The following is a 101,752-nucleotide window of genomic DNA, read 5'->3' on the forward strand; positions in this document are numbered from 1 at the left end:
AATTGAAGCTGTTTGCTGACTTGTATTGCCATTCCATCCTGTTATGAATATATTCCCATGTACAGCAAGCATTCGGTAAATGTATGTTGAATGACTGGGTTGAAGGTGGAGGCTTCTAGGCCTGGTCAGAGATCGATGCTCCTTAGCCAAAGTGGTTAGAGCTTTTCAGCCTCTTCTGCTTCCCCATCGCTCCCGCTGTAGGCCTTCCCCACTCTTGGGTGCCTGATTTGGATCAGACTCAGGCCTACGTAGAGCAGAGCAGGTAGGTCCCTACATCCTTATGTAGGAGAAGGTTAGGTGGGCAGGGCTCCTGGAAGATGGCCCTGTGCCCAGGCACTAATCCTGTTATCTGCCTGCTGTACCTCGGAGGGTTCCCTTTACAGCTGCAGATGAGTAATTGGGAGCTGGTCACCAGGCCTGCTGGGTTCCCACAGCTGTTCTCAGGCCAGTGAGTCCTGTGATAATGTGGGAGCACAAGTCATCAAATTGCCTTGAAGAGGTAGGAAGGAGAGAGTTAAGTGAAGGAGCCTGCCTTCCTGTGGGCTCTGCATTGGTATTCTGGGACTGTCCCCATCTTTACTGCAGACAACACACAGGAGCATGGAGAGGTTCCAAACTTGTCCACGGTCCTATGGAACTTAAGTGGAAGATCTAGGACTTAAACACAGGTTATGTCTGACCTCCAGACTCATGCTTTTCCGGTGCCCTCTGTTCTGGGTCTTGTTGCCCTGGTATCAAGCAATCTTAGAACAAAGTCCTGGATTCTTATCACCTCTAAACTCTGTAGCAAAGGGTATAGTTGTCACTCTGTCAACCTAATCAAGCAAGTAGCTTTTTCAATAAATAAATGTTAAAACCAACTAACCCAGCTGCTTTTTTTTGCAGAAATTGATAAGCTGGTCCTAAAATTCATGTGGAAATGCAAGAGACCCAGAATAGCCAAACAATTTTAAAAAGAACAAAATACAATTCCTGATTTCAAGACTTGCTACAAAGCTACATTAATCCAAATAATGTGGTAGTGGCCTAAGAATAGGTGGTTGGATCAATGGAACAGAGTTGAGAGTCCAGACATAAACCTGTGTGTCTACGGTTAATTGATTTTTGACAGTGGCACCAAGACCATCCAGTGGGGAAAGAACAGTCTTCAACAAATGGTTCTGTGACAATTGAATATCCCATACAAAATAATTTGGACTTCACCTCATACCATGTACAGAAATCAACTCTAAATGGATCAAAGACCTAAATGTAAGAGCTAAAACTACAAAACCAACTGAGACTGCATGGGGACAGAAAAATTGGAATGGTAAAAACATAAGTAGTAGCATTAGACATGCTGAAATCATAACGTTAGAACAGAAGGACTTGAGAGGCAGATTGTGGAGCAGAAAGAAGGGACAGGAAGACTAGGCAGCAATAAAAGGTCATGCATGTGGGGCCAGTGGGCATGAAAACATCTGAGGAAGGTGACCAGGTCATTGCCCAGAGCACCTAGGTGGACAGTGAAGCAGTGTGCACATTGGCACGTGGTCACTGGACTAATAAACTGCCAGTCATATTTTCTTTAGGATGTGAAGGATGTGGAAGCCTGTTATAATCCCCTCTTCACAGCATAAATTTAGTTCATAGTTTTGTGAGTCCAGTTACATCCTCTTCTGTTTCAGATGCAGAGTTCTTTTGAGTATTAGCACACCATCCCGACTTCTGTTTATCATGGGCTTGTGTTGTACCAGTGTATCCAGTAGATGGCACTGGAGTTCTTAGGTATCAAATCCACGATCTAAAACGGTGCTGTCCGACGGAAACGTGAAAGTAAGCCATGAGTGTCATTTTCAATTTTCTAGGAACCTGGTTTAAAAGTGAAATTACCTTTATATTCTATTTAACCCAGTATATCTAACATATCATTGCAACATGTCAGCAATACACAGAAATTATTAATGGGTCTTTAACATTTCTTCATATTCTAAGTCTTCAAAAACCACTTACATAGCGTATCTCAATAGGATGCTAACTTTTTATCAGGAATACTTGATCTGTGTAGAAATTTCATAAAATACACAGTTGAAAAAGTAAATTCATATCCAAGTTATTCCAGACATACTTAAACATATTTAAAAGTTTTCTGAGAACTAAATTTAAATGAAAATAAAACTTAATCATACCAACTGTTTCAGATGCTCAAAGGCACGTGCCTCTGGTGCCACTGTCCTGGACAGTGTCACCCTGAGGGGCCTGTTTTTACCTGCTTTAAGGTCTGACTCTGCATAACCCAGTAGTCACTAAAGGACTGACAAGTACATTTCTTCCGTTTAGCAAACACTAAACGTTCAAAGCATTCTGTTTAACTTGGGAGCAGGTAGTAGCAAAACATGACCACACCTTACTTGTGCCTTTGTAGTGCTAAGCAAAATGCTTTAAATCAGAAATTGCTTTGAATTATTTGCTTTCGTTGTAATCTCTCCTCCAGGCCTTTGCGTGTTTTGATACAGTTCGCTTGAATTTGCTCAATAAATCATTTTGTTAGCTGCACAATTCCCAAAGGAGAACATTCAAATTCATGTACAATGAGATTCCTTCTATGTTTAGCTGCACGTTTGCCAAAGACTTGTGGGGTTATCTATCCCCTCTGAAAGCCCATGGGTAGCCTGTGGGATGGTTTTCAGCTAACCTTGTTGTGACAGTGGTTAGCTGTCACAGTAAGGTGAGGCAGTGGAATTTAGAATTTGGTGGAGGGGGCGGGTACTGGTCTTTACAGTTAACATAAAGTGGCCACACCATATGTGTGTCGTCTCCTTTAAGCCAGTAAATTGAGCTAAGTTGGCTGTATGCCAAGCAGTTTATGTAAAAAACTACATAGCTAAGGTGAGTGATAATAATTGAAAATAATTTTTTGACCTCCTGAAAATGGTGAGAGAAGATGAAACTCTCCTGGTCATCTCACCCTCGCCTGCTAGCTGGCTGGGTGAGGCGTTTTCCTTTGATGAGCTGCGGGCATCTACCTTATGCGTGTGTGTTGGGCACGAGGGGCTGAGGAGGATGTGATTGGCGTAGGTCATTGTCTGGGAAAACTGGAAAATCCAGATGTGTGAGTGAAATGTTTTAGCGAAAACCTGGCCTAGTACTGATGTTGTTGCAGGGCTGCTTTAGAAATGCCGGGCTGCATTTCTGTATTTATGCATAGTAAATGTGTATTTGTCCAGTGCAAAAAGTGTCAGAAGCATTACTATTTTTCCACCCTTAATTTAAGCTGCTGCTTTCTCGACTACGTTTCTAAGTGCTGTGTTCTCAATAACTCTGGAAGCTCTGTGTTGGGTGGCAGGGTCGCCTGGCTCTAAGCATTTTCCCAGCAGTGTGCTGTTTCTGTTGGGCCATTCAGTAATTAAGCTTCCCTGAGCTTGAACACAGGGTGTCCACTTCCCCTCACCCCATCCCACCCTTTCCACACACAGTCATGGATGATTGGGGTTGTTTTTGAAAACAAGAAAATGTAAGAATAGGCCCTCCTCCCAGCCCTGGTTTCCCAGGTCACAAGTGCGTCCAAGAACTGTGCTGCCGTCTTTGCTGGGACTCATGTTTTATTGTTTTCCCAAAGATAGTCATCTTTACTTTAAAAAGAAAAGGCTTTATATTTCTTCTCCAATTTATGATCTGCACAGGTTTTCACGGAACATGTAATCAATGTGTACATACCATTTGGTTCTTTTTTTTCTTTTAACATTTCTAAAACTGGGCTTCCCAGTTATTTTTAATTGCTGCCTGTTTGTCAAATGAATATACATATTCTTAAATATTTCCTCCCTGCAGTTGGCTCCCTGCAGTGTGTCACCGTTAGGAATGAAGTAGCTATAAGCATTATTTAGTTTGGCTTAACAAACATCGATCTTTATATGAGTACCTTCCCCACCCCACCCCTTTTGAAACCATCCTTAGGGTGTCACTTTCGTAAGAGATCACTGTGTCAATGTGACAGCTGATGTTATGTTTTTTTATGGGTTTTATCAGGAGATCTATCTCAGTAAGGGCCTTTTGGTAGGTGGTTTTCAAGTGACGGTTTACACTCCAAGATGGTCATGTGAGGTTTCAGTGTCACCACCAAACCCTAGCATCACATGAAGTTAAGCTCCGTCATATGTGTACCGGCCCTGACTCTGCTTACCCTAAGATCCACTCTCTAGCTGAGCGCCCCCCCATCCTTTTCTTCTGCTAAGAGGACTCAGGCATCCACCCAGGACGTTGTTTTATATACAGAGGACAGCATTTATTAGTTTTCCTAGCCTCATCTCCATTTCTTTCATGGATCAAGTGAGGACTGCTCAGACCTGTGGTCTAAAGCCACACTTGCTTACAAATTGCAGTCACACACTGATGTCTGGACTCACTGCCCTTATCAAAAGCATTTCTGATGAAAACCAGAAAGAGCCAGAAACTAGAGTTAATAGCTAAGAAGGCCGGGACCAGGTAACCTGAAGACGCTTGGTTTCATCTTGTGCTTATGTGTACGGTGTATACTGTTGCTCCAAACTGTGTTCCTGGGCCAGTGCCAGTGGAGGGAAGGAAGTCTGGCCTCACTGCTTTTAGATCTACACCCGAATTTCTCCCTTGCCTGCCTTCTCGTTAGGTGCCTTTGGATTTCCTGAACCCATTCAGACCTTTTCTTCCACTTTTCCTCCCTATTTTGCTCTCACCCCAGTACTTACCTCTGGCAGTTTGCTATGTCAGTGCCTGCTGAGCACCTGGGAGGCACACCTGGGACGGGAAATCCCGTTTGACGGAAGGTGGAAACACTAGTGCTGCGGGTGCAGCTCACCTCCTTTCCTTACCCCTAGCGGCAGCCGCGCATCTCACATCCCTTCCCAGCATACTTCCCCCACGCTGCTGGGAGGAGCGGCCTACAATACAGATGCCTCCTTTGCTTGCCATCTTCCAGAGTCTCCCTTCACCCACAAGATCAAGCCCAGGCTCAAGCTCCTCTCACCTGGCCCTGCCCCCCGCCCCACACTGACCTCTAGCAGCATCTAGTCCCTTGTCATTCCTGAAGCATGTTGGGCTGTTTGGAGCCTCCAGCCTGAACAAGAGCCGTCCCCATCGCCCACAATGCACTCTGTCCGTGTGGGCCAATCAGCTTCAAGATACATCTCTATAGTGCAGCCTTCATTTCCCCATTTCAAATAATGACCTTTTCCATTTAACATTACTGAGCACGCAGCCCTGTGCCAGACATGGGCCAACCCACACATCACCTTGAGAATCCTCACAGTCCTGCGAGGTGGGGACTAGTATTCAAGTGTAGCCATTGTGAACTTTACACAAAGCAAGTGCTAGAACACATGTTCGCAGGACTCGAGAGCCTACACTTTTGGCTTCCCAGTGACATTCCTTCTCTAGGTTTCCATACTGACTTGCAGAGAGCATTCCCAGTTGCTGTAGCCATCTGTGTGTGCACCTTCTCTCAACTGTGAGCACCCTGAGGGCACAGCCCGGCGTTCCTCATCTCCGCCTGGGCAGCTAAGTCAGTGAATGAAGAAGGCACCAGGCCCACAGTCATCTCTCCTGTCCTTTATAAATTCCTTAGACTATTTTTTCATTTCTTTGTGGAAATTGATTCTTTTTTTTTTTGGAGACAGAGTCTCACTTTGTCGCCCTTGGTAGAGTGCCATGGCGTCATAGCTCACAGCAACCTCTAGCTCTTGGGCTTAGGCAATTCTCTTGCCTCAGTCTCCCAGGTAGCTGGGACTACAGGTGCCTACCACAATGCCCCGCTATTGTTTTTTGCAGTTTGGCTGGGGCCGGGTTCAAACCTGCCACCCTTGGTATATGGGGCTGGCATCCTACCCACTGAGCCGTAATTGATTCTTGAAACTTGGTTTATGGTCATCTAGTTGAGTCCCCTTAGGCTATCCGGCTGACTTCAATGCCACAGCTATTTTTCAGTTTCTGACCTATGGCCAGCATAGGACTCAGTATTATAGAGATCACACGTAGAAAAGGAGAGAGAAGCCTGCCCTCCATGTGCAGAGATGAGACCACCTGGGATACCGCCACCCATTAAAGACAGCACACTTTAATATTTGTCTGGAATATCTAATTATACAAAAAAATGCCAAGCTTTGAGAGACATACAAGGCCCTTCCTGATCTAATTCTAGGCCACTCTTCCTGCTTTATCTGCTGCTCTCCTTGTAGGCCTCCTGGACCACAACCATTCTCAGGTGTTTGTAGTTGTCTGAACCCGTCAGGCCTTAAGTGTCTCTGTTCCTTTCTATGTGCTGTTCCTTTTGCCTAGAATGCCTTTCTCCTTCCTATCTGCCTGGAAATTTCTCACCTATCTTTTAGGACATCCTCCAGTGCTGCTTCCTTCAGACTTTTCTCCTTGGGTGTCCATGGCCTTTGTACATTTTCTGTAGTGATGCCCTCATCATGTAAGTCTGTTCTGCCTGTTAAATGATGCACTACTTGGCCAGGCTTATGTCTCAGGGATGGAAAAATGAATTACAAAATAAAAATTGGATAAACGGAAAGGAGGGAGTGATGATCTAACGTGGCTGGTTGTCAGTCAGGAATCACCTGAGATGTGAATAAAGTGGCTTAGAGATGTTAGAGGTTCGTTTTCTCACGTGAAAGAGTTTGGAGGTAGGTGTGAGGTGCTATGATACCATCAAGAGCTCTGCTTGGCCACCTTTAATGCATGGCTTCCTTCCTCCAGGCAACCTCATGGCTCAAAGGGGCTGCTGGGGCTGCTGGAGCTGCAGCCGTGTTGTCCGTTCCAGGCAAGCAGGATGAGAGATCACCTTTATAAAGAAAGATCTCTCAGGGTCCTCTACCCAACAAACAGCTTCCATCTTCATCTCATGGGCCAGAGCGCAGTCACATGGTCACTTCTAGCTGAGTTTTTTGTTTGTTTGTTTTATAGGGAGTCTTACTCAATCATCTGGTCTAGAGTATAATGACATCATCATAACTCACTGCAACCTCCAGCTCCAGGGCTCAAGCCATCCTTCTGCCATGGCCTCCGGAGTAGCTGGAGCTATGGGCACGCACAAGTATGCTCGGTTAATTTCTCTCTCTCTCTCTCTCTTTTTGTGTGTGTGTGTGGAGATGGGATCTTGCTCAGGCTGTTGTCAAACTCCTGGCCTCAGCTTCTCAGAGTGGTAGGATTACAGGCGCGAGCCATTGCACCTGGCCCCTAGCTGAGTTTTGAAGAGATATAAATAGTGATAATCAACATGTTGTCTTTGCATTTAATGAAAATTATTTCTTTTACATGTCATGAAAAAAGAAAAAAATGGCATTGCTTTTAAAAACATCTTTTAGATCTGAATAGAATTTTCTTCAGAGTGTATAAAATGGCCACAAGCCCTTGAAAAGATCCTTAACATCATCAGTCAGCAGGGAAATGCAAATCAAAACAAGACATTAATCACTTCACACCTACTAGGATGGCACTGGAATCGAAGAAAGGAAATAAGTGTGACAAGGACGTGGAGAAATTGGAAGGCTCACAACATTGCTGGTAGGGCTGTAAAATGGTGCAGTTGTTTGGAAAACAGTCTGGCAATTCCTCCGAAAGTGAAACATTGAGTTACCGTATGACCCTGCAATTCCACCCCGAGAGAAGGAAAATGTATGTCCATACAAGAAGTTGCATATGGATATTTGTAACAGCACTATACATAAAAGACAAAAAACGGAAGCAACTGAAATGTCCAACTAATGAGTGGATCAAAAGTTGTGGCATACTCTTATAATAGGATGTTATTCTTCCATAAAAAGTAATACTGACACATGCTATAATACAGATGAATCTAGGCCAAGTGAAAAAGCCAATCACTAAAGACCTCATATTGTGTGATTTCATTTACAAGAAATGACTAGTCCAGGCAATTTATAGAGACAGGGACTTCACTAATGGTTACTGGGAGTAAGGGAAATGGGGGGTGACTACTAGTGGCGTTTTTGTAGGGTAATTAAAATGTTCTAAAATTAGATACTGATGTTGGCTGCAGGACTGTGAATATACTAAAATCCACTGTACATGTTAAAAGGGGTAAATTGTATGTATGTGAATCGTGTCTCGATAAAGTTATTTTACAAATCAGCTTTGGCTGTTTGTAAGACATACCTTCAAAATTAAACTCAAAAGAAAGGAACTGGTGGGAGTACAGGGAAGTTTCCCAAACTAGTTAACATTTCAAGAATTGTAATAGTTGTCATGTTCTCTTCATTTGAGCCCTGACTTTTAAAAAAATCTGCCCTGCACAGTCAGGGTCAGATCCCTCTGGCTGCTTGCCCAGATGATGGAGATTCTGAGTGGTTTCTTTGTTCTATGGACTTATCATTTCAAAAATGAATCTATTTTTCCCAGTCTGCAAAGCTGAGGAATGGAGATGCCGGGGGGTCAAGGAATAGATGTAGGAAGTCACTTTATCTGCAAACCAGCAGGAGGTTAGAAGGATTTTCTCTATGAGACTCTTGTTCCTTGGAGATTTTGTTACTCGATAGATGGGCAGAGACAGTTCAAAGGCCATGGATAAGCAGTGTGGTGTTTGAAAAGGGCTCTGTGCCAGGAGTCTAAAGATGGATGACTCCCAACGGATCTCTGATTCCTCATCAGCAAAACAGGAACAATAATAGCTTTCTCACTACTGGGTGAGCCCACAATCTCTTGACCATGAACCTGCCCTGTATACACTGAAGGTGTGCACCCAGGCTGTCCTGGAACGGCACCCTTGGAGTGGCTCAGAGGATGAGGTTTGAAAAGTGGGAGTGGTTGTCAGGACAGAAGGTGGAGGAAGAGACTGTTACAGCTCCAGTAACTGCCAAGTGTGATCAGCAGGCTGAGGCCAGCAGCCCTTTCTCTGCCCTGACGGCAGCATTCCTGGCAAGTGTGCTGGTGGGGGCTGCTGAAGTTAGACGACAGAGGCAATTTCCTGTTGGACATGCTGGTGAAGACCAGCAAAGGAGGGGATACCCCCTGCTCTAAGCTCCCCTTGGACCGACCCTTCCTACGTGCTCTGGAGTTTTTCACACAGGCTCATATTCTCACAATGTGCCTCAGGTTAAAAGAATTAAATTATCATCACTTTTGTGCAGTATAAGATCAAGGAGTGTTTCACATTTTTATAACTCTATTTTAGATTGATATATTCATAAAGTGTATTCATGTTGATCAGACAAATGAAACTTCTAGATCTGGTTCCAAAACCTTAGAAGTATATTTGCAGACTTTTCTAAGCCATTTATGTGCTAATTAAATTGTCCTTTATGCCCCCTCTCTTCAACCAGCAGTCTATTTTTGTTATAAGTTAAGAATAAAACACAACTTAGAAATATGTCAGGATAAAAATCACCATAGTATTAAAGTGGGAAAATTTTTATGGCAGTCCATGGATTTTATTGTGATATGTCTTATAGTCAAGGGCATCTCATATTCATTTACTCTTTCTTGTAAGTGTATCTTTCAATCAATGATGTCTTGGATTTGATGGTGAATTAGATCAGGGATTGAGCTAAGAAAATGCATGCTTCTTATTCTTCCCTGTCTGTACTTGGATGTACAGGTCGGATGATTCCCCGCCCTTCCTAGCATGGCGACCAGGAGCTTCCACGTCACCTGTCTCCAGAGAGAGTCAATGAACATCTTTTTGTTCTTGCAGATTTTCATCGATAGACCACAAGTGGATCTTCCTGCCTTGGATTTCTAACCACCGAAGGCACAGTGGGACCTTTCTCCTTCCTCAGCCCTTCATTCCTCCAGCCCCCTGGGGACCCACCTTTGGTACCAGTTGTGCAACTGTCCTGGAAGCTCTTCTGGAACCATATTCATCACCAGGCTCTTCCCAAAGTGACTCACTAACATCAGTCTATCTCATGGTGCCTCTGGGATAATAGGAGATGGGGAGGATCCCTTTGGTATGCTATAAGGAAAGTGACCAGTTATTCCCTGATAGGAACTACCAGCTCAATGACCTGTAATGGCCATTTCAGCACTCCCATTCCTTCTATCTACACAGCTTCACTATAGGTAAGAACTTGTGCTCTCAGTTACCTTTCAGGTTGCTCTGACTCTTTCCAGCTGAAGGTCCCTCTCCTCCGAAATGGACAGTATCACCTAGCAGCAGGCATGCTCAAATAATATGAGTTTCCTCAAGAGTAACCAAGAATTATACCTACAATATACAGCCACAGCCCCCAAGCTGCTGGCCAGCATTTCCAAACTCCTCATAATCTGTCGGAACGCGGGCATTTCTATACCAAAGGGTATCAGAAACATCTTTGAATTCACCTGGGAGGAGCTCATCACTGATCCTGCAGTGCCTACCCCATCTGACATTGTGGGCCTGGAGGTCAGCTTTGGATCCCCCCCTGTGGTGCTTGTGGAACCATCCCCCATGCAGGTCCAAATGCAGAAGAAGCCACTACCAGCACTGCCACTGCCAACACTGTCCTCAGGGGCAGCCAAGTACCCCACCCTCTCTCCCACCCACGCCCATCAGGTGCCCACTGGCCAGGAAACTCTGCATAAATTTCAGCGACAGTCCATCCACCTGCTGACAGAGCTCCTCAGCCTGAAGATGAAGGCCATGGTGGAATCTGTATCTGGTAAGACTGGCTCACCAGATTCTCCTCGGCCCAGATGCTTATGTGTGTGCTCACGATGGCCCCATAGACAGGACGGGGAATAAGATGTGCTGGAAATAGGTGGCATCCATGGGTCTGCTGTAGGAATTTAGTTCCCTCTACCACTCCCAGAATTGTCTTCTCACTCCTCTCTGTTCTCCCATTTTCCCTCCCATTGACCCCGCTTTGCAGAGTCCAGGTTGGAAGGTTAGCAGTGAGAACAGTATACAAGGTCAGAGGTAGCGAAGGGGTGGAGTTTTGAGGAATGATGCAGAGGAGGAGAGAGACTGCACTAAGGATGGAGTTACATGTGGAATTCGCAGATTGGGAGGGTCAGTTGGGAAGTAGCCAGAGCCTGGTAGAGTCAGAACCAGAGCAAGTTATAAGAATCAGGGTCCTCCAAGGTGAGGGTGTCATCCCAGGATCAAGGCTGGGACATAAAGAAGCATCAGTAACCAAGCCTTCTCAATTCTGCATTATTTCTGATACCAACAGCCTTGATACTCAGTCCTGTGAGTAGGAAGAGAGACAAATAAAAAGGGCAGCAAGCAAAGTGTCACCTGAAGGGTCTTGAGAGTATGAGACTCCTTGATTAGGAGCCCCCCTCATGCTTACAGTCCCCTTATTTCCTGGCCATTTGCAGAAGTCCTTTTCTGGAAGTATTCTACCCAGGCCAGGAGGAAAATGTGCTGTTTTCAATCATTGCTTTAGCAGGTGCCAACCCCCTGGACATCACCAGGCGCTTTGTGGAGGCCAGCCAGCTCCTCCACGTCAATGCCAAGGAGATGGCCTTCGACTGCCTGATTGGCACAGTTGGGAGAGGTGGCTACAGTGCTGGACAGATAGGGAAAGGTGGGTACCCGAGCTTCAGCCCTTAGGTGAAAAGTGCAAATGATACCAACAGTAATGCAATGGAAAGGGAAAACTCCTAACTTGAAAATTTGACATTTCCACCAGTTGAAAATGTGAAGCAACAGGGATTCTCAAATGCTGTGGGTGAGTGGATGAGTTGTGTCAGCATTTTGTTGGTATCTGCCAGTGGGGGGAAAGTCCACATCTTAAAACCCAGCAACTCCTCTCATAGGCCAATCCCTAGAGCTGTGCTTTGCAAACTATCCGTGGTGAAAGACCCATTCTTAAAATTTCCATTCTGTTGTGGACCACTCTGTCAATTTGCTGCAACAGACTCTTAATGCTCATCTTCAATTTTTCTGCTCACCTGGTCATGGCCCGTATGAGTGGCCACCTGGTCATGGCCAGTGGTCATGGCCAGTCCATAGGCCACACTTAAGAGTCTCACAACCCAAGAGACTCTCCCCTATGTGTGCAAGATGTCACACAAGAATGTTCATTGCAGAACTCTTCAAAATGGCAAAAAGTTGGAAACAATCTAAATGTTTATCAATAGAAGAAAAATATATAAATTATGGTCCATTTAGACAGTAGCACCTAATGAGTAAGTGAAAATGAAGCACAAATCATACATTCCCATAGAGTGAAATCTCCAAAAACAGTGTTAAGGGGGAAAAAAGGGAAAAGCTATGGAAGGATACATTTGGTATGACAGTATTGTTAAAAGTTTAAAAGCATGTGGGGTGGCGCCTGTGGCTCAAAGGGATAGGGCACTGGTCCCATATGCTGGAGGTGGTGGGTTCAAACCCAACTCTGGCCAAAAACGAAAAAAAAAAAAAAAAAAGGTTTAAAAGCATGCAAAGTAATTATATTTTGTTTATAGGTCCATTACACAAAGTGCAAGTATAAAATCATGAAGGGGAACATTCGAGAAAGTGATCTCTGGGGAGGAAGAGGGAACAGGATCTGGGACTCAGGATCTGCAGTCATATCTGTCATGTTTTATTCTTTTCATATAGTTTGTGTGTGTTGAGAACACTTAAGATCTATTCTCCTAGCGAATTTTAAGCATACAATATAGTTATATTAACTGTAGTCACCATGCTGTACATTAGATCCCCAGAATGTATGCCCCTAAAAGCGTGTCCATTTTGAACAACATCTCCCCATCACACCCTGTCCCCCAGTGCCTGGCGTCCACTACTCACTCTCTGCTTCTGTGAGTTTGACATTTTAGATTCCACACATAAGTAAGATGGTGCAATATTTTGCCTTTCTGTGCCTGGATTATTTCACTCAGCATGATGTCATGTATACTCACCCATTGTTGTAAAGGGGAAATTTTCCTTTATTAAGGTTGAATGATATTCCATTGTACATATATACCACATTGTTTGACCCATTCATCTATTGATGGACACCCAGGTTGTTTCCACAGCTTGGCTATTGTGAATATTACTGCAGTAAACAGGGGAGTGCAGGTATCTCTTTGAGATAGTAGTTTTATTTCTCATATATAAAGATGTTAAGTGTGTGTGTATATGTATACATATATCCCAGAAGCAGGATTGCTGAATTATATCATAGTAATATTTTTAATTTTTTGAGGACCTTCCACAGTGTTTTCCTTCATGGCTGTACTAATGTACATTCCCACCAACAGTATACAAAGCTTCCCTTTTCTCCACACCCTCACCAACACTTGCTATCTTTATCTTTTGTTTTTCCATAATAGCTGTTCTAACAGGTCTGAGGTAGTATCTTATTGTGGTTTTGATTTGCATTTTTTGATGGTTGGTGATGTTGAGAATTTTCTTATCACCTGTTGGCCGTTTGTGTGCCTTCTTTTTAGAAATGTCTATTCAGACCCTTACTTCATTTTTAAATATTTTTTATTAAATCATAAACACATAGACATACATAAATGCATTTATGGGGTACAATGTGCTGAACACTTACATCACACTGGTTAATACATACCTCATCTCGTTTACTTAATTATTGTGTTAAGACATTTATACTCTGTACTTAATAGATCCAACATGTACCCTTGCATTATGTGCTGTAGGTGTGATCCCACCATTCACCCTTCCTCGATCTGACCTCCCCTCTTCCCTCCAAACACCCCTCTTTCCTCCTTTATCCTGGGCCATAGTTGTGATCTATTCTTCATATGAAAGTGTGAGTGATTATAAATTGGTTTCATAATAGTACTGGGTACATTGGATATTTTTTCTTCCATTCTTGAGATACTTTACTAAGTAGGATATGTTCCAGCTCTATCCATGTAAATGTAAAGGAGGTAAAGTCTCCACCTTTTTAAGGCTGCATAATATTCCATGGTGTACATATGCTACAAGTTATTAATCCATTCATGGGTCACTGGGCACTTGGGCTTCTTCCATGACTTAGCTATAATGGATTGAGCTGCAATGAACAATCTAGTGCAAATATCTTTGTTATAAAGTGATTTTTAGTCTTTTGGATATACACCTAGTAGAGGAATTGCAGGATCAAACAACAGATCTACTTTTAGATCCCTGAGTGTTCTCCATACTTCTTTCCAAAAGGGACTTATTAGCTTGCACTCCCACCAGCAGTGCATAAGTGTTCCCTTTTCTCCACATCCATGCCAACATCTATAGTTTTGGGATTTTGTTATATGAGCCACTCTTACTGGAGTTAGATGATATCTCAAAGTGGTTTTGATTTGCATTTCTCTGATGATTCAAGATGATGAGCATTTTTTTCATGTGTCTGTAGGCCATGCCCCTATCTTTTTCACAGAAGCTTCTGTTCAAGTCCCTTGCCCACAATGAAATGGGATTACTTTTTTTATTATTATTAATAAATTTGAGTTTTCTGTGGATTCTGGTTATCAAACCTTTGTCAAAAGCATAACCTGCAAATATCCTCTCCCATTCTGAGGGCTGTCTGCTTGTTTTTCTTTCTGTGTTCTTGGCTGTGCAGAAGCTTTTTAGTTGATCAGATCCCAGTAGTGTATTTTTGGTGTTGCTTCAATTACCCGGGGGAGTCCTCCTCATAAAGTATTCTCCCAGGCCAATTTCTTTAAGTGTTTCTCCTGCACTCTCTCAAAGAATCTTTATAGTTTCTTTTTTTAAAACGTTTTTTTTTTTTTTTTTTTTTTTTTTTTAATTTGGCCAGGGCTGGGTTTGAACCCACCACCTCCGGCATATGGGACCGGCGCCCTACCCGCTGAGCCACAGGCACCACCCAGAATCTTTATAGTTTCGTGTCTTAAGTTTAAATCTTTTATCCAGTGAGAGTCAATTTTTGTTAATGGTGAAAGGTGTGGGTCCAGTTTCAGTCTTCTATGAGTCACCAGCCAATTCTCCCAGCACCATTTGTTAAATAGGGAATCTTTCCCCCAATTTATATTTTTGATGGGCTTATCAAAGATTAAATAGTGATAAGTATCTGTGCTCATCTCTTGGTTCTCTATTCTGTTCCCTACATATACTTCTCTATTTTTGTGCCAGTACCATGCTGTTTTGATCGCTATAGATTTATAGTATAGTTTGAAGTCTGGTAGCATGATTCCTCCTGATTTGTTTTTATTTCTGAGTAATGTCTTGGCTATTCAAGGTTTTTTCTGGTTCCATATAAAACGAAGTACTATTTTTTCCAGACCTTTAAAGTATGATGGTGGTACTTTGATAGAGATTGCATTAAATTTGTAAATTGCTTTGGGTAATACGGACATTTTAACAATGTTGATTCTTCCCATCCATGAGCATGGTATGTTTTTTCATTTGTTAACATCTACAGCTATTTCTTTTCTCAGAGTTTCATAATTCTCTTTATAGAGATCTTTCACATCCTTTGTTAGGTAAATTCCCAAATATTTCATCTTCTTTGGCACAACTGTAAAGGGAATTGAGTCCTTGACTGTTTTTTCAGCTTGACTATTATTGGTATATATAAAAGCTACTGATTTGTGAGTATTGATTTTGTATCCTGAGACTCTACTGTATTCCTTGATCACTTCTAAGAGTTTTGTAGTTGAGTCTCTGGGGTTTTCCAGGTATAAAATCATATCATCTGCAAAGAGTGAAAGTTTGATCTCCTCTAACCCTATTTGTATACCCTTGATCACCTTCTCTTGCCTGATTGTGATGGCTAAGACTTCCATTACAATGTTAAAAAGCAGTGGAGACAATGGGCAACCTTGCCTAGTTCCTGAACTGAGTGGAAATGTTTTCAATTTTACTCTATTCAATATGATATTGGCTGTGCGTTTGCTGTAGATGACCTCTATCAGTTTAAGAAAAGTCCCCTCTATACCTATTTTCTTAAGTGTTCTGAACATGAAAGGATTCTGGATATAGTCAAAAGCTTTTTCTGCATCTATTGAGAGAATCATATATATGGTCTTTGTTTTTTAGTTTGTTTATGTGATGTATTAGTTTTACTTATATTGAACCAACCTTGAGACCCTGGGATAAAACCCACTTGGTCATGGTGTATAATTTGTTTGATATGATGCTGGACTATGTTTGCTAGGATCTTATTGAATACTTTTTCATCTATGTTCATTAAAGATGCTGGTCTATAATTTTCTTTTTTTTTTTTTTTGTTGAATCTTTTCCTGGTTTGGGGATCAGTGTGATATTTGCTTCATAGAATGTGTTGGGAAGTATTCCTTCTTTTTCAATGTTTTGGAAAAGGTTAAGTAATATAGGTACTAGTTCCTCTCTCAAAGTTTGGTAGAATTCTGATGTGAAGCCATCTGGTCCTGAACTCTTCTTTTCTGGGAGATTTTATATAGTTGATTCTATTTCAGTACTTGATATAGGTCTGTTCAGCATTTCCAATTCTTTCTGATTAAGTCTAAGAAGTTGATGTGCTTCTAAGTATTGGTCAATTTGTTTCAGATTTTCATATTTCTGAGAATAAAGTTTATTGTAGTATTCCTTAAGGATTCTTTGAATTTCTGAGGTGTCTGTTGTTATTTTTGTCATTTCTGATTGATGATATTAGGGACTTTAATTTTCTGTTTTTGGTTAGGTTGGCCAAAGATTTATTAATTTTGTTGAATTTTTCAAAAAAACAACTTTTTGATTCAGTGCTCTTTTGAATAATTCTTTTGTTTTTGATTTCATTTAATTCTGCTCTAATTTTAGTTATTTCTTTTCTTCTGCTGGGTTTGGGGTTGGAATGTTCTTCCTTTTCCAGTTTTTAAGATGTCGCATTAAGTTATTGACTTCCTCTCTTTCCATTCTCTTGAGGAAGGCTTGCAATGCTATAAATTTCCCTCTGAGGACTGCCTTTGCAGTATCCCACAGGTTCTGATAATTTGTTATTGTTTTGTTCCAAAAATTTGGCAATTTTCTTCTTAATCTCATCTATGACCCAACTATCTTTCAGTATAAGGTTATTTAGTTTTCATGTCTTTGTATGAGTATGCGGCTACCTGTTATTGGTGAGTTCAACTTTTATTGCATGATGATCCGAGAAAATACAAGGAATAATTTATATCTTTTTAAATTTGCTGAGGTTAGACTTGTGACCTAAGATGTGATCAATTTTGGAGGATGTTCCACGGGCTAATGAGAAGAATGTGTATTCAGTTTTGCTAGGATGAAATGGTCTGTAGATGTCTCTTAAATCCAATTGCTGAATGGTTAAGTTTAAGTCTAAAATTTCTTTGCTTAGTTTCTTATTAGAGGATCTATCCAACACTGCCAAAGGGGTGTTAAAATCTCCAACTATTAAGGTGCTGGAGGAAATCAAGTTGCTCATGTCTCTTAGAGTCTCTCTTATAAATTGAGGCGCATTCTGGTTGGGTGCATAAATGTTAATAATTGAAATCTCATCATGTTGAGTTTTACCCTTAACAAATATAAAGTGACCATCCTTATCTTTCCTTACTTTTGTTTGTTTAAAGCCTTTTGTATCTGCAAATAAAATTGCAACATCTGCTTTTTTCTGGTTTCTGTTTGCCTGAATTATAGATGGCCCTCCCTTCATCCTGAGTCTATATTTATCTTTTAAGGTAAGATGAGATTCTTGTATGCAGCAGATATCTGGCCTGAGTTTTTGTATCCATTCAGCCAACCTGTGCCTCTTTAGAGGACAATTTAAGCCATTCAGATTAATTAAGAGTATTGATAAGCCTGGTAGCATTTTGGATATCAAGTTTTTTGAAAGCCCAATGGACATTTTTAATCCTTTCGCCACTGTGGAAGTTGAAATTTGATCAAAAGTTTCTGAGTGAGTTTACTTTGCTGGTAGAGCATTGTGCTGGTCATTGTGGAGGATAGGTCTGAGAATATCCAGAAGAGCTGGTTTAGTTATGGCAAATTTCTTCAACATGTGAATGTCATTAAAGTATTTAATTTCTCAATCATAAATGAAACTTTGTTTAGCTGGATACAGGATCCTGGGTTGAAAGTTATTTTGTTTTAGGAGATTAAAGGTCGATGACCATCCTCTTCTAGTTTGAAAAGTTTCAGCAGAGAGATCTGCAGTCATTCTAATATTCTTCCCCTTGTAGGTTATGGTTTTTTTATGTCTGGCTGCTTGCAGAATTTTCTCCTTCATATTAACTTTGGCAAAATTAATTGTAATGTGTCTGGGAGATGCTTTATTTGGATTGAGCTGTGTTCGGGTTCTGAAACTGTGTGAATTTCAGAATCTCTTGTTATGTTTGGGAAGTTCTCCTCGATTATTTTTTGGAATAGAGCATCTGGGCCTTTTGAAGCAACCTCATCGCCTTCAGGAATTCCTATAAGGCAAATATTAGTTTTTTTGTAATTATCCCACAGCTCTCTGAGAGAATGATTTGTTTTTGCTCTCCACTTCTCTTCCTCTTTGAGTGTTTGAGAGCATTCAGAAGCTTTGTCTTCAATGTCAGAGATCCTTTCTTCTGCCTGCTCCATTCTGTTACTGAGGGATTCTACTGTATTTCTCGGATGTTTGAGGGCTACAAGTTTTTGCCTCAATGTGTCAAAACCTTTGGTGATTTTGTCTTTGAATTCATTGAATTCTTGAGATAATTTTTGACTTGCTCCTTGAATTTCTAATTCCAACTTTACTCCATTCTGTTAGTCTTATTTGCAATCCAAATTCTGAATTCGATTTCTGACATCTCAGCCATTTGTTTATGAATGAGATCTTCTATTGTGTCTCCTCCTTCCTTAGGAGAGTTGATCTACTCTGATTATTCATGTTGCAGAGTTTTTTTTGCTCTTTCTGCCCCATTATTATTTTTCACCATTGGCTAGAGAAGCTAGTAAGGTGAAATTGAATTGAGGGCTCCTGAAGTTGTAGTTAACCAGCCCTTTACCAAAGAACTGGGACTGGTGATCGCGGCTTTTCCCCTAGAGCTTTACAAAGGTCCCATTCAGTACTACAGCCTAAAACTCTGAGGACCTGCTTGGTGTGGTGGGGCTGGATGGCTCTAACCTGTATTCAGCTAGTCTCTGTCCAATCCTAGTGAGTCAGTGCCTTTGGGCTGAAATCTCAGCTATGGAGATATACAAGCAAATAAGACACCCCGGCACCCAACAGGCAACAACTGGAAGAGGAGAATCCCACACTCCCACAACAACACAACCAAGGTACAACCTTGGTGGGTCCCCGGGTGATCAGCCCAGGTCAAGAGTTCCAAACCAATTGTCCCAGTTGACACAAACACCAATCAGGTGGGAGAGTTCAAAAGGTCTTCAGCATCTAGGCAGCGGGGGTCTACTGGCAGCTCAAGTGTAGCTTACTCTGGTGTTCTGTGGAATCAGAAAGGCCCACCCAGCAGAACAGTCCAGGGGAGCTGGTGCCTCCTTCCCCACCCTACACCTCCGTCACACCCAGACACTGGTAGCCCCAGAAGGCTGTGGCCCAGTTCCATCCAGTGAGCAAATGCACCAGGGATTTGGGCCTCCCAGAGTCAGAGGGAAGTCCTGGCCTCATCGGCCAATTGACCACACTCTGCCACCAGCTGGCTGAGGGAGTTTAAGTCTGATTACCTCGGGTGCTCAGTGGAAACTGGGGAGTGTTCCACCTGAGCTCATTTGAAACCGGAGGTTAACAAAGCAGCACATGTTTTTCACCCTCAGAGACCATGCCTCTGCCCCAGCAGCTCTGGTCCTCTGGTATCCCTGCAATACGAGATCTAGCTCCCTCTGGAAGCTAGAACTGGGGAGGTGTCTCTCTGAAATTTGACCCCAGCTGGATTGCTCTACTAATGCTGCGCTAGGTGTGAGGTATCTCCACTTGGGTTCCCATGCCTCAGCGGTTCCCGAGCCTCCACCCATCAGATGGAGACCCAAGTCACCACCTTCTGCTGAGTTGCTCTTTCTCAGAGCCAAGCCAGACCCCTTCCCCTTTGTGCCTTTCTGCACTGTTACAAGATTCACAATTACTGTGTAACTGTGCTACCTCAGACCATGCAATGCCCCGTCTTAACAAAGAACCTTGAACATTCTAATCAGTGCAAGGGTTGGGCTTCTAGACCACCAGGCCAGGGGGAAGTGTGGCCTGTGAGTTCAAAGTGGCAGGGAAAATACTTGAGCAACCTTCATGCCAGGCAAGAGAATGCCCAAGCTCACAGCAGGGACTCTCTGGAGAAGGAGTCCCAGCTTCCAGCAACTTGCTCCCATGGGGTAAGAGAAGAGGACCTCAGTTCACTGCTCACTAGTAGAAATCTCACAGCAAGCAAGCAACTCTTTGGGGGAGGGGACGGACATGCGTCCTCTTTGGGGTGGGTTCTGTACCTGAAGTTTGTTTCCTTGGGGTTGCAGCAGAGAAGATGTACAATTATCAATCTCTTCTCTCAGCTCAGCTCTCACCCTTCAGCTTTATTGGGTTCTTTCTGGCCATTATCTCTCCCTCTGGATGGGAGCTTCTGTGAAAGCTGGCTTCAGTGGACTATCACTCCCGTTTGCTCTTGTTGAATGTAAAAACTGGCATTGGGGAAACTAGCAACCCGAGGTTTTAGCAGAACACAAAGCACATTGAAACAAAATGAACAAACAAACAAAAATAATCAGACACACAAACAAACAAACAAAATTCAAATAGCCTGATGTAAGCACTCTCAGCAACCATAAGAGGAAAGGGAGGGCTCAGCACCCATAGCCCAGCGGCCAGGGCACTGGCCACGCACACCAGAGCTGGTGGGCTCCAAACTGGCCCAGGGCCCACCAAACAACAATGACAACCACAACTAAAAAATAGTTAGGTGCTTTGCGAGCCCCTGCAGCCCAAGCCACCTGGGAGGTTGAGGCAAGAGAACTGCTCAACCCAAGAGAGTTAGAGGTTGCCGTGAGCTGTGACACCACAGCACTCCACCGAGGGTGATGCAGCGAGACTCTGTCAAAAGAAAAAAAGGAAGGAAAGCAGAGAAAAAATAATCCCATCTGCCATCATGCTCCACCCCTTACCTCATTTTTAAATCAAGTTGTTTTTGTTTGTTTTGCTTTGTAGAGTTGATAGCTTAAGATTGATAGATATATGAGCGTTCACTTTGAATGCCTTAATGTACTTGATAGTAGGAGGTTTTATAGGAAAGCATGAAAAATTTACATCTCCTAGCCATTGACCCTCATCTATAAAATCAGTCCCCTTCTAGCCTTTCTCTTGTCTACTGAGTCAGTGTTTTTTTCAAGCTCCCTTGAAGGTCAGATGTTAAACATCTGACAATAATATATGTATACAGCAAATAAATTGCATAGTAAAATTGCAGATCTGGGGAAAAATGAAGTCAATGAAAGTGGTGCTGGAGAGCTGCTGGATTCCCACCGGAAACCCCTGATGCATGTGTGGTGGAGCAGCACTGGGTAACTGCTGAAGAAGGGATGGTGGTTCCGTGGAGAAAGGGTGTTTGGGGTACCAAAGAGTTGGAAATAAAAAGTAGTGAAGCCCTTAAATAGTTTTACAAAAGGCAAACATGGAGGGACTCATGTTTCATTGCCATTGTACGGTCACTCCTTTAGGAAAAACGAAAATCACACTGGTTTATAACAAAGTTGTTTTTATTTCTTCTTTAAGAATTAGGATGTATTTACAATATCAACTAATTTTTGTTAAGTATAAGATAAAAGATGGCTATTTGATAAATTTTGGTTCTTTTTCTTTTTTCTTTTCTTTTTTTTTTTTTTTGTAGAGACAGAGTCTCACTTTATGGCCCTCGGTAGAGTGCCATGGCATCACACAGCTCACAGCAACCTCCAACTCCTGGGCTTAAGTGAGTCTCCTGCCTCAGCCTCCCAAGCAGCTGGGACCACAGGTGCCCGCCACAACGCCCAGCCATTTCTTGGTTGCAGTTCAGCCGGGGCCGGGCTTGAACCCGCCACCCTCGGTATATGGGGCCGGCGCCCTACCAACTGAGCCACAGGCTCCGCCCTTTGGTTCTTTTTCTAAGATAAAGTTCCTAAAACATTTCCTCCCCACTGTTTACCATGAAATGGAGGTCTCTGATTTCAGGGAATTTATTCTGTGCCCAGTATACACAGGATCTGCCAGACTCCGTTAGCACACATCCTCTGATTATGCCATAATGATTTTGGCAAGTGGCAATCAACACACACACAGAGTCCTGCACCTTGTGTTCTGTTTCTAGATCAGCCTTGTTTGGGTGCATATGTGCCTACTAGTATGTTGGATGAGTAGGAGAGTCAGACAGTCAGGAGACGTCAAGATAGTTGTAGCCCTTACAGGGATGTCCAACCTTTTTCTGTCCTGTCAGATATTGGAAAAATGGAGTTGTCTTGGGCCACACATTAAATACACAAACACTGACAAAGCAGTCCATGGGTACTTTTCCTCACCACAAATAAGCTACAAATATCTTCCTGAAATCAGCATACAGGCCTTCAGGCTGTAGGTTGGATACCCTTGGTTAGAGTGTTTAAACATTCTTTCCAAATGACCAGCTTTTGCTTCCAGCATCCCTTGTAGTCGTGATTCATTTAGTGAAGGAGGATGAGAAGAGAGTTAAGCTTAACTCCGGAGAGTCTTGGGGGTGATTTCTGTGTCCTGCTGGGTCAGCGGAGTGTTGACAGGGCCTCCTCTCCATCACACTCCCTAGGAAATCTCTCTTTTTGGCACTTTTGGTGCAATCATTCCTATCTTTAAACAAGCCTAGAATTTGAAAATAAAAACCTAAATAGCAAAATGGAAATGAAGAAGTGATCCTTTCTTTGGGAAAAACATTCATTCATCCTAGAAGAACTTTAACTAGATAACTCTCCTGGGATGTTAAAAAGAAGAATCAAACAGTGATGATTTTTTGTTTGTTTGTTTGTTTTTTGTTGTTGTTTTTTTTTTTTTTTTTTTGAGATAGGGTCTCACTCTATCGCCCAGGCTGAGGTGCAGTGGAATCATCATAGCTCACTGCAACCTCCAACTCCTGGGCTCAAGTGATCCTTCTGCCTCAGCCTCTGGCTGTGATGATTTATTTTGCATGAATTGGGTTTTTCTGGACCAGCTACTTATGTGAGGTAGACCAAAATTGTAACTGGTTCTCGCATATCCTTTTCTCAAAGCTGCGACCATAATAGACCCTTTGCAAAGACAGTCTTTTCTCCTGTCCTGATACCTAGCCTGGCTTGTCACTGAAGAGAACTAGACTTCTCCTTTATTTTTAGTTTATATTATTAAGTAGAACATGCAAACAAAAAAAAAGAAAGAAAGAAAGAAAGAAAACAATCTCGCCCTCTTCACGTCAGAGCCATTTTTCACTTTCGTAGTTTCCTTCGTGGTTCTCCTTCTAATGCATGTGCACATATTTTTACAGTGTTGCAGTTTTCCTCTTCCTCATTTTCTTTTACTTAACAGACTACAAATATTTTTCATACAGCTATATACTCAGAATAATTGCCATTTCGAGTAGGGGTAGACTCCTTGTTCATGTTCCATTTTGACCTAAATGCTTTAAGGTTTTTGATTACTAGTATAATGTGCATTGTAATATGCAACTTTGTGCATGTCAATTCTTATTTCTGTTGTATTTATTATTCAGAATAATTCTCTGGGAGAAGAATTACTGGGGCAGAGGTCTCAATGTTTGTGGAGCTCTTTTTGTTAAGTGATACTTTCTGCTTGGTTTTTTTCTGCCCCCTCAGCAGGGTTGAGGGGTTTATTCCATCTTCACCAGCACTTCCTTATTCTTTCTATTTCTACTAAGTTAGAAGGCGTTGAAAGTTGTTCTAATTTCAACTGTTGGATCACTAGCAAAGATCATTGCTTTTATGTTTTAAAATCCAGTGTTTATCTTCTTTATCTACTTACAAGGTCAGGTTTGCCATTTTCTTTCTGAATTCGAATGGGCTGTCATGAATGAATTTAACATTTCCTAACAACAATTTTATGCCTAACCAGTGAAAATGCCTAACCTCACTTGGGGGAAGAATAAGCAGATGATTTGGTGAGGTCTATGTAAGAATGAGCAAGATTTTTCCATCAGCAATGCAGGTGCTAAATTTGAATTCTTAAGCAGTCAGATATCAAACGATTCTGTGCAAGATGGAGTGATTCTGTGAGAGACGGGTATGTTGTTGAAGAAGCATCTGATTTCCATGGTGTGGACAAGGGAGAGAGATCTCTTCTTTCCTTTCTTGCTGGCCCCAGGTTCAGCCTCTGCGAGTGCGGCATTTATCTCCACATGGGCCCTAGAGCACTGTCACCTCTTGAGCCTGCTTGCTGCTCCTGCTCTGGTGCCCTCTTGAGAGATTTGGGGACCAAAGAGAGAGGCACTGCAGAGAACGTTATTCCTTAATTACTGTGAGCACCGGAAAGTCTCTTCCTTCCAGCGTTTGGTCATTTTGTTATAGCAGGGCACTTTAGAGTATCTGTCTCACCGTAGTGCTAGAACAAGAAGTCTATATTACACTTTGGTTTAAAGAAGAGAAAAAGAAAATGAAAAAACTGAAAGAAGAATCCCTCTCTCTTCCACCCCAGAGCCCTCCTTGAACATCTCTGCCATGGGAGTGAACTCACCTTATCAGCTGATCTACCAGGCTTCTACAGCCTGTCTGAGCTTTTCCCTCTCAACTGGAAGGGAACCCAGGAAGAAAGCAGGTAAAAATAGTTCCCAGCAAGACCTCCTGACCTATCATTGGTGGTGGTGGTGGTGGAGGAGGTGGTGGTGGGAGCAGCATGGTATTGGGACAGATGATTTCCTTCTATCCTGTGTGGATTGGTGAGATGGTTTGAGCTGGTTTTCTGATTGGAATGATGTACCGCTGCCCTGGCTGGAGACCCAGTAGCTGGTGACACAGGTTCTCTCAGGTGGAAGTTGCCACAGCCTCGCCCAGTCACTCCACAGTAGTCTCACAGTCTCATCGTCTGAATGTGTAGGTTCCCTCCACTCCTGGCCATGTGGCCTCCCTCACCTGGGACACCATCTCCCCCAACAGTCTCCACCCTCCACAGTCTCCCATAATCACCTTCTCTGCTCAGAGACAACTTGGAGCTGGAGCTGCAGACAGACCCACGCTTTCGGCCATGACCGCAGGATGGGTGGACGGGCTAGGGAGATGAGGATTGTATCCCTAGAGGAGCAGGAGGAAGGCAGAGGGAAGGGGGAGCTCTCAGACTGGCCAGTTGATTTCCCCAGATGCTGGAGCTAAGGTTAGAAGGCAGAGAAGCTTGGGTTTCATCTCTGTCCCCCACCCTGGTTGGCCGTGCGATCTGCCTTCTTCAGGCCTCGCCTTCTTAGTGGAAAAAGGGGATGGTCACTGTGGCCATCAGAAGTGTTCCCAGACCTTTATTGTTATCACTGTTATTCTTCTGTTCCCTCATTCACCCACTCAAGCTGATCCTATATTCTTTCAGTTAGTGAACACATGTTTACTGACTGCTGACTGTCAGTCACTGTATCAAATGCTGGGGACAGAGACACAGCCTCCAGATGCAGAAAATGCTTCCTTCAAGGAGCTGACATCCTTAGCCTTGGGCCTGGAGTGGCTTCAACTGCCCGCCTCCTCCCCTGACTCCTTCACCGCTGCGGACGTGCCTTCTCTGGCTGTGGTGTGATGACAGCAGCAATGTTTCCAGCACGCCTCTTCACGTGCTCCTGGCTTTGTCCCAGGCCCTCTGAGCAAGTCTTAAGTCTACACCGTCCTCAAAACATCTGGGCATTCCATGACTTTTTCTCCCTAATGAACTCCAGGGTGATTTCATAAGCAAGGTCGTTCCAAAGCAAAATTAAACTGTATCCTAGGTATGCATGCTTAGGAAAAAACACAGCATAGGGCTGTGCATAGGGTTCAGTACCACCCATGCATTCAGACATCTATTCGGGTCGTAGACTATCTCCCCGAGGATGTGTCTGTTGGTCTCCCTGCTATAGCCTGTGTTTCCTTCTGCCGACCCCCCAAGACGAGATTTTTCATGATGGCTTTCATGTTGTCTCACTCACAGTAGGATGCATGTTTAGAGATGCTGCATTTATTATAGGTTCTTCATATTGGTGAGGAATTAGCCGCACACGTGCCTGCTAGCCTGGGGCTTAACCTTGCCTGCTAGATTGTGGGTAAAGCAATGACAGGTCCCAGCGTGCCCGAGAATGTCTCAGTTATGTTTATTGTCCTGGTATCACTAGGGACGATACCCACTTTCACCCTAACCGGTTTCTCAGCTTGAACGGCATGCTACACTGTGTAGCCATTCTTGTTTGAAGTGGTTTTGAGTTTGGAGGCCTCTCCACGTGCTGATCAGCTCGCCAGCTGGCAGTTCTGGAGCCGGGCAGACTCGGAACAGTTGGCTCCAGGAGTTGGGCCTGCTCCAAGTGGGACAGCAGCTATTTCTGGGCGAGAACTGAGAGAAGTCTTGTCATAGCAGTTCCTAGTCAGCACATGAGGCTGTCACCCTCAAGGAGCCAAAGGCAGCGTGGGGCAGCCCAGACGTGGGTGTCCAAGCCCGCAGATGTTCTAGGTGGGCCTCCATCTCTGGTCCCTGGCGGCAAGCGGAGTATGGAAAGGGTGTAGGAGCTGCTCAGATGGCAAATACCAGCGATGGTAACTAAGTGTCCGCCAGAAACGCCCAGACTTGGCCAGCAGTGAAGAAGGCTCCTTTGTGAGGAGCCCCTCGCCCAGAGCCAGGTTGCATCCTCGAGTCCAAAGTGGAGTTGAGCCTGTATATAACAAGGCCCCTGCTGTGTGGGAGGCAGAGGCTTGGTGCACACAAGACCTGGCACAAGTGACCAAGTAGATGCCTCTAGAACCTCAGCTGGGGAGGATCACCTCTGTAACTCCACATTACCACATCCTCAAACCACCTGACACTTGCCATGGAGGGGACCCATGAAAGCAAATACCACAGGATGACACCATGACACTCTACCCAGGGTGAAAGAATGATACTCTGTTTCAAAAAAAGGCCCACTTCAGCATGAAGGGCAGTCAGCCTCAACAGTGCTCTCCCCGCCTAGAAGCCAGGAGACGGGGCCAGTCTCATCATTTTGCACATGTTGGTCCCTGACATGCATTTATTGGTTGACTTGCAGGGTTATGTCTCTGTTTGATAAGTGACCAGCCACTGATTCTTGGCCCCAGGGAGCATCAATGATCCCTTCGGTTATTCTGACACTTAGGGGTGGCTGCTCTCATGCTCCTCCCAACCCCCTCACCCTAGGTGAATGTGATGTCTACAGAAACCCCCACCTAACCTCTTGGCCTCCAACTACAGGCAAATCAAAATTCGCAGATGATGCCAGCACACCACCCACCGTGCGAGGAGCAGGGGCCTCTGTGGACAGCACTGAACTCAGCGACCCCTGCCCCGAGGCCCGGGAGAAGCTGCAGGAGTTGTGTCGCCACATGTGAGCACCTCTGTGGTTGGGGCAGGCGGCCGGTGTCTCAGAAAGCCTGGCCCTGGCTGGGAGCTCCTGTGTGTGTGTGTAAGGGGACAGTCCTGGAAATGTGTGAGCTATGATGGGGAACATTGGCTACCCCATCCTCTCAAGACAGCCACTGTTGTGGGGCTGCTCACATGCATACACACAGACATCCCCACATCTCCGGACCTTCCTCATTCACCAGCCTCCTTACAACAGGTAAGGAATTGACTGAGTTCACGCAGCACTGTTGGTCTGACCCACCCCCCACACTCCCTGTGGGAGATCCTCTCCGCCTCCGCAACACCTCACTTATGGCACTCCCTTGGCACGGCTCCTTATAGTTCACTGCCTTTGGACCCTGAGTGTTTATTTTCTTAATGTAATTTGTCAAATATTCTTCTACAAACAGACAAAAACCTCCCAAAATGATAAAAAAAATCAATATGGGTGATTAGTAGCATTTATGATTCTGTGGGTCCATTCACAAGGCCTAGCAAGTTATTCACCACATGTCTGAGGGCCCAAATCATGGGCCATAAAGGTATAAACACCCATATGTCTGCTGGGGCTTGCTGGCCAGCTACCCAGTTTGCCACCTCACTGTGACATTCTGGAAGGAAGCTCTTTTCTCCTGTAGCCTCAGGACTGGAGTAGGCAAAGTCTCCAGCTCCTCCACCCCTCCAGTCCCACTCCATAGGTCCTTAACCCATACATGATGGTTTTTCCTAAAAATACTACTTTTAAAAAAAATTTTTTTTCAGATTAATATGAGGGTACAGATGATTAGGTTGCATTGTTTGAGTTTGTTAAGTAAAGTGCAAGTTGTAGTTGTGCCCCTCGCTCAGGAGATGTGCCGGGTATCCTTAGGTAAGAGCCTTATTGTGCCTGTTAGGTGAGAGCCCACCAATTCCTTCCCACCTCCCCTCTCCACCGTCCTCCCCACTTGAGTTTAATTGTGTTTTTCTTTTGTGTGGGCATGTCAAAAATATAACTTTCAAGGAGACTCTTGGTGAGTGAGAGCCGAGTGGGTAGATGATATATTGGTCTCCTTCCCTGCAGAGAAGTTGAAAGAGCCTCAGAGAAATGGAAGAATATCTCTTGCCCCATCATCTTACGCAACTACAAGGCAAAGATACCCTCTCATCTGATGTTGGCCAACAAAGGCGACTCTCATGCAACAGGAGCTCAGGCTTCCATCTCCACCCCTCACCAGTCTTCCACCCAGCATTTGCACTCCAACCGGCAATCTCAAGAGTGGAAGATGTCCAGGAAGACCTTCAAGTTGCACTACACCTTCTATGATGGCTCCTCCTTTGTTTAGTATCCTTTTGTTTGGTGCCATCTTTTCTCCCCAGCTTCTCAGCCCCAGGGAGGTCCAGGGCTTGAAACAAGCTAAGTATTTACTTGGCATTTTAGTTGCTCAAGAAATCTGGTGATGGGTCCTCCAGGGTAGTAAGAGTTTGTCAGGTTGGACTCAGGAGGGTAAGTTTCAAGCTTCAAGTTCAGGTCAATTCAGATCAACACTGGCTACCTGTGAGAAGCTTGTCAATCCAGGCTGGGAATGTAGACATAGTCGCTGCCTTCGAGAACCTCCCAGGTGAGAAGAGGTAAAAGGTATAGAACAATTCATCTCTAATGGAGAAGAGGGGCCCTAAACACTTGGGGATATTCTTCCTTCTGTCCCTGACCCAGCAGTTAAGCCTGAGGTCTTTCCATACTTCACCCATTCACATCCTCAGAGTCTAGGCTGTCACACCTCCAGTGCTCCATCCCCTGTGCCTCGGTTGCACTGCTGAGGTCTGCTTCAGTTGCTCTGCTGTGTTCATAAGATGAGGGGTGATGGGTCCCAACCTTAGTGTTTGGGAGCAGCAGAAGAGGACACATTTTCTCTTTGAGAATATGATGAAAGCTATAGATCCTTTTCCCAGAAATACACACTTAATGTAAACACATCTACGTAAGGTATTACCTACTCATATGATTGCAGGGCATTTACAGACTCTGAAGCCTGTCTGTGACAGCTCTAGATTTAGGGGAAAAGACAAACCTCTTTGAAGAGTGAACCCGGAGAGTTGCACACGCCTTAGAGAAAATTGAGTCAGATTGCTTTCCTCATCCACAGAGGTGCATGGAGTATCTCCTGTATGCAATGGATTAATAGAATGAAATGAATGGGCCGTTCATACCTTAGAGGGGGCAACTTTGGTTTGATCGCTTTCTTATAAAAGGAGGGCAAGGAGTTTGCATTTGGGTGGTGAAGGTAAAAGAGAGGGCTTTCTTTTGGAGAACATCTGGGTGGGAAGTCACCTTGGACCCTGCATTCCTTTCAGGGATCCTACTGCCCACCTCCTGTCATGCTCTAGAGCGGGACCAGACCCCAGCTGCCCAATCATTTGGAAGCTAGGACTTTGAGGCCAGTGGGGGGAAAGCACTTATTCCAGGATATACAGCTTGAGTAATACAAAATGTCAAGGATGGAAGACACAAAATCATTCATTCTTGACCCTTCATTGTATAAATGGGGAAACAAACACAAAAGGGTGGTGTGACCTAGTCAATGTCAGAAGGCATTTGTGGTCATGCTAAAGCTGGGTTCCAGGACTCCTTGCCTCAATTTAAGGTCCTCTCCTAGCCACCATTTTTGTGCCTTTTAAGGATTGTTTCCTCCACCAGAGTGCAGGGTAGGGGACAATGGAAGGGACCTCATCTTAATAACAAATCTGGGCACTCAGGATCCCCTCCTTTGAAGGAGAGAATGGGTATCTGAGCTGTCTCAACTACTTCCTTAAAGGCCAAGCTGCCTAGCTAGGCTTGCCCAACCACAGCCCCCTCGCTTCTTTGGCCTCCTCCTGACTCAGCCGGGAATTCAGAATTTAAGCACCCTGTCAAAGAAGTCTTATTGTTTCTTGAACTGTAAATGAATCCATTCATCACGCTGTGCTCAGCCCTGCTTCTAGTGTGTCCTCCGATATTGAACACAGCAAATTCCTTCGAGAGCAGCTATTGGCCGCTATGGGTTGTCCCCTGCCCGCCTTTCCAACTCTTCACTGCATTTAATGGGATTATCTCCCTGAGCTCCTCATGAAGCTGTATCTATGAATTAGGTTTCTATCGGGGGACCAGATGTGGGGTGGGCTAGTGTTTGATAAGGACACAGCACCACGGCCTGCTGGATTCATTGTTCTCTCACCTGTCCCAGAATTCTGAGGTCCCCTTGAGTGGGACCACCCCAGACCTTTGGCCTATTGCTACTGGTACACTTGACTCCTACCCCAACAAGGGTCACATCCGGGCAATTAACACATTTTCCACTGGCACGTCACAAGAGACTAGGGCTCTAGGCTCAGTTCTTGGTGACCCTGCTCAAGTCACTTGATCTCTGTGCCTCACTTCCCTTGGTGATAAGATGAAGAAGTTAGACCCAGTGATCTTAAAGGAGACATTCTGTGTTATTGTGTTCCATTGGCCAAAACACACACACAGCTGTTTAGCTTCTCCTGAGTACAGAAAATGTTGGGAAAACACTTCCTTTACCTCATGTTTCCACAGACTACTAGGCTCAGCAGTTGATTCTGTTTTCATAGAGATTGCTGGTCAAAGATCTCAAGTAAAAATGATATGCCTGCTCTTGGTTATATCAAAAAGTTCTAAGCCATCATGGTTTGTACTTGTCAGCTTCAGACCCTAGAACCATCTCAGTATTTCATTCATTCATTCATTCCAGTAGGTATGAGTGGCATTTTACTATAGTTTTGACTTCTATTTATCTAATGACAATGATATGGAGTATCTTTTCATATGCTTTTTTGGCGTATCTTCTTTAGAAAAATGTGTATTTAAGTTCTTTGTTCATGTTTTGATTGAGTTGTCTTTTTTCAATGAGTTGTAAGAGTTCTTTATATACTGTGGATACTAAACCCCATCAGATATATGATTTGCAAATATTTTTTCCCATATTGTAAGATGTATTATCACCTTTTTGACAGCATCCATTGATGCACAAAAGTTTTTAATTTTGTTCAAGTCCAGTTTTTTCCATGTTTTCTTTTGTTGCTTAAGCTTTGGGTTTCACGTCTAAGAAACAATTCCAGACCCAGGGTTATCAAGATTTACTCCTATGTTTTCTTCTAAAAGTTTTTATAGTCATAGCTCTTACAAATAGGTCTTTGATTCACTCTGATTTAATTTTTGTATGTGGTGTGAGATAAGGGTCCAGTTTCATTCTTTTGCATGTGGATGTCCCAGCACCATTTTTTTTTTTTATCGTTGCACTTTGGCTGGGGTTGGCTGAACCCTACCACTCTCAGTATATGGGGCCAGCACCCTACTCACTGAGCCACAGGCATCACCCTCCAGCACCATTTTTGAAGAGACTATTCTTTCCTCCATTGAATGCTCTCGGCACCCTTCTTAAAAAACCAATTGACTATAGATATATGGATTTATTTTTAGACTCTCAATTCTAATCTAAAAATGTATAGACATATAGATCAAATGCCTATAGACTATTGTACTTGTGCGAATACTGTACTGTTTTGAATATAGTAGTTTTACAGTAAGATATTTTTTCAATTTCAGAATATTATGGGGGTACAACTGTTGGTTACATGAGTTGTTTTTGTACAGATTAGTTCAAAGTTATGACTGTGTCCATCACTTGGATAGTGTGCATTGTACCATTAGGTGTGAATTTACTCCTTCCCTCTTGCCCCTTCCCACCTGCTTACTGTTTGTTGAGTTTTACTACCAAATGCACACAGGGGTGTTGTTCACTTAGTTCCAATTTAATGTGGCACTATACATCCTGATAACCAAAATGTATAAAGAACTCAAGCAAATCAGCAAGAAAAAAAATCAAACAACCTCATTAAAAAATGAGCAAAAGATGTGAACAGAAGCTTTTCAAAAGCAGACTAATAGCCAATAAATCTATGAAAAAATGCTCAAAGTCTCTAATCATCAGGGAAAAGCAAATCACAACCACAGTGAGGTATCACCCAACTCCAGTGGGAATGGCTTTTATCAAATTGCAGTAAATTTTTGAATTCAGGAAATATGAGTCTGCCCACTCTGTTCTTTTTTTTTCCTCAATAGCATTTTGGTTACTTGGGGTCCCTTAGAATTTCACATAAATTTTAGGGTTAGATTTTCCATTTCTAAAAAAAGGCCAAGGGAATTTCGATAGAGATCGCATTGACTCTCACCTTGGGAGTACTGCCATCAACAACATCAAGTCTTCCATGGACACTAGCAACGATCTGAAGTGCTGTATGAACAACAACAAAAAAGCAATGATGAAAAAGAAATGATGCCATTTACAACAGCATTTAAAAAGATTAAAACACTTAGGAATAAAGGACCAAGGAGTTATAAGACTTGTACACTGAAAACTACAAAATATTACTGAATTAAATTCAAGAAGACCTAAGTAAATGGAAAGACATCTCATATTAAAGAGGGACAACTGACTTTTGTGTGTTGATCTTGTATCTAACTTTGCTGAATTCATTTGTTAGCTATAGGGTTTTTTTTGTGTGTGGATTCTTTGTTTTCTATATGTGAGACCGTGTCATCTGCAAACAGATAATTTCACTTTTTTCCTTTCCAATTGTGAGCCTTTTTATTTTTCTTTTTGTTGCCTAATTACTGCGGCCGGAACTTCTAGTACAATGTTGAATAGAAGTGGTAAAATCAGGCCGCCTTGTCTTGTTCTTAATCTTGAAGGCAAAAATTTTCAGTCTTTCATGATTGGTTTTCCTGTTAGTGCTCAGCTTTTTCACACATGGTTTTTACTATGTTGAGGGAATTCCCTTTCATTCTGAGTTCAATGAATATTTTTATCATGAAAGGGTGTTGGATTTTGTCAAATGTTTTTTCTTCGTTAATGAAGATGATTATGGTTTTTGTTTTTTCCTTCCTGCTTTTTTCTGCTTTCCATTTGCCTGGAGTATAGATGACCATCTCTTCACCTTGAGTCTATGTTTGTCTTTTAATGTAAGATGCAATTCTTGTATGCAGCAGATATCTGGCTTGAGTTTTTGTATCCAGTCAGCCAACCTGTGCCTCTTTAGAGGACAATTTAAACCATTCACATTAATTGAGAATATTGATAAGCCTTTCAAGAGTCTGGTGGACATTTTTAATCCTTTTGCAACTGTGGAAGTTGGAATTTGATCAAAATTTTCTGGGTGGGTTTACTTCTGTGGTGAAGGATTATGCTGGTCTTTATGGAGGATAGGTCTGAGAATATCCTGGAGAGCTTGTTTAGTTATGGCAAATTGCTTCAACATGTGAATGTCATTGAAGTATTTAATTTCTCTGTCATAAATGAAACTCAGTTTAGCTGGGTTGAAAGTTAATTTTTTTTAGGAGATTAAAAGTCGATGACCATCCTCTTTTAGCTTGAAAGGTTTCAGCAGAGAGATCTGCAGTTATTCTAATATTCTTGCCCTTGTAAGTGATGGTTTTCTTTCGTCTGGCTGCTTTCAGAATTTTCTCCTTCCTATTAACTTTAGTGAAATTGATTATGATGTGTCTGAGAGATGTCTTATTTGGGTTGAGTCATGCTGGAGTTCTGAAACTGCTATTTGAATTTCAGAATCTCTTGGCATGTCTGGAAAGTTCTCCTTCATAATCTCATGGAGAAGAGACTCTGTGCCTTGTGAAGCTACTTTGTCGCTTTTGGGGATCCCTATAAGACGAATATTAGTTTTCTTTTAATTATCCCAGAGCTCTCTGAGAGAGTGATCTGTTTTTGCCCTCCATTTCTCTTCCTCTTTGAGAGTTTGGGAGCATTTGAAAGCTTTGTCTTCAATGTCAGAAATCCTTTCTTCTGCTTGCTCCATTCTGTTACTGAGGGATTCTACTGTGTTTCTCAGATCTTTGAGGGCTGCAAATTCTTGTCTCAATGTGTCAAAATCTTTGGTCATTTGGTCTTTGAATTCGTTGAATTCTTGAGATATCTTTTGGGTTACTGCTTGGAATTCTAATTCGATCTTATTTGCTATCCAGATTGTGAATTCGATTTCTGACATCTCAGCTATTTGTTTGTGCATGGGATCTTGTGCTGTGTCTTCCCCATTGATCCTTGGGGGAGTTGATCTACTCTGATTATTCATATTGCCAGAGTTTTTCTGTTGGTTTTGCCTCATGATTGTTTTTCATCATTGCCTCTGGCCGTCCTCAGAGCTGGGGAGGTGTCTGTCCAAGATTAGACCCCAGCGGGATCACTCTTTTGTTGCTGGATCTTTGTAGGGAGTGACCCTGTGTAGTTCCTCTGGGGCTGCCCCAGCCGGGGAGTTCTGGTTGTGGAAGCAGCTCCGGAGTGTGACACACCTGGATCCAGCAACAGGGCGGAAAGTGGTGCGCATGTTTCTGGGAGTGCCTGGTGCCTAGTGACTTTGGCACAGAGAGCCCAAGGCTCCAGCCATTTCTGGCCAGGAGAAGGACTCTGCGCAAAGGCAGGGAGGGCTCCAGAGGGCACGCAGCTACCAGAGTCCCTGGCCAGACGAGTGAGCTGATGTGGAGGCAGGGAGGGTACAGGAGGGAGGAGGCAGTGTTGCACGGCTCCCGCAGTTCCTGGTTAGGGCATGCGGAGGCCCGGTGGGCCCGGATCGCGGGTCGTGGGTGGGGGGTCACAGTGCAGCTCTTATGGAGGTCCGGGCGGCGCCAAGCCCAGGAGTTTGAGGTTGCTATGAGCTGTGATGCCACGGCACTCTACCCAGAGCAACAGCCCAAGGCTCCAGTGTGCCAAAACTGGTCTCACTCTGCCCCTGAGGGTTAAGGCTGTAAGGCAGCTCAGTCTCAACCTTTAGTCTGCTCAGTCAATAGGTTACTAGCTCCCACACGATCCTTTCTCTGCAACCCTGAGGGCAGAGCTTGCCAGGGCAGTTCTCTCACAATGGCTCCCTGCGGCCCACAGCCGAACACTATTAGCTCTGTCCGGCTCAGCGGCTCAGTCTCGGGCCCTAGACAATGCCCAAAGTTCTCCACACTCCTGCTCAAGCTCTCCCCAAGGCAGTTCAACTGAGTGCCAAGTCCAAAAACACGGAAACAGTTCACAGGTAAGGCCTTTCTGGTTTGCAGTCTCACTGTTGTTTGTACTTATGGCTGCCGGTGGGATTAGGTTGATCAAACACATGCAACCACTTGCTAGTTTTCCACTGTTTTTGTCCTCCTCTTGGGGTCCACAAGTCCCTTCCTGACTCCCTGTATCCTCAAAGTGATGATTATAGGCAGATCCCACCAGCCAGAGATGCCTGGAGTCTTATCTCCCTAGACTCACTGTGCTCAGTTGTAGGGAAGCTGTTACTCAGCCGCCATCTTGCTCCACCCTCCATTACCTCGTTGAATCACCTGTATCAGGTATTTTTAAATGGCTTGGAAATACTCTAATTACATTTAAATTAAAAGTTTTTTAAATTTTTTGGGCGGCGCCTGTGGCTCAGTGAGTAGGGCGCCGGCCCCATATGCCAAGGGTGGCAGGTTCAAACCCAGCCCCGGCCAAACTGCAACCAAAAAATAGCCGGGCGTTGTGGCAGGCGCCTATAGTCCCAGCTGCTCGGGAGGCTGAGGCAAGAGAATCGCGTAAGCCCAAGAGTTAGAGGTTGCTGTGAGCCGTGTAACGCCACGGCACTCTACCAAGGGTGGTACAGAGACTCTGTCTCTACAAAAAAAAAAAAAAAAAGTTTTTTAAATTTTTTTATAAATATAAACATGAGTAGACACTACACTTGTTTAAAAAAATGATTGGGAGTGGGGAACTTTTGATAGACTTGGAATATGCTAAGAAGTTCGTTTTTAATATTGTGACAGAAAACATTTGTTCTGTATTATATTTGGTACTTTTGTAGTTGAAAACTTTTTAAAATTAGCATGTTATTGTTGAGATTTGAAGTTCAAGTGCACCTATAGTTTAAATGGCAGGAATCTTGTTTTACATTTGTATTAAGGATGAATTTATTAAAATAAGTTATTTAGCAAAAAAAAATGTCTGGTTGTATTCACCAGGGAAGCTGTCTGGTTTTGGCTTTTGTTTGTTGGGGTTGTTGGGGTGTGGTTTTTTGTTTGTTTGTAATTTTTGGCCGGGGCTGGGTTTGAACATGCCACCTCTGGCATATGGGGCCAGGGCCTTACTCCTTTGAGCCACAGGCACTGCCCTGTTGGGGTATTTTTTACTAATGATTTAATCTTGTTACTTACTCTGGATTATTCAGATTTTCTGTTATTGTTTTGTTTGTTTTTTTTTTTTTCAGTCACTTTTGGTAGTTTGTGTGTTTCTAGGAGTTTTTCCTTTTCATCTAGGTCCGTGGTTCTCAACCTTCCTAATCGCCGTGTTGTTACAAATGGAACAAAGGGGTCATGACCCACAGGTTGAGAACCGCTGATCTAGGTTATCTGACTTTTCGGTATGCAATTGTTCCTATTATTCTCTTAAAGTATTTTTTATTTCTGTGAAGTTAATAGTACTGTCACACTTTCAATTCTGACTTTAGGAATTTGATTCTTTTATTGATCTTACTGAAGAACCACTTTCGATTTTCTTGGGTCTACAGTACATTTCGTTTTTCTCCATTCTGATCTTCATTCTTTTCTCCCTTCTGTTGCTAGCCTTGCTTTAGTTTGTTCTTCTTTTTCTAGTTTGTTAAGGTAGAAATATAGGTATTGATTTGAGATCCTTCTTCTCTGTTATAGCTATAAATTTCTCTCTGAGTGCTACTTTCATTTTCTTCCTTAAGTTTTGATATCTTGTGTTTTTGTTTTCATTCATCTCAAAATATTTTATTATTTCCCTTGTGATTTCTTCTTGATCCACTGATTGTTTAAGAATGTGTTGTTTAATTTCCATGTATTTGTGAATTTTTCAAATTTTCTTCTTTTAGTGATCTCTAGGTTCATCACTGTGATCAAAGAAAATACTTTCTGTGGTGCAGTATTTCAAAATTTATTGAGACTTCATTTGTGGCCTAGCACATTGTCTGTATTGGAGACTGATCCATTGCTGTCATTAGGTGGAATGTTCTTTATATTCCTGTTCTACTTGATTTATAGAGCTGGTCAAGTCCTCTATTTCCTTATTGACCTTCTGTCTAATTGTTCTATTCTTTATTCAAAGTGAGGTAGTGAAGTCTCCAACTATTGTAGAACTATTTCTTCCTTTAATTCTGTCAATTTTGCTTTCTATATGTCAGGGCTCTCTTATTAGTTGTGTGTATATGTCTATAATTGTTATATATTTTCTCAATTTGTAATTTCCTTCTTTGTCACTTGTAAAAATGTTTAACTTAATAATCAATTTTGTGTGCTATTAGAATACCCAGCCACCCCTGTTAGGGTTTGGTTACTGTTTGTATAGATTATCCTTTCCACCACTACACCATCAACCAAGTTGTGTTGCTGGATTGAAAGTGAGTCTCTAATACACAGCATAGAGTTGAGTCATTGGCCCCTACAAATTGCATGTTGACATTTGATCCCTAGTGTTGAATGTGGGCCTAGTGGGGAGGTGTTTGGTTCATGAAGGCGGATCTCTTAGGAATGGTTTGGTGACCTCACCATGATAATGAGTGTGTTCTTGCTTTATTAGTTAACAGGAGAGCTGGTTGTTTAATGGCTAGCATCACCTCCCACCTCTTGCTCCTGCTCTCACCATGTGATATGCCTGCTCTCTTTTTGCCTTCTGTCCTGACTGGAAGCTCCCTGAAGCCCTCACCAGAAGCAGATGTTCACACAATGCTTCTGGGACAGCCTATAGAACTGTGGTCTGAATAACACTTTTTTTCTTTAAGAATTACTCAGCCTTAGGTATTTCCTTGATAGCAGCACAAAATGGACTAATACAATCGTATTTTGGTTTTTTAAAACTCATTCTGCCAGTCTCCGCCCTTTGGTTACAGAGTTTAATCCATTTATGTTGAAGGTAATTGCTGACATGAAAGAGTGTAATTCTGCCATTTTACTATTTGTTTTCTACATGTCTTATCATTTTTCTTAATTCCTCTGTTACTGCCTCCTTTTGTGTCTGATTTTTCTATAGCATGTCATTTTGACTTAATCCTCATTTCCTTTTCTCCATATTTGATTTTCTTAGTGATTGCCTTGGTACACTAAGGCAATAGGGTTGAATAGTGTCTCCCCAAAATTCATGTCCACCTGGAACCTCAGAAGGTTGCCATTTTGGAAGCAAGGTCCTCGTAGATGTAATTCTTAAGATGTAGTCATGTTGTTAGTGTTAGAGTGGGCCCTGACATAATGAATGGTATCCTTATAAGAAGAGAAAGCAAACACATACACAGAGGGAATAAGGCCATATGATGACTGAGGCAGAGATTGGAATGATGCCTCTATAGGTCAAAAGATGCCAAAAATTCCTAGCAACCACCAGAAACTGTAAGGGCAAAGAAAGATTCATCTGTAGAGCCTCCAGGGTCATGGCCTTGCCAATACCTTTATTTTGGACTTTTACCCTCCAGAACCATGAGATTATAAACTTCTATTGCTTTTTGCCACCCAGTTTCTGCAGTTTCTGATACTTTGTTATCATAACCCTAGGAAACTAATATACCTGGGTATTAGTTGACAAACTATTTTGAATTAATAACTTAGCCTTAACAGTAGACAGAACTCTGTTTCTATATAGCTCTATCCCTTGACGTTGTTGTTGTTGTTTTTATTATTATTTTGCAGTTTTTAGCCAGGGCTGGGTTTGAACCTGCCATCTCTGGCATATGGAGCCGGCGCCCTACTCCTTTGAGCCACAGGCACTGCCCCAACTATGTTATTATTAAAAATTAGATTTTATATATACGAAGTCTGACTATTGAGTTCAATAACTCATCCCAGAAAAAGTGCTATATACCTCATTGCTGACTATCACTATGGTCATCTTTAAAGTACTTCCTTTGGGAAGCTACGTACTGATGCTAGAGCCTAGCTGTCCACCCTTCAAGGCAATTTTGAAACTCTTTTTCTGGTGGCCATCAGAGCTATTGTTGTATGATGTCCTGAATGTCATCAAAATGTCTTTCAATATTTCCTTTATCTTCAGGGAAAGAAAAAGTCGTTGGGAGTCAGGTGCGTAGGGAGGGTGTTCCAATACCATTATTTATTTATGTGCTAAAAACTCCCTCACAGACAGTGCTGTGTGAGCTGGTGTACTGTTCTGGTGCAGTGCAAGAGCCGCCCGTGAGTTGTTGGCAAAAAGTTCAGGTCATTTTCATCTATCTTTTTCATTCAGCCTTTGCAGCATTTCCAAATAGTGAATTTGGTTAACTATCCATTTGGTACAAATTCACAATGAACAATCCCTCTGATATGTAGTATCAAAAAAATGTTAGCAGCATTGTCGTGACTCTTGATTTGGACTGACAGAGATGTTTTGGTGGAGAAGAATTAGCTAATTTCCATTGTGTACCTTAACACCTTGATTCAGGGTCATATTGATAGACCCAAGTTTCATTGACAGTGATAACGTGACCCAAAACATCATCTTGCCTCCCCAAAACTTCAACTCTCCTTTTTGCTTTTGTTCATTGGTGAGCTCCTTTGGGACTATTTTTGCACACACCTTTCTCTTGAACTCCTGGCCTCAAGCAATCCTCTCATCTCAGCCTTCCAAAGTGCCAGGATTACAAGTGTGAGCCAGCACACCCGGCCTGCACATGCCTTTCTCATACCAAGATTTTTAGTTAAGATTGTCCTGTTTGGGGCAGCGCCTGTGGCTCAAGGAGTAGGGTGCAGGTCCCATATGCCAGAGGTGGCGGGTTCAAACCTAGCCCTGGCCAAAAAAAAAAAAAAAAAGATTGTCCTGTTTGTTTATTAATATTTACTCAGTCTGCTATGTTTCTCACAGCTGATGATTCTGATGCACAATTCAATGAATTTTTGCAATGTTTTCATCATTTCTGCTCATTACTTGGGCTCCCTGACTTCTCTTCAGTGACACTGGCCCTCCACTCAGAAAAAAATGTTTACTCCATGTGAACACTGCCCTTTTCTTCATGGCATTATCTCCACCAACCTGGACTAACATATCTCTGATTTCACTTCCACTCTTGCCAAGTTTAACAAGAAATTTAATGCTTGCTTCTTGCTCTCATTCAAGCTCTGACATTCTCTTGATGGCACACAAAACACACAGTAATTATAATGAGCATCATTCAGCAAGACACCACCACACATTGACACAAACACAGCTGTGAAACACTGATATGCCAAGGTTATAAAAGCTTACTGAGCTGTTTGTACAGTGCTGCCAATGTGTTATGTGTCCATTAACAGATTTGCAACCAAACCCTAACAGGGGTGGCTGGGTATTTCTTTCAAATCATATAGAAAAAAGAAAAACATACTGAAAATATGCTAATATTGGATTTTTTTCCCTTTTATATTCTTTTTTTTTTAAAATGAATTTATTGTTGGGAATTCGTTGAGGGTACAAGAAACCAGGTTACACTGATTGCATTTGTTAGGTAAAGTCCCTCTTACAAGTGTATCTTGCCCCCAAAAGGTGTGGCCCACACCAAGACCCCACCCCTCGCTCCTTTCCTCTCTCTGCTCTCCCCTTCCCCCACCCCTACCATGTCATTAATTGTCATTAATTGTCCTCATATCAAAATTGAGTACATAGGATTCATGCTTCTCCATTCTTGTGAGATGCTTTACTAAAAATAATGTCTTCCACTTCCATCCAGGTTAATACAAAGGATGTAAAGTCTCCATTTTTTTTAATGGCTGAATAGTATTCCATGGTATACATATACCACAGCTTGGTTTTTTTTTTTTTTTTTTTTTTTTTTTTGTGGTTTTTGGCCGGGGCTGGGTTTGAACCCGCCACCTCCGGCATATGGGACCGGCGCCCTACTCCTTGAGCCACAGGCGCCGCCCATACCACAGCTTGTTAATCCATTCCTGGGTTGGTGGGCATTTAGGCTGTTTCCACATTTTCGCGATTATAAATTGAGCTGCAATAAACAGTTTAGTGTAAGTGTCCTTATAATAAAAGGATTTTTTTCCATCTGGCTAATGGGATTGCAGGATCAAATGGGAGGTCTAGCTTCAGTTCTTTCAGGTTTCTCCATACTTCCTTCTAAAAAGGTTGTACTAGTTTGCAGTCCCACCAACAGTGTAAAAGTGTGCCCTTCTCTCCACGTCCACGCCAGCATCTGCAGTTTTGAGATTTTGCAATGTGGGCCATTCTCACTGGGGTTAGATGTTCTCTCAGGGTGGTTTTGATTTGCATTTCTCTAATATTTAGGGATGATGAGCATTTTTTCATATGTTTGTTAGCCATTCAGCCGTCTTCGTCAGGGAAGGTTCTATTCATGTCTCTTGCCCATTGATACATGGGATTGTTGGCTTTTTTCATGTGGATTAATTTGAGTTCTCTAGAGATCCTAGTTATCAAGTTTTTGTCTGATTCAAAATATGCAAATATCCTTTCCCATTGTGTAGGTTGTCTATTTGCTTTGGTTGTTGTCTTCTTAGCTGTACAGATGCTTTTCAGTTTAATGAAGTCCCATTTGTTTATTTTTGTTGTTGCAGTTGCCATGGCAGTCTTCTTTGTGAAGTCTTTCCCCAAGGTAATATCTTCCAGTGTTTTTCCTATGCTTTCTTTGAGGATTTTTATTGTTTCATGCCTTAAATTTAAGTCCTTTAGCCATCTTGAATCAACTTTTGCGAGTGGAGAAAGGTGTGGGTCCAGTTTCAGTCTTTTACATGTGGATATCCAGTTCTCCCAACACCATTTATTGAATAGGGAGTCTTTCCCCCAAGCTATGTTCTTGTTTGGTTTATCGAAGATTAGGTAGTTGTAAAATGTTAGTTTCATTTCCTGGTTTTTTATTCAATTCCAAATGTCTATCTCTCTATTTTTGTGTCAGTACCATGCTGTCTTGACCACTATGGCTTTGTAGTACACCCTAAAATCTGGTATGGTGATGCCCCCAGTTTTGTTTTTATTGCTAAGAACTGCCTCAGCTATACAGGTTTTTTTTCTGGTTCCATACAAAACGCAAAATAATTTTTTCCTAATCTTGAAAGTACAATGTTGGTATTTTAATAGGGATGGCATTGAATAGGTAGATTGCTTTGGGAAGTATAGACATTTTAACAATGTTGATTCTTCCCAGCCATGAGCACAGTATGTTCTTCCATTTGTTAAAGGCGTCTGCTATTTCCTTTCTGAAGATTTCATAATTTTCTTTTCTTTTTTTTTTTTTAATTTTTTTTATTGTTGCAGTTTGGCCAGGGTTGGGTTTGAACTCACCACCCTCAGTATATGGGACCAGCACCCCACTCACTGAGCCACATGCACTACCCTCATAATTCTCTTTATAGAGGTCCTTCACCTCCTTTGTTAGGTATATTCCTAGGTATTTTATTTTCTTTGAAGCTATGGTTGTGTCATATGGTTGCAAAGGTAGTTGTGTCCTTAATTAGCCTCTCATCTTGACTGTTACTGGCGTATACAAAGGCTACTGACTTGTGGACATTGATTTTATGTCTTGAGACATTACTGTATTTTTTGATGAATTCCAGGTGTCTTGTGGTTGAGTCTTTGTTTTTCTCTAAGTGTGAGATCATATCGTCAGCAAAGAGGGAGAGTTTGACCTCCTCTGCTCCCATTTGGATGCCCTTTATTTCCTTGTCTTGCCTAATTGTATTGGCTAGAACTTCCAGCACTATGTTGAATAGTAATGGTGACAGAGGACAACCTTGTCTGGTTCCAGTTCTAAGAGGAAAAGCTTTCAGTTTTACTCCATTCAGTAAAATATTAGCTGTGGATTTGTCATAGATAGCTTCAATCAGTTTCAGTTTCATGTATGCCTATACTCTTCAGTGTTCTAATTAGAAAAGGATGATGGATTTTATTGAATGCTTTTTCTGCATCTATTGAGAGGATCATATGGTCTTTGTTTTTGCTTCTGTTAAAACAGTGGATAATGTTTATGGACTTGTGTATGTTAAACCAGTCTTGCATCCCTGGGATGAAACCTACTTGATCGTGATGTATGACTTTTTTGATGATAAGCTATAATCTATTGGCTAGGATTTTGTTGAGAATGTTTTCATCCATATTCATTAGTGAAATTGGCCTGAAATTCTCCTTTTTAGTTGGGTATTTTCCTGGTTTTGGTATCAGGGTGATGTTTTCTTTTTAGACATTTTGGGGAAGATTCCTTCCTCCTCAATTTTTTGGAATAATTTCTGCAGTATGGGAATAAGCTCTTCTTGAAAGTTTGATAGAATTCTGGTGTGAAGCCATCCAGACCAAGGACATTTTTTTGTTGGAAGATTTTTTTATTGTTTCTTTAATCTCAGTGCTTGAAATTGGTCTGTTCAGGAGCTCTATTTCTTCCTGACTAAGTCTAGGGAGAGGGTGTGATTCCAAATATTGACCCATTTCCTTCATAGTGTCAAATTTCTGGGCATAGAGTTTCTGGTAGTATTCAGAGATGATCTCTTGTATCTCTGTGGCATCAGTTGTTATTTCCCCTTTATCATTTCTGATTGAGGTTACTAGAGATTTTTCTTTTCTATTTCTAGTTAGTCTGGCCAAAGGTGTATCTGTTTTATTTATTTTTTCAAGAAAACAACTCCTTATTTCATTAATTTTCTGAATGATTCTTTTGTTTTCAATTTCATTGATCTCTGATTTAATTTTGGATATTTCTTTCCTTCTACTGGGTTTAGGCTTAGATTGTTCTTCTTTTTCCAATTCCATAAGACGGCTTGTGAGTTTGTTGATGTGCTCTCTTTCTGTTTTTCAAATGTAGGAATCTAAAGTGATAAATTTTCCTCTCAAAACTGCTTTTGCAGTATCCCACAGGTTTTGGTAGCTTGTGTCTTCACTGTTATTATGCTCAAGGAAGTTAATGATTTCCTGTTTTATTTCTTCCTGCACCCAACTGTCACTCAGCATAAGGTTGTTTAATTTCCATGCCTTTGTATGGGTTGAACACTTTTGTTGGAGTTGAGTTCCACCTTTAGTGCCTTGTGGTCTGAGAAGATACAAGGTATAATTTCTATTCTTTTCATTCTATTGAGGTTTATTTTATGTCCTAGGATATGATCAATTTTGGAGAATGTTCCATGGGGCAATGAGAAGAATGTATATTCTTTATCTTTGGGATGGAGTGTTCTATATGCGTCTATCAAGCACAGTTGTTCTGGGGTCTCATTTAAGTCCCTTATATCTTTGTTTAATTTCTGTTTAGAGGATTTGTCCAGCTCTGTAAGAGGAGTATTAAAGTCCCCTGTTATTATGGTATTATAGGATATAATGTTGCTCAGACTGAGTAAGGTCTGTTTCAAGAATCTGTAAGCATTTAAATTGGGTGCATAAATATTTAGAATTTAAACATCTTCTTGTTGTATTTTTCCCTTGACCAATATAAAGTGATCATCTTTGTCTTTTTTGACTTTAGTTGCTTAAATCCACATGTATCTGAAAATAAGATTGCAACTCCTCTTTTCTTCTGAATTCCATTTGCCAAAAAATTTGTCTTCCAACCCTTAACTCTGAGTTTTCATTTGTCTTTTGAGGCTTGTGTTTCCTGCAGACAGCAAATGGATGGCTTGTGTTTTTTAATTCAGTCAGCCAATCTATGCCTCTTCACTGGGGAATTCAAACCATTAACATTTATTGAGATAATTGACAAGTGTGGTAGTATTCTATCCATCTTATTTTGTGAGAGTCCATTGCTTAGTTTTATCTTTTGTATCATTGTGGAAGTTAGGTTCTGTCCTTTAATTTCTGAGTTACTACTTTGCTGCTGATCCATTGTGATGGTCAGTGTGTAGAACAGGTTGAAGTATTTCCTGTAGAGCTGGTCTTGTTGTGGTGAATTTTCTCAATGTTTGTATATCAGTAAATTATTTGATTTATCTGTCAATTTTTTTTTTTAAGAGACAGAATCTCACTTTGTCACCCTCAGCATGGTGTCACAGCTCATAGCAACCTCCAGCTCTTGCTTCAGCCTCCCAAATAGCTGGGACTATAGGTGCCCACAACAATGCCTGGCTATTTTTTGTTGCAGTTTGGACGGGGCCAGGTTTGAACCAGCCACCCTCAGTATATGGGGCCATCGCCCTACTCACTGAGCCACAAATGCTACCCAATTTATCTGTCAATGTTAAAGCTTAGCTTAGCAGGATATAGAATTCTGGCCTGGAAATTGTTCTGTTTAAGTAGATTAAAGGTAGATTACCATTGTCTTCTTGCTTGAAAGTTTCATTAGAGAAGTCTGCAGTCACCCTGATGGACTTTCCCCTGTTGGTCAAGTGGCACTTACTCCTGGAAGCTTGAAGAATCTTTTCTTTTGTCTTGACTTTGGACAGGTTCATCACAATGTGTCTTGGAGAAGCTCTGTTAGATTTGAGGTGACCTGGGATCCAATATCCCTCTGAAAAGAGTGTGTCAGAATCTTTGGTGATATTTGGGAAATTTTCATTTATAATATTCTGTAGTATGAATAATAAAAATTTCATTTATGAATATTCTCATTCCCCTGGGTCATTCTTCTTCCCCTTCTGGGATACCTATAACTCCACATGTTTGAATGCTTCATAAAGTCCCTTCATAACTGAAACCAGACCCACATCTTTCACCATTAACTAAGATAGACTCTCACTGGATTAAAAATTTAAACTTAAGATATGAAACTATAAAAATACTAGAAGAGAATGCAGGGAAAACTCTTGAAGAAATCGGTCTGGGAGAGTATTTTATGAGGAGGACCCCCCCCCCCCCGGGCAATTGAAGCAGCTTCAAAAATACACTATTGGGACCTGATCAAACTAAAAAGCTTCTGCATAGCCAAGAATATAGTCAGTAAAACAAGCAGACAGCCCTCAGAATGGGACAAGATATTTGCAGGTTATGTCTCCAACAAAGGTTTAATAACCAGAATTCACAGAGAACTCAAATGTATAACCAAGAAAAGAACAAGTGATCCCATCGCAGGCTGGGCAAGGGACTTGAAGAGAAACTTCTCTGAAGAAGACAGGCACACGGCCTACAGACATATGAAAAAATGCTCATCATCTTTAATCATCAGAGAAATGCAAATCAAAACTACTTTGCAATATCATCTAACTCCAGTAAGATTAGCCCATATCACAAAATCCCAAGACCAGAGATGTTGGGGTGGATGTGGAGAAAAGGGAAAACTTCTACACTTCTGGTAGGAATGCAAAGTAATACATTCCTTTTGGAAAGATGTTTGGAGAACACTTAGAGATCTAAAAATAGATCTGCCATTCAATCCTATAGTTTCTCTACAAGGTATATACCCAGAAGACCAAAAATCACATTATAACAAAGATATTTATACCAGAATGTTTATTGCAGCCCAATTCATAATTGCTAAGTCATGGAAAAAGCCCAAGTGCCCATCGATCCACAAATGGATTAATAAATTGTGGTATGTGTACATCATGGAATATTATGTAGCCTTAAAGAAATATGGAGACTTTAATCACTTCTCGGCCTTTTGGCTAAGATCAAGTGTAGAAATATGGAGACTTTACCTCTTTCATGTTTACATGGATGGAGCTGGAACATATTCTTCTTAGTAAAGTATCTCAAGAATGGAAGAAAAATTATCCAATGTACTAGTATCCAATGTATTAGTTTCATAGCCCTACTATAAAAAGCTTTCATATGAAAGCTATAACCCAGTTATAACCTAAGAATATGGGAAAGGGGGGGGGAAGGGCTGAGGGAGAGTGATTGGTGGGATTATACCTGCAGTGCATCTTACAAGGGTACATGTGAAACTTACTAAATGTAGAATATAAATGTCTTAACACAATAACTAAGAAAATGCCAGGAAGGCTATGTTAACCAGTGTGATGAAAATATGTCAAATGGTCTATAAAACCAGTGTATGGTGCCCATGATTGCATTAATGTACACAGCTATGATTTTATAATAAAAATAAAAATAATAAAGTCCCTTTATAATTCTGTCAGTGAACATTCTGCTTTTTCTCTCTCCTTTTCTGCCTCTTTAACTATATGAGTTATCTCAAGAGCTTTCCTCTACCTCTGAGATTCTTTCTTTCTTCTGCATGGTCTAATCTGTTGTTGATATTTTCTATTGCATCTTTAAGTTCCCTAATTGACTGCTTCAGTTCCTTCAGCTCTGCTATATCCTTTCTATATTCTTCATATCGTTCATCTCTTATTTGATTCTGTTTTTGGATTTCCTTTTGGTTATTTTCCACTTTATCAGCAGTTTCCATCATTGTTTCTATCCTTTCTTTCATTGTTTTCATTTTCTGTATTCTAATCCCCTTTCTGTCATTTCTAACATTTCTTTATAGGTGGAATCCTCTGCAGTAGCTACCTCATGGTTCCGTAGGGGGGTTGTTCTGAACTGGTTTTTCATGTTGCCAGGATTTTTCTGCTGATTCTTCCTCATGAGTGATTTCTTTTATCTGTTTCCTTGCCTTAATTTTCCTTTTGCTTCCTCTTGCTCTTTAAGTTACCATGAGTCTGGACTAGGGTTTCGATGAGTCCTTTTGGTACAGGACCAGAAGGATGAGCAGATTGAAGAGCAAGAAGGGAAAAGAGAAAGAAAAAAAAAGAAAGAAAGAAAGAAAGGAAAGGAAAGGAAAAAGAAAAAGAAAAAGGAGAGGGGGTGAGTAAAAGGGAATATTGAAAAAAAGAAGAGAGGCACAGAAAGAGGGAGACAGGAGCAATATAGGTGTACCGTAGGGTACTTTGACCCAACCTTAAAAACCCCCAAACCTCTGGGGGTGCCGGTTGGGTTGTTCCCTTGAGGTCAGCAGCTCTTTGCTAGCCTGTTCAAACACAGTACACCACCTCCACCAAGTAGAGAGGAAAGACAAAAATGCTAGCAGACAAAACAAGCAAACAGAAAACTTTAAAGGATAAAATTGGGGGGGAACCAAATAATAGGGGTAGAAACACTAGCAAAAATGAAATTCTAATTGTTAAAGAAGGCAACAATGGAAAATTATATTTAAACTATAAAAATGTAAAAAGAAAAGAAAAATCTATAGGGAAAATGTTGACTTTTTTTAAAAAGCAGTATATATATCTTGCTGAATATTGTCTGGGCAACAGGTGATCTTCTGGGGTATGAGATATTATTCACAATGCTGATATGACTGTACAAGATGGAGACTGGAGGCTTCTGCTGATTTCTCAAACCCAGCAGAGTGGAAACCCTAAATCTCTCCTCAGCTTGCTTAAAAGACACTTTAAACTGCTAACCTCGGCTAAGCAGAAGCTTTCCCAGGAAAGCACTTGTCTCTGGGATCACTCCTGAAGTGGCTATTCACTTACCCAGTGTGCCAAAACCTGTCTCACTCTATGCCCCTGAGGCCCAAGGCTGTAAGGCATCTCAGTCCCTGCCTTTAGGCTGCTCAATCACTAGCTTACTCGCTCCCGCCCAATCCTTGCTCTGTGCGGCCCACAGCTCAACACTATTAGCTCCGTCTGCCTCAGCAGCTCAGTCTGGGGCTCTAGACAACACTTAAAGTCCTCGAGACTCTCGCCCAAGTTCCCCCAAGGTAGTTCAACTGAGTGCCAAGTCCAAAAAAAAAAGAAAAAAAAACAGCTCACAGGAAGGTCTTTCCAGTTTGCAATCTCACTGTTGCTATACTTACAGCTGCCGGCAGGATTAGACGGAACGAACACAGGTAACCACTTGACAGTTCTCCACTGCTTTTGTCCTCCTCATGGGGTCCAGAAGTCTCTTGCTGATTCCCTGTGTCCCCAAAGGGATGTTTCTGGGCAGATCCCACCAGCCAGTGATGCCTGGAGTCTTCTCTTCCCAGTCTCACCGTGCAGAAAGCTTCTGCTTAGCCAAGGTTAGCAGTTTTCTAATTTAAGATTACCATGAGGCTTGCAAAAAATATCTTATAACCAATTACTTTAAACTGATAACAATTTAACTCCATGAAGAGAAAGGTAAAAATAAAATAAAATAAAACTTAACCTCTACACTTTAATTCCATCCCCCCTGCTTTTTGATGTTTTATTGTCCATTTATAAATCTTTTATATTTTCTATATCTTAAAAAGTTGTTATATTTATTTTTGGCATATTTGTCTGTTAGCCTTTTTACTCAACATATAACTACTCACTGTAATTACAGTGAATGATAAGAGTGTTCTGGATTTGTGTACTTTCTGTTACCAGTGAGATTTATATCTTCAGATTATTTCTTATTATTCATTAACATCCTTTTCTTTCAGATAGAAGAACTCCCTTTAGCATTTCTTACAGGACAGGCCTGGTGTGTTGATGAAATTCCTCAGCTTTTGTTTGTCTGGGAAAGTCTTTATTTCTCCTTCACATTTGAAGGACATTTTTGCAGGATATAATATCCTAGGATTAAAAGGGTTTTTGGTTTTGTTTTGTTTTGTTTTTTTTCTCTTAGCACTTAGAATATGCCATGCCACTTTCTCCTGGCCTATAAAGTTCTACTGAGAAGTGTGCTGGCAGATGTATTGGAGATTTTTTATGTTATTTGTTTCTTTTCTTTTGCCACAATGCAAGACTGTCTTTCCTACCTTCTTTTTTTGCTGTTTGCCTTGACCTTTCCTTGTCTTTATCCATGACGTTTGGGAGTTTGATTATTAAATGCCTTAAGGTAGTCTTATTTGAGTGATAAGACTTACAATATTCTTGTAGCTAAATATTTATGTCTTTCTCTAAGTTTGGAAAATTCTCTCTTATTATTTCTTTGAATAAATTTTCTACCACATTCTTTTCCCCTACTTCCTCTTTAAGTCCAATAACTCTTATATTTGTCCTTTTGAGGCTATTTTTGCAATCTTATAGGCATGATTCATTCTTTTCTATTTTTTCTTCCTCCTCTTCCTTTTCATACACAAGCCCACTAATTCTTCTGTTTGATCAGTTCTGCTGTTGAGAGACTCTGATGTGTTTCTCAGTTAATTGAATTTTTAAGTTCTGAAATTTCTGCTGGATTTTGTTTAATTCATTCAATGTCTTTATTAAATTTCTCTGATAGGATCCTGAATTCCTACTGTGTGTTGTCTTGAAGTTCACAGAGCTTCCTCAAAACAGCTATTTTGAATTCTTTGTCTGAGAGGTCGTATATCTCCATCTCTCTGGGATTGATCACTTGTGACTTATTTAGTTTGTTTGGTGAGGTTATGTTTTCCTATGATGTTCTTGATGCTTATGGATTTTTGTTTGTGTCCAGGCATTGAAGAGATAGGTATTTATTCTAATCATTGTGGTTTAGGCTTATTTGGACCCATCCTTCTTGAAAGGCTTTCCAGGTATCCAAATTCAAATGAATTCCCTTATTTTTTGCTTATCTGGGAACGTCTTAATCACTCCTTCATTTTCAAAAGATAATTTTGCCTGATGTAGATGTGGTGATCTAAGTCATTGGTCACTGCCATGTCAGCACTAGGGGTGCCCTAAGCCAGTAACTCTGTAACTCTTGAAAATTCCAAGTGGTACTACCTGGGAGGTTTTAGTAAGATATGGGAGAATTTCCTGGATTACTGGGCAAAGTCTCTCATTCACTTCTCTTTTCCCCAAAGAGATGAAGTCTCACTTTCCATGCTGGGCTGCCTGGAGTTGGGGAAGCAGTAATGCAAGTACTCCCATGGCTACCAAAGCTGGAAATGCCCTAGGTCACACCTACAGCCAGCACAGTCTCACCCAAGGCCTGTGGTGACTATTGCCTGGCTACTGCTGATGTTTATTCTAAGGCCCAGGGCTCTTTATCCAGTGGGTGGTGAATCCTGCCAGGACTGAGTCCTTCAGGAAAGTGGATTTTCTTCTGGTCCAGCATAGGTCTAGAATTCAAATTTGAGAAGTTTTTATCCATTATTTCTTCAAATATTTTCTCCCTTTTCTTTTTCCTCTCCTTTTGTGATTCCCGTTATACATATATTGGGATATTTGATGGTCCCGGAAACCTATTCCTTTTTCTTTATTTTTTTTTTCTATTTTACAGATTAAATAATTTTAATTCCTCTATCTTTTTTTTAATATTTTATTTTTTGTATTAAATCTAACTGTATACATTGATATGATCATGGGGCATCATACACTCGCTTCATAGACCATTTGACACATTTTCATCACAATGGTTAACATAGCCTTCCTGGCATTATCTCAGTTACTGTGCCAAAACATTTACATTCTACATTTACCAAGTTTCGCAAATACCCCTGAAATTCCTCTATCTTTAAGTATACTGATTGATTCTTCTACTGCTCTAATCTGCTGATGAACCTGTCCAGTAATTTTCATTTTAGTTATTGTACTATTTAGCTCCAGAACTTCCATTAGGTTACTTTTCATAGTGTCTATTCATTAATTTCTTTGTTTAGCTAGTGGGCAAGGTTTAGGAGGGCAGATCCCAGCAATACCCACTGCAATTGGTCTCTTTGAGTACAACTGAAATTTGTACCTACCAACACTACATCCCCCTACGTCAGAAATAAGGCTTCTTGAGGCCTATTTACCAGGAAATGGACAAGGAGACATTGCCTGCCCTCCTAGATTGATTAGAAGTGGAGGCAGCCTGACAGCATTAGGAAATACTGCTGACTTCAGATATGAAATCCTGTCTCTGCCTCTTCCTTATGATGTGGCATGAGGCAGATCACTTTGGATTCCTCATCTATAAAGTGACAGACACATTCTCATTTACTTAGGACTTTCTCCATGTCCCAGACCCAGCAAAAACCTACTCATCTGTGGGATAGAGATAATACTACCTACCTCCATATGGTTGTAAGGAAAAGACAATACAGGAAAGCACCCAGGGCTGGGCTGGGTTCTGTAATCATTTAATTAATTGTTACTTATGCAAAATGCAGGGAAGGTCTTTGAAGATGGGTAATGATGCACCAAATAACCCTTTAACATGTAGACTTGCTTCCATGGGGCACCCAAGAACAGAACTTGGAGAGTATTCTGTTCTACTTGACCATATTTGCCAGCTATCCCTCTGGAAACATTGCTATGTGTCAGATCCCCACTTGTTGCAGAGGGAGAACCATCACCTGCCTCTTTAGTGATACACCTGCTGTCTCCTTCCTGGCCCTGTTCAATGCTGACGGCCAAGGCTGTGTTCACTACAACCTAAAGACCCGGTAAGTGGGTTGGGGAACTCTAGTCTTAGGGAAGTATCTCTCAGGATGATGGTGGAGATTAAGGTGGTGATTTGGAGTTCCTGGTCAAAGTGAGAGCCAGGTAGCACTGGAGGGCTAGTAAGGCAGGGAGTCAGGGCCAAAGCAGTGCCTACAGGTATATAGAGACTTTGAGGGTTGGTCCTTACTTGTCAGATCCATGTCACAGCCAATGAGAGAGGAATTCCCAAGTCTTACTCCACTTTGTACCCCAGAGAACTAAGTTCTTGATTACTTATTAGATTCATGGAAAATTCTTTATGGGGGAAAGTATTTTATACCAAGAGTGGGTCAAAGAGAGGCACGAATACCACTTGTGTGGGGTCTCTTAAGAGAAGCACATATTCTTGCCAGCCCAAAGTTGATTTTATCTGGCTTTTCCTAAGGAACTGTTCTTGGAAAGAATATTCGAGTTCCTATTTTGATGCCTGTTATCTTATATGCTCATGTTCCTAGGTAGTAGAGCACAAATCCCATTTCTTCCCCAATAGGGTTTAGCTTGAGTCTCCATCATCTCCCTCAGACTGGCCCTTCCCTGTAGACTCCTCTAGAGGCATCAGCAGGTGTTAAGGGGCCTCAGACCATACCAGATAGGGAAAGTGAGGTTGCCTGTAGAACTCCACCCTTCCTCCTGCCTATGGTCTGTAGTGGTAATGGCTCCCTTCAGGGGCCTGGCAGTAGCTACTCACTTCTGTGTCTCTCCTAGCTGCCCATATGTCTTGGTCTTGGATGAGGAAGGCGGAACCACCAATGACCAAAAGGGCTACGTAGTTCACAAGTGGAACTGGACTTCCAAGACAGAGACTTTGCTCTCCCTGGAATATAAGGTAGGGCAGCACAGGTGGCCTGGCAGTGAGCATGCCTGCCACAGGGAGAGACTTGGCAGCCTTCCATGAGCTGCACAGCATTAAGAGCCAAGAAGCTACCTATAAGACAGGAGCCCTGCCATCAAGGAGCTTAAAGTCTCATTCAGAGGCTCTCACTTTGGTGGGTGGTAGTCCAGGGTTAGCCTATAGCAAATATTGGCTGCTATATTGACTCTTCTTGGCAATATCCTTCCTATTTAATTTTTATTATTAATATTATATTTCTATTATTAAAACTGTCTTAATTTTATGAAGTAACAGTTATAGTCATTGATAGCTTTATTTTTAATGTCTATATGAACCTACCAATAATAAAAGCTAGCAATTCTACATTGCTCTTCCTAGTCTTTCGTTTTTTATAACTTTACTATCTATAAAATTAAACAATCTGAAAGTCAACAGTGACTGATAGACACAAATGCTTTTTTCATTCACTTGGCTGTTCAGATAGTCATCAAAGATTTATTAGACAATAATACTTAGTGAATTTAATTTATTAATAAAGCAATGAAGTATGCTTGTCACTTTATCTAGGCCAGAGTTTCTGATTGCTGGCACTACTGACATTTGGGTATGGAAATTTCTCATATAAATGTGCATCGTAAATTATAGCAGCATCTCATTAGATGCAAAATTGCCCCCAGTTGAGAATCAGTGATCAGGGGTTAGAAGGATAAAAAAACTCCTCGAGAAACTCAAAAGTCTAAGAGAATAATATCAACACAGGATAGACAAGGATGAGACCTGTGAAAGAGGGGCAGGCTCACGGGGTTGAAAGTCAGAGAAATATCACAGAATGTAGAATTCACCCAAGCTGGCCTAAGATTAAGAGCCTCAAGGCGAGGGTTGTGGGCAGAAGCATCCCTTCAGCGTGTGATAGGGCTCAAGCACCCTACCCTTGGCCTCCTGCCTCTTACCCTCTCAGTTCATCCTCTGTCTTGGCCACTGGACTCTCCTCCTTATGTATACCCTGATTCCTTTAGATGACATCTCTGCTCAGAAATATTCAATCCCTTGAACATCTCCCCTTTCCCCTTGGCCTGAAACATTCCCCTTCTCTTTCTGCCTGTCCAAATGCCCTTCAAAGTCCTGCCCAGATTTCCCTCTTTCTTGGCGTCCCAGCCCATATCCATTTCTCTCTTCTCGCAGTTTAGATTAGTCATTTGGTAATTAGTCATGTAATGAAGAGGTTCTCAGCTCTGGCTGCTTATCAGAATAACCTCTAGGACATTTAAAAAATAGAGACCCTAGAGACAGCCCCAGAAAGAGCCTCATTCAGTTGATCTGATGAGAGTTTTGGATTTCTGTAGTTTTTACAAGTATTTCTGAAGTTTGACCAGGCCTCCAAGCCTGAAATTCCTAACCTGAGGGTATATCGTGGTGTTTTCTTAATGTTTAGTTTTGCATAGTTGTTTGAAAAGTTTATGATCTGCTTGGTGCTTTGGCTTACACCTGTAATCCTAGCACTCTGGGAGACAGAGGTGGGAGGATTGCTTGAGCTCAGGAGTTCAAGACCAGCCTGAGCAAGAACACAACCCTGTCTCTACTAAAAATAGAAAAATTATGTGGGTGTTATGGTGGACACCAGTAGTCCCAGCTACTTGGGAGGCTAAAGCAGGAAGATCACTTGAGCCCAGTAGTTTGAGGTTGCTATGAGCTAGGCTGATGCCACAGTACTCTAGCCTATGTAACAGAGTGACACTTTGTCTAAAAAAAAAGGAAAGTTTATAATCTAAGAATATTGCAGATCATTTGAAACCTGGCATCATAAGTTATGTGTTAGTATGGCCAAGTAGACATAGACAGAACTAGGCTGAGAATCTGAGGAGCCAAGTGCTAGTACCAGCTTTGCCATATTCTGGCTGTGCAGCTTAATGGAAACCAATCGGCTTCCCTGAGTCTTGGTTGTCACCAGGCCTGCCCTCCTGCCTTATACTATTTCTCTGAGAACTAGATAAAAAAAAAAAAAACAAGCATTTTGGCAATGTGTTTTAGTTCATCGTTAGATTCCCAAGAGCTGCACACAGAAATGCACAGCAGAGGTCTGGAAAAGAACGTGCCCCTGAGTTGCAACAAAGGAGTGATGGCGAATCATTTTGCACTTGGATTTCCATGGCATAAATGGAGGAGGAAGGAAGAGCATTCTGGGTAGAGGGAGAAGCATCTGTAAAGATTGGAAATGGGCTAAGTGTGGAATCTTTGAAAGGTCACAAGTATTATACTTCTTGTGAAAATAGGTAGGGCAAGAGGTTTATAGGATGCAGAGTGGGGTAAGAGGCACTGGACGTCAGGCTGAGGAGTTTGCAGGTCATCTTGGAGGCTGCAGAAGCCAGTTTGTTTGTACCCAGATACTCACTCTTTCCAATGTTCTTCATTCTGCCATGAAAGTCCACGCTTCCCTCTGCTATTATTTCTCTTTGTCCTGAAGAACTTCCTTTGACATTCTTGAAGTACATATTCTCTGGTTTCTTTCATGTGAAAAATCTCTTTATTAAAGGAAACTTTTTTCGTGGATATAAATTCTAGGCTGTTTATTTTTCTTTTGGCATTTTAAAGATGTTGTTCCACTGTGCCTGTCCTTCATAGTTTATGATGAGACATCTGTAGTTATTCAAATTACTGTTCATTTTCCCTAGCTGCTTGGGAGATTTTCTCTTTTCTTTTTTTTTTTTTTTTTTTTACTATTTAATCATAGCTGTGTACATTAATGCGATCATGGGGCACCATACACTGGTTTTATAGACCGTTTGACACATTTTTATCATACTGGTTAACATAGCTTTTCTGGCATTTTCTTAGTTATTGTGTTAAGACATTTACATTCTACATTTACTAAGTTTCACATGTACCCTTGTAAGATGCACCGCAGGTGTAATCCCACCAATCACCCTCCCTTCACCCACCTCTCCCCTCCCTCTCTCCCTTCCCCCTATTCTTAGGTTGTAACTGGGTTATAGCTTTCATGTGAAAGCCATAAATTAGTTTCGTAGTAGGGCTGAGTGCATTGGATACTTTTTCTTCCATTCTTGAGATTCTAAGGAGAATATGTTCCAGCTCCATCCATGTAAACATGAAAGAGGTAAAGTCTCCATCTTTCTTTAAGGCTGCATAATTTTTCTCTTTTCTTTGGTTTTCTAAGTCTGACTCTGATGTGTTGCGGTGTGATTGTCTTTGTATTTTGGGGGGGGACTGAAATTTTTGAATTCATAAATTCATTTGAATTTGTTTCATCAAATTTGGGGCATCTTCTAAATCTTCTTTGGAAGGAATTCCAATATTTCTCTCCTTTTATTCTGAGACTTCAGTTTTATGTACTTTAGACCTTTTTCTATTGTCCCAAAGGTTCCTGGAGCTCTGTTATGTTGTTATTGTTCAAGGTTTTTTTCTTTACTTTTCAGATTTGGGTAATTTCTCCTGATCTGTCTCTAAGTTCACTGGCTCTATTTTGTCATGTCTATTCCACTATTATGCTACTTTTGTAAAATTTTTAAATTTCAGATATTGCATATTGTCAGTTCTATAATTTCTATTTAGTTATTTATATTTTCTATTTCTCTACCATTTTATAATTCATTCCAAGTATATTCTCCTTTACTCCATCAAGTATAAAGTAGCTGCTTTAAAGTCCCTGTTTGAAAATTTTAGCCATCTGGATTATATCAGACAGAGCTGGCCTCCATTGAAGGCCTCCATATGAAGCTGTGTACATATGAAGGCCTCCATAAGAAGCTCCATAAAGAGCTGGTTCTTCATTATGTTGAGTAATTTTGGATTGTAGCCTGACATCATGAATGTTATGTTGTTGAATCTCTGAGTTCTGATGTATTTTCTGAAGGGTGTTGATAGTCTTGTTTTAACAAGAAATGAACTAGGCTGGATTCAAACTACAAATTTTGCTTTACCTGCAGTGGGCAGCTACTCAAATGCAGTATTTCTGTTCAACTGTAAGCTGTCTTGAGTCTTCTCCACTCATACATAGTTGAGGGATCACGCAGAGATGGGGACAGTCTATACACAGAATTCAGGGCTCTCTTTCCCTGGCTCTGTCCATTCTGACATTCTCTCCACACTTTCCTGATCCTGAGACTGCCTTCAGGTTATAGCTATTAAAGAAAAACTGATCCCATGGTGGTCCTTTTTTTTTAAGTTTTTTGAGTCTTCTCCAAAATCTTCCTGCTTTTGTTCACTCTTCATAGCTTTTGGGTAATTGTTTTTGTATTTTTTTTCAAGTTTACATTTATCTGTGGAAAGGTCAGCCTGTTAGGAGCTGATTCAGCTATGCTGGAAGTAATACCAGCTGGTTAATTTTTGAGCTGAGGGCTGGAATGCTGGGTTCAGCTTTTGTATGGAAGGTTGGCTAGAGAGGAAAAGACCATGGACAGCCCAGGGGAGGGACCAGTTGGGAGTTACTAGCCAGATCCAACACGATTAAAAAATAGTGACAGTAGTTTTAAAGGGGGACATTTAATAAAAGAAATGGTATTCAGGCATGAACGATAAGGGGCAGATGAAAGAAGGAGGAAATTGTAGATGACTCCATAATGGAGTGTGTGTCTGGCTGAAAATCGAGGTGTTTCCGAGAGGATCAGTGGCCAATATGGTTTTAAACATACTGGTTTGGCTCAGTGGCCCTATCTCTCTGGGCTGTCGTGATATGGATCCTGACTAGGAATAGTGGATAAAGTATGTTGGGCTAGTTAATGAACTCTTCAAAAGGATGGGTTTGGGCTACGTTTGTAGAGCAGCCATATTTGGGGCATTGAGAGAAAGAAAAAGAAACCACCTCGGGAGTAAGGATGTTAAATAAATGTAATAGTTGCACCATGCTAGGCTACATGCTTTTTTTGTCCCGTGGGAAATCTGCATGGGAGTGTCCATGGGGAAAGGATTCTATTATTGCTCCCAGGCTCAGAGAAGCTAACCAATTTGCCAAAATTGCCCAACTGGTAAGTGGCAGCACTGAGTTTCAACCCCTGCCCAGCTGCAGAGGTTGATCTCCCAGCTGTGGTACTATGTCACATCTCTCTAGAAGGAGGACAGCAGAGGGTAGGGCTTCCCTTATGTGAGAGTGATGAACAAGTTTGAAGATGTTGATGACTTGGCAAGTTATGGTTCAGTGTTTTCTGGGGGGTGAGAGAAATGAGCCACTAGACTGCAGAGTGTGAGGAAGAGTCTCACTCAGTGATGGGGAAGTTCCGTGTAGACCCCTGGGCCAACAGCTGGAAAAGTAAAAGGAAATGGAAGGAGCAAAATGGAGGCTATCTTCTTGGTTCAGAGGAGTCCCAGGGGTGTTTGTATGTAAGGAGATATTCTAAGTCAGAGGCAGTGAAGACTGGGAGGAACACAGCAGTGTAGGGCTCTGTAATCCAAGCCTGGAGGGAGGGTGACTGTGTATAAATAATGCTCTGCACATGGACACCATCAGCAGCCTTTATGTGAGCTGCTGCAGTGTCCTGACAAGATCTTCCCAGGGCAGGCGTGGGGCTACATGACTTACAGAGCCCTCCACCATTTTTATCTCATTTGAACTTAGTGATAGCCTTTCAACTATTTTATGCTGATAAACTTGAGATTCAGAGGGACTAACTGGCTTGCTAACAGGGGGCAGAACTGGGACTGACCCCTAGACAACAGAGCTCTCAGTAAGCAACAAGTTGTTATAAGGGCACCTCACCTTCCCCAGGCTCCTATCTGAGACTGCTAAAGAGGAAATCCTACTTTTTTGGAAATAGCAAAGATGAGTAGATTCTGCCCCTTTCTGACTGTCTTTGGCTCCTCCTCAGGGGAAGAGTAGTGACATAGTTGGTGACTTTAGAAAGGAACTGAGTACGTGTGGCTCAGGCCCTTCTGGTTCCCACCCATTCGCAAGGGGCTTTCTGGTGCTTCCTACCATGTGATCACCTTCCCACCTGCTATAGGACAAGACTCAGAGTCAGACCTGATGCCTGAGTGGATATATATGTCTGATTCAGGGTTAAGGGGTTGGCTTCTGACCCAAGCTGCATCCCCAGTCCAGTTGTCCCAGGACGAAAGCTGACTCACCTGGTGGACATGTGGGCTTCTTTCACAGTGGGTTTCATGCTTAGGTTGGAAAGAGAAGAAACAGGGGTCAGGGGATATTGGTTACTTTTTCAGCTAATCCCACCAAGGGAGACTGGAATTCTTTTGTTTTCTCTGAGAAAGCTGAATTTTAACATAAGAACTAGAAAGCTCTTAGGAATCTTCAGCCCCAAACCAAGTGGGATTTTATGTTGTGTGGCAGGTTGGGAAGGGGTAGGCAGGGCAATAGAAGCAGGGGTCCTATGAGTCCTCATTTCTCCATCTACAGGTGAATGAGCAAATGAAGCTGAAGGTGCTGGGGCAGGACTCTATCGTGGTCACCTTCACCTCCATGAATGAGACAGTCACACTGCCTATAACAGCTAACAACTGTCCCCATGGAATGTCACATGAAAAACGGGTAAGGCAAAGCAGACCAGGCACTGAGCCCTGACCTCAGGGCTTCTTAACATGGGCTGTTAAGGGTATTAGTGTCTTTCTTTACCATCATTCACTTCCCACCCTTAGTATCACCTTCTCTGTGAGACTTCTTGTTTGTGTGTCAGTTAGGAGTTTTTCAGTTTTAAGTGCCAGAATCTAATATGAAGTGAGTTAAGCACAGAAACAGAATATATTGACTCAATAAACTGAGAAGCCTATCAATATTCAGCTTCAGGAATGGCTGGATCCAGGCCTTCAATTGATTGCATCAGATCTTTCCATCTCTTGACCCTGCTTTCCTCTTTGTTGGCTTTATTCTTAGGGAGTTTTTCTCCTTTTGGTAACAAAATGGCCACAAACATCTTTAAGCTATTTCTACATCTTTAATGTCCCTGGGAGAGGAAGGGCTCTCTTTCCCTAAGCACTCCAGTAGAAATGCCAGCATCAACACTCATTGGTTCTATTGGTTGCCTATGCTTGAAGCATTTCCCACGGCCGGGAGTATGTGTTGCCGCCAGTGGCTAAGCTTGATTCTCATGTCCATCCTGGAGGCCAAGAGGTGAGATCAGTCTCAAATGCATCACCCAGGCAGAAGTGTTTCCCTAAAGGAAAAGGAAGGTACTGGTATCAGAAGGTGGGGAAATGGTGCTGGACAGAATAACTACTATCCTCTCCCCATCCCAGGCGGAGTCTGTCCCTTCCTCTGTTTGACTCTCTCATCTGTGACCGTCTCCATTCACTCCTACAAGTCTGGGGCCGCGCCTGTGGCTCAAAAGAGTACGGTGCCTGCCCCATATCTTGGAGGTGGTGGGTTCAAGCCCAGCCCCAGACAAAAAAAAAACAACACTCCTACAAGTCTATCTTCTCCACCAATTTGGGAATTCCCTTTGATTCCCACTAGTATCTGTCGTCTCCAGGCCTAGCACAACTGCTTCAAATTAAGTACTTACCAGATATTTGTTGGGTGGAGGAGAGTACAGCGGATAGTTACTGGGAGTTCATCTTCCATTCACTGGGTCTCCATGGATCCTACTGTGTGCTTGGTGGTCTCAAATCAACATCATGGAGAGAGATTGAGAGGACAAAGAGGACACAGTCCCCGCACCCTGAGTTTTTCGTCTGAAAGAGAACACTGCCAATACAGCACAAGACTGGGGAAACTAAGGGCTCCCTCGGGTGGAGCAGACCATCTGTGGTCCTCACAAAGCCCTGTGCTCAGTAAGGGAAGTCTTCTAGGGGCAGGAGCAGGGGGACCACACCTCTCCGTTTTCCCAGGGCCAGTCCAAATTTATACCTGTCCACCTGGAACAATTATAAATAGCATCCTCTTTCCTTCTTAGAAGTTTCCTGGTTTGGATGATAAATTATATGGTCATCATGAGCAAGAAACCCTTAAGCTGTGTGGGTATTTGCTGCTGCATGCCACAAGCTCACAGGCTGTCAGAGCTGGCAGAGCCCAGGGAGGGCATCCAGCCCAATGTCCTCACGCTACATAGGGACATAAGGGGCAGGGATTTGTCAGGGACCCCCCACATTTCTCCTGGAGGAAAGCATTGTGCCTGTTTTTTTAAATCACATTTTCATTCCAGCAGCATTTCGCTTTTGTTAATTCATTAGCAAATGTAATAAAATATATTAGCACTTACAGCATACCAAATTGGCTGCAGGGGAAAGGGGGTGTGTAGAAATGAAGGCATCTCATTCCCTCTACTCTCTGAAATACTTTCAGTCTAATGGAGGGTGCAAGGCACAAGCCACAGTCATAATCGAGCTGCATCAGCGTGGCATGCCAGGCAGAGGGTACGTGAAGCCACTGGGGTATGAGGAGAGGAAGTGTTCCTCAAGGGATCTCATAGGAGCACCCAGGAAACTCCAGCATCTGAATCCAGATGCACAGATTACCTTAAAGAGCAAAGTACCCATAGGAGTTCAAGTCCATTTGGGCTGAGAGAGATGGATGATCTTGCTTGTTGATGCTTCCAACCTATCCATCTGGTTCCTCACTCTCACTCTGAAAGTCACTGTCAGGTTATTAAGTACACAGGTTTGTTTCATGAAAACCTTTTTAGACTGGGTAAAAAATGTGAGATTATTTTTCTTACTAGAGGCAACAGATATGAGAGAATTATTCATTCTTGTAAAATTGCAACAATACTTCATTTTTCTGACAACTTCTTGTTGGGTTAGCTCTGAAGTTTGGAGACATCTCTCTAAACTCGTGTACTCAAACACACACCCTCAGCCTGGGAAAGCCCCTTGGCAATTCAAGTCTTATTTTTCCTCGCCTTAATGCAATTTTAGCAAGCTGGAATTAGACGTCCAAAGCTATCCAATGTGGTAGCCTCAAGTCACACATGAAATGTGCGAGTCCAAACTAAGATGGGCTCTGACTAAAAATATAATGTTGCATTTCAAAGATTTAGTGTGAACAGAAAAGGGGAAATTTCTCATTCATGATCACTTATTTTGATGTCGTATTGAAATTATTATATTTTCAATATACTGGGTCAAAGCAATAGGTTATTAGAATTAATTTTACCTTTACAAACATTTTTAATGTGGGTACTAGACACTAAAACTACATAGGTAGCTCACATTTTATTTCTACTGGACCATGCTGGTCTAGAGGGTAGAATCTCCATTAAGAGAAGCTTACAAAGGCACAGTTTGACAGTGCAGTAAAATACTGAAAAGTTATTTAAAATGACACAATAACTCAAAGAACGTAACTGTCTTGGGGACATAGGGATAAACAAACCAATATGTTAAGACAGCAGCTGTACACAGGGCTGCATAATAGATAATAGGAGCTGATCCGGACCTAGAAGACTGACTTGCCAAAACAGCATTATGGTTATGACCTTTGCTGTTTGAGAATGTACGGGTGTGTATTATATATTACAACTGTCTCATGAGATTGAATGAAAACAAATGAGTAAATGTGATTTGTTGTGGGTAACGAGATTTCCAAATGTTGACATTAACACCTGATTAAGCATCTTGGGATACTTTTGCATGAAATCTAAGGCTTAGCCAATTAGTGCATCTTAGATTCTTAGACTATTGGAGCTGCCAGGAGCCTCCAAGAGAATATACTGAATGTTAAGGTTGACAAAGAGCTTAGGCTAGAAAGAGGCCACAGGGCCTTGGGCCAGTTCCCTCCCTGTCTGGGGCTTAGTTTCCCTGTCTGTACAGTGATGTGTAGGGCCCACCCAGCTTTAACACACTCCCATCTCCAGACTGTTACAGTCTGTTCAGTACCATCCGTGTGTGCTTGTTTGGGAGCAAAATCCACAGCTGCCTGTGAAAGCTGGGGTGGGGGTGGCCTTTTCCCTCCAAGTCTCCATCACTGGGGAGCTAGCTTGGTAAATGGCTTCCCCAGACACCCATCACCCTGGAGGAGCCACCCATCAGAGAGACAGGCAGAATGGCAGTCCCAGGTTTTACAGCCCTCAGGCCTGGCTCCTCGCTAAATATTTCTATCAAGGCAGCACTTTGGAAGCAAGACGATGCCTCAGTTTAAATACTTTATTAGCCCAGTGTGCTGCCTCAAATCCTTTCTGGAAGTAGTCTGGGTATAAATTTCAGTAAATAAATAAAATTAGCCCAGAAGCAGTAGCTGGGGCCACCAATTGGAAGGATGGTTGAGGCTTTGCTATTATTGGGGGTGTCCTTTACAGGATTTCTGCCACAGCTAAAGAAGAACACGGGGACTGGCTTTGTTGTTCTTCAAAGAATCTGTTCACTCCCACCCTACTCTTTCCACCTGAGGCTTAAATTCTATGGAAGAAAATTGTTTTTCCTACCTCTTCTGGGTTAGGTGGGAGATATAGAAAGCAGAGATTTTGCCCTCAAGGAGCTAAGTTTAAGGATAAAAGAAGTAAAAAATAGCCAGGGCCCAGGGCAGAAGGAATAGGGATGGACATATGTGGATTTCAGAACTTAGAGCAATTGCTGTTGTCTGAGGAAATCAGGGAAGGCTTCCTGGAGATAAAGTCAGGCTCGACTCTGGACTCTAAGCGGTACAAACACTGAGATGCCTCAGCTGTTCAGAGCAGGTCTTAGGTTGTCTTTCCTGGTAAATGGACTCTGATATGGAGCTAGGTATGCAAGGCTTTATTGGGGGCTACTCTCGGGAATAGCCCTTTGAATTTTGAAGGAAGTCAGCTTGGGAGGGGGAGAGTTTGAGCTGCAGGACAACCATAGCAAAGGCCTCAGCAATCCTACAGCCAGCCCCCGGGCCAGAATGGTCCTTCAGAGCAATCCTGAATTGAGGCAGGAGGCCTAGGCCTTTGTGCCCAGCAAGGACCAGTCAGTCCCTGTAAGCTGGCCAAAGGCAGTTAGCTGGGTGCTGGGAGCAGCCACTGCTTGGCAGCCAGAGCTGAGGGAGCTTCTGAGAGCTGCACTGTGGGATTCATGGCAGAGGGAGACCGGCGTTTACCCATGTTGGCAGCAGCATGTACTGAGGACCTTGTGTAGGCCAGGCACTCAGACACGAAAGTGACCAAGGCTCGGTCCCTCCCCTCTAGGGGAGCAGGCTCAGACACAACTCATTGCTTCATAAACTGCTAACTTCTGTCTTCAGGCTGCACAGAGAGCATGATGGGTGTCCAAGGCAAGGGGCAGTTCTACCCAATAGAATCAGAGAAAACCCTCCAAGGATGGGATGTCCAATTCAAGTCTGGGCTGATGTGTGGGAATTTTCTGGGCTGGGAGAGGGAGAGAGGCATGTCCCAGGTAGAGGGAACCACTCCAAACCAGAGCAAGCCCTGGTTATTGCAGGCTAGCCAGCTGGCTCCTCCATGCCCTTCCCCTTTGCCTCTGTCCAGCTGCCCCGTGGAATCAGCAGCGTAGATGAGAAGGTATCTAAGATGAGCCGAGCGCTGGCCGAGATCAAGAAGCGGTTTCAGAAGACAATGACTCAGTTTATGAATTCTGTCTTGCTGGCATCAGGTAAACTGGGGGAGGGGTAAAAGCCTATCCAGTGGTTTCCCAAATCCCAGGTCACTGAAAGCCTCTCAAAGAAAGAGAAAGCTCTTTACCACCCATTACTTCTTTAGTCTGAACCTCCAAGGAAGTAGACACAGCAGGGATATTTCCCCATTTTATTTTTTATTTTATTTTATTTTTAGAGACAGAGTCTCACTTTGTCGCCCTTGGTAGAGTGCTGTCGCATCACAGCTCACAGCAACCTCCAGCTCTTGGGCTTAGGCAATTCTCTTGCCTCAGCCTGCCAACTAGCTGGGACTACAGGCGCCCGTCACAACGCCCAGCTATTTTTTTGTTGCAGTTTGGCTGGGGCTGGGTTCGAACCCACCACCCTTGGTATATGGGGCTGGCACCCTACTCACTGAGCCACAGGCGCCACCCAATACTTCCCCATTTCAGGTAGGATCATTTGGTTCAAGTCCTGAAAGAACTTGCCTGAGGCCACACCACTAAGCACAGTGAAGTAGGCCCATTTTGGCTTTCTTTGGTAGGTGGATGAGAGGAGGGGAGGTCCCTGTATTCCAAGACAAAAATATTAATCAATTAAATACAACAAAGAAAGCAGGTGGAAGGGACCTACATCTGGGGACACAGGGAATGCATCCTGAGAATGTTGGTGCTATGGAGGACACGAAGCTGAATGAAACGTGGGGCCCCCTGACGAAAGGGAGATTGAAGAATGAATGGAAGTGCTATTTATCCATTCTTATATTCAGCCGGCAGTCGCTGGTCACTAACTATACTAGGGCTGGAGCGACAGAGGAGAGGTGGCCAGGGAGGCGTCAGGAGAACCAGTGAGAGTAAAGGGGGATGAGCTGAAGTGGACTCTGATGCTTCTAGCCTGGGAGCAGGGGCTGAGAAGTCCCGGCTGTGAAGGGAAGGTAATTGTGTGTCTTCTGGTAACAGGTCTGTTAATCATAGAATACCCCATCGGAAAGGAAGAGGCAGAATCTGGCCGGTTGAAGGTGAAATCTGGAGCTCATCTTGAGCGGATCCCCAAGATGACTTCAGGAGACAGTCCTTTACGATCTCAGTCAGCCCGACAGGAATCCTCGTTTATAGAGTCCTTGAAGGAGGAGACTGGGTCTGCTCCTGTGAGCCCCGTTCGGAAGAAGACCACCAGAATCCCCACCAAGCCCAGGATTATAACCAGGTGGGCCTGCTCCTGCGTGTTTTCTGCAGTGTGAGGCACAGGGATGGGCAGTGACATGTGGCGGCAAATCAACAGATAGGGCACCCTCCTTTCCGGAGCTGAAATTCTAAGGCTGGGGAAACCTAAGGGATAAACACATGAACAAGTGAAATAATTTTAGGTAGCAACAGGCCAAGGAAGAAAAGAATCAGAGTAATGGATCAGGGCAGGGGTTAGTGGTGGGCCAAATCTGGCCTTGCTATCTATTTTTTATGGGCAAGCTAAGAATGGTTTTTATATTTTTGAGTGCATGAGGGAGAATCAAAAGAAGGATATTTTATGACACGTGAAATGATATAAAATTCAAATATCAATATCCACAAATAAATAAGGTTTTGTTGGCACACAGCCACAGCTATTGATTCATATACCATCTATTAGCTACTTCCCGTTGCACTGGAAATGTTGAGCGGTCTGTCAGAGGCCAGCTGGCCTGCAGAGCCTGCTGTTCTATCTGGGTGTCTGTAAAGACTGTTGCCTGACCTCTAGGACAGATAGTGGCTGGGAGGTGGGGTGAGATAGACTGTTCCAAGGACATGTGAAGGAAAAGGAACAGGCGGCCCCAGCAGGTGTGGAGAAGAAACATTAAGCAAACAGCCTAGCAAGTCCAAAGGCGCAGAGGCAAGAGCAAGTTTGGTACATGTGAGGGACAGGAAAGAGGCCAGTGAGGCCAGAGTCTCATGAGGAAGGGAACAGTGATATGAACGGAGGGCTGAGGGAGGCAGGATGCAGTCAACCTGCCCTGACAGTGTGATAGGAAAGCCGTTCTGTAACTTCAAGAAAGAAAGTGATAGCATCTAATGTATCATTTTTGCCTTTGAAAAAGTATAAGGAATCATTCATAAATACCGAGTGTGCCCAAAATGTATATACATTTTAAGAAAGGAATAAAATTTATTAAAATTGCACCTATTGTAATTGTAGACATCAAATGCGACTCGAGTATTATAAATTTAAAGCAGTTTGTTTTTCTTAAATGTGTATTCATTTTTTGCACCCTCTGTATATGTAATATAAAATATATGTACAATTAAATTGACTTTAATAGGTTAAATGAAAAGGAAAATAAAAGGGGTCTTTGCACAAAAAAAAAATTTTTTTTGCATTTCAACCTTAAAAAATGTAAAATGCACACAGAAAAATGAGCAAATCCTAAGTGTATAGCTCAATGAATACCACAAAATGGACATAGCCTGTAACTACCAAGTCAAGAAATAGAACGTTGCCAGCTCCCTAGGAGCCTTCTCTTGTCCCATCCCCATCACTACCCTACCTCCCCTCCTCCCCAGATGGAAGATTTCTAACACCATAGGTTAGTTTTTATTTTTTTTCAGAGAACTTTATTAAAATGGATCTATTTGATATTTCTTCTTTGGCATCTGGTTTCTTGGGTTCAGTATTTTGAGACCCAGATTTATCCATGTTGGTACATGTAACAATAGTTTGTTCTTTTTCATTGCTCTATGATACTCTATTATATGAATACACCAGATGTATATTCTAATATTGATTCATATTTTTGGTCATTTATAGTTTTGGTAATGAATATTAGCTATGTCCTTATTTCTGATTGGTATATGTCTGGATGTGAAATTGCTGTTGTTGAATATAATATGTATACATTCGGCTTGTAGAACAGACTGTCCATTTTCTGCAATGGTTGTATCAAGTTCTGCTCCCCCAGCAGTGCGTACGAGAGTTCCAGTCATTCACTTCCTCATGGATGCTTGAGATCATCGATCATTTTTTTTTGGTTTTTGGCTGGGGCTGGGTTTGAACCCACCACTTCCGGCATATGGGACTGGCGCCCTACTCCTTGAGCCACAGGCGCTGCCCAATCATCGATCATTTTAATTATAGCCATCCTACAATGATGAAATGTATTGTCTTAGTGATGAAATGTTTTTTTGCCTTTCCCTTATGGCTACAGTACCTTCTCAGTTGTTCATGAAGCATTTTGAATATAATAATCCCTCTCATCCTAAGGGGCATACTTTCCAAAACTCCTAGTGGTTGCCTGAATCTGTAAATAGTACTAAACCATTTATCTACTGTTTTTTCTATATACATATATAATCTATGATAAATCTCATTCATGAATTTAGGCACAGCAAGAGATTAACAGCAATAACTAATAATGCCCGTAGCACAGTGGCAGTGGCATCAGCCACATACACTGAGGCTGGCGGGTTTGAACCTGGCCCAGGCCTGCCAAACAACAATGACAACCTCAACAAAAAATAGCCGGGCATTGTGGCGGGTGCTTGTAGTCCCAGCTACTTGGGAGGCTGAGGCAAGAGAATCGCTTAAGCCCAAGAGTTTGAGGTTGCTGTGAGCTGTGATGACACGGCACTCTACTGAGGGTGACAAAGTGAGACTCTGTCTCAAAAAATAAAATAAAATAAAGAACTATTATAACACTATACCGTAGTAAAAGTTATGTGAATGTGATCTCTCTCTTCAAATATCTTATTTTATAATACTTAGCTCTCTTCTTACAATGGTGTGCGAGGAAGTGAGGTGTATGATGTAGGCAGTCTGACATAGCATTGGGTGTGACATCAGCCTTGTGATGGTAAGTCAGAAGGAGGAGCATCTGTTTCATGTGATCCTTGATCACTGAGCCATGATGATGTCACTGGTCAGAAATCAGGAGCAGACTCTTATCAATGATTGACAGGAGAGTGGTGGATACACTGGACAACAGGATGATTCATGTCCCTGATGGGATAGAGCAGGGTTGCTCTGAATGGCAAGCAATTTAAAACTTATGAATTGTTTATTTCTGGAATTTCTCATTTAATAATTTTGGACCATAGATAACTGAAACCATGGAAAGCAAAACTGTGGATAATAAGAGACTACTGTGTTCTTTTTTTTTTTTTTTTTGTAGAGACAGAGTCTCACTTTATGGCCCTCGGTAGAGTGCCGTGGCCTCACACAGCTCACAGCAACATCCAACTCCTGGGCTTAAGCGATTCTCTTGCCTCAGCCTCCTGAGCAGCTGGGACTACAGGCGCCCGCCACAACGCCCGGCTATTTTTTGGTTGCAGTTTGGCCGGGGCCGGGTTTGAACCCGCCACCCGGTATATGGGGCCGGCGCCTTACTGACTGAGCCACAGGCGCCGCCCTACTGTGTTCTTTTTTTGTAAGGGCTTGTTCAGTTCTCTTGCCCATTTTTCTACTGTTTTTCTTTTCTTGGTTGATTTGTAGGAATCTGTTACGCATTGTGGGTACTTTTTGTCAGTCTTCCAAATTATTCTCTTACCTTTACTCTAGTAGTGGTGTCTACCAGTGAACTGACATAACTAAATATAATGTCCAATTTTCAATCTTTTTCTTTATAATTAGACCTTTTTGTATCCTGTGTAAGAACTTTCTCTATTCAAACAATACAATATTTTCCAAAGTTGCTTTCTAGTAGCTTTTTGTCTTACCTTTTACATTTATGTTTATCTTCCTCTTGAAAATGATTTTTGTATATAATGTGAAGTAGGAGCCAAGTTTTAATTTTTTTATATGTGTGTATCAATTTATTTTTTGAAAATAATTTTTTTTTATTAAATCATAGCTGCGTACATTAATGCGATCATGGGGCACCATACACTGGTTTTATAGACCGTTTGACACATTTTCATCACACTGGTTAACATAGCCTTCCTGGCATTTTCTTAGTTATTGTGCTAAGACATTATACAATATTCTACATTTACTAAGTTTCACATGTACCCTTCTAAGACGCCGTAAGTGTAATCTTACACCGTAAGTGTAATCCCACCAATCACCCTCCCTCTGCCCTTCCTCCCCCCTCCCTCCCCTCCCTCTTCCCCTTCCCCCTATTCTTAGGTTATAACTGGGTTATAGCTTTCATATGAAAGCCGTAAATTAGTTTCATAGTAGGGCTGAGTACATTGGATACTTTTTCTTCCATTCCTGAGATACTTTACTAAGAAGAATATGTTCCAGCTCCATCCATGTAAACATGAAAGAGGTAAAGTCTCTAAGTTTTAGAATTTCCAATGGATTCCTTTTGAGTCCATCTGTTATATACTGAAATTCTCTATCTTTTCTCCCGTTTAATTTTACATTTTAATCATAATTACTTTAAAGTTTATGTCCGACAATTCTGAAATCTATATCCCTGTAGTCTATTTTTCGTTGTTTTCAGCCAATCCCTGAATTTATACCTGATATTCTTTTGTGAGCCAGATATTGTGTATGAAAAAATGTAGAGATAATTTGGAGCTCTGAATGATACAGTGTTTCTTCAAGAGAGGATTTAGCTTTTTTTTCATCAGGCAACTAGATTAGGGGTGGTTCATCCTCATCCAAAAGAGCAGGATTAAAACGTGCTTCAGTCTTTCTGACGGGTTGTCCATCTTTGTTTCACCTTTTCCTTTCAGAAATAGCTCTTCAGTTCCTCAACTAAAAGCCAGAGGTTATCAGGGTCTTCTTCCTTGGTGAGCCCTGAACTCCCATTTTTCTCTTTTCAGCTCCATAAACACGTCAGGAGCTCTGTTAAGCTTCCCAGCCTAACATCCCCAGGTTTTACTTTCAAAATTAGTGCTTGCTTTGATGTGTAAAGGAATTCTAAATGTCACTTTCACCTTTTTTTTTTTTTTTTTTTTGGAAACAGAGTCTTACTATGTTGCCCTCGGTACGATGCCGTGGCGTCACAGCTCACAGCAACCTCAAACTCTTGGGCTTAAGCAGTTCTCTTGCCTCAGCCTCAGCCTCCCGAGCAACTGGAATTATAGGCGCCCAACTATTTTTTGGTTGCAGTTGTCGTTGTTTAGCAGGTCCAGGCTGGGCTCAAACCTGCCAGCCTCACTGTATGTGGCCGGCACCCTACTCACTGAGCTACAAAGGTCACTGCCTCACCTTTTTAAATGTCTCTCTTTTCCCAGACCCTGACCTGGCAGATCCTCACTGACTGCGAGATCTCTAATGCATTTAAACATATTTTAAATATACATTTTGCTGAATTTTTTGTTTCCTTCAAACACCATAGTTAGCCATTGTCAGAAGCGCAGCACCTCTGATTGCTGCGCATGGAAGTGATTTTAGGGTGGCAAGCCTGGGATCAAAGTAGTTAGAAGACTATTCTGGTAATTCAAGTGACACTAATGATATGTTATCAAAGGTGATAATAGAGACAAGAATTAGACATTATTTTGCAATCAGTTTTGGAAATAGAGCTAACATAATTGACTCACTGATAGATGTGGGTCTAGATGTGGGGGGGAAAGTAGTATTTTAAGTTAACGAATAACTTTTTTAGATTTTTGACTTAAATAATTGAAGGATAATGTGTCATTAACTGAGATGGGAAAGATTCGGGGGGAAGTAGTTTTGGAGCGATTAGGTGAGAATAAATGTGCAATTTACAAATGTGCCCCTGTCTGTATACATTGATACCTATGTAACCGGGGGCTCTGGCCCCGATGGAGAGACCTCAGAGGCCATTCAGAGCCATTGCTCTACTGAATTTTCATAGGGTTGGTCCATGTGCTTCTGGTTTTTTTTCTTTGACCCTAGAGCTTAGTCTCCTCACTTCACAGAGCACAGTCCTGAGACCCTGAGAAAGTTATAGGATTTGATCTCTTGAAGAGAAGACTTAGCTAGGACATTCAAAATTTTTAAATCTGTTTTCTTGTCTGTCAAATGGGCATAATCATTCTTGCCCTGTCTCCCCTCTCCCAGTGTGCTCTTCAGGTTCCTGTGAAGAACAAAGACTATTTATAAGATGTGAAAAAGTGCTATTTAAACTGTAAGTGCTGCAAAAATGTGGAATAGTATCCTTATATTTCCAGATATCCTCAGGGACATTAGAGCAAGGTAGGGAAGGAGCTGAAAAATCTGTTTGTCTCTTACAGCAGAGCTGCCTTACCCATCTGCTTCAGTGAGGTTTTCCTTAGGCAGCAGGCAGGGTAGGAAGGGCTTTATATGGGAGCTAGAAGATAGTGCTCCCTTGCTGGAGGTAATAGTGAGCAAGGATGAACAGAACCTACAAAAGCCTCCTTTCCTGACCTTTCCTCTGGTCACAGGAGCTCTAGAAAGGATGCTGAACAGCAGGGCACTGAGCAGGAGAGGCTGTTTCTAGCTACTCTTTCCTATCTGGAAAGGCAACCACGTCTGGGCAGGGGCTGCAGTAAAGAGGCCGGAGTGGCAGCTGGAGAGTAGGGGTTTGTTCCGAATGTGTGCACTACTCTGAAGAATAAAGTCAAGTCACGTCAGAGCAGAAAGGGGCCCAACTGATGAGCCCAGGCTGAATAGGTTAGATTTGACAGGCAGGACAAATGACTAGACAGAGAAAGGGGTGGGGGCGGGGGGACCTTGTGGCAGGGCTATCAGCCTGTAGAGAAGTGCCTGACCCTACAGGAAGGGAACTGGAAAAGTAAATCTCAACTTTACGCTCTTCTTACCTCTGATCTCCTGCTGCTGTCCCCATTGGGAAAACCTAACCAGAATTTCCTTATGCCCATCCAAGCAAACGCAAACATACCTCATTTCCTCCCCCAACCTATTATTTTGTTTTGTTTTGTTTTCGGCTTAAAAAGCATCATATTAAAAACATTGTTCTGAACTCTGCTTTTTTCACTTAACTATATATCCGAGAAATTGTTTCATAAACAGCTTTTATTCTTTTTTCTTCTTGCTACATAATATCCAGTGTATAGATGCTCCGTGATTAACCCAACCCTTTATTCCTAATATAAGAAATGCTAAGAGTAATAACCATGTACACTTGTCATTTCACATTTTGTACAAATATATACATAAATAGATTCTTAAAGAAGAAATCATTGGAGCAAGGGTTACGTGCACTTGTAATGTTAAGCTGTAGTGCCAAACGTATCGCCATAAAGGTTATACTGATTTACATTCTCATCAGCAGAGTATGTTACTTTAGTATAGTTTTAATTTCTATTTTTATTATTAAATGTGAAGTGGAGCTTCTTTACATATTTTTATGAGTAACACGTAAAATGCACAGAATATAAAATTCAACCATTTTAAAGTACACAATTTAGTAGCATTTAATACATTCGCAAGGTTACGCAACCATTACCACTATCTAGTTCCAAAATTTTTTTTATCACGCCAAAAGGAAGCCTTCCCTATACCTACTAAATAGTCATTTCCCATTTTCCTTTCCTTTGAAATCACTAATTGGCTTCCTGTCTCTATCAATATGCCCATTCTACACATTTCATATAAATGGAATCATACTGTCAAAATCAAATAAAAATTTAGAGGTGAGTCTCTAAACAAAGTCTTTTATTTAGGAAAACGTAATTGCAGTTGGGGCGTACACACAGACCAGGCTGGTTTTTGGTTTGTCCTAAGGACAAAGAGAAAGTTGAGGGTCTTTTTAGAAACAGAAATATTGCATGTTGTTTGGAAGGTAAGTTCATTGGCACTAGCCAAGTTTTTGGGAGCTGGCAAGCTCTGATTGGTGAGTGGTAACGGTGGGTAAAATTAGTGTTAGGGTTAAGGAAGTTCACTTCAAATATAGCTACTGGGTAAAACTGGTCTTATGGTTATAGGTCATTTTGGCAGCTGGCCTGTGATATAATTTCTGGGCAGGCTCTTGTGCCCCAAGTGCTTTCCTCCTCCCATTCCCATCTCTCAACTCTAGTTGGGCATGACAAGATAACTCCAATTAATATTATTCATTTTCACATTTACCCCCTTTGATCAAGATCTTTTTCTGAAAGCATCACTGGTCAGCCATCCTGAAGTTAAGTTAATTGTCCCTCAGTGCCAATGGACGTCTTCAGAGGGTGGGGGAAGAGGTGTCCCTCTGGTCTCACATTATAGGGAATAGTAATGGAGTCTGTGTCAGACAATCCAGCCACATTTGAGCAATAAGGAAGCCAGAAGGGGGAGAAAAACTCTCTCTGAAAAGATTTGCCTAGAGTTTAGCACTGATTTCTATCCTCTTAGTCCCATAGGCATTAGCAATCATCTCGACACATCACGCTAACATTATCCTGTTGGGACACCTGGCTTAGATTAGAAAGACAACAAGGGCAGAGCTTAAAGCTAATAATACAAAAAAAATAACTAGCAACAATACAATAAATTCTGTTGGTAGGATCATTTTGAACCAAGTGCCCAAGCTCAAGTGCAACCAACCAAACAATTCAAAAGACCATGGGGGAAATGGTTGAGACTGGTTGTAGCCATTGGGGAGCATTCTGTGACTGGGTTGAATTAAAGTGGAGCGTGGCAACCGTCAAAGGTACAACTCAAACAAAAGTTTTGCAAGACATATTGTCAAAGTTACCAACTAAATGGCCAAAGAAGGTCTTAGATCAGGTTTTGTCAAGTTACCCCTTGTGGTTAGTGGTTGTGAAATTCTGACTATGTCATTATTCTGTCAAGTGAAAAAGGGGTTATGAATAGGGGTGAGAGACTCAGTATGATATGAAGTTTTGTTTCTACAGACTTGGGGAACGCTGTCTGCAGCATGAAATTGGCAGTCTTAACAGTTCGAATATCTCTGATTACAGCGTTGGTTGGGCAGTTGGGTGAATTCTGTGTGGCTCACACAGGAGGCATGAGGCTTGTCTTTTGAAATTCGCACCAAGTTGTTTAGCCTCAGGTTATGGGATTTTAAGAAAGAGCAGTTCCCATCCTTAGTAATTCCATAGGAGAAAATTGGATTGGAGGAGCCTGGAAAAATTTAGGACCCCGTCTAGTCTACAGGTAGATAACAGACCCTTAGAAACAATGCACAACAATGTTTTTCTTGGAAACATAACTTTTCCCTCCATAGTCATCCTGATTTCTACCAAAGACAGTAAGAGTCAGACAAATTTGTTTGTGAAAAAATAACTAGCAACAATATAATAAATTCAGTTGGTAGGATGGTTTAGTTTAGTTTCATCAATTTTTAAGTTAAGTTTAGTTTCACCAATTTTTGTCTAATCATTTATGTAAGAGCAGTAAGAATAGTAACCAATTACATAGAAATCTCAGATTTGATGTTAAAAAAAATTGACTAGGAAGCCAAATCAAGGTAGAATTTAGATCTTATTTGCACTACATATAAAAATTTTCAAATACGGCATCTTAGTCGAGCAATGCTCCCAAGTAGCTGGGACTGTACCCAAAGCACATGCCCCTGTACCCAAATTTAGTTGTGTGTTTGAATCTAAAATGCATCTCTTGTAGGGAGCAAATAGTTATATTATAGTGGGCTTTTATTCAATCTCTGCCTTCTGTTGAAGACTTTAATCCATTTACATTTAAAATAATTACTGATTAGGGAGAATTTCTGCCATTTTGTATTTGGCTTTCTATGAATCTTATATATTTTTCATTTCCCAATTCCTCCACTATTGCCTTTTTTGTGTTTGATTTTTTAGTGTGCAGTTTTGATTCCCTTTTCATTTCTTTTTCTGTATATTTTAGTTATTTTCTTGGCGCGTGCCCTGGGGATTAAAATTAACATCATAAATACATCATAATGTAATTTGAATTATTATCTACGTAGATTTAGTAGTCCACACACTTCTCTGTCACTTTATGCTGTTATTGTCACAAATAGCATCTTTATGCATTGTGTCCCCATTGGCATGTATTTATAATTACTATTTTGTATATTTTTCATGTAGGAAAACCCAGAAAAGTTATAAACTGAAAAAATAATGCTTTTTTATTGACTTATGTAGTTACCTTTACCAGTGTTCTTTATTTTTTCATAGCTTTAAGCTATTGTCTAGAATCTTTCCATTGTATCTTGGACTCCTTTAGCATTTATTTTATTTTATGTTATTTTATTTTATTTTTTTTTGAGGCAGAGTCTCAAGCTGTCGCCCTGGGTAGAGTGCTGTGGCGTCACAGCTCACAGCAACCTCCAACTCCTGGGCTTAAGCGATTCTCTTGCCTCAGCCTCCCAAGTAGCTGGGACTACAAGGCACCTGCTACAATGCCCAGCTATTTTTGGGTTATAGTTGTCATTGTTGTTTGGCGGGCCCAGGCTGGATTCAAACCCGCCAGCTCTGGTGTATGTGTCTGGTGCCTTAACCGCTTGAGCTAAGGCGCTGAGCCTAGCATTTCTTTTATAACAGACCTACTAGCAACAGACTCCCTCAGCTTTTGTTTATCAGGGACTGTCTTAATTTTTCTTCTTTTTCAAAGGGCAGTTTTTTTCAATATAGAATTCTAGGTTGACAGGTTTTTAAGGGTTTTGTTTCTCTTTCATCACTTTAAATATGTCATTTCATTGCCTTCTAGCCTCCATGATTTCTGATGATAAATTGGGTGTTAAGTTTATTGAAGATTCCTTGATTTTGATGAGTTGCTTCTCTCTTGTGGCTTTCCAAATTTTCTCTTTGCCTTTTAACAATTTTACTATAAGGTATATTAATGTGGGTCTCTTTGAATTTATTCTACTTTGAGTTCATTGAGCTTTCTGGATATGTAGACTCATGTCATTCATCAAATCGGGAGGGTTTTAGATAATTAGTTTTTCAAATATTCTTTCTCTTCCTTTCTCTCTTGTCCTTCTGAAACTCTCACTATGTGCATTTAGCATACTTGATAGTGTCCCACAGATAGATACCTTAGGCTCTATTAATTTTTCTTCATTCTTTTTTTCTTTCTGTTCCTCAAACTGGATAATCTCAGTTATCCTTTCTTTAAGTTTGCTGATTTCTGGCTGCTAAGATCTGCTGTCGAGTTTTTTATTTTAATTTCTGGGTGATTACTTTTCATAGTTTCTGTCTTTTGTTGATATATCCTCTATTTGTTGAGACACTGTTCTCCTGGTTTCCTTTTCCATTATTTTCTTTAACTCTTTAAGCATAGTTAAGATGTTGGCATGTAAGTTCAATTATCTGAGTTCCTTCAGGGTCAGTTTCTATTATTTTTCCTGTGAATGGGTTATATCTTATAATTTTTTTGTTGAAAAACTGAGTTTATTAAGTATTACAATGTGGTAACTCTGGAAATCAAATTTTCCCTTCTCCCTAGGGTTTGTTGTTGCTGCTTGTCATAGTTTATAGTTGTTTGTTGTTTAGTGATTTTGCCACTCTTTTTATGAAGACTTTACCATTTGTCATATGTAGTCATTGAAGTCTCTGTTCACTTAGCTAAGTGGTCAGCTAGTGATTTGACAGAGATTATCAGGAGCTAAAAACCCCAAACTCTCTATCTTTGCAGATTGACTCTGTGTTGGGCCACTCTTTTTATACTTTTAGCCAGGCCATTTATAACTCTCCATTAGCTTTTACTTTCTGTTAGTAAGTACAGAGCACACAGGTCAGCCAGGGGTGAAAGTATAGCGTTTTCTCTGGTCTTTTTTCTTTTTCTTTTTAATACAGGGTCGTGCCATGTTGCCTGGGCTAGACTGCAGTGGTGTGATTATGGCTCACTACAATCTCAAACTCCTAGGCTTATGCTTCCAAACCTGGTATCTAGATTCCTGGTATAGATGGGAGCCTTTCAAAGTCTTATTCCCCGTGTATTTCCTTCTTCAGCTTTACTTCAAGGCTTTTTGTCATGCCTATATGTGCCCCATCAGTCACCCTTGCATCAGGAGACTATGTCTGGTATCCTTGTCTTTAAATGCTTTTGACAAATGCTTCCCGGGGGGAGGCTGCTCCAGCCCTGAGAAAGTTCCCAGGCAGGTAAGATAAATTCAAGCCCTGAGCTGATCCCTCAGGAACCTCCAGGCTGGTCAACTCACAACAAGCTCAATTCCTTGAGGACAAGGTCTTTCTGCACTAGGAACATGGGCTGTCATTCCATAGATGCCACTAACAGCGATGTGAAGGATGGTAGCAAAGTAAGTTAAAACACCACAATGCTCTCTTTCCAAAATTTGGCAGCTTGCTTATTTTTTAAGCCTTCCATATAGTGATTGGTCTTTTTGTTTGTTTGTTTGTTTGTTTGTGTCTTTTTGTTATTGTTGTTTTAGATTCTGGAGCTCTAGATAAGGTGGATTCTGATAGTTCTTGCTACCTTTATTGTTGCTTTAGTGGAAGGATGTGGAGTTCCAAAATTGGAGTGCCATTTTTGGTGGCTTCATTCCCCTCTTTTCATAATTTTACAAACAACTTCTATATCCTTTTCTGAGAATTCACTACCTTTGTCCATATATCATTGAGTTACTGACTTTTTCTAATGCCTTTATAGGTTTTTACATAGTAGAGACATAGCTGTAGGAGTTTCCATGTGTTCTTCAGTTTCTCAGCTGTCTTTTGTCTTTGGTTGTGATGGTTTTGCCTGGTGGGAGTTTGGGATTTAATTTCTTTTATATAGTTGACTTTGTCAATCTTTTTCTATTATGACTTCTGAACTTCTGAGTCATAAATATAAAAGGCTTTCCCCGCTACAAATGTATAGAATAATTTCCCACTAGAAATTTTATGGCTTCTTTTCCCCACATTTAAACCCTCGATCGGTTTCAATTTATCCTGACATAAGTTATGATGAATAGATCCAACCTTTCCCCCAAGACATGCAGGTTCTTGAACAAGAGATATTCTTAACCAGTTTGTTCAGCAAGTATTTATCTGTATTAAGTAGCTTCTGGAAAGTTGTGAATCGTAATGTGATTTACATTTATAATGTAATGTAATTTACATTGTTCTTGCTTTAGGATGCCCTGGTTTCCAAGCCCTTGCCACTTAATTACTGCATGCATTTGGATAAACTCTTCACCTGAAAGAAGCCTTCTGCTTTCTGATTTGAAAATGGCAATCATGGTTTCTGCCTTACCTATTCCACAGGGTTGTTATAAGATTAACCAAGAATATGTCTTTTCCAAGGCTGTGAATGCTATGAAATGCTAAACACGGTGCCAGGTGGGAGTAGTGATAAAGATAAAATCACAGCAGCACTTTATGACTGGATGATGCTTATTCCACGTAAATATAACAGTCTTCTCCCACTACAGCCTGACCCAGGGTTTGGCATGCCGTAGGTGCACAGTAAGAACTGTTAGAATATTTTCCAAATCTATATTGAATCTTTGCTATTTGTCAAGCCCTACTACTTTACTCCACTGAGCGAAACACTCGAAAATTCATGAATTTGTAGAACTTTCCTTTTAGTAGGACAGAGAAGGACAGTAACAAAAGTCCGTACGTAAAAGGCATGTTAGATAGCAAGCGATGCTGTGGAGGAAAACAGAGCAGGGAAGGAAGAGTGTTGGGAGAGGCTGGCCAGAAAGTCTCCAAGAAAGTGAGTCGCGTGAGTAGGGAAGAGCAAAGCGGGCAGGAGGAACAGCAAGAGCGAAGGCCTGAGGCTGGAGGACGAGCAGAGGCCAGTGTGGCCAAAGCTCAGTGAGGAAAAGGAGAGAATGTGGCAGAGTGAGAGAGGCGAGGGGGTGAGGGATGGGCTGACCTGGGCAGCCCTGAAGGGCACTGCAGTGACTTAGGCTTTTACTCTGTGAAAGACAGAAAGCCACTGCAGAGTTTCAAAGAGAACAGCGACAGGATGCATCTTAGGTTTTAACAGGATCTCTCCGTCGGCTGTGTGGCGAATAGGCTGAAAAGAGGCCTGGGAAGAGAACACAAGAAAGGCCCTTGCAGGCATATGGCAAGAAGTGATGGCAGCTCAGACCGTGTCAGGAGTGGGGGCAGGAACAGCAGTCAGGTTTCAGGTCCGTCCCAAGTGTAGAGAAAACAGGCTCATGGATTAGTCGGGATCTGTGGGGTATGAGAAAGGACTTAGGGGAGACACCACAATGTTTGTTTACTGAATGGATGCACACATGAGGGACTTGTCACTCCCATTTTGTACTTGAGAAATCAGGCCCAGAGAGGAGGGGAGGGGGTGTATCCAAGGAGTGGTGCTGCATGTAGGTATCAGGGGCCACGTAAAATCTGCCCGCATCTCAGACCCCACAGTGGAGCCTTTGTGCTTCTGGAGCCAAGGGGGTTCACCAGCCTCTTACCCGCTAATTGCCCCACCCACTCTGCTCCTCCATGCAGAGGGAAGGCCCCGGCCCCCGAGATGCACAGCCCCACCAGGTGGGCAGCCTCACCCTCTGACTGCCCGCTGGTGCTACGGAAGCTCCTATGCAAGGAAGACATCCGGGCCGGTTGCAAGTGCATAGTGAAGGCGCCCCTGGTCTCCGACGTGGAGCTGGAGCGCTTCCTGATGGCACCCCGAGACCCCAGCCAAGTGCTGGTGTTTGGGATAATCTCAAGCAAGGAGCCCACTCACACGGCGCAGCTGCAGTGGCTGCTGGACACACTCTACGGCCACCGGCAGCAGGGCCGCGCCTCCCCCTGCATCCAGGTGGGTCTGGGTCCTGCCTCCCCTGAGGAGGCATCGGGGAAGATACCCTCAGGGTTAGGACTGGCCGAGCATGTGGCAGAGAGGCCACCCTCCCAGTTCCTTGATCCTCAGGGCCTTTACACACTCAGCCCACTATCAAGCATTTCACCCCTCTTCTTTCCTCCACACTCACCCTCCTGTCCCAGGATGAGTGTTCCCACCTCAGGGCGGGTGCCTCTTCAGACCCTTGGGATAGAGTCAGGGCACCATCCTTTCCTTCCAGAGCACTCCACAGCTGGTGGCTATTTATGGGTATGACTATTCAGAGCAGAGACAGTGCTCACCACTGTATCCTCAGGGCCCAGGAAAGAACCCGCAGTGACATGCTCAGACACAAGCCAGGCCCTGGAGGGCAGTCGTGCACAGCAGCAGCCTCAGCAGGTTCCAGCAGGGGCTGTGAGAGGACAGCTCCCGGTGTGCAGGAGCCTGGGGATGTGTGCCTGCTGCCTCCGGGGTCAGGGAGGGCCTCCCAGCATGAGCATGGTCCTGGCAGGTGAATGACTGTCCCTGGCAGAGGCAGTGGCCTATGTTAAGGTGGATGGGGAAAGGGCTGCTCGAAGGTCCCATTTTGTTGTGGTTGAAGTCTCAAAGGAATCTTTGGGCCAAAAGGTTAATCGGGGCAAGTGGAACCCACTGCCATCTACTTGCCTCAGCGGGGTCATTTCCAAGTGACAGGTCTTCATCATCCAATGAATTTGCAGTGATTCCCAGCAGCATTTGCACAGCTGTGGGCTGGTCCATCTCCGGGCCAGTGGGAGCCTGTGAGCCAGTAGCATCCATGTGGTAGCTTTCTTCCAGCCCTCTTTGTCCTTGTGACCCCTCAAATCCATTGTCTTCACTCTCCTCCCCCTTTGCTGTTGCAGAGTTCTGGGTTTTCAATTCCAGCTGGGGTGGGGGTCTGTGTGGACACCTCTCCAGCCTCTCCTCCCAGGATGGCTGCCCCCCTGCTCCCCTGTGCCCTCCCACAGGCCTACATCCTGGCTGGGGCCAGGAGCTCAGCATTTGGAGCCCTTCTGAGCAGACACTACTACTTGCCTGTCACCATCTCAGTCCAAAGGTAGCACAGAGCTGGCCACAAGCCTTTTAACTAGTCCCAGGTGTCAAAGCCACATTTGTCTTCTGGAGTCTACTTCTGATTTCAATTCAGTGAAGCCCCTGTGCTCTGAGCCCATCTGTGAAGGAGAGAGAATCTCGGCCCAGGAGCAGCTACTCCTTGTTCACTCGCTATGGTCACTAAGCAATAGGAATGGTAGGGTGGCCCGGCCCAGCCATGCACAGCAGGAATGAGGACAGGGCCTGGCCTGAGGTGGCTGAATCCCCTGAAGGAGGGGCCTCAAGATGGGAGGACATACTTGGAGGGTGCCCTCGGAGCTCAGAGTGACTCAGTACACTGTCAGAGTGTCTTTGGTTAATGCAAAAATGTTCCCTGATGTTCTCTTTGCCTGGTAGGTAGAACACCCGGTGTCGTTCTGGGTCTCACATTGTAGACTGAAAAGTCACTGCAACTAAGCAGGACGGCTGGCCATACCTGGAAGTAAAAGACCGAGGAAACCGGAAGGCAGCCCACTGGCTGTATTATAGACCCTTAGCACCCAGGAGGAAGGAGGGGAAAGAGATAGCTTTACTCTGAATTGTCCTTCGGATCTGGGTTCAATTCAGGTCCTCTCACTGGATTTGATGAGTGGCGGGAGTCCATCAGAGGGATAGGGGATGCAGGAAATCTTCACACTATGGAAAGTAGACTCATAAGCCTGAAAACAGGAATACCCAGGAACAGTGCTCCCATCTTCAAACCTCGGCAGGGCTTCTCCCAGGGCGAGGAAGCAGTCATGCTCTGCAGACCCCAGAGGAGTTGGCTAGTGTGTGTCATATGCACAATCCGAGATTCTCTCTCCTTCACAGATGGGCTCAGAGCGCAGGTGCTTCACTGAATTGAAATCAGAAGTAGACTCCAGAAGACAAATGTGCCAGACATCTCAGTGATGGCCTTCCCCACAGAGAGCTTTCCACAGATCAGGGGACATGCTCTGGGGACAGTCATGGGAGGTGTGCATGCAGGGCAGAAGGGCCTCTGAACAGGAGTTGGGGAGGAAGAGTTGTGCAGGGCTCTAGGCCTCCGGGGGAGCCTGGCCCAGCTAAGAATGTCGTAATTCTTCTTGATACGAGGAGGACCAGTTGTCACGCTTCTGTCTTGGCAGTGCCGGCATGACCCCTACCGCTTACTGCGGTATGACCTGCACAGTCCCCTGCAGAAGGACCCACCTCTGATGGTGAAGAAGTACTCTGTGGTGGAGGGGATGATTCTGGTGAGCCAGGAGCCAGCAGGGGACTCAACTTGTCAGCCGGGTGGCACTGCCTGCTACCCCAGTCTCAGCAGGCTCTGCCCTGTGGGATCACAGTGTGGGAGAGAAAGGGAGTAAGTGGGGAAGGCCCAGGAAGAGAGGCAGAGAGTAGAAAGACTGACCAAGAGTCACCCAGCATACAGAGCAGGGCTGGAGCCCGGCCTCACCCCACACGTTCCCATCCCAGGAGACTGCGGGGGTGGGTGATGTTCAACCCAGAGAATCAAATTCTCTTCATCTGTTTTTGAGTTGTTTTGCATAAAAACAGTGAGTTGCAAAAACTTACACATGTTCATTGCAGAAAACTTGAAAATTACAATGTAGAAAACAATCATGTCATTGTGTTACTCAGAGTCTCATTTATTCATCCGACAAACACATACCTGCCAGGGCTACTCCTGTGCACGTTGGTGTCTGACCTTTGCAGTCTTTTTATACATAAACTCTTTACAGTTCTTGTTAAATTTAAATACCCTGAGCATTTTTTCATGTCTTTAGTTTGTAAAACCCAATTTTTAATAGTTGCCTAAGAGTCTCTCATTCTATTTATCTGTTGGACGTGTAGATTACTTTCCTTTCTTCCTTCTTTTCTTCCACTCTCTCTCTCCCTCCCTCCCTCCCTTCCTTTCTCCCTTTTCCCTCCCGTCTTTTTCTCCCTCCTCCCTCCCTCCCTTCTGTCTTTCTTCCCTCCATCTCTCTCCCTCCCTTTCTTGCTTCCTTCACAAATATTGCTGTGATAAATATCCTTACACGGAAATCTAGATTGGTGTCCACTTGTTGGGGACTGAATTATAGGTTGGGGGTGGGGTACATGAGCCCTCCCCTCAAGGGGCTCCCATTCCACAGAGGAGCTGAACAGTGCATGCAGAGCTGGGGGCGGCGGGCACCTTTCTGGCCCAGCTGTCAGTGGAGCCTATGTGTGAAATGATGTTTGATCTGGGACAAAAGCTGGGCTATCATGGCTGCCCTCTGACCTGGGGGTGGGGCCTAAGCAAGAGAGGGCTCAGCCACCCCTCACTCCTCCTTCCCCAGCTACCAAAGGCCTGCATTCCAGCACAAGCTCGGAGAGGCCCGTGGTACCATCCTATCAGCTGCAGTGGCCTCTCCCACCCTATTTCCTTCCTGTCCGTCAACAGATGTTTGCTGGGGGAAAACTCCTCTTTGGGGGCCGTGTTTTGAATGGCTATGGCTTCAGCAAGCAGAATCTGCTGAAACAGATCTTTCGAGCCCAACAGGATTGCAAAATGGGTTACTTCCTGCCGGACAACTACAAATTCAGGTGAATCAGGAAACATTCAGGATGGGGGAGGTGTTGGGAGAAAAGGAGAGAAGGTTTGGGGAGGAAAGGAGGTTGTGGGAGGAGAACTGGGGGGACGAGTGGGCCAAAGGGATGACTCTGGGAGGGGGCCAGAGATGGGCAGTGAGGCCTCCCCTCCCTCTAGCTGTGGCAGGAGGGCTTTCCAGGGGGACAGGGGAGGGATGAGAGCAGGAGGCGAGGAGCGAGCAAGGCCAAGGTGTTGGTTTCTTTGGGACAGTGCAGTTTCTGTGGGAGGAATACTGCAGAGCAGGGTTTGGTGAGCAGGAGCCCCAGCAACACCCACGTCTGTTCCCCTGCACTCCACGGGCAGCCTGTGTGCCTGCCCAGCCCTGCTTCTGCTTCTTTGCCAGTAGGGCCTCATAAAACAAGGAGCATGTGTGGGGTGGTCCCAGGCCCCTGGTGTTGCCAATCTGTTGAGTACCACCTGGGTGCAGCTCCTGTACGATGATCAAAGGTAGGTCTCTCGGCTCAAGAAGAATACAGCCTAGTCCAGGAAGGGGGCTGGGCTTTATGAAGTTCCTGAAAGTTACACTAAGGAAACCTGAGCAGATTCTAGAATGCCTGGGCAGGAGGGTGCAGTGAGAGACTTAGCAGGTCAGGGGTCCCAGGACGAGGCTGTGCGTCCATCAAACGGCTTCCCTGACCCTCAGTTACTTGTCTTTATGGTAAGGATACTATCTGCCATCTCACGGGGCTGCTGTGAGGAATGCACAAAAGTGGGATTGTTAAAGAGCTTTGTAGACTGTAAAGCAAACGATGAAACAAGTGAAAAGTGTTATTTAAAACCAGACCTGGGGCTGTCTGGGATTGTGCCCTCAGAGCACTGAGTCTGGGCACCCTGACTGCCACAGACACTCCTCGGTTTTCTAGGAGTCCTGATACCAGTCTCACCCCGGTGAGCTGAGTCTGTGTCTTGTCAGAGTGACTGCGTGGCCCTGCTGAAGCTGGGGGGACACTCACACCAAGAGGCACCATGGAGGTAATGCCAAGTGACTCCAGTACCTTGGAGCCCTCAGTGGAGAAGGCAGGATCGGGAGCAGCCTGTGACATTAGGAAGGGCAGATGCTGAAGGTGCAGAGAAGGAGGACCCGAGGCCCCACCTCCTGAGGCTCGCGGATGATCCCAGGGAGAAAGACAGAGGCAGCAGAGGCAGAGAGGAGAGGGCAGGAAAGGACACCATGGGCAGGGCCACGCTGGTGAGCTGAGGCTGCTGAAAGGAACCAGAGACCACACACAAAGGCATTTCAGAAACAGTCGGAAGATGGGACGTGCACACCTTAGTCTGTTCAGGCCACTGTACAAAAATACCATGCCCTGGGTGGCTGTGAACAGCAGACATTTATTTCTCACAGTCCTAGAGGCTAGGAAGCCCAAGATCAGGGCACTGGCAGATTCAGTGTCCTGTGAAGACCCTCTTGGTCCGTAGATAGCACTTTCTTGCTTAGTCCTCACATGGGAGAGGGGCAAGGTGGCTCTCTAGGGTCCCTGTTATACAGGCACTAATCCCAATCCCAAGGGCTCCCCCCTCATGACCTGATCACCTCCCAAACACTCCACCTCTAAATACCATTGCTCTGGCTGGGGAGGGTGAGAATTGCAAAGTGTAAATTTTGGAGGAACACAAACATCCAAACCATGGCAGTGAGGGATGCCAAAAGGTAGTTACAAAGAGATGTAGCTCTTACTTGGCTTTGGCTGGAAGAGGTTCTTGAACAGGAAAGGGCTGCCTATGCCTGACACGAGGGGGCAGTAAAAGGAGCCTGGCCCCCTCCAGCAGCTGTGTGGCCTGTGCATACCTCTCACCCTGTGCCTAAGTGTAGTTCTCACTGCACTGGCCTGTGGGGATCCGGGGAGTCAATACCTGGGGGTGCTGGCATGTCACTAGCGTTTACTGATAGACTACTAACTGCAGCCATTTGGGACATCATCATTATTATTAAAGTGAATTCTGGTCTCCTAATTCATTACATTCAAGGGTTCTGAAAGGACTTACTGGTCTGAGTACAACAGTTTTCAACAATTTTTGAGGAATGGTAGGGGAAGAAGTCAGAAAACTAGATTTACAACGCAAAGCGGCACACACACACACAACAGCAGGACACATACGTGCCAGGGTGCTCTAGGTTCTTAACAATGGAAAGCGGCAGATTCCCGAAACTACAAACCAGCAGGACTCCTCCGAAATGGTTGGAGAGTACTGAGGAGGAAAAGGGGAGTGGAATCAAAGTATTGCCATAGCAACAGTTCCTGTAATCTCTTTATGTGAAGCAGACCACCTTAAGATATGCAGTGTACAACAACGCCATCATTTTTCATTCTCTCTCGTGGTCCTAGAGCTGACGGGGCTCAGCTGAATGGTTCTTGTGTGGTGGGGGGCCTCTAAAGCAGTTGCAGTCAGGAGTTGGCTGGGGCTGAGTCAGCTCACAGGCCTCCTCACTACTCTGCCTAGTGGCCAGCGGGGCTGTCGGCCAGGATGCTCACACATGGCTGCTCCAAGTGGCCTTGCCTTCCTCAAACACGGAGGCTGGGTTCCAAGAATGGGAGTCCTAACAAAGGGCCAGATAGAAGCTGCCTTGCCTTTCGTGACTTAGTTCGTAAGTCAGGTAGCGTCACACACTCTGCTGCATCAACAGCCCATACTCCGGAGAGGGGACTCACACTCCGCCTTCCAAAGGGGAAGGAGCGTCAAAGAGTTTGTGGGTGTATTTTTAAAGCACCCCACCCTCCAAGCTCCTCTTCTAGCAGGGTGACTGGATTCGTAGCCGCAATTACCTGGATTCCAGAAAGTTTCAGGTGAAAGCTCACAGTTTCCTTTTAGATAAGGTGGGCACATGGGGTTCAGGTAGCAGCTTGTGCAGGGGCTCTCAGTGAGCGGGGTCCAGTGGCAGCCTGAGGGCAGACATCTGTGGATGGCCTGTCCATACACCATGTGCCCTCGAGGGGAGAAAGCTGACAAAATCAAAGTTCTGGTATGCTCGGCTGCTAAGGTTTGGGAGGAAAAACAAATGTTTGCCTTTGGGTTTGAAAGGCTTACCCTCAGTGGCTGTGGAAGTCTTAGCCTGGTTGACCATCACACTGCAAAACAGGCTTAGAAGTCAAAAGTATTGGTGTGTAGAGCAAAGGAAGGACTGAGCCTGGAGCTGCCGTTTCAACTCTGGGTCATCTGTGTCTGACAGCTTTGCACTTAGAGCTCAAGGAAGCGGGAGCCTTCACAGCCCCTTGGTGGGAATCACGTCTTCCTTACCCACCGTGTACTTCTGTGCCAGCATAAAGGGAGGATTCTAGGAAAGCCTGTGGAGGAAGGGAGGTGGGGAGAAGCGACTGGTCAGCAGAATAAGCACAGGGAGGCAGGGCCAGGAGCCAACTCCAGCCAGGCACAGTGGCACCCAAGCCTTCTGTCTTTGGGGGAGCTGGCCACAGAGACGGTCCTCAGTCTTGGCCTGGCATCTGTGAAGTCACTGTGGAGGGGCAGGGCTGGTACCAAGAAGAAGGGCTCCCCACTGAGGCCCAAGAGCTCTGGCTGAGGCTGGGGTGGGCTCTCACCTAGTGCATGGACTGGCTTCTGGCAAACGCAGAAGGGTAGGGGCAGGTCCAGCCAAAGACCACTCCCCAGGGAGGATAGTGGCAGGCTCGGGGGCCCCAGACTCAAGCAAGGCCAGACTGCTGGGCCACCTAGGGACAGAGGAGCAGGCAGTGGCCGAGGAGGAGACCACATGTCTCTCTGCAGGCATTAAACCGTGCCAGGTGGAGCACTAGGTGTCTCTGTGGCATGTGCCTCTTCTTTGCATCCCTGCTTATCCCTAGGCTTGGTGCCTGAGAGCCCTTTCAGAAGTGTTTACTGAAGGATCACCTTGGGCTGATTTTCATCCCAGGGAGGCAGAGTTCAGGTCAGTATGAGGAAGGGCTGGCTGACAGCCGGAAGCATCCACTGATTACCAGGTGACTTCTCCCACCTCCAGTGGTGGGAAGCTCCTCCCTCCAAGGCCAGATTGATTTTTCGGCCTAAAGGTCCATACCATTCCTTCAGCCTCATGTTCATACTGGGGATGGAGGTGAGAAAGACCATGACCTGCACTGTATCACCTTGGCTGAGCCAAAGACTGGGGAATCCATATGAAAAAGTAGGAATGATCTTAATTATAGAGAAATGCAAACCAAACCCACAATCAGATATGACCTACACCCATGAAGATGGCCGCTATGAAAAGAAAAAGAATAGAAAAGAAAAGAAGAAAGAAAAACACAGAAACATCATTAGCAGCACTAATCACAGTAGCCAAAAGGCAGAAACAAATCAATGGATGGATGGTTAAAGAAAAGTGGTCTAACCACATTGTAGGATTTCTTTTTTTTTTTTTTTTCAGTTACTGGCCGGGGCTGGGTTTGAACCCACTACCTCTGGCATATGGGGCCCGCACCCTACTCCTTTGAGCCACAGGCTCCACCCCATTGTAGGATTTTTTTGCCAGCCTTAAAAAGAAAGGAAACTCCGCTAGCACTGGGAGTGGATGGACCTGAGGACATTATGCTGAGTGAAAAAAGCCAGTCACAGAAACACAAATGCCCTGGGACTCCACTTACAGAGCATCCCAGAGAAGCCAAATTCATAGAGACAGAGAGTAGAAAGGTGGGAGTCAGGGGCCAGGGGCTGGGTGACGGGGGTTTCACAGGCAGAGTTCCCATCTTGTGAGATGAAGCAGAGCTCTGCAGCGTAGCCACGCAAATATACCTAACACTGTATACTTTAAAATTACAGAGTGTGTACTTGAAAACGGCTAAGATGGTAAATTTTATGTTATGTGCTTTACAACCACAATTAAAAAGGGGCTGGGGGTGCTGTGTACTAGTGGTCACTGCCGATTGCAGGAGGAAGGGGGCTGCCCGCCCAAGCTGGTGAGCTGAGCTCCCAGGGCAGGGGCTGGCCTGGCCTCTAAAGCCCCACCCTCCCCACCTTCCCCACCCTGCACCGGCTGCCAGGAAGTCTCCCACCTGCCACACAGACCTGCCCGTCTCTGTCCCCGTCCCACAGCCTGGAAGTCTAAGGTGAATGATTCCCTCCCTCCAGGCTTCCTGGGGTGCTCACGTGCAACCTCCTTCCTCACTCGTGGGCCCACCCAGGAGCTTCTCTGAGCCCTCCGTGGGCAGGCAGGCTGAGCTGGGGTAGGTGAAGAGGAGGAGCCTATGGGGTGGGCAGTGCATCCTCAAGGGGAGTGTTCATGTCCTTGTTTTGGATCCCCCAGGACTGGGCTGAGTGAGTTGCCCCAAGGTAAGGCCCAAAGAAGGCTCTGGAAACAGCCGCCCAGTTGGGGACCAATACTGGCCTGGAGACCTGAGCTGCGCAAGGCTGGGAGCCCCCTGTTTCCCACCTAACCTGTGCCTGCCTTATGTAGCAGGTAGTGACCACCCTACTGGGTGCTGGGTCCACACCTGGCTTGGCCCCTCTCCTTGCTGGGCCTTCCCCTCTGGGGCTTTTGCAAACATCCTGTGGCTCAGGCACCAGCACAGCAGGGAGGTAGGGACAGGGGAAGCCAAGTGCTCGTCCTTACTGGTGCCTAGTCTCTGAGCCCCCAGATGGGGGCCAAGCCACCAAACCATCAAGAAAGCTTCCTGGCAGCCAGTAGCTGGTCCAGGAAGAACAGCCCCGCACGCACAGGGTTGTCCTGAGGATGTGGCAGCCTCGTGCATCTACAGCACCTCCACCCACACGTGATAGTTGCTATGCTCCCAGGCCTGCCTCAGCAGGGTCATGGAAGCCTAGGGAGGTCACACTATTTGCTGTCCACTGGTCACTATCCGCTATTCACTATGCACTATTCATTCCCTATTCACTATTCGCAGGCCCCAAGGTTGGTCTGTGCCTGCCGGTCTGTGCCTGGAAAAAGAGAGCCTCTGCCCCACCGCGCTCACTTTCCGGTAGGGACTCGGTCCAAAAGGGACAGGGACTAGGCAGAGTGGTGACATGGGGAGGGGCTGACAGGGCAGGAAGGGCAGACCAGGCAGGGGAGCCGCGGACCCTCTTGGAAACATGAGGAGGTTCAGCCTGCCAGCAGCCAAAAGGGGACTCTCACGACAGGGCTCTGTGGTAGCTGAGGCAATGAGGGTGTCCTGACCCCCAGCCAGGGCACTGCCTCCCTCCAGAGTGCGGCCAGAACTGTGGGAGGCTTTGAGGAAAGTGATTAGGCAGCTGCGTTAGGGACAGTGGCTCTGGCTCTGTGGAAGATGTGGAGAGGCAAGACCAGCCCAGACTGAGAGTCTTTGCTTTGTCCCTCCATTGTCACACCCTCCAAAAGGCTGTTGTCCATCTGCCTAGGCCCAGTGTTAACTGGTGGGCTGTCTCCCTTGACGGCTAGTCAGGTCCCAGGGGTCGGAATGTGCCTGGTTCACCATCACAGCCCCGGGCATGCCCTGGGCCTGGTGTCCGAGGCCCTTCGCGAGTGTGTGGGGTGGAGGCATGCAGTGATGACCCTTCGCAGTGCTGTCCATAGGGCCTGGCATGGTGCAGCAGGGCAAGAAGAGTAATGTTGTGGGCTCCACGCCCAGCTGTCAGAAGAGTGCGCATCTGGCAGATGAGCTTCCTACAGAAAACCCTCCCCAGGGCCCTGAGTTAGGAGCCCCCGGGACAATGTGCTCACATCAGAGGAGGGGAACCAAGGCCCAGGAAGGGCAGGGATGTGCCCCAGAGAGGCAGCGTGCCCAGGATGCACCACGCACCAAGCCTCAGCCTTGCTGGGCCTTGGTCATCTCCCGATGGGATGGAGGCTCAATTCTCTCTGGAGCATTCTGATAGGAGTGAGCTGAGGGGGTCACAGGCTATCACTGATGACTGCACTCACTAATGACAAAGTAAATAAACTGCACAGCCCTATGTAAACTGTAATGTCCAGAGGACTAGTTTTGCAAACTGTCGTGAAATCTTTAAAAGACAAAGTCACATGGCCCATAAATCACAAAGGGCTTCGGAGGCCACTGTGTGCCCTGCAAACTAGAGAGCATCTTATAAACTCCTGTGTGCCCTCACCAGCCGGGTCTTCATGACAGCAGGGTGCTCTGTAAGCTGCAGAGACTCTAAAGTGCTCTACAAACTGCAATTTACTTTCCACCTGCAAAGCACTTCCTAAAACACATGATACTCTGTTAAGAACAAAGTGCCTTATACACTGCTGAGTGCTTTGTGCAATGCAGACCAGCCTACAAACAGGGATGTGACCCATTAAAGACACAGCCACTGTGATCCTCAAAATGCTTTGTAAGCTGTAAAGTGCTATCCAGATGTGAGGGAAAACTCTTCACAGCTGGGCCACTGGTTAGCCCCCCCTACCTCTTGCCCACCTTGGAAGAGGCAGAGGAGGGGTGAAGGTACAGGATCAGGAGACCAGGTCTCTCCTCCTATCCACTGTGCTGGGGCCCACGCTCTGTCAGCTGCACCTGTCAGGACCTCTCCAGGGGTGGTGCTAGGAAAAGATACCGCTCTGAGGGATGCCAGTACCCCCCAGCCCGAGGAAGCCCCCTCTGAAGGATAAACAAGTGCTGAGTAGGAGGCAAAAGGGCTTTTGTGACTTGATCCCACAGGCAATGGGGGATCATCGAAGGTTCTTGAGCTAAGGGTAGAGGCTTTAGACTCATGAATCTGGCACGGACTGGATTTGAGCTAAGCAGGATGTCATAAACCTAGTACATGATGGTGTTAAAGCACCTCTGTCCTGGACTGGGGGCCTGAATGGGGCTGAGTGGAAAGCAGTTTCCTTCCTGAAGTAGGCTTGGATGGGGCCTCAATGCCGTGGGGAGGTGGGCTCCTCGTCTGATAAATGCCAGTTCTTGCTGACACTTTCCTTTTCACTGAGTCAAATTACAAAGGCTTTGAAAGTGCTAGAAGGACTGGTCTGTTACACACCCCTCAATGGTCTTTGCTTATCCCTGACCATGGATGGTCTCAGTGTCAATCTCTTGATCATCCTTCCAAGGAAGCACCTGGCCAGTGTCAGCAGGGAGGGACAGGAGCCTTCCAGTCACCCCAGGAGCATGGCTAAATAGCCCCACTAGCCTAGTGGCCAGTTCGTGGTCCTCTGATGTCCCCCATCATTTGGTTCATTTGTTCGTTCACTAAGCTCAGTAGGAGCTGAGAACAGATCCCACCCCAGGTGATTGCAGGGCAGGCTCACAGGGCTGCTGTGAGCTGTGCACCATAATAATCCCGGAGGCAGAGGTGTGAGAAAAGAGAACGGGGGAGGAAATCTCCCCTCCTTCCAGAGCTCGGAGGGCTTCGCAGAGGAGGTGGCATGGGAGGCTGGCCTTGAAGACTGAGTAGAAGACCTAGCAGAGAAGGAAAGAGAAAAGGCACTCTAGGCAGGGCTCGGACAGGCAGGGGCACGGCATGCTGCGGGGACCTGTGACCAGGAGAGCTGCCAGGAGGGACTATTAGAAAAACATGCTGGTAGTTTGGGGCCAAACTCTGACCGCTGGGGCTTACCCCTGCAGGATGCCAAGGAGTCCAGACAGGTTTTAGTAGGGAAGACAAGGCCAGATGGAGGAGGAGCAGCTCTCAGGCAGCAGGGGGTACACAGGGTGAGATAGGGTAAGGCTAGAGCAGAGGGAACAGTGCGGGAGGCCAGTGCCTGGGGTAGAGGGTGGGTTCAGATTGTCAGGACTAAGGGGCTGGCTGTAAGCTTGGGGACTGGTGTGTGCATTTAATCTTAGAGCCTAGGTTAGGGCAGAGGTGCTCAGTAAATACTTGTAGGAATGGCTGAATGAATGAATGAAATATTGGGGTTAGGGACCAGGCTTCTTTCTGAGCCTTTTCCCCTGAACCCTCCAAGCACCCAACACCAACCAGAGATGCCACAGTATAGGAGAGGCCCCAGAGAGCTCCCTCACCCTCCCTCCCTGTGTGAGATCAGAGAAGATGCCGCCTGCAATCCAGGGGCCCTTCCCAGAAGCTGGATCTGCCAGTACCTTGATTATGAACTCCCCAATTTCCAGAACCGTGAGAAATTTCTACTGTTACAAGCCACCCAGGCTATGATAATAGCCCAAAGTCACAAGGTACCTTAGACCGAGTGGCTTGAACAACAGAAATGATTTCAGTTCTAGAGACCAGAGTTTGAGATCAAAATTTGGAAATGGGGCACATGCTCTGATGGCGCCAGGGACAGATCTGCTCCAGGCCTCTCACCTCACTTCTGTAGTGCCTTGGTTTGTGGCAGCAGAACTGTGATCTTCACGCGGTACTCTTCCTGTGTGCATGTCTCTGTCCAAATTTCCCCTTCCTACAAGGATACCCATCAAGGGGTTCCAGTATGACCTCATCTTAACTAAGCACATCTGCAAGGACCCTATTTCCAAATCAGCTACATGCTGGAGTCCTGGGGTTTAGACTTAAACAGGTGAATCTGAGGGGACACATTCAGCCCACAACACCACATGCGACGCCTTCCTTGCCTCCTGCCATCCTCCTCCCTGGCTTTACTGAGCATTCCCACCCTGCTGCAGGCATTTCCTATGCTCAGCATCCGACACATACGTATAGCTGACATGTGAGTCAGGGCAAATCCAGCCCCAAACAGGGAAGCTGGCCTACAGTAGCACCCTGTGTCCCCAAGGTGGTTAGGTTCTCCCTTTCCCACCCTCGGAAGAAGATGTTCTTGCGCCCTTGTGTCTCTAGGAGCCGAAACAGTGAAGGGACACTGTCAGGCATGCCTGGGCCCCTCTGGCTCTGTCCCTGCTGAGCACATCCCTCTTCACCCTGCCTCCCTTGCAGCATGTCAGCCTCCATCCCAAGCCTGGCCGACTCTGAAGCAGTCAAGAGAGCCACATCAGAAGACGCCCAAGGAAGCTTCTCTTCACTGGCCCTGGGAGACAAGGTGGAGAAGGAATATTCTCCTGAAGCTGAGAAGAAGTAGGTGGTCACATTCCCGGGGGCTGGCAGAACGGGCATGGCTCACAGCAGTGCCCCTGGTCCCACCGAGGCCACCCTGTGGCTATGTGACCTTGTGCGAGTCACTTCTCCCCAGGCACGGGTCATCTTCACTATCCCCTGACATCGGGCCTATTTTGTCAACCCACCGTCCAGCTGGGCATAGCAGTGGCTCCCTGGGGCTGCTGGCAGTGGTCTGGCCTTTTGCAGACTTTGTAGCAAAACCCAACAGCCCCGAACAGTCGGTCTAAGAAGGGTGGAGGCCGTCCTGCTGTCTCCCTACAAGGGACTTGCTGTAGCAAGTCCCTACCTATCCAAAGTCCACCAACTCACTGGTGGTCACAGACTCGCTGATGGTAATGGAAATGAATTGTGTTCTGCAAGGCCTAGAAACCTCACATTTCTCATGAAGATAAGAAAGCTAAACTGGGAGCATATAGAAAGGTCACAGGTGCCACCAGGACCCAGACAGACTCGCCTGTGCAAGGGAGGGGCCGCACACACCTCAGTTGGCCAGCCCAGGCCCTGGGCACTGTGCAAGCCAGCCCTTCCCACCCACTCCCCAGCAGCTTCTTTCTCTTTTGATATTAGGGGGAAAGAGCCTGAAGAGGAACAGCATCCTGTCAACAAAACCCGGAGGGGCAGTAGAAGGAGCATCAACTGGAAGAGACAAACCTCTAAGAAGTGATACCACCCTGGTGGCCACCGAGCATGCTGGGCCCCAGCCTGGATGCCATACCTCCCTGCCCAACCCAGCACCCCAGTCTCCCAGCCCTTCCTGCAACCCTCTGTGTAATAAATGAGCTACCTCTGGTGTGTGGGTGAGGCCCTGGGGTAGGCTGGGGCTGGCCCAGCTCAGTCTGGCTCCTGCAAGGCCAGAGGCCCTGATAAATCTGCTCCTGACCGAGTCCTTGGAAACACCCATCCCCTGAGCCCAGAGCTTCCTCTGCAGGCAGTTAAGACAGCCCAAGCACCTCCCCCTCCCAAGGACACAAACTGTCTCACCCCAAGGGGCCAAGCTCGAGGACTGCGTCATCCCTGGGGAAGCCTTGGCCAGGATCCAACTGTGCCCTCTTGCCCTTTACTAGGGGTAGGCTCGGAGGCAGACCCAGGTAGGAAAGTGGAAAAAGGCAGAGACGGAGGTGGCATAGACAGAAGAGACAGGGAGATGGGGAGCCTGTGAAAGGGAGAGAGTGGGAGGAAGGAGGGGAGAGAGAGGCAGAAACCAGAGGATGAGGAGAACAAAGTGGACTGGAAAAGCAGGGACACAGAGCCGCCCCCAGACAGCCCGGCAGCAGTGCCCTCTGGTGAACTGGATGCTCCCCCCCCCCCCAGAAGGCCTAAAAAGTCCTTAGGCCTTAAGCAGCATCGCAGGCCCAGAGACAGAAGCCCTCAGGCATGCTTCCCGCGTCCCAGACACAGCACCAGGAGGGACAGACAGAACACCAGCCAGCAGCTCTGGGCTTACTGTCTGGGATTCACGAGCACCACTTCCCAGGAGCGGGAGCGGGAGCGGGGAGAGGGCTCTGGAGAGTTCAGGACCTGATCTGAGGGTGGCAGCTGGTGAGTGTCCCACACGTAACAACTTGTGCCGCTGCTGTGATGTAAGCTTTCTTAGTGTGAATTTTTTGAGGCTTCATTTTTATCTTTTGTATATTCGAAGATGTTTTTTGAATTACACATTTGTCCTCTCAGAAATGGATTTGAAATGGCCTCCTATGTGCTTAAGGCTGCATCCTTTGATGTGTGTTAGGGGTCCCGGGGGAGGGGTGTCTAACCACTCTCATCTCCTCTGCTTTGGAGCACAAGGACAGATGAGGATCAGAAGGCACCCTCCAACCCTGAAGGCAGGTCTCTGGTAAGGGTCAGAATAGAGACCTTGGTTCGAGCCTGAGCCTGTGATGAATGATGAAGGCTCTCACCTGCCCTGGATCTGACCTGTGGGCCCCATGCTCAGGGTGCTTGCATGGGTTTGCCAAGCAGTCTGCACGTACACTTGAGCAGCTGCGTGCACTGGCAGACCTGTCTCTGAAAGGCAGGCGCTGGCCCTGCCCAGGGTGCTCGCCACACTGAAGAGGGCAAAAATGAGCTGCCCATGAGCAAGGACACCTCTTATTGGGGTGGGTGGCAAGCCCAGTGAATATCCAGTGCTACCTAATCAAATTGTTCCCTGGGGAGAAAGAAGGGAAAAAAGAAGAAGCCCCTGCCCCATGGAAACACCAGGAGAGGATAACGCTTCATCCTCAACATGACCCCCAACAAACCAGGCATGATATAAAAGCTGCTAGATCAAGTGAGACAGTCATAAACTCTTGTCAAGTTAGGGTAGCTGGATTTTTCAAGTTCCCTCCTGTCGTCTTTGTCTTTGGATTCAGGAAGGTCCAAGGCTTTCTAAGGCAAGAAGGTATGGCCTGCTTCAAGTGGATACTCTAGAGATAAGTAAACACATGGAACATGCTATTACTGCCTAACCCCAGGCCTTTGCAGGCGTCATTAATCAATCGCAGCACCCTGAACCTCAGTGATGCCATCTCAGCACAAAGATCCAAGTAGCCATTACCAATTGACTACCAATCTTTGTCATCCATGGAGCATCCCTTTCCTCTCCCAAGACTCAGTTTTTAGGAAGTCTTCTTGGAGGAATTGAGGGTGGGGTTAGAGCCAAGGCCTAAAATGTAGCTTTTGTTAGGAGGCCTTGCTGTTGTCTTGTCTGTGCTTAAGTCCGTGACATCTGATTATTCACCTCCCAGGTATTCAGCCCATCAGGAAGACATGTAATGTGTAAGTAGCCCCACAGACCATGGGAAATGGAGGCAGGGTCTCCCCTTATCCCTGAGCACCCTTCCCCTAATTCTTATTCAGGCTGACCCAGTGGAAGGTCCAAGAGAAGGGAAGATTATGACTAGACTTGGCAGCAAAAAAAATTGAAATGAGAAGGAAAACCAGGAGATGGGGTATCTGACTTCTCACAATATTAAAAAAGAAGAAGGAGGGGCGACGCCTGTAGCTCAAAGGAGTAGGGCACCAGCCCCATATGCTGGAGGTAGCGGGTTCAAACCCAGCCCTAGCCAAAAACTGCAAAAAAAAAAAAAAAAAAAAGAAGGAAGGCCTCATACAGTCAGCACGTGGTAGCACTGGGCACGGTCCCTGGTGCTGAACCCACACACTGTACTCCATCTCTCAGAGTAGTGGTGCACCCGGGGCTGGGGAGGGGGTCTGGAAGGGCAGTAAGATAGTCCCCAGCAATACTAGGGACTAAATGGCCTGCAAACACCATCTCGTTACAAAGTACATGGAAATACGGGATGATAAAAATCAAATACGCCTGTAATTGCATTATTGGATCTCATAAGACAGTAGCTTCTGGTCTTCTAAAAACACCTTTAAGGAAACACAGGCCAGGTGTGAGAGTTCATACCTGTAATCCCAGTACTTTGAGAAGCCAAGCAGGATGAGCACGTGAGCCCCCAGGAGTTCAAGAGCAGCCTGGGCAACATAGGGTGCTCCGTCTCTAGAAAAAATAATAATAAATAAGAAAACAGGGCGATGCCTGTGGCTCAAAGGAGTAGGGCGCCGGCCCCATAGGCTGGAAGTGGCGGGTTCAAGCCCAGCCCCGGCCAAAAACTGCAAATAATAATAATAATAATAAATAAGAAAACATAAAGGTACACCTCAAAGTGGGAGAAAAATATAAATTTCTAGATAAAGAACTCATAACTCAAAAAGAAAACACCCCTATTTAAAAAACAAAAATGTGGACGGTGCCTGTGGCTCAGTCGGTAAGGCGCCAGCCCCATATACCAAGGGCGGAGGGTTCAAACCCGGCCCGGGCTGAACTGCAACCAAAAAACAAAAAAAATAGCTGGGCGTTGTGGTGGGCCCTGTAGTCCCAGCTACTCGGGAGGCTGAGGCAAGAGAATCGCTTAAGCCCAGGAGTTGGAGGTTGCTGTGAGCTGTGTGATGCCATGGCACTCTACCAAGGGCCATAAAGTGAGACTCTGTCTCTACAAAACAAAACAAAACAAAACAAAAATGTGCTAAGTAGGCTGGGCACAGTGGCTCATGCCTATAATCCTAGCACTTTGGAAAGCTGAGGCAGGAGGATCACTGGAGGCCAGGAATTCAAGACCAGCCTGTGCAACATAGTGAGACCCATCACTACAAAAAATAGAAGAATTAGCTGGGTGGCTGAGGCAAAAGGATTGCTTAAATCCAGATGTTTGAGGCTGTGGTAAGCTAGGATGATGCCATAGCACTCTGGCTAGACCAACAGTGGGAGACTTTGTCTACAAAAGAAAATAAAAATGGACTGAATATTTGAACAGACATTTTGCAAAAATATAGGGCGGGAAAAAAAGGACATGACAAGATGGCCAAAACTATTAGTCTTTAAGGAAATGCATGTTAAAACCACAAATAAGATACTACTAGATACTTAATTAGATCCCCCAAAAAATTTTAACTGAAAACACCAAGTTCTGACAGGTATGTAGAACAATTAGAACTCTCTTTTGTTGCTGGTATGAATGTAAAATGGTAAAGATATCTTGGGAGAGAGTTTGGTGGTTTCCTATAAAGTCACGCTTCTTATATAACCAGAGGAAGGAGGCAGGTTTTGAAGCAGGCTGCAAACTCCATTGTATGGAGTGGCCAGAGGGCCTAGAATGGCTCAGCCTGAACCCCAGGCTTCAAGGAGGCTTGGTCATTGTCACCTCATCTTTGCAGGCTATCCCAGGGCCTGAGACAGTAAAAGAGCAGTCACAGTTATCAGCAACTTTCCATTGAAATGAGATGGAGTTTTCAGGCTGAACCCCAAAACCATAGAGTCCCCTAGAACCCGTGTGTCCAAAGATCAATGGGCCAGAGCTCCAGCCAACAGGCATCTGCTCTGCAGGATACAAATGTTCTCCCAGAGTGATTCGGACTTCTGCCCACCTGGCAAACTGGCAGGGCCGGCTGGCTCCTTCACTGTATCCACCCAGGAGGGCTTTGGAAGCAAGCATGGCTTCCAGGAACTAAAAACCCTTTGAGAAATCCCTGGAAGCTTAAATGTGTCTTGAGTTGGTTTATGGGGAAATGTGGGTGGCTGCAGGCTGAGGAGGAAGAGGAGGACAGCAGATGGGGGAGGCAACAGAATACAGTTGTGCAAAACCTTCTGCAGCTCTGCCCTGCCTGTCCTTGGCACAGCCGTGGACAGTCTTCACCTGCCTCCTCACTGTAACAGCAGCAGCAGCCCAGGTCACCAGTGCAGGGCCACAAAGCCCTTGTCATTAACATGTTGATGAAAACAGATAATGACGGGCAAGGTGCCTCCGTGCTTACCCTCCTCCAGATTACTGGTTACAAGGCCAATGCAAGCCCCCTCAGCTGGTGGGTGCTTCTCCCCCTGGGGGTTTTAAGGTCACGACCGTAGCGAGAGGATTTGCCAGTTGGGGTGAAAACAAATGTGAGTGATGAACAGAGGTTCTGCAGTATTGGGGGCTTGTCATTTTACCAATTCTTACATAGACTGGAACTTGAATTTTTATTCTCCCCCAGAAAACAAAACTTGAGTAGCTGATACCCTCAAAGAAATATGATCTCAAAGGACAAAATAACTAAATAGATGAGGAATTATTTTCTGCAAAAGGAAGGTGAGAAAATGGACAAGAAATACTATCTGAAGCAGAACTATTGCAAGATAAAAAGAGATTAAGCAAACACAATCAACGTACCTAAGGAGGTAAGGAAATAACTCAGCAATGAAACAAGTATAAGAAATGATTTTTTAAAAAAACAAAGTGGAAATAGTAAATATAAAATGTATACATAAGAGCAAAGAAATCCCGTATACAAGGCAAACTGTTGCTGGGACTGCCAGTTAGTACAACCTCTACAATATAGAGATTCCTCAAAGAAGGATCCAGACCTACCATTCGACCCAGCAATCCCATTACTGGGTATCTACCCAAAGGGAAAGAATCATTTTATAAAAAAAACACCCGCACTCAAATGTTTATTGCAGCACAATTCACAATCACAAAGATGTGAAATCAGCCTAGGTGCCCATCAATTCATGAGTGGATTAAGAGAATATGGTGGTCGAGATATACCATGGAGTACTATTCAGCCATAAAAAAGGAAATAAATTGTGTCTTTTGCAGCAACTTGGGTGGAACTGAAGACCATTATACTAAGTGAAGTATCTCAGGAATGCAAAAACAAACACCACATGTACTTTCTAATAATCGGGAGCTAATCAATGGACACACCATGGGTGCAAAGACATGAAAAGGTCATAAGAAGAGATGTCAAAGGCCTGGATAATGCAATCAATAAGCTTGACTTTGTGTAAGTGTGTGAATACACCTAACATACAGAGAACACACATTCCCTTTGGACGCTTAGGGAACTTTTTCCAAAATAACCATGTATTAGGCCATAGAAGAAGCCTTATTAAATTCCAAAGGGATTTACAGATTATATTCTCCAAGTAGAATGCAATAAAGTTAGAAATAAATAACAAAAATGCCCTAACATCCTATATGTCTGGCAACTAAATGACATTACTAAATAGGTCTTGGGTTAAGATTGAAATCCTAGACATTTCAGAAAAAAATCAGAAATATTTGGAATTAAATGACAATGAAAACTACACATCAGAATTTGTGGCACTCAGCTGAAGCCATACTTGGAAGAAAATTTATAGCTTTAAGTATATTCATTAGGAATCAGCAGAGACTAAAAGATAAAATCAAGCATTCAATCCAAGGGAACTGAAAGATGATACGGCAGAATAAAGAAGGAAACACAATAAAGAAGTGCAGACAGGAATGAAGTGGTGAAGGTGAACAAAACCAAAAACTAGTCCTTTAAACAGATTAACAGATAGGCCTCCGGAAAGACATACACTGGTTTGGTTAAAAAAAGAAAATAACAAAAAAAAAAAAAGAAAAGAACAAATATTTTTATATTATGAACAATCAGACGATCTGAAAACCTAGCAACCTGGGCAAAGACCGCTATGTGTTTTCCAAACAATTTTCCTGTCCTCTGGGCTCACAGCCCACATACGCTTTTCATCCTTCTGTGTGTTCAATTGTAGCGAGGCATCTAAGTTCTGGCTAATGAAATATGGGTGGCGATTCCATTCACCACCTCCAGGCCTAACCTGTAAAAGTTGGCCGCGGAGCACCCTAGGTTCTCAATAGTGCTGAGTCTACTGGACACAGAAGGTCCAGTGGGCTCTAAGCTCCCAGGGCGCAGGATGGCGTGAGACAAAAAGGGTTCTGAGCTTCAGATCCTCCCGCTCAGCCCTCGTTGAACAATGTCAAGAGTGGGAACTAAACTTTCATATAGGCCCCTGATATTTTTTGTTTGATTGGTATAATACCTCCCTCATGAAAATGAATAAGTTCCCATTAAAAATGCCAATCAAGAAGTACACATAAGTTTTTTCCCAGTTTCCCCCCATGAACAGGAATGTTGTAGTAGATAACATATCTTGACCATTCTTGACACGCTTGTGGCTATTTATCAATGGTAACTATTTACTGGTTGAAAATGGGAAGGAATAGTATTTGTCTGACCAGTTTTCTCTTAAAGCCATTTCCATGATGATAATGGGACTCAATTATATTTTTCATTTCATCACTCCTGATGAATAACAAATTTTGAAAAATAAAAATATCTAAAATTAAAAAAAAAAAGAATTTGAGGTAGTTTTATAATGTGGGCCATTTGAGAAGCAAGAATCCTATGTACTCAATTCTGATATAAGGACAATCAATGACCTAGTACATGGTGGGGGTGGGAGATGGACAGAGCAGAGAGAGGGAAAGAGGGAGGGGGTGGGGGGTCATGGTGTGTGGTACACCTTTTGGGGACAAGACACAATAATAAGAAGGTCTTATCTTATAAATGCAATCAATGTAACATGTACCCT

At 44.0% G+C, this 101,752-nt stretch overlaps 1 protein-coding gene across 1 annotated transcript; it reads left to right on the forward strand.

The window, feature by feature from the left end:
• Nucleotides 1-10,138: 10,138 nt before the first annotated feature.
• Nucleotides 10,139-95,495, forward strand: C8H3orf20 (chromosome 8 C3orf20 homolog). The gene is made up of 15 exons (XM_053599836.1): nt 10,139-10,604; nt 11,334-11,474; nt 24,393-24,512; nt 27,123-27,255; nt 28,333-28,593; nt 52,242-52,394; nt 53,137-53,257; nt 59,625-59,756; nt 64,606-64,729; nt 65,672-65,918; nt 79,910-80,219; nt 82,457-82,564; nt 83,737-83,879; nt 93,673-93,810; nt 94,420-95,495. The coding sequence occupies exons 1-15, from the start codon at nt 10,139-10,141 to the stop codon at nt 94,514-94,516; spliced, it is 2,694 nt and encodes an 897-aa protein (XP_053455811.1). The 3' UTR covers nt 94,517-95,495.
• Nucleotides 95,496-101,752: the final 6,257 nt, after the last annotated feature.

Source organism: Nycticebus coucang, chromosome 8 (genome assembly GCF_027406575.1).
Source record: "Nycticebus coucang isolate mNycCou1 chromosome 8, mNycCou1.pri, whole genome shotgun sequence".
In the NCBI taxonomy this organism is placed as follows: domain Eukaryota; kingdom Metazoa; phylum Chordata; class Mammalia; order Primates; family Lorisidae; genus Nycticebus; species Nycticebus coucang.

Coding starts and splice junctions, on each gene's coding strand:
- C8H3orf20 (XM_053599836.1), top strand. CDS start 10,139: ATGAGTTTCCTCAAGAGTAACCAAGAATTATACCTACAATATACAGCC. Junction 59,757..64,605: donor GAATGTCACATGAAAAACGG/GTAAGGCAAAGC, acceptor GCCTCTGTCCAG/CTGCCCCGTGGAATCAGCAG. Junction 64,730..65,671: donor TTCTGTCTTGCTGGCATCAG/GTAAACTGGGGG, acceptor TTCTGGTAACAG/GTCTGTTAATCATAGAATAC.